This window comes from Pleurodeles waltl, chromosome 4_2 (assembly GCF_031143425.1).
Source record: "Pleurodeles waltl isolate 20211129_DDA chromosome 4_2, aPleWal1.hap1.20221129, whole genome shotgun sequence".
Taxonomy (NCBI): domain Eukaryota; kingdom Metazoa; phylum Chordata; class Amphibia; order Caudata; family Salamandridae; genus Pleurodeles; species Pleurodeles waltl.
The window spans coordinates 1,035,046,707-1,035,190,885 of NC_090443.1; the positions used below are offsets into that span (position 1 = coordinate 1,035,046,707).

A 144,179-nucleotide genomic window follows, 5' to 3' on the forward strand; every position below is an offset into this window, starting at 1 on the left:
AGTACAGATATGAATGTGGTGGAACTCGACACCACACCTTACCTCCATCTCCAGATGAAAGAGCTAAGGTCACTCTGTACAATAAGAAAAATAACAATGGGCTCCAGACCTACCAAACTACAGCTCCAGGAGCTGTTGGCAGAGTATGATAGAGCCAACCCCTCTGTGGATGGCAACCCAGAGGATGATGATAGTGACTTGGAGAGTGATTCCCCCCTACCAGTCCTATCTAGGGAGGACAGGGTCTCTCAAGCCCTGACTCCACAAATCATAGTCAGAGATGCTGGCTCCCTCACAGGAGGGACCAACAACTCTGAAATCACTGAGGATAACTCCAGTGAAGAGGACATCCAGTTAGCCAGGATGGCCAAAAGATTGGCTTTGGAAAGACAGATCCTAGCCATAGAAAGGGAAAGACAAGAGATGGGCCTAGGACCCATCAATGGTGGCAGCAACTTAAATAGGGTCAGAGATTCTCCTGACATGCTAAAAATCCCTAAAGGGATTGTAACTAAATATGAAGATGGTGATGACATCACCAAATGGTTCACAGCTTTTGAGAGGGCTTGTGTAACCAGAAAAGTAAACAAATCTCACTGGGGTGCTCTCCTTTGGGAAATGTTCACTGGAAAGTGTAGGGATAGACTCCTCACACTCTCTGGAAAAGATGCAGAATCTTATGACCTCATGAAGGGAACCCTGATTGAGGGCTTTGGATTCTCCACTGAGGAGTATAGAATTAGATTCAGGGGGGCTCAAAAATCCTCGAGCCAGACCTGGGTTGATTTTGTAGACTACTCAGTGAAAACACTGGATGGTTGGGTAACTGGAAATGAAGTGCATGACTATGTTGGGCTTTATAATTTGTTTATGAAAGAACACATTTTAAGTAACTGCTTCAATGAAAAGTCGCATCAGTATCTGGTAGACCTAGGTCCAATTTCTCCCCAAGAATTGGGAAAGAAGGCATACCACTGGGTCAAGACTAGGGTAACCAAAACTTCCACTGGGGGTGACCAAAAGAAAGGGGTTACAAAACCTCCTCAGGAGAAAGTGGGTGACACTAGAAACAAAGAAAAAGAGTCCTCTGTAGGCCCCCAAAAACCAGACCAGGTGGGTGGGCCCCGAGACACAACCCAAAACAAAGGTGGGTACCAGGGTAAGAACTGGGATGCCACTAAGGCATGGTGCCATAACTGTAGACAGACAGGTCACCACACCAAGGACACTTCTTGTCCCAAAAACAAACCCTCTAGCAAAATCCCAGGGGTGACCAGTGTAGCCATTGGGGATGACTCCTCAGATGAGGAGGTCTTCATAGCCTTCAACTGGAAAAAGGGCCCAACAGGTGAGTTGGAGATTCCAGAGGGAAGTAGACACTTCCACCACCTACTGGTGAATGGAATCCCAGCCACTGCCTTGAGAGACACTTGTGCCAGTCACACTATTGTGCATGACAGGCTGGTGTTCTCAAGCCAGTACATCCCAGGTGAGACTGCCAGAGTAAGAGTTAGCCCAGACAGGGTCACTGATAGGCCTGTGGCTTTTGTGCCCATAGAAGTGGGTGGGACTTTTAGCTGGAGAAGGGTGGTAGTCAGTACAGACCTCCCCCTTGATTGTCTCCTTGGAAATGACTACCCAGAGGTTAGTCAGAGCCCAAGAGAGGAACTGGTCCAGTGCCAGTCCTCTCCCAAGGATTCTGGAGTGCCTGCCTCTGCAGTAAATACAAGTAGGCCCCAGAAGAAAAAGAAAAGGAAACAGAGTAGGAAAGGTGGACAACCTTTAGCCAGGGTTCCAGCCAGCCAAGGAGATTCTGCTCCAGTAGGGGAGAACCCCAAAAGTGGCTCTGATAAAGTCCAACCTGACCCACAAGAAGTCCTGGCTAGTCAGGCAACTGTTAAGTCTGAGTGGGTGGCCCCTCAGCTAACAGAAGAAAGAGTGGAAGAAGGGTGTTTACTACAAGATGTGGTAACCCCCCACTCCAATACAGCAGACAGGCACCCTGAACCCAAAGAAGCCTGTAACTTAGCCCCTTCCCTTGTAGGTGAAGAGCTAAAGGTGTGGTTCTGGGCACTGACAGCTGTCAGTGGCCTCTGCTGGGTGTTAGCCTTTATGGCTGCACTATCCTTGGCATGCTGGTCAGACCCCATGCCAAATAGCAAGTTAGGCCCCCTGACCCTGTTGGTCATGGTGGGGTTACTCCAGCTCTAGGTAACCTCCTTGGGTAAGCTAGGGGTGACCCTGGCTAAAATAAGATTAGCAGAGGTGGATACCTCTAACCCCAAAATAGAGAGAATGGGTGAAGACATTAAAAGCACAGACAAGAGGCAGTTCAGATTAGGTCCTGTCACTGTGGTAGTGGGTCAGTTCCCCAGAGGGAATGACCTGGACAGGAGGATGTAAGGCAGAGTAGGCCCTGCAACAAACCAGCCTATTTCCTCTACTCTTCCTCGCCTGACAGACTAGGAAGAATCTCCCAGCTTTGGCTGAGTCTCCTGGCCTGTGGGCTGGGGGGGGGGCTTGTGTAAAGAAATGGCTCCCTGTTGCAGTTACCCCCCACTTTTTGCCTGATACTGATGCTGACTTGACTGAGAAGTGTGCTGGGACCCTGCTAACCAGGCCCCAGCACCAGTGTTCTTTCACCTAAAATGTGCTTTTGATTCCACAATTGGCACACCCTGGCATCCAGGTAAGTCCCTTGTAACTGGTACCCCTGGTACCAAGGGCCCTGATGCCAGGGAAGGTCTCTAAGGGCTGCAGCATATCTTATGCCACCCTGGGGACCCCTCACTCAGCACAGACACACTGCTTGCCAGCTTGTGTGTGCTGGTGAGAACAAAACGAGTAAGTCGACATGGCACTCCCCTCAGGGTGCCATGCCAACCTCCCACTGCCTGTGGCATAGGTAAGTCACCCCTCTAGTAGGCCTTACAGCCCTAAGGCAGGGTGCACTATACCACAGGTGAGGGCATATGTGCATGAGCACTATGCCCCTACAGTGTCTAAGCAAAACCTTAGACATTGTAAGTGCAGGGTAGCCATAAGAGTATATGGGCTGGGAGTCTGTCAAAAACGAACTCCACAGCTCCATAATGGCTACACTGAATACTGGGAAGTTTGGTATCAAACTTCTCAGAATAATAAACCCACACTGATGCCAGTGTTGGATTTATTAAAAAATGCACACAGAGAGCATCTTAGAGATGCCCCCTGTATTTTACCCAATTGTTCAGTGTAGGCTGACTGGTTCCAGCAGCCTGCCACAACCGAGACATGTTGCTGGCCCCATGGGGAGAGTGCCTTTGTCACTCTGAGGCCAGTAACAAAGCCTGCACTGGGTGGAGATGCTAACACCTCCCCCAGGCAGGAGCTGTAACACCTGGCGGTGAGCCTCAAAGGCTCACCCCTTTGTCACAGCACCGCAGGACACTTCAGCTTAGTGGAGTTGCCCGCCCCCTCCGGCCACGGCCCCCACTTTTGGCGGCAAGGCTGGAGGAAACAAAGAAAACAACAAGGAGGAGTCACTGGCCAGTCAGGACAGCCCCTAAGGTGTCCTGAGCTGAAGTGACTCTAACTTTTAGAAATCCTCCATCTTGCAGATGGAGGATTCCCCCAATAGGATTAGGGATGTGACCCCCTCCCCTTGGGAGGAGGCACAAAGAGGGTGTACTCACCCTCAGGGCTAGTAGCCATTGGCTACTAACCCCCCAGACCTAAACACGCCCTTAAATTTAGTATTTAAGGGCCTTCCCTGAACCTAGAATTTAGATTCCTGCAACTACAAGAAGAAGGACTGCTGAGCTGAAAGACCCCTGCAAAGGAAGACCAGAAGACACCAACTGCCTTGGCCCCAGACTTACCGGCCTGTCTCCTGCCTTCCAAAGAACCCTGCTCCAGCGACGCTTTCCAAGGGACCAGCGACCTCTGAATCCTCTGAGGACTGCCCTGCTTCGAAAAAGACAAGAAACTCCAGAGGACAGCGGCACTGCTCCAAAAGAACTGCAACTTTGTTACAAGGAGCAGATTTAAAGACCCCTGCAACTCCCCGCAAGAAGCGTGAGACTTGCAACACTGCACCCGGCGACCCCGACTCGACTGGTGGAGAACAACCAACTCAGGGAGGACCCTCCGGCGACTCTACGACTGTGAGTAACCAAAGTTGTCCCCCCTGAGCCCCCACAGTGATGCCTGCAGAGGGAATCCCCAGGCTCCCCCTGACCGCGACTGTCTGAACTCCATTTCCCGATGGCTGGAAAAGACCCTGCACCCGCAGCCCCCAGCCCCTAAAGAAACGGAACTTCTGTGCAGGAGTGACCCCCAGGAGGCCCTCTCCCTTGCCCAGGTGGTGGCTACCCCGAGGAGCCCCCCCCTTGCCTGCCTGCATCGCTGAAGAGACCCCTTGGTCTCCCATTGAAAACTGAAGGAAACCCGACGCGTGTTTGCACACTGCACCCGGCCGCCCCCGCGCTGCTGAGGGTGTACTTTCTGTGCTACTTTGTGTCCCCCCCGGTGCCCTACAAAACCCCCCTGGTCTGCCCTCCGAAGACACGGGTACTTACCTGCTGGCAGACTGGAACCGGGGCACCCCCTTCTCTCCATTATAGCCTATGTGTTTTGGGCACCTCTTTGACCTTTGCACCTGACCGGCCCTGAGCTGCTGGTGTGATAACTTTGGGGTTGCTCTGAACCCCCAACGGTGGGCTACCTTGGACCAAAAACTGAAACCTGTAAGTGCCTTACTTACCTGTGAAAACTAACAATAACTTACCTCCCCCAGGAACTGTGAAAATTGCACTGTGTCCACTTTTAAAACAGCTTATTGTGTTTTATGTAAAAAGTATACATGCTAAAGTAATGATTCAAAGTTCCTAGAGTACTTACCTGCAATACCTTTCAAAAGAGCTATTACATGTAAAATTTGAACCTGTGGTTCTTAAAATAAACTAAGAAAAGATATTTTTCTATAACAAAACCTATTGGCTGGATTTGTCTCTGAGTGTGTGTACCTCATTTATTGTCTATGTGTATGTACAACAAATGCTTAACACTACTCCTTGGATAAGTCTACTGCTCGACCACACTACCACAAAATAGAGCATTAGTATTATCTCTTTTTACCACTATTTTACCTCTAAGGGGAACCCTTGGACTCTGTGCATGCTATTCCTTACTTTGAAATAGCACATACAGAGCCAACTTCCTACACCTATCATCAAGCTAGATCACTTCAACTCTCAGTTGGCCTTGCTCTGGACTATCCCTCCCATCAAAATGTTTTGAACAAGTTTAAACTCCTACACAGTTAGATGACTAAGCTAGAGAAATCAAGTTCATGAAAAATAAAAGAATTGACACCCACTTCAAATTCCAGAGCATTGAAAACTTTTCTCTCCCCACCACCATGACTGTTATCAATTCACCTCTATATGCCTGAAGTACGTCCCAAACCTGACACGCCTCACCCAAAACCTCTCCTAAAGGCAGCAACCTATGAACCAGAGTTTCAGGGTATGAATTGCTATATGAACTGTACAATACAATTCTATAGGGCAAAAACAGACTTGATGAATATTTTTCCATAAATGTATTTCTTTATACGGGCATTCATCATCTCATAGACCTCAGAAAGCAACCAGTTTCTTCCCATGCCCAAGTCAACCCCTAAAGAGGTGTCCATGTAAGGTTGCAAACTCTTGCATGATAGTCCTGCATCTTCTAGACTGGACCTTCAATTCACACCAAACAGAAGACAGGAGGCCCTTAGCATTCCCAAAGCACCTTTATTAAGAAATGTATAGAATTAAATAGCAATGATTTAAAAACAAACAACTGGTAAATTTGGCAAAGAGTGACTGATCGGGGGCACACTGGTCAGGGCAGGGTCAAGGCACCCGAGCTCAGTAGCCGAAGTTCAATTTCAGGGACAATTGACCATGAAGGACATTCAATTTTATGCATGTCACCATCACAATTCTTATGCAAGTTACTTTAGATCAACAGTGCTAGCTGATGTCATTATCAGAGGGGCAGATGCGTAGACAACTGATCAGGGGTATTCCATTGTTCCCCACTCTCAGATATCTGCACTTGTGGACACACTTCTTTAACAAAGGGTGCTGAACCAGATGCTGTATTTGGTATTCACCTCTTCAGGTGACAGCCAGACGTCTGTTGGATCTAACCTTACAAGCTTGTGTTATATGGCACAACTAAATAAACCGTCATGAGTAGCCTCTTGGACCCTGCGTCTGTCAGAATTAAAACTTTTTCTAAGACAAGGTGATTGGCGACCATGAGTGATAAAATTTGGGCACTTGAGGAATGGGGAAATAACTAGCAGCAAATTTGATATCATGCATGGAAGTGCCCAAAAATGATGAGCAGGAACCATCTGGTTCAAAACGCCCCTTAGCATCACACCAAGGAACAACGCATCAACCGTCCATCAAGTCTTTGCAAAATCCAAAGTAACAGGTGGGAGGCAGTAAAAGAAGGCACTAGAGGTTCTGTAGAATTAAAGCTGCACAGGCAGGTGAGAGCTCTGCCCATGTCACACTGGAGAAGTGGAGAGCTCTGCCCATCCGGCCCACAGACGATGTGGCATGGAGAAGAAAGATCTTCTGAACCCACTACTGGGAAGAAGGCACCGCCACCCAGCCGACCTGGGACAGGAGGAAGCTCTGCTCATTCTCAGGCCTCTCTTAGGAGGGCAGAATCACTGAAGGAGAATGGGACAAACTTGTACCCGGATCCGACGTAGAACTTGTTCTGGAATTCAACCCTATAAAAAATAAAAAAGCAGACAATGAGAAAGAGCGAAAGATGTGTTGGGGCATGCACTATCAAAACAGGAAAGGAAGGCAGAGGGGAAGACCAGGATAAGTAGGGATGGACGGTGGAGGGGTAAACTGTAAACTTTGCACTTGTATAGCGCACTACTCACCCGTTAGGGTCTCAAGGCACTGTACTCATACCGCTATGGAACCCCTCCTGGCTTTTCCCTGTGAGGTGCCCACTCCTGGGCACCCCCAGGGTGAAGCCAGGCATCCAAGCGCTGTTGGGGCCGTTGTGGAGATTAAGCAAGCTATTGCCCAGAGTTGCAGAGTGGGACCCATTAATTAGATTAGGCACCGAGGCGAGAATTATCTGGTCCAAGGGAATTGAGCCCAAGACCTGCCGAAGCGGGACTTGAACCCTGGTCTTGAGCCAGATCTCTGCTTCAGGGTCTGCCGCTCTAACCATTGTGCCACACTTCTCCACAGAGAAAGGATGACTGAGGCCTTCTCTTGGGTCACAAGGGGGATCAGAGTTTACTGGGTGTTCTGAGGCCACAATGCTATTCCGCTCACACTGAATGATCAAGCACTCCCTTTTAGCACTTGACTCTCTCAAGGTAGCATGGCCGACCCAACAGAGAACAGGTAATAAATGGAATGTCCAGGCAAGTCTATACTTTAAGGAGTAAAAGGACTTTACTAATGTAGTGGTAACACACTTAAACATTATACAGACACTGAAAACCTGAAGTACCTGGCGCCTTCTGGGCAAAATAACCAAATGTAAATGTCATTACAGTTCCCTCGCTCTATGCACTATGGCTCTTCGGTAAAGTTAGGTCCAATGTTTTTTCCTGCATGAGGGAGGTTGATGGCTCAATGCAGAGTAATTGTCTCAAAATAAATGGGGACACAACAGTAATTGTTTTTTGGGGATACAATTCACTTGCTTGGTCCCCTGTCTGGTGATCAGCTGAGCAGACCTGGTCACCTCTACCACACATCCTGGCATTGTCATGAATAATAAACTCACCTTTGCCAAACACATTAATCAGCCCTCCATGCCTTGCTTTGAAATATCATTCCTCTTCTTGCATTAGAGGCATGGCATTCTGCCATTCATGAACTAATCACCCTGCAGCTTGATTTCAGTAATTCCACCTGTTGGAAAGGCCTTCCGCTCCACCTCCAGACATCACCCTTGCTGGCAGATTTCAGGAAGAGACTCAAGACCTGGCTGTTCGAGTCAGCCTTGCAACCTAGCGGCTGCTCAAGTGAGCTCTGCAACCTAGCGCCTGGATACCCTCACAGATGATAAGTAGTGCTATGCAAATACTGATTAATTGATTTAGGGCTTTCTGATTATCTTACTCACCCACTTCAAGTCATCCAGGACACTACAGCCAGATTAGGTTTAGGCCTACCAGACTCCGTTTCAGTGTCCGCTCACCTAAGCACGTTATGTTCAAGGCCCTTTGTATAGTTCAGAAAGCAGTTAACAACACCAATCCTGTCTACTCGAGACATGAGTACATTCCTTACAAACCTGCCCGACCTCTCCGTTCCTACGTTTGCATTGTGACAGGATGCACCCTGCAACAACAAAGTCCAGCTCGGGGTACGCTCTTTTTCTTGAATTGCTGTTAAGTTTGGAATAAGCTCTCTCTCTAAAAAAGCATCAGCTGCCCGTCCACTTTCAGAAAGAAAGTGCAAAACTCTTCTGTTTAAAGCAATCCTCTGCTTCCAATTCTCCAGGTCTAGTTTCTCCTGACCTCAGTCAAGATCTTTCGGCAGATGGGGCATAAGACCCCCAACAACTAGTACCGGAAGATTCAGGGCCTGATTTAGAGTGTGGCGGATGGAGTTTCTCTGTCACAAACATGATGGATATCCCGTATTACAATCCCATGATATCCTATGGGAATCGTAATACGGCGGACGTTTGTCACAGAGTAACCCGTCTGCCAAACTCAAAATCAGGCCCTTACTCTTGACTTGAGCTTCAACTGGTGAAATTTCCAGAACCATAGTGTAGGAAGTTGGTTCTATATGCACTATTTCAAAGTAAGGAATAGCATGCACAGAGTCCAAGGGTTCCCCTTAGAGGTAAGATAGTGGCAAAAAGGGATAATACTAATGCTCTATTTTGTGGTAGTGTGGTCGAGCAGTAGGCTTATCAGAGGGTAGCGTAAAGCATTTGTTGTACACACACAGGCAATAAATGGGGAACACACACTCAAAGACAATTCCAGGCCAATAGATTTTTATATAGAAAAATATATTTTCTTAGTTTATTTTAAGAACCACAGGTTCAAGATTTACAAGTAATACTTCAAATTAAAGGTATTTCACTTAGGAACTTTAGGAACTTTGAATTAGCAAAATAGCATATACAGTTTTCACACAAATGGCAATAAGCTATTTTAAAACTAGATAGTGCAATTTTCAACAGTTCCTGGGGGAGGTAAGGGTTTGTTAGATTTGCAGGTAAGTAAACCACCTACAGGGTTCAAAGTTGGGTCCAAGGTAGCCCACTGTTGGGGGTTCAGGGCAACCCCAAAGTTACACACCAGCAGCTCAGGGCCGGTCAGGTGCAGAGGTCAAAGTGGTGCCCAAAACACATAGGCTTCAATGGAGAAGGGGGTGCCCCAGTTCCAGTCTGCCAGCAGGTAAGTACCCGCGTCTTCGGAGGGCAGAGCAGAGGGGTTTTGTAGGGCACCAGGGGGGGTGTGGGGGGGGGGGGGGACACAAGTCAGCACAAAAAGTACACCCTCAGCGGCACGGGGGCGGCCGGGTGCAGTGTGCAAACAGGCGTCGGGTTCGCAATAGGTTTCAATGGGAGAACAAGGGGTCTCTTCAGCGATGCAGGCAGGCAAGGGGGGGGGCACCTCGGGGTAGCCACCACCTGGGCAAGGGAGAGGGCCACCTGGGGGTCGCTCCTGCACTGGAGGTCGGATCCTTCAGGTCCTGGGGGCTGCGGGTGAAGTGTCTTTACCAGGCGTCGGGTCTTTGAAGCAGGCAATCGCGGTCAGGGGGAGCCTCGGGATTCCCTCTGCAGGTGTCGCTGTGGGGGCTCAGGGGGGTCAACTCTGGCTACTCACGGTCTTGCAGTCACCGGGGAGTCCTCCCTGTAGTGTTTGTTCTCCACAAGTCGAGCCGGGGGCGTCGGGTGCAGAGTGCAAGGTCTCACGCTTCCGGCAGGAAACGTGTGTTCTTTCCAAGTTGCTTCAGGGTAGTCCTCTGAGGCTTCAGAGGTTGCTGGACCCTGTGGAACGCGTCGCTGGAGCAGTTCTTTTGAAGTGGGGAGACAGGCCGGTAGAGCTGGGGCCAAAGCAGTTGGTGTCTCCGTCTTCTCTGCAGGTTTTTCAGCTCAGCAGTCCTTCTTCGTCTTAGGTTGCAGGAATCTATCTTGCTGTGTTCTGGGAGCCCCTAAATACTCGATTTAGGGGTGTATTTAGGTCTGGGGGCTTAGTAGCCAATGGCTACTAGCCCTGAGGGTGGCTACACCCTCTTTGTGCCTCCTCCCTGAGGGGAGGGGGGCACATCCCTATCCCTATTGGGGGAATCCTCCATCTGCAAGATGGAGGATTTCTAAAAGTCAGAGTCACCTCAGCTCAGGACACCGGCCAGTGACTCCTCCTTGTTTTTCTCAATATCGCCAAAAGTGGGGCCGTGGCCGGAGGGGGCGGGCAACTCCACTAGCTGGAGTGCCCTGGGGTGCTGTAACAAAGGGGGTGAGCCTTTGAGGCTCACCGCCAGGTGTTACAGTTCCTGCAGGGGGAGGTGAGAAGCACCTCCAGCCAGTACAGGCTTTGTTACTAGCCACAGAGTGACAAAGACACTCTCCCCATGTGGCCAGCAACATGTCTGGTGTGTGGCAGGCTGCTAAAACTAGTCAGCCCACACTGGTAGTCTGTTAAGGTCTCAGGGGGCATCTCTAAGATTTCACAATAAAATGTACACTGGCATCAGTGTGCATTTATTGTGCTGAGAAGTTTGATACCAAACTTTCCAGTTTTCAGTGTAGCCATTATGGTACTGTGGAGTTCGTGCATGACAGACTCCCAGACCATATACTCTTATGGCTACCCTGCACTTACAATGTCTAAGGTTTTGCTTAGACACTGTAGGGGCATAGTGCTCATGGTATAGTGCACCCTGCCTTAGGGCTGTAAGGCCTGCTAGAGGGGTGACTTACCTATACCTATAGGCAGTGTGAGGTTGGCATGGCACCCTGAGGGGAGTGCCATGTCGACTTAGTCATTTTATCCCCACTAGCACACACAAGCTGGAAAGCAGTGTGTCTGTGCTGAGTGAGGGGTCCCCAGGGTGGCATAAGATATGCTGCAGCCCTTAGAGACCTTCCCTGGCATCAGGGCCCTTGGTACCAGAGGTACCAGTTACAAGGGACTTACCTGGATGCCAGGGTGTGCCAATTGTGGAAACAAAAGTACAGGTTAGGGAAAGAACACTGGTGCTGGGGCCTGGTTAGCAGGCCTCAGCACACTTTCAAATCATAACTTGGCATCAGCAAAGGCAAAACGTCAGGAGGTACCTATGCCAAGGAGGCATTTCCTTACACATAGTAGCTAGTATGACTCCAAGTCCAACAGTTCCGGAATCAGGGTGATCTCCTGCAGACAAAGTGATGAGACCCAAAGCCAGGGGATGAAGGTCCGTTTTCTCCCATTCTCATAAGTATAGGAAACCCACAGGACTAGGAAGGAAAAAGGATGATGCGGGTTTAATCTTTCTGCTTGATGAAGGCGAAGGAGCAGTTCTCCAACCCAGATGTCCTCATCCTTTTCCTGAAGCAAACAAAAAAAGTGAACAGTGGAATGCTTGAATCATTCTCAGCCAATGGTAATTACTCAAAACCGCATCCAAGTCCATCATTTTTTTTTGCCCTCCTTGTTGCCTCAGTTTAGACCCAGACATATGTAAATCAGCCTTGGTCCTGCTCCTAAAGGAACAGTTCAGCCCAAACTTCCGGGTCAGGTCCTTTCTGAACAGGAATAAAAACAACCTAGTTGGGGCTCTTCACTCGGTGCAGCTTGGTCCTAGTGGCGCTGTGAGCACAAGCCTGATGTCTAAGCATACTCATTGTACTTCAAGCATTCAAACATCCCTTTTTTGTTCTCTTGTGTTTTTCCTGAGCACTTGTGCTGATGTGTCGTAATACCGCAAGGGTTGTCTCTTCATCAAGCTGCCATCCCAGCAGGTCCATCCAGTATGTGGAGCTTTGGCTCACCTGTGAAGATCAGATCACTTTCTCCATTGCAGGTGCAGACCAGCTCCTTGCACAGGCAGGTCTCCCCTCTCCCCACTGGTTCAACAGCAAGGTGATGCGCAGGCTTCCTAGGTTCACGCCTAGTCCAGATGGAGAGTGGCAACTCCTGCCCCATCCATACTTCTCTTCTCCACTGAAGCTGGTGCACAGGACCTCCTCAGTGTTGAGTCACATGCTGAACATTGGATAAGGAGGCCTGCACTTATCTTCCGCTGGTGGACAAGCTTAGCCACTCAGGGCAGGCTGCATCTTTTAACAGTCCCTGTGCTCCTCCAGTCCGGGGCAGAAATCATACCTGCAGCCCAAACTCGCAGGCTCCCTGCACTGCGGTCACTCCTGAGAAGGGCTTAGGTTGGCCCAGGGGGATGTGGAATGGCTCTGTCTGGAGAAGCATTTTCCAGAGAGAGGGTGTTCAACTCAATCCAGCACTCACCAGACCCTTCTCAACACGTTACACCCTCACACTGAACATTCCCTCGCAGGCACCGCCTTCATCCAAGTTCCAGGCATGAAGGCAACAAACCCCATTTATAAGTGAATGAACACACCTTCATGCGGGGGGAACCAGTAGCCAGTCCCTTCACTGGATTCCAGGTACAAGGCCTGTGCCAAGACTGAAAAAACATGCTACCCACTGCCTCTCACATGTGAGAGGGAAGGAGCCACAAAGGATGCACTGTGAGCCTCCATGTGACATCAGAGCCCATCTCAGATGTCTCAAATTCAGTAAAATGAGAGAACATCTAGAGAGCTTGCAGGGTTGTCAAGCTCACATGGGCTAACATTGAGGACTGTCTAGAAACAGAGGGGCATGACAGCACAGGTTTGCAAAGAGGACTTTAATTCCAAACGATGAAAGAAGGCTTGAGTGTAAACAAAAAAAAAAGAAGACAAATACAACTTAAAATCAGAGAGGAGAAAGAGAAGGAAGGACTGAGGTTGGCCAGGATGGGGGGGGGGGCTAAAGAAGAGGATTATTGAGGTCATCCTTTTCATAACCTAACACTGGGCTGCAGGGACCTGCGTTACACCACTAAGTTGTGAGTGGTGCCCATTGCCCCCCAGCACAGACACAAATGTTCCCAGCTTGTCTATAGAAAGGCCAGGGCTGGGCTCAGAAGCGCGAAGGGCGACGAGGCATGAGGGATACATGCACTACTGCCCATTAGCTTACCCTACTCTGCAGTCAAATTCACAAAACAGCCAGTTTCATCTTACAGAAGACAGCCAAGCACAAAATAATACACAAAAATAACCACACCATAAAATTGTATGCATTGAAGAAAAAAAAAAAAATCTCCACGGTCTGACTACCGATTAGTTCCCGCTTAATAAAGGCAGATACTCTAAGCGTTGGGTCATCTATGTTATTTCTCCTCAAAATGATATATATTAAAAGAAATACCTGACCGGCCTTGTTCTGCCTGCTTACCAAAATTAACCAGTCAGTTCCACATCACCGAACCACCTGACCTTCCCATTGTGGTATCCTCATATGTCCCCCAAGACAGCGTCCCACCCCATGGTTGCACATCCCAGTACTCGTTCATATCTAGTTTTTTGGACATTATTAAGAACTTATACTGTAAACTTTAAAAAAATCTACAAGTTATTGGACCTCCAACTATTCTCAAACTCATTCCTGACCGGTGCCTGTGTTCTTCCCTCCACTCTTGAGGTTCAGGCGAGGGCGTAGCTTCCATTGGGGCAGCAGCTGCAGAGGCTCTGGGGCCCGTAGAGGCTCAATGAACCCAGATTATTGCTGTATTTTATGGTTTAAACAGCTGCCAAGGGGCCCCTTTCCTTCCCTGCACTAGGGCCCATGACACACTGGCTACGCTACTGGGTCAAAGACTCCTGCAAACTTGTCTGAATGCAGAGCTGTCCGTTCTGTTCTTCGATATAAGAAAAACAAACTGATTCCGCCTGGCAACTCATCCAACAAATGACCAGATTTTTTTTTTTTTTTTTTAAATGATGGCTTTTGCTTTTGAAACTATAAGTTTGGAAGTAGTGACAAAGAATAAGTTAGTTACCTTTGGTAACAATCCTTCTGGTGGATACTCTACCCGCAAATTCCTCAGCTTGTGAATACTCCCACAGGCGTCGGACTGGATTCAGAATGTTTCCAGTCCTCGTAGGCGGCGCCATGTGGCTCCGCACAGACATCAATCAGTTCTGGAGGTGACATGCGTAGCCGCATATAAGAACCACTGATGCACAACATCAGCTGCTTTCTAGGCTGTCCGCATCTCAGATTCAAAGGTTGTTGACAAATTGATATGACCAGTGTGCAAATCTCTAGATTGGGACCTTTTTGGATGGAAATGATTCCAGGTCACGACATGGGAGGGTCTGTGAGGAATCTGCAGTTAGTGACCCTGCTGGTGGAAGCTTGGAACACCAGGCTTTCTGGAGTGGGATGCGGTTTTAGAAAGGAAGGGCAACCTGTCGGTCACGAACAGGGCTTGGTCCAAGCGCCCAAAAGGGTGTCAGTCAGTGCCTCATTAAAGGGAAACAGTAGCTCTCACAGGAGCATGACCAGGTTGCAATACTTCACTTTGGACATTCATTTTGACTTCCATGGTTGGTAGTCTATTACTTCAGCGCCCTGTGCATCATGAACACAAAATAAGTTCTTTGCTCCACAACAAGACCTGGAGGAGACAAGACCAGTCTTTGGCAAAGTGTCAAGCCTACTGGCATTCCGTAGCGCCTCATAGCAGTTGTCGTCATCATAATGGGTGATATAGGCATCCCCCTTCTCATATGAGGTAAGGACAAAGTGTCAGAGGGATCTGCAGAAGTTTGCACGCTGGATGGCACCACGCACGATTTCGGTTGAGGTCAAGGCCGATTCATTTCAGAGTAGGATAGCACTATAGGCTGTACATTCTCTCCCGGCACAGTTATTGGTTCCGGAGCCGAACCGGGCACTGAAGTCAGTGCTGGACCAAATGTGGATGTAAGGGGCACTGATAACGTGAAGGGTGGACCCACTGGTTGAAGTGCGACTGGAGGCTTCTGCAGTTCCTTGAGGCCCAAAATCAAATCAGAGGGAGCTGGTTTATTGCTGAAGATCCGTAGTATAGCCTCTCTGAAGGCTTCTACTTGCTGTGACATCGTGGATAGACCTGGGAAGTCAGGGTGAGTCGGGATTGGGGGCAGAACTGGCTCGTACAGCGATCAGGAACGAGACAGAGGCACGTTGACATCCTCACTCCCTCTCTGGAGCTCGACTGGCAGGAAGGGCCAGCTTCCAGCTCTGATTTTTTTATGTTTCTCCTTTGACAAACAGCAAGATGATAAAGACCCCCCATGGAAATGGGATCTTCCATTCTAATTCGACCAGTGACGGCACAGAGTCTTTTGGTGCTTCACGACGTAGTTTGTCTTCACATTCATCTACAGATTTCGGGTTCATCAGACGCAGACGCAGGCCTTGGAGTTGCGGTGTAACCCCACGCACCACAGACTTTTTGTGGGTCCATCACAGACATTTATTCAAGGGAGTGCCTGCACAGTTTGCATCTTGTCATTTTAGGGATGATATTCCTGCACACTGGATAAATTGTTGAGTAAAGCTCTGGTCAAAGACCAAAGAGAAGCTTCAAAGCCACATCTGAAGGCGTGGAAAGAAAGGAACGGACGTCAGCACGCACTCAGTGGTGCGCTTCTCCAGCTTTGCATGTCACTTCCAAAGCAAAACAACAGCACTGATGCACAGAGGTACTGCTGAAAAGTTTCCGTATCCAGTCTGACATCTGTGGTAGTATTCACAAGGTGAGGAATCTGCAGTTAGAAGTAACTATCAGAAATAACAAATCAAATGACACAGACATTTTCAAGCATGGCATGTTATGCATTGCCCTTTGGTAACTAACTGAAACTTTGCCCATCTGCGTTCATGGCATGGCTTGAGGACACTCATCCTTAACTGTCCAGCTGTGCCTGGTCCCAAGTCCTCTCCACCCCCTCCCTCACCAAAAGGAATATCCAGTCTGCTCCACACCTCCTATGACACCGTGCTCTGGATCAAGGCACACAAAGGACCCCTCTCCAAGAAGGGAGCATAGGGAAGGCTTAGTTACTTACCACGCGTACCACTGTGTCCTGTGACAGTGGGCTCTGGATCAAGGCACACAAAGGACCCCTCTCTAAGAAGGGAGCAAAGGGAAGGCTTGGTTACTTACCACGTGTACCACAATGCCCTGTGACAGTGCGCTCTGGATCAAGAGACACGAATGACCCCTCTCCAAGAAGGGAGCAAAGGGAAGGCATTGGACTGCTGTTAGCAGGGGCTCAGAGCACCCAGGTGTCCTGGGGCAGTAGCTTACAGTAGTAGTGACCAAAGAAGCTCTGTCACTGCTCCACAGTCGCTGCACCAGGGAGGCTCTCTCCCAGGGCTCAGAGTGTCAGCAGGTGATGGCCACAGAGTATCTGCTTAAAAAGCGATCTGACAATGTGTTACCCTCCCCCCGGCTCATCCCATCCAGGAGCCTGTACTCACCAGTGCAGACGCAGGGCATGCAGGAAGGCAGAGAGTCCCTCCATCACCAGCAGGATGGCTATGGTGAGCACGGCGAAGAAGCAGAAGATGGGCACCAGCACCACCCCCCAGTAATAATGAAGGTTTCGGAACCCAATGCGCATCACCATGTTCCACAGCACCTCGGAGAGCTCTGAGGAGGCAATGCAAGGAGACATCAGAGGAGGGAACACAGGAGATGAGGGACATCACAAGAAGTGGTAATCATCAGAGCAGGGAACACAAGAGAGGCGGGACATCACAAGACGGTGATTATCATCAGAGGAGGGAACACAAGAGAAGCGGGACATCACAAGAAGTGGTAATCATCAGAGGAGGGAACACAAGAAAGCAGGGACATCACAAGAAGGTGATTATCATCAGAGGAGGGGCATCATAAGAAGGGGTAATCATCAGAGGAGGGAACACAGGAGATGAGGGACATCACAAGAAGGGGTAATCGTCAGGAGGACGGAACACAAGAGAGGAGGGACATCACAAGAAGGTGATTATCATCAGAGGAGGAAACACAAAAGAGGTGAGAAATCACAGAGGAGGTTTGTCAGCAAAGCCCAGAACACCAGAGGGGTTTATCATCAGATCAGGGAACACTTGCGAGGAGAGGCGTCGCCAGAGGGTGTCATCAGAGCACATAACAAGAGAGGTGAGACGTCACAAAAGAAGATGATCATCAGAGCAGGATAAGAGAGAGGTGGGACATCAGAAGAAGGGTTTGTCATCAGAGCATGATAAGAGTGGTGAGACATCTCAAGAAGGGTTTGTCATCAGAGCAGGATAGGAGTGTGGTGAGACATCACAAGAAGGGTTTGTCATCAGAGCAGGATAGGAGTGTGGTGAGGCATCACAAGAAGGGTTTGTCATCAGAGCAGGATAGGAGTGTGGTGAGACATCACAAGAAGGGTTTGTCATCAGAGCAGGATAGGAGTGTGGTGAGACATCACAAGAAGGGTTTGTCATCAGAGCAGGATAGGAGTGTGGTGAGACATCACAAGAAGGGTTTGTCATCTGAGCAGGATAAGAGAGAGGTGAGACATCACAAGAAGGGTTTGTCATCAGAGCAGGATAAGAGAGGGGTGAGACATCACAAGAAGGGTTTGTCATCAGAGCAGGATAAGAGAGAGGTGAAACATCACAAGAAGGGTTTGTCATCAGAGCAGGGACAAGAGAGAGGCGAGACATCAGAAGAAGAGTTTGTCATCAGAGCAAGATAAGAGAGAGGTGAGACATCACAAGAAGGGTTTGTCATCAGAGCAGGATAAGAGAGAGGTGAGACATCACAAGAAGGGTTTGTCATCTGAGCAGGATAAGAGAGGGGTGAGACATCACAAGAAGGGTTTGTCATCAGAGCAAGATAAGAGAGAGGTGAGACATCACAAGAAGGGTTTGTCATCTGAGCAGGATAAGAGAGGGGTGAGACATCACAAGAAGGGTTTGTCATTGGAGCAGGGATAAGAGAGTGGTGAGACATCAGAAGAAGGGTTTGTCATCAGAGCAGGGACAAGAGAGAGGCGAGACATCAGAAGAAGAGTTTGTCATCAGAGCAAGATAAGAGAGAGGTGAGACATCTCAAGAAGGGTTTGTCATCAGAGCAGGATAAGAGAGAGGTGAGACATCACAAGAAGGGTTTGTCATCGGAGCAGGGATAAGAGAGAGGTGAGACATCTCAAGAAGGGTTTGTCATCAGAGCAGGGACAAGAGAGAGGTGAGACATCACAAGAAGGGTTTGTCATCAGAGCAGGATAAGAGAGAGGTAAGACATCAGAAGAAGGGTTTGTCATCGGAGCAGGATAAGAGAGTGGTGAAACATCACAAGAAGGGTTTGTCATCGGAGCAGGATAAGAGAGAGGTGAGACATCAGAAGAAGGGTTTGTCATCAGAGCAGGATAAGAGAGAGGTGAGACATCACAAGAAGGGTTTGTCATCAGAGCAGGATAAGAGAGAGGTGAGACATCTCAAGAAGGGTTTGTCATCGGAGCAGGGATAAGAGAGTGGTAAGACATCAGAAGAAGGGTTTGTCATCGGAGCAGGATAAGAGAGTGGTGAGACATCAGAAGAAGAGTTTGTCATCGGAGCAGGATAAGAGAGGTGGGACATCCCAAGAAGGGTTTGTCATCTGAGCAGGATAAGAGAGAGGTGAGACATCACAAGAAGGGTTTCTCATCAGAGCACATAACAAGAGTGGTGAGACGTCACAAGAGAAGAAGGTCATCAGAGCAGGATAAGAGAGAGGTGAGACATCACAAGAAGGGTTTGTCATCGGAGCAGGGATAAGAGAGAGGTGAAACATCACAAGAAGGGTTTGACATCAGAGCAGGATAAGAGAGAGGTGAGAAATCTCAAGAAGGGTTTGACATCAGAGCAGGATAAGAGAGAGGTGAGAAATCTCAAGAAGGGTTTGACATCAGAGCAGGATAAGAGAGAGGTGAGACATCACAAGAAGGGTTTGTCATCGGAGCAGGATAAGAGAGAGGTGAAACATCACAAGAAGGGTTTGTCATCAGAGCAGGATAAGAGAGGTGGGACATCCCAAGAAGGGTTTGTCATCTGAGCAGGATAAGAGAGAGGTGAGACATCACAAGAAGGGTTTCTCATCAGAGCACATAACAAGAGTGGTGAGACGTCACAAGAGAAGAAGGTCATCAGAGCAGGATAAGAGAGAGGTGAGACATCACAAGAAGGGTTTGTCATCGGAGCAGGGATAAGAGAGTGGTGAGACATCAGAAGAAGGGTTTGTCATCAGAGCAGGATAAGAGAGAGGTGAGACATCACAAGAAGGGTTTGTCATCAGAGCAGGATAAGAGAGAGGTGAGACATCACAAGAAGGGTTTGTCATCAGAGCAGGATAAGAGAGAGGTGAGACATCACAAGAAGGGTTTGTCATCGGAGCAGGGATAAGAGAGGGGTGAGACATCACAAGAAGGGTTTGTCATCGGAGCAGGATAAGAGAGGGGTGAGACTTCACAAGAAGGGTTTGTCATCAGAGCAGGATAAGAGAGAGGTGAAACATCACAAGAAGGGTTTGTCATCGGAGCAGGGATAAGACGGAGGTGAGACATCACAAGAAGGGTTTGTCATCTGAGCAGGATAGGAGAGAGGTGAGACATCACAAGAAGGGTTTGACATCAGAGCAGGAGCAGAGGTCATCGCACCAGGGACAGAAGTAAGCAGAAGTATGGTGGAGGGTACAACCTGGTTACAAGGGTAGTGTCAGTAAATGTACAGAAGCAGACAGACAAAACAACATGGACTTTCCTCACCAGCCAGAAGGTGGCAGACGTACACAAATCACACAAACCACCACACTATTAGGACTAGGACCAAGCGCCATTTTCCTACTAATGTCAAATCTTGCATCTTGTGGCCAGTGCAGAAGTGGGCCCTCATCTCCCACAAAGTGGTACCCACTAGAAACAAGCCACAGTAAGGTGTGTCCAGTAGAGCATCTCACTGACAGGTCTGCATCAGTGACCACCTATGGCATGGTGTGTTTAGCAGGGACGTCCAACCTTGACCACCAAGAGTATGTTGTGCGCAGCAGGAACCTTCCCACAGTGACGGTGACCCCCCTCAGTCCCTCCACAGAGCCCCCAGAGTATTAGATCACCAGCAGTGACTAGATATGGTGAGGTGTGCGGGAAAAATTATGCTCGGTGGCCATTTGGTGAACAATTAGTAACCACCCAAAGTAGTGTGTGTGCAGCGGTGACCCCATACTGAACAGCCAGACGTTTGCATGTGCATCACTGATACCTCTGCCTCGCTATCCCTCGCCCCCCCTCCTGCATCCTAGCATCTGAGTAGCCTTACAGGCGATTAGCACACTACAAATCCTGATTGACTGACTGATTCCTAGCGAGCAGTCCCACTATAACATACGCTATGATATAGCCTATTTATTTGATCTACTTGCTTAATTGTCATTTTTTACCTATTAATTATATGTATTTGTTTGCCATTTTTTTATTTTACTATGTACTGTCGTAGTGCATTATGTCCAGCCATAGTGAATTTTTCATTATTTGTAATGTATCCTAGCAGGTATTGCTTTATGTTTTAAATTGAAAACAGTAACAATTTTGTTTAAACTATTAAAAAAATTAATAAGGAGCAGCGCCCCCTATGGCCAAGTCATGGACAAGTCAATGTTGCATGAGGAATAGTGACTCCTAGTGGCCAGGCCGTGCATGATATGTGCAGCAGCGCCTGCTAGTGGCCGACCAGAGTATTGAATGCTCAACAGCGACACCAGCATTGATATCAGACGACCCATGTAAGGATGTTTCTTTGCTAAGGCACTGAGGATAGACAAAATGAGAGAGTGGGGGAGGAGGCGGGGGTATGATAGATTGGGACAAATGGCAGAGATTCAAGTTTATTCCTAGAATCCATCGAAGAATATTCCCAGCTAGGGAAGATGAATCCTGGGGCACACTACTGTACACCGTTCTATAAAGATTAATAAAACACAGGGGAAAAAAGAAGGTAAAAGAGGAAAGGATAAGGAGACAAGGAAAGAGTCAGCTGGCAAAGAAGAAAAAAGATTAATGATGGGTGTAAGGAAATGCCTCCTTGGCATGGTTCCCCCTGACTTTTTGCCTTTGCTGATGCTATGTTTTGAATTGAAAGTGTGCGGAGGCCTGCTAACCAGGCCCCAGCACCAGTGTTCTTTCCCTAACCTGTACTTTTGTTTCCACAATTGGCACACTCTGGCATCCAGGTAAGTCCCTTGTAACTGGTACACCTGGTACCAAGGGCCCTGATGCCAGGGAAGGTCTCTAAGGGCTGCAGCATATCTTATGCCACCCTGGGGACCCCTCACTCAGCACAGACACACTGCTTGCCAGCTTGTGTGTGCTGGTGAGGACAAAACGAGTAAGTCGACATGGCACTCCCCTCAGGGTGCCATGCCAACCTCACACTGCCTATGCAGTATAGATAAGTCACCCCTCTAGCAGGCCTTACAGCCCTAAGGCAGGGTGCACTATACCATGGGTGAGGGCACCAGTGCATGAGCACTGTGCCCCTATAGTGTCTAAGCCAAACCTTACACATTGTAAGTGCAGGGTAGCCATAAGAGTATATGGTCTGGGAGTCTGTCAAACACGAACTCCACAGCACCATAATGGCTACACTGAAAACTGGGACGTTTGGTATCAAACTTCTCAGCACAATAAATGCACATTGATGCCAGTGTACATTTTATTGTAAAATACACCCCAGAGGGCACCTTAGAGGTGCCCCCTGAAACCTTAACCAACTACCTGTGTAGGCTGACTGGTTCCAGCAGCCTGCCACACCCGAGACATGTTGCTGGCCACATGGGGAGAGTGGCTTAGTCACTCTGTGGCTAGTAACAAAGCCTGCACTGGGTGGAGATGCTATCACCTCCCCCTTGCAGGAGCTGTAACACCTGGTGGTGAGCCTCAAAGGCTCACCCCCTTTGTTCCAGCGCCACAGGCCATTCCAGCTAGTGGAGTTGCCCGCCCCCTCCGGCCATGGCCCCACTTTTGGCGGCAAGGCCGGAGGAGATAATGAGAAAAACAAGGAGGAGTCACTGGCCAGTCAGGACAGCCCCTAAGGCAACCTGAGCTGAAGTGACTCTGACTTTTAGGAATCCTCCATCTTGCAGATGGAGGATCCCCCCAATAGGGATAGGAATGTGACCCCCTCCCCTTGGGAGGAGACACAAAGAGGGTGTAGCCACCCTCAGGGGTAGTAGCCATTGGCTACTGCCCTCCCTGACCTAAACACACCCCTAAATTCTGTATTTAGGGGCTCCCCTGAACCTAGGAAATCAGATTCCTGCAACTTAAGAAGAAGAGGACTGCTGAGCTGAAAAACCCTGCAGAGAAGACGAAGACACCAAATGCTTTGGCCCCAGCCCTACCGGCCTGTCTCCCCCCTTCGGAAGAAAACTGCTCCAGCGACGCTTTCCCCAGGACCAGCGACCTCTGAATCCTCAGAGGACTGCCCTGCTCTAAAAAGACCAAGAAACTCCCGAGAACAGCGGCCCTGTTCAACAAAGACTGCAACTTTGTTTCCAGAGGAGCAACTTCAAAGACCCCTGCAATCCCCGCCAGAAGCGTGAGACTTGCAACACTGCACCCGGCGACCCGACTCGACTGGTGGAGAAACAATGCTACACGGAGGACCCCCCGGCGACTCCGAGATTGTGAGTAACCAAAGTTGTCCCCCCCTGAGCCCTCACAGCGACGCCTGCAGAGGGAATCCCGAGGCTCCCCCTGACCGCGACTGCCTGACTCTAAAATCCCGACGCCTGGAAAAGACCACACTACCACAAAATAGAGCATTAGTATTATCTCTTTTTGCCACTATCTTACCTCTAAGGGGAACCCTTGGACTCTGTGCATACTATTCCTTACTTTGGAATAGTGCATACAGAGCCAACTTCCTACAATGGGAAAGAAAAGAATAGGAACAGTTGAAGACAGGTGAGGGCAGGCAGGGCATAGGAGAGAGGAAGCAAGAGATGGAGAACTAGGAGAGGAAGCAAAAGATGGAGAACTAGGAGAGGAAGGGAACGATGGAGAGCTAGGAGAGGAAGGGAACGATGGAGAGCTAGGCGAGGAAGGGAACGATGGAGAGCTAGGCGAGGAAGGGAACGATGGAGAACTAGGAGAGGAAGGGAAAGATGGAGAACTAGGAGAGGAAGGGAAATATGGAGAACTAGGAGAGGAAGCAAGAGATGGAGAACTAGGAGAGGAAGGGAGAGATGGAGAGATGGAGAACTAGGAGAGGAAGGGAGAGATGGAGAACTAGGAGAGGAAGGGAGAGATGGAGAACTAGGAGAGGAAGGGAAAGATGGAGAACTAGAAGAGGAAACGAAAGATGGAGAACTAGGAGAGGCAGGGAAACATTGAGAACAAGGAGAGGAAGGGAAAGATGGAGAACTAGGAGAAGAAGGGAAAGAAGGAGAACTAGGAGAAGAAGCGAAAGATGGAGAACTAGGAGAGGAAGCAAGAGATGGAGAACTAGGAGAGGAAGCAAGAGATGGAGAACTAGGAGAGGAAGCAAGAGATGGAGAACTAGGAGAGGAAGCAAGAGATGGAGAACTAGGAGAGGAAGCAAGAGATGGAGAACTAGGAGAGGAAGGGAAAGACAGGCAGAGTGAAAGTGAGTAAAGGAGAAGAGCTGAGGAAAAGGTAGTGAGAGCTGCGGCTGGGCGGAGAATACAGAAAGCAAGAGATGAGGAAAAGGAAAGATAATGACAAAAGTCAAAGAGCAAAGAAAGTGAGATGGAGAATGAGGAGCGAGAGTTGTAGAAGACGAGGAGAGGTGAGGAATGGGAATAAACAAATGGGAAAGCAAGAGACGGACAGTCGAGAGAGGGTGTAAAAGAGGAGACAGAGAGATGAGGAAAGGAGAGCAGAGTTGGAAAAAGAAGAAAAGAGGAAGTAATATGTAGAAAGAGGAAGCAAGAGATGTGAAAGATGAAAGATCTTGAGAGATGGGAAAAGGCGAGAAAGCGCAGATGTGAGCAACAGACAAAAGAGAAGATGTGAAAAAGGGGAAGAGAGAAGGCAGCGAGAGATGGTGAAATATAGACAGAGCTGGGGAAGAAGAAGAAAGAGAAAAGAGGGTGAAACCTGGGGTGAGGGGCAGAAGAGCAGAGTGAGACTGAAAGTGAGGAGAGCAGAACTAAGATGTGGAAAAGGAGAAAGGGAGCACGGGGTGAGGAAAGAGGCAAAAAAAGGGGAGGGATGTGAAGAAAAGAATCAATAGCTGGTGAAAAGGAAATAGGCAAAATGAAGTCTGAGATAAAAGAGGAAAGTGGAGGAGATGGAGAGAAGGAATGGGGAAATAGAAGGAATGGAGAGAGAAAAGGAATGGAGAGAGAAAAGGAATGGAGAGAGAATGAAAGGGGAAGGGAATGAATGGGGAAGAGAGAAGGAATGGAAAGAGAAGAAATGGAGAAGATAGAAGGAATAGGGAATATAGAGGGAATGGGGAGAGAGAAGGAACGGGGAAGAGAGAAGGAATGGGGTAGAGAGAAGGAATGGGGTAGAGAGAGAAGGAATGGGGTAGAGAGAGAAGGAATGGGGGAGAGAAGGATTGGGGAAGAGAGAAGGATTGGGGAAGAGAGAAGGATTACGGAAGAGAGAAGGAATGGGTAAGAGAGAGAAGGAATGGGGAAGAGAGAGAAGGAATGGGGAAGAGAGAGAAGGAATGGGGAAGAGAGAGAAGGAATGGGGAGAGAGAAGGACTGACAGCGAGAGGTAAGAGTGCTGTACCATCAGCAGTGTGGTAGGGGTTATGTTCACAACAGGTGTGTGGTGGTAGCTGAGAGGTGACAAGTGTGGCTGGAGGTGCAGTCTGGGTGCCATGGCTCGCCCACCACCTGGCAGACTGCGTTAACGGGGCTCAGCCATGATGCCCAAGCCCTGGTCCATCTGAGCTCTGATGGAAGCTGCTCACTGCTCTGCCTCAGGACCAGAGCAGGATGCTGGCCTGGTCTCAGAACTGATGCTGAAAGGAAGAGGGATGGAGGAAGAGGAGAGAGGGGGCAGGAGTTGGTAAGGCAGAAGGGCACCGGGAGCAGCCAACGAGGGAAGGCCGCGAGGTACTTACGGGCATGTGCCAGGCTGAGTGCCCAAAGCCGCAGGTAGGACGCCGTGTTGGAGATGCAGCCCAGACAATACTCGATGGTGTGGATGGCTTGATGCATGAAGATGTCAGATATATCAAACTAGGGGGAGACAGACCAAAACACCAGGAATTAAACAAAGCTGTGGACCAAATGCTACATGCTGCCTCAATAGCACACATTCGACAAAAACTGCCCAACAACCCATGAACAACTGAAAAAAGTTTTTTTTTTTTTTTTTTTTTTTTTTAAGATGCATTTAGAATTGTAATGTTCTTACAACAGCTCCTCGAGTAGAATGCTCCTGTAACAGGAGCTATGAGAGGGGAATGCTGTTTAATATAAGAAGCAGGAAGGGCTTGATATGAAATACTGAGAACTCTTACAAAGGGATATACTGCTTGCAAGTGAAACCTCCAAGTATCCCACGTATTCGCTGTCTCATGAAGAGGGGATGTGGCCAAGAGGTCTGGTAGAAACTAAACTGATTCTTTGGGCTGTGGGTTTGAATGATTCGCCAAAGTTTGGTTGATTTCTGCGATGGCATGAACGGGCTAACTCACGTCTCGCGATCACAGTGGTTTCGATACTCAAGCATTTCTAGCACATCTCCTAATTTTATTTTCTTCATAGCTACAATAGCAATGAAATGTTCCCAAATGGATCTGAAATTACTCCCAAATCAGCCACATCGCAGCCTACATCAGCCGATGCATAGCTTCCACGCCTTTGTGGAAACCATCCCCACACCTGCCAACAAATCACATCAGCTACCACAATGCCTTCCAACTACCATTAAGATGCAGCCCCTCTCCCAGGGAAATGAAGCAGAAGTCTCAAAATGGCCCCCTTCTAACCAGCTCCCACAGGGCGATGACACTTTATTGGACGGGTACACACTAACAAAGGTTTCTTGGCGCTCTCGTAAAGTAGAACCATCAACGGAGAAAAAATAAATGCGGCGACAACAACCGCTTCACCTTGACTACAAGTCCTCAAGGGGTTCTCAAGCAGAGGGTGCTTATTCAAAATAGCGCAGGCAGCACCATGCATGGACCATGACACGGTCTCCAGCGGCCTGCGAATGCCTGGGTCCTTCTAGAACACCTATGAGAGACCTAAACCAGGGTACCCAAATGTCCCAGTTAAGTGCACTGTGTTTTTCTCAATGTCTTACAGACAAGGCTGCCACTTGGTCAAGTTCCTTTACATGTGTAGGGAGCAGCCTCTGCCCATGCAATGGATACCCCATTATTGCACGCCTCAGGGACTCCCCAGATGATGTCATTCATTTATGTGATCACAACAGGAGCTTGCGATCTTCGGGGGAGTCCACGCAAGAGCGAAGTTAACACAAGACCATCAAGGTTTGTGAACAGAGAGCTTTTTGCATTTAAATTTGTTTCGAGATTTTTTTCAACACGGACAAGATTTGCAAAACATGCAACCCAATCACTAGAGAAAGGGGTGAAGTGGAAATGATGGGGAGCAGTGACTGTGTGAAACAAACAAAAGAAAGGGAGTGAAGCTGTACGAATGCAGAAGCTGAGCAGCGGAAATGGTTGAAGGCCACCCCGACCTTGGGGCAGATTGTGTGAAAAAGACCCTGTCTGCTCCTGGTGGGTTTAGCAATAGGTGTCCCAGCATCATGGGTTTAGCATTGGGTTGTCCCAGCATCATGCATTGTTCTCTGGAACCGGACAGTGCAGATTGTGTGCACTTCATGAATGAGTGGGTTAGTATTTATAAAGCACAAATGTATCTGAGACTCACCTCTTGCGGATCAAGCCTCAGCGCTTACCTCTTCATGCTCACTTGCCCCAAGCTCGAGGTCTTCTTCGACACTGTTCACAGACCCTGTAGTCTCTCTTGATGTCTGGGACCGCAGCAGTGGTCTCGAACCCGCAGAATTTGGGGAGTCGAGCAGCGGAGAGGTCTCGTCCAGCGTCTCGGCGTCTCTAGCCAGGGAGTGTTGCTGTTCATAAAAGAGAGAGAAACCTGCATCACTGGATGAGATAAAGACAGATTGCTTTGTTCCTGTGAGTGCCACAAACAGGAATAAACACTGGTATTCTGGGCTTTACACTTTGTGTGGACTTTGGCATCCTCTGCTGGCCAGGAAGGATACCTGCTGGTGGAGCTCCTCTTCAAAAGGCAAGGAACAAGCCCCACCCTCTGGAAAACTCTTTCCTGCTGCTAGAACCTCCTGAATTTCTTTGCTCCTTTTCAACCACATGCAAACAAAGTCTGGCCTTGGCAGTCGTGTAGCACTGGGCACTCAGTTTCTTGCATTAACTGTGTAAAGAGCTGTCTGAGTCTTTAAACTCCACCTGACTTGCTCTGCTGTGGCTCCTCCGCCTCCTCACTTTTTCTGCTGTGGCTCCTCCTCCTCCTCACTTGCTCTGCTGTGGCTCCTCCTCCTCACTTGCTTTGCTGTGGCTCCTCTTCCTCCTCACTTACTCTGCTGTGGCATCTTTTCCTTTTCACTTACTGCTCAGCGGCCCTTCCCCCTCTTGCTTACTTTGCTGTACTGTAGCACTTCCTTCACCACAGTGACTTTGCTGTGGCAGTTCCTTCACTTTGCCTCCTGTACTCTGACACTTTCACCATTTCCCTTGCTGTGCTACTTACTCACCTCACACGCTGTGCTGTGGCCTTGCCTGGTGTAGTGTGGCGCTTCCCCCACCTTGCTTACTTTGTTGTACTGTGGCACTTTCTTTACCTCACTGACTTTGCTGTGGCATCTTTCCATTCTTCCTTGCTGTTCTGTGGCGCTCGCTCCACCTTGTTTACTTTGCTGTGGCATCTTTCCATTCTTGCTTGCTGTTCTGTGGCACTCCCTCCACCTTGTTTACTTTGCTGTGGCATCTTTCCATTCTTCCTTGCTGTTCTGTGGCACTCCCTCCACCTTGTTTACTTTGCTGTGGCATCTTTCCTTCCTTGCTTCCTGTTCTGTGGTGCTCGGTCCACCTTGTTTACTTTGCTGTGGCATCTTTCCTTCCTTGCTTGCTTAGTGGCACTTCCTCCACCACGCTTTGCTTTGCTGTGGCATCTTCACCTCTTGATTTGCTGTTCTGTGGCACCTCCTGGCTTACTGTGACACTTGCTTACTTTGCTGTAGTAACTTTTCCTCTTCAGTTGCTGGACTTCGGCCCTTCCTCTCTGTAGGAAGTTGGCTCTGTATGCACTATTTCAAAGTAAGGAATAGTATGCACAGAGTCCAAGGGTTCCCCTTAGAGGTAAGATAGTGGCAAAAAGAGATAATACTAATGCTCTATTTTGTGGTAGTGTGGTCGAGCAGTAGGCTTATCAGAGGAGTAGTGTTAAGCATTTGTTGTACACACACAGGCAATAAATGAGGAACACACACTCAGAGACAATTCCAAGCCAATAGGTTTTTGTTATAGAAAAATATCTTTTCTTAGTTTATTTTAAGAACCACAGGTTCAAATTCTACATGTAATATCTCATTTGAAAGGTATTGCAGGTAAGTACTTTAGGAACTTTGAATAATCACAATAGCATATATACTTTTCACATAAAACACATATAGCTATTTCAAAAGTGGACACAGTGCAATTTTCAACAGTTCCTGGGGGAGGTAAGTTATTGTTAGTTCTTGCAGGTAAGTAAACCACCTACGGGGTTCAGATTGGGGTCCAAGGTAGCCCACCGTTGGGGGTTCAGAGCAACCCCAAAGTTACCACACCAGCACCTCAGGGCCGGTCAGGTGCAGAGGTCAAAGAGGTGCCCAAAACACATAGGCTTCAATGGAGGTAAGGGGGTGCCCCGGTTCCAGTCTGCCAGCAGGTAAGTACCCGCGTCTTCGGAGGGCAGACCAGGGGGGTTTTGTAGGGCACCGGGGGGGACACAAGTCAGCACAAAAAGTACACCCTCAGCAGCGCGGGGGAGGCCGTGTGCAGTGTGCAAACACGCGTCAGGTTTCCAATAGGTTTCAATGAGAGACCAAGGGGTCTCTTCAGCGTTGCAGGCAGGCAAGGGGGGGGCTCCTCGGGGTAGCCACCACCTGGGCAAGGGAGAGGGCCTCCTGGGGGTCACTCCTGCACTGGAGTTCCGATCCTTCAGGTCCTGGGGGCTGCGGGTGCAGAGTCTTTTCCAGGCGTCGGGATTTCAGAGTCAGGCAGTCGCGGTCAGGGGGAGCCTCGGGATTCCCTCTGCAGGCGTCGCTGTGGGAGCTCAGGGGGGACAACTTTGGTTACTCACAGTCTTGGAGTCGCCTGGGGGTCCTCCCTGTAGCATTGTTTCTTCACCAGTCGAGTCGGGGTCGCCGGGTGCAGTGTTGCAAGTCTCACGCTTCTTGCAGCGATTGCAGGGGTCTTTAAATCTGCTCCTTGAAACAAAGTTGCAGTCTTTGTTGAACAGGGCCGCTGTTCCCTGGAGTTTCTTGGTCTCTTGGAAGCAGGGCAGTCCTCTGAGGATTCAGGGGTCGCTGGTCCTGGGGAAAGCGTCGCTGGAGCAGTTTTCTTCTGAAGGAGGGAGACAGGCCGGTAGGGCTGGGGCCAAAGCAGTTGGTGTCTTCATCTTCTCTGCAGGGTTTTTCAGCTCAGCAGTCCTCTTCAAGTTGCAGGAATCTGAGTTCCTAGGTTCAGGGGAGCCCCTAAATACAGAATTTAGGGGTGTGTTTAGGTCAGGGAGGGCAGTAGCCAATGGCTACTAGCCCTGAGGGTGGCTACACCCTCTTTGTGCCTCCTCCCAAGGGGAGGGGGTCACATTCCTATCCCTATTGGGGGGATCCTCCATCTGCAAGATGGAGGATTCCTAAAAGTCAGAGTCACTTCAGCTCAGGTTGCCTTAGGGGCTGTCCTGACTGGCCAGTGACTCCTCCTTGTTTTTCTCATTATCTCTCCTGGACTTGCCGCCAAAAGTGGGGGCTGGGTCCAGGGGGCGGGCATCTCCACTAGCTGGAGTGCCCTGGGGCATTGTAACACGAAGCTTGAGCCTTTGAAGCTCACTGCTAGGTGTTACAGTTCCTGCAGGGGGGAGGTGTGAAGCACCTCCACCCAGAGCAGGCTTTGTTTCTGTCCTCAGAGAGCACAAAGGCTCTCATCGCATGGGGTCAGAAACTCGTCTCTCAGCAGCAGGCTGGCAGAGACCAGTCAGTCCTGCACTGAACAATTGGGTAAAATACAGGGGGCATCTCTAAGATGCCCTCTGTGTGCATTTTTTAATAAATCCAACACTGGCATCAGTGTGGGTTTATTATTCTGAGAAGTTTGATACTAAACTTCCCAGTATTCAGTGTAGCCATTATGGAGCTGTGGAGTTCGTTTTTGACAGACTCCCAGACCATATTCTCTTATGGCTACCCTGCACTTACAATGTCTAAGGTTTTGCTTAGACACTGTAGGGGCATAGTGCTCATGCACATATGCCCTCACCTATGGTATAGTGCACCCTGCCTTAGGGCTGTAAGGCCTGCTAGAGGGGTGACTTATCTATGCCACAGGCAGTGGGAGGTTGGCATGGCACCCTGAGGGGAGTGCCATGTCGACTTAGTCATTTTCTCCCCACCAGCACACACAAGCTGTCAAGCAGTGTGTCTGTGCTGAGTGAGGGGTCCCTATGGTGGCATAAGACATGCTGCAGCCCTTAGAGACCTTCCTTGGCATCAGGGCCCTTGGTACCAGGGGTACCAGTTACAAGGGACTTACCTAGGTGCCAGGGTTGTGCCAATTGTGGAAACAATGGTACATTTTAGGTGAAAGAACACTGGTGCTGGGGCCTGGTTAGCAGGGTCCCAGCACACTTCTCAGTCAAGTCAGCATCAGTATCAGGCAAAAAGTGGGAGGTAACTGCAACAGGGAGCCATTTCTTTACACTCTCTTTATCTTTCTATCGATAAAGTTCTATGTATTCTTCAGAGAAATGGGGATTTTAAAGCTTTTTTTTTGTTGTTTTAATATTCCTAGCTCCCTGGACCCGGGGTCACCTACACTCACTTTGATGGGACAGCAAACGAGCACTCACCCTGCTGGGGCCAAGCAGTCTCCTGCGCTGCCGGCTCTGGTGCTTGATGTAGTGGTAGATGGGATCACCCAGGAGGAGAACCGGAACCGAGAGCAGGGCGAGGACCACCAGCCCCACCTGCACATGCACCTGCGAAAAAGAAACCAGAGGGGGTATAATGTCCATCAAAACTGAGCCGCAGCCTGAGAACCACGCAAGAGCCACGCAAGAGCCACGCAAGAGCGAAAAAGCAAAGACTGGCTGCAATGTTTCATCAACAGGGATCTGCAACAAGAGGGGTTGAATAGAGCAAAAGGCAAAGAGGGGCTGCAAAGGGGCACCTGCGACCTGACAGTAAAAGAAGAAGAGGGCAGTGAGGTTGCAACCTGGCATCAAGCTGGATCCGCGACCTGAGAGTGCGTGAGGGGGAACAAAGCATAGAGTGAGTACAGCATTGCACCATAACAGGATCCTATGCTGAAAGAGCACACATGGGAGAGAGCAAGAGAAATACCATACTGGGTGCAGCTTTGAGAGTGAATAACCAACAGTGGGCACAAGAACTCTTTATAGTGGAAAAAGTAAAAGAAACAGAGACAGAGATAAAGAAAGAACCAGACAGAGAGAGACTGGGCTGACCTGGGTTGCTGACATATAGTTTGTGCACAACACAAAGCGAAGTGACTGTTTCCAATGGCAGAGCCTTCGTAACGTGGGGGGGATAGTAGTGTGGCATGCTGGGTTAGAGGTCAGCTCTGTGTCCCTTCTCTATGTCTGGCCTCCTTACAGTAGTAAGTTGCTGTACCTCCTCCCCCTGTGGCCTCTGCCTTGTAATGAAGGCAGCTATAACTGCGGTTTATTGGAATACTATACCCATTGATCCATTCATCGCTTCACCATCCCCAAACCTTCTCAACACCTGCTCCTCCTAAACGGAGGTGTTTTTGGGGTGCTACACCCACTCAGACTATTCTGTATATTACATACTCCTACACAGCAGGATAAATGGGGTGCCCATTTGCCCTCTGTGTTCCTCTTACTCATACTGCGGGGTGCTGGGATGATAACATCCGCTCTTTGCCTATTCCCTGGAACTGTCTTACACACAGCGGATGTAGTCCTCTCAACCCCCCTGTACCTTTTCCATACATGGCCTCATGCAGACAGGGTTTTTGGGGTACCATGTCTCTCCTATGCATAGTAGTCATCTCTGACATTCAAGCAATCCGAGGTCATTTGGGCCCCCCCATTCTTCCAGACTGGTGTACGGCGATGGCCTTGAGATACTATGCGCCCCACCATCATGCACTCTCGTACAATAGGTTGCTGTTGGTTCGCCACACCCCTTCCTTGCCCATACCCATCCTAGAGGTTGTTGTTGGGGTACCCTCTTGGTCTCCATACCTGAAAATCATACAGATAGATATTGTTGGGGTCCTCCTTGGTGACGAATAGGAACATGTTGATGAAGTGGATGAGGATGCTGGGGGCAATGTGCGCATCTTTCACGGTGAAGACGAACCACTTGTAGAAGATCATGAAGACCAGGTATCCGAAGAGCGCCATCATGAAGATGATCTCGGGCACGAATATCAGCAAGATCTTGTAGCGGGTTTTAAAGTGCCTGCAGGGGTGGAGAAAACACGATACATGTGCAACGGGTTAGTATTTGTATAGGAGTGAGATCCTAGTCATGTTCTATGTCACTACAAAGAAAAGTTTTACAGTGAAACACATTTGCAGAGAAACCAGTGCAGAGAAATAGGATGGAAGAATTGCGTAAGTGATACTGGGGCCTTTTTCTCTCCAGGCTCAGAGATTCACTAGCCACGCGGATCTCTTCAGATGTGGTGGGGTTTCAGAGATACCAGTGCAGTGGGACCAGAAAGTGCTCCTTTTGGCCTTTCATGACTTCTTTCCTAGTTCATTTTGTCCCTTCTGCAGCTATTCTTTGCACTTACCTCCTATCATGTTGTTCTGATTCCTAAGGCTCCATCATTGCTCTGCACCACCCAAACATCAGTCGCTGGTCTGTGTGGCTCACACCTCATCGCTGCTCCCATGACACTTTGCGCCATCCAAACATTGTGCATTCCAGGGTCCATGTGTCTCATGCTCGTCATGCTCCCTGATATTGTCGGTCTGGATCCCTCATTGATTAGGCCCTTTCAATCAACATACACGCCAGGTCCAGAGACCTTTGCTATCCTAGGGATCCGTTGCCTGTATCGCTTTCAGGTTACTGCGTGCCATCCAATCAACACCTGCTCCTCATCATGAGGAACCAACCAGATAACAATTTATGGAGGTTCTTCCCAACCCTCCCATGTTTGTGACCTTAAAATGCTTTAAATTGCTTTGAGTTCAGAAAAACTTCCAACAAGTCATCTCTGCCTTTGAAGTCGCCTATCTGCATGTCACCCTTCAAGCAAACAAGCATTTTATCTGCAGCGCCCAAGAGCTCGAGGCCATGTGTTCAGTTTCATCCGGATGCAAACTTGGAAAACTCTTCTTCCATGAAGTACATCAATGCTTACCCCAACGATGGTCTCCTCAGAAATCCCAATTACCTTGAAATCAAGCTGAACGAGCTTCCACTGAACTACTCTGGAGGCTGTGCCATCCAGAGCCCCTGAGAGCTGTCCAGTCTGTAAAAAACCTAGGACAGCAAGCTGTTGCTCTGGGACTATCTCCAGCAAGTAAAGTGTTGAGGTTCAGTTGGGCGGGGGGCACTTCAGCCTTCACTCGGTGGTCTAAAAGAATGAGCCTTTACTGGTGCGATTTCAGGGCACTGTGTACCGTGGTAAAAGGTTTAACGTGATCACATTTTTTTAGCGCAAACCAGCATCTCTGTGATTGCAGCATCCTTCAGGAAGTGGCTGATACAAGATTCAACCCAAGAGCAAACCACGCCATGCACAGAATCTGAGCTAGGTTCAGAGTGATAAGCTCCTTCATGAGCTGCCACAAATCCAAGGTCCAAAGAAGGCGGCTGCAGCCTCACTGTTCATCTGAGCCTTCGCATCTGGAACCTTGTGTGCGAGTCCATCAAAACTCTGAAGACAGAGCCTCGCTTGATGTCCCAGGTTGGTGCGGTGGGAGAGGGATCAGGACGCACCATCAGTAAACCACACTAAATGCGTCACGACATCCATGTGGTCAATGCTTTGTGCACATGTCCACATATCCATGGTCACGTATACCAAATCTGGCTCCAGCGCTGAATGTAATGTGCTCACCAACAGCTGATAAAGTTCTGGCACCAAAGTTCTGGGAAAGCAGTGCCATGGAAAAGTAGTGCCGGCCTGGCATGTTTCAGCGCGGTGCCAAAAAAGCACCTGAACATCTGAAGCCCTTGCTCACTACATATGAAAACGGTAAAGGGTTTCACCCACCGCTCTGATAGTGAGGGTCTTGAGCTGCTGAACGGGATGGTGCTTCTGGTCATGAGGCACCTGATGCTTGAAGACTTCATGCATGTTGCTTGGCGCTGGTGCTGTTGTTGAGGGCGACCCTGTAGATGTAGACGGGGAAGCTGCAGCCATTGCACCCTAGGAGTTGCACCTGTTTGCACCCTCCCAGACAGTCTTATCACCATAAGTCTTCATCAAGTGGACTATTTGTCCTGCTGTTCCTTAATGTGGACGTAACTTCTGCGTATGACAGGCCTGTAGGAGGTGAGCAGCATATTATGTGTTTTTTGTAGTGGTCAACGGTTAAGTGATCCCACCTAAGTGATTTGGCAGAAGAGTCCCATGAAGGCCCCACAGTAGTGAGTGCACCCTGCCTAAGAGTCAGCGTGGCACTGGCACAGATGTTTGTGTCAGATATGCTGCAAACAGTCTGCTGTTGCGGTGTGGCTGGCACAGATGGTTGCAGAGTTCCACTGCTCTTCCTGGGTCATCCTCTTGAGCATTGCCAGTATACAAGTGTCCTTCCTTCCTGAATTGTGGTGGCCACTGGTGGTTGTGAATGTCACCGCGTGCAGGGACATGCTGTGGGCTGGCTTTCGCAGGAGTCCGATTTCCACCCCTAACTTGAAGAACTACTTTACAGATACTTCCCTTGGTTGCGAACCCAGTGGCTGCCTGGTATTGCATGAGTAGAGCAACCAAAGGGATGAAGAGAAGACCAAGTCACCACTGCCCAGCAAATGCCAGCCTCCTGAAGAGTTCTTGACAGAGCAGTCAAACGCTCCCACTCCTTCTGTGGAATGGGCATGAGTATCTTCAGGTCGGTCTTTCCTCACCCAACGTGAACCAGTGCTCTCTCCACACAGTGAAGGCTGAACACAGAGCTCCAAAGTTTACTTCAATGTAGCAAACTCAAGTATTTCTCCCTGTAACGTGTGTACTCCGCAAAACAACATAATGGCCACATAGACTGGCCCTCCCTTGTAATGCAGGGGCATCCATCCCATTCAAGTAGGGGGCTGGTGCACAGACATTAGCACCGTAAAAAGAGGGCACCTCGCCTGCACAGTCACACACGGGGTCAGGTCCTGCCATCCTTGTACACCGGCACAGCTTTACCAGGCTAGGCCATTGTCTCTGTTCCCTGGGAGAATGTACTGCACAAACACACAGCAGAGGACTTGGCGCTTAAAGATGCAGCTTAAGGACTTACTGGACTGGACTTAAGTAACTACACTGAGTAGCCAACATTCTCTCTGAAAATCCTGCACCCACTTTGTCACAGGATTCAACAAGCATCTGCTAAAATGTTCTAGTCCCTCATTTCATTTATTTAAAATTATTTAACCCCAGACACTCAAATAAAAAGTATTAACCCTAAATTAAATGCTCTGAAAATGGATGAAATGTTCGCATGGAAAGAAAATTTGCAACATAAAAAGAACTCCATATTTAATAAAAATGCCATAACGTAAGGCAACAGCCATCATTTTTGTTTTACAATAAAACATTCTTGTAGTCCCTAAAAGGCGGTGCAAACCTTCCAACCAGCAGATTCCTATCCCCATAAAACAAACATCTGCTCTTTATCCACTCTACAACAGCAAAATAGCACAAACAGCAACATTTACAAAACAAGTGTACTTGAAATGTACACAGTACATGCATGAACAAGGGATTTACCCAGAGATACCACTCATCCACTCAGCAACACAGACTTCCACACGATGAGTCTGCCGGGGGGGTGAAATTCCAAAATTATGCTGAAAGAGCTGAAAAATGTTGTCAACATTTACACTTTGCGAAGTCTGTTGCTTTGCACAACTTCACCAGCTGCCTAACTTTGCTAAAAGCATAAAATAACAAGGGTTACGGAGAAGAATTCTACAACTAAAAGTGGGTTTTTGCAGATGTTTGTTCTTTCACCCACATGTCCTACTTTTCGCGTGTGTTTCTGTCTCACTTTCTTTTTAAAAAACATTATCAACTCACTGAGTTAAACTTACATAACTTTGCACACTCTTAGCATCAAATAAATGCTTCGCTTTTATTGAAGAAAAATGAAGGTCATCTCCAGGACTCCAAGGCAAGGTGACTAATGTGGGGTATAGAATGTTTGGTGGCCAGAAGTGTTGATTGTAAAGATGTCCTTCACGTAGCCCAATACACACTGCATGTGTACTCTTGGCGCATGTCTACTGACAATGTACAGTTGACATTGCCGGGGACAGACAGTGAACAGAGGCTTTTAAATCTGATTTCCCAGCCTTAGGGCCAGCTGGGCCTAAAACAGGACTTTGTTAAAAAAAAAAAAGAAGTACAAAAAGACCAGATTGCATGAAACCTGTCCCACCTCATTTCCATTGGCCATGAAATTGTGAATACCGATGCTAACCTGACTTTGCAATCTGAGGTCTCTGCGTTAGTACAACAGAGATTTTTGCCCATCTGACGTTTGGTGTCCCATTGTCCTTCCTTCTTTAATAAGAATAAGGCTCAGATATTGCAAACATTAATAATCACTTGGATATGTCATGCAAACACTCTGTATTTCAATCTTCAATAATGTTGCTGCATTCTCACTTCTTGACACTAGATGGCGGCGCAATGCGTAGCTGCAGTTCACATTTTCCACCACTGTGGGGCAGCACATGAAATATATGTAATTCCCATTTCTAAGCACAAGGGCAGACCAACTGCTGGAGTTTTTTTACCACAACTTTAAAGTCCACTCACGTGAAGTTGAAGATGCTGAGGATGACCCCAAAGGTCATGTGCGTGATCCCGAATATCACAGACATCTTCATCTTGAAGGAGTTCAGGAAGTTGAGTTTATTGGATCCAAGGCTCCAGAGCTGGAAAGAAAAAAAGAGAAGGCGGGTTAACATGATACGACTGGGGGGAGCTTGCAGGACCCATCACTACAAGGGTTTATTGAAACATACTGAGGTGGGCACAGTTTAGATCCAACACCGAGACCTCATCCTAGCTGATTCCCCCAACACTGTCTCCTGTTGTGTTCTTATTCTCAAAATCCTGTTACTCAACCCCCTCTGTCTCTGGCCTCTTTCATCCACATAAGTCGACAGCCCTTTCAATGCCCTTTCTTCAAACACCTTCATTAAATTATCCCTGAGCTTCCTGAGACAAGCCTCATCTCTTGAACTGCACCTCTGGTTGACCTGGCTCAGCCAGGCCAAAGTAGTTATACTCCTCAGGAAATTACTCTCTTATAAACAGTCTTTTTCTCCTCATCTATAAGTACCACCTGGAGGTACTGGAGTAACACGAGGTATATTTAAATGTCTCTCTCCTAGCTCCACTATATGTCTAGTTGTTTATTTATTTTAGAGTTTCATATAGCCTAAAAATGACCCTCCGGTATCAGAGCGCTTTATATATTAAATCATTTATCCACCCTTTGATTCATGGTTACACTATCTATGTAGTTATTAAAGACTTAATTTTGTGTATAGTTTCTAATATGCATGTTATAATATACACTGTGGTATGTCTTGTTAGTAGTATGCCTGATGTAAACAATCTGTTCACCCCTAGTGTAGTGGCATCATCGTCTGTGATGTTATCATTTATTCCTGAGTTAAGTGTTTGATTATACATTTTCTCTTCTTTCTCTTTTCTCTTCTGTGTTTTCACACCGGAGGTATTTAAATGTCTCTCTTAGCTCTGTTCTTCACTGTGTTTACATCCAAGAGACACGCAAACATTCTTACAACTCATCTTTTACTTATCTCCTGTACTTACATCCACAAGGTACTGGGCTCACACAGACATTTATAGGCCTCGTAGCTCCATTGTATGTTCCCTCCTAGATATTGGACTGACTTCCCCTCTTGCTCTTCTGTATGTACACCACAACATATTCTAATATTTTGATTACTGTCTTAGCCCTCCGAGACCACCAACAACCCTCCAGCTCGGATCCTAAGAACCTTCACAGATCCTGTACTGCTGGACCACCCTCACCACGGACGAGACCTGCTCCATCATGAGCAGCATCCACTCCAGAGCCCCTATGGACTCCTGTCCACACCACATTTTCAACAAAGCCAACACCTCCATCGCACCCGAACTACCACACTCTCAACTGCTCCACGGAGATGGCTATCTTCCCAGAGGACTGGAAGCACACCGACATCTGCCCGCTCCTGAAGAAACCTACGGCTGACCCCCTGGATCTCAAGAACTACCGTCCCATCTCTCTGCTGCCTTTCCAAGCCAAGGTCATCAAAAAGGCCATCAACGCACAGCTCCGCAAACACATCGATGATAACATCCTGGACATCTCCCAATCAGGTTTCAGGAGCAACCACAGCACAGAGACCACCCTCCTAACGCCACAGATGACACCTGCTTGCTCCTCAACCATGGCCAAACAGCAGCCCTCATCCTACTGGACCTATCAGCCGCCTTCGACACGGTCTCTCATCACACCCCCTCCTCCAGACACCATGCAGCTGGCATCCGCGACAAGGCCCTACAGTGGATAAGCTCCTTTCTGACAGGCAGAACACAAAGAGTCAGACTCCCGCCACACCTGTCGGAACCTACGGAGATCAGCTGCGCAGTACCCCAGTGCTGAGCCCCACATCTACACGGCCCGCTTGTGTCTATCGTCAGAAGCCACAGACTGAACTTCGTCTCCTATACAGACGACACCTAGCTGATCATCTCACTGACTGAAAACCCTACAACTGCCAAGAAGAACTTCCACGACGGGATGGAAGCCATTGCCGTCTGGATGAAGGACGGCTGCCACAAGCTCAACTCAGACAAGACCGGGATCCTCATCCTAGGACCCTCCACATCAGTCTGGGATGAATACTGGTGGCTTGCTGCACTCGGCCCTCCCCCCCAACAAACCACGCATGCAACCTCGGCTTCATCCTAGATTCATCTCTCGCAATGACCCGCCAGGTCAACTCTGTTGCATCCTCCAGTTTCCACACCGACTTCTCCGGAAGATCTTCAAATGGATCCCAAATGACTACCGCAAGACCCTAACCCATTCCCTGGTCACCAGCAGACTTGACTATGGCAATGCCCTCTACGCCGGCACCACCCAGAAGAATTTGAAGAAGCTACAGCACATCCAGAACGCCTCCCCCAAACTCATCCTGGACGTCCCCCGTTGCGAACACATCATCAGACACCTGAGAGACCTCCACTGGTTCCCAGTCAAGAAAGGATCAACTTCAAACTCCTCGCCCACGCATACAAGGCCCTCCACCTACCTCAACCAACACATCACTTTATACTCCCCGCCAGACCTCTCTGTTCCACTCAACGGGCACTAGCCACTATACTCCGCATAAGGAAGACCTCGGTTGGGGGGGAAGATCCTTTGCCTACCCTGCGGAAAAGATCTGGAACACCTTGCCTCTTCATCTCAGGCAGTAACTGTCATTTCCTCAATTCAGGAAGGACCTTAAGGCCTGGCTTATTGACTGAAGCACAGAGGACCGATTCCTGCCCTCCCCCCGCCCCCTCATAATGCCTTGAGATCCTTACGGGTGAGTAGTGCACTCTACAGATTACGGATTGGTTGATTACTGACTGCCCTTCTCACTGTATTTTTATCCCTGTGGTATTTAAAAGTCTCTTTAATACTTCATCTGTTCTTCCTCTACTATATTTACACAAGAATTATATAATTCTAACAGGGGGATTCTTTAATGATAAATAGTAAAATCTCACCTGCACTTTTTATTATTAGGTAGAAATAGACTTTAAAGTTTTAAGCCCGCTTTTTATTTTAAATATAGGACTCCCACCGTCTTGGAAGGAGAGACCTCGGTAGTCTAGTTCTTCATGTGCTGCCCCCCACTCCAGTATTTAGAAGCTTCAGTGGCACAGTTGCTCCAATGGCATGCGTAATGCATCTCAAAGGCAAGCCCAGCTGTGACTGTCAGTGTCCCGGGAGCGTCGGACATGCCACCCGTGCGAATACTCATAAGGTACACCCGTGAGAAACTATATCTTCCAAGGAAGGGCTCCAAAGTAGATTCAAAGAGAATTAGAACATTTAGACTCCTTATGTCTCACAGAGAACTGGTTAAATCATTGGGCAGGGCCAGATCTTGTCATGATCCCAAGGGGGTGTGGCTATAATTTTGTGGCGTTTCTACAAACTGAAAAAAGTGAACTTCTCAACTTTAAGCAAGCAGAAAGCCTGTTTTTTTCAAGCATTAAAGGCCCTGACAAATCCTCCTTCACACGCCTGCTGTTATATCAGCCTCCGACCTTCTGCGCTAATTTAGAACAATCTTGGCAGAGGCCACTATACCATATTTACTGCAGTCTAGTAACTTTTGCTTATCGGGGGATTTTAACATCTGGTGGGACAGTAAGGGAAAGAGCGAAACTAAGGACTTATATTATGCGATGACCGCCTAAATCTAGAACAACAAGTAGGTTCACCCACACATGATAAGGGTCATATGATTGAACTTATTTTTTCCACGTGTAATGGACTAGCAGCTGCAAAACCTATTATGATAATACAGTAAGAACATCATGTGGTACCTTTGCAGTAAAGTAACTGCCTCCAGTCTAGGACAGGACAGCCCAAGGGTCACCATTTCTTGGGGCGGTCATGGTCTAAGGTCACACCAACAGCGCTTACAAAAGGCTCTGGGACAGCTTCCAGGTCCAGGCCAGAAACCCAATAAAAAGGTAAATTAATTAGTGATTGAACTTGACAACTGGATATCAAAAGCCTTAGATTCTTTTGCCCCTGGCAAACCAAAGATAATCAGGAGAAAACATCCTTCCTTACCTTGGAATTCTGTGGAATGAGAAACGCAAAAAAAGCGTTGTAAAAAGCTGGATCACATATAGCGTATTAATTATGAAGGAGATGTAAAAAGATATAAAGCAGAACTTACAAAAAAAAAATGTGCAGAGCAGCTAAAAAGGTGCATTATGCTAAAATAATCTCATAAGCTAACAATTCAGACTGAGAAGTATACAAAATATTAAAACATCTTTGCTTCCTGCCCTGTGTAATACTTAGTCAGTGGCCTCTACGGCAGTGATTCCTGAACTTTTTAGAACCACAACCCACTTTTTAGTACAACAAACTTTCACAACCCACCTAGCTTTAGTGGACATGAGCTGGACATTTTTTTAATTTAGTAAAGCATTTTGTGGTAGTGCAATGTCAAGTATATTTACAAACAGCACATTTTCCATTGAAATGGCCACTAACTTTGCACACACATACACTTTTACTGATAAAACTATATTGCATACACATGACAATGTGTGGAAATCAGGTTTCAGTGAATATTATTTGTGCATCACCAAGCAAAGTGCTTGATTTGCTCTGATCCTATTAAAATCTTTGTTTCCATCACACTTCAGAAGTGCACAAGAAATGTGCTTAACTTTGATTTCCTAACCGCTGAATGTATACAGTTCATTTATAGGTATTTACATTTTGTTGTGTGGTAGGACAAAATGCCATCCTCCAGCTTTCCTTTTACACTTCATGTACCCCAGCAGGACTGTCACATAATTTACTTTATTTTTCTTTCTCCGACTGCAGTGAGAGGAGTTCGTAAACACCAGTCCCAGTGTTAAAAAATAAGCAGCAGAAGCCTGACGTTTGACCTCCGTCTTTGAAGCGCTGCAAAATGCGACACGTTAATTAAAGAATTTAAAAGCATCTTTATTTATCGCCTGGACTTTGGCAACCCACCAAAAATCAGCGCGCGGCCTATCAGTGGGTCATAACCGCCAGTTTGGGAAACACTGCTCTACGGAACTCTGGGACTCCTCAGAGTCTTTTTTCCATGACAAAATTAGTAACATCCGGAAACAGTTCTGGGAGGAAGGAACGGTGGAGTATGTAACATAGTATCACCAGAAACCCCCATTTGCACTACTAGTAGATTTTCAGCCCTGAAAGTAGAGGAAGTGAGGGCCTCTATCAAAACCATCAAGTCAGCCCGCCCGGCTAGCAACACATATTCTGGCTCCGGTCATCACCAAAAAAGTTAATTTATCCACTAACTCAGCAGCATACCCTAAACAATGGAAAAACACACAAATCCAGCCAATCTTGAAGAGATCAACTCTCAGCCCCAATTTAATATCTAACTACAGACCAATTTCCAAGACACCTTTCCATTGCTAAACTTTTAGAAAAAGAAATTGACAGACAACTGAAGGAGCATTTTGAGACCAAAAATTACTTGACTCAACACAGGTAGGTTTTAGATCCATGCACTCCACAGACACAGCACTCTTATCAGTCGTAGGTAACATAAGGATGCTATCGGATGCAGGAGGCAACACAGCACTGATCCCGTTGGATCTTGGCGCACAACCTGACACGGTATCCCAGACTATCTTATCTCAGAGATTAAAGACCACATGAGTGCAAGGAAACGCTCTGGATCAGGTCTGATCATTTCCATCCCAGAGAGTTAGAACGGCATCTTGTGATTCTAAAGAAAAAAATGCTGCCCGGGGACATCCCGCAAGAATCCGTCCTAAGTCCCACCCTGTTAACATAAATATCTCCCCTCTAACAGCGCTTATTAAAAGCTTTAGGTTCTCCTTTGTGGCCTGCGCAGATGACACCCAAACTGTAGTTTTATTGGTGACTGAAGTACAGATTTATTCAACTGTCTGTCACCTGTGATGATGAGCACAGAAGCCCTAATATCTTAGACGGACGGCCGGATGACTTGGGTGACACCCCAAGAATCTGGGAGTCATAACAGACAATAACTTGAAACTGGAGAGACAGATTAAGAAAGAACCGGGATTATGTGTCTAAAAAGGCTGGTTAAAATTCTACCCAGGCTGCCTAGACAAAGCCACAAAAAGATAATTCAAGCAACTATTCTATCTAGGCTTGATTGTTGCAATGCTCTGGGCTGAGGGTTGCCGACAACTGCTACAACTCGTCTTAAGAGAACTGAGACTTGGGCTGCGAGACTGTTGACGTAGGGATAAAACAGAATAAGCTGGTCTCTCCCATTCTGAAAGCCTTGCACTGGTTACCAGTCAGCAAAAGAATACAGTTTAAAGATACCTGTATGGCCTATAAAGCATACTCTAAGCTGGGTCCAGAGGTGATAACGGAAAAATTCAGGGCCTATTTTCCCAACCGTTCACTTAAATATGCAAATGCCTCTTTTCCATGGTTCCCCAAATTAAGTGGATGTGAAAAGGGGCAGACCCTTCTCGTTTTTAGCTCCTAGATTATGGAATGCCCTCCTGCTTCACCTTAGAGGGGAAAACAACCTTCTGGAATTTCGCAAATAATTAAACGCATAGGTATTTCTACAATTCGGAGTCATAGGTCCGCTGTCCTCTCAGTTTTCTACCACCAGGATACCCTTTTCAGAGAAATAGTTTGTGTTTTACAAATTCTATCATCATCACCTGGAAGTATTGGAATTACACTCCTGAAATGTTGACATTCCTCTTGCTTGGATCCTCTTTTTCAACTCCTAAAGTGTTTATCTTGAGGTATTTAGCGGTCATTCCATCCCGTCTTCTTGCACTGTTTATATGGATGTGGAGAAGTGTGGCACAATGGTTAGAGCGGCAGACCCTGATGCAGAGATCCGGCCCGGGACCAGGGTTCAATTCCCACCTCGGCGGGTCTTGGGCTCAATTCCCTTGAACCAGATAATTCTCGCCTCGGTGCCTAATCTAATTAATGGGTCCCACTCTGTAACTCTTGGCAATAGCTTGCTTAATCTCCACAAAGGCCCTGACAGCGCTTGGATGCCTGGCTTCACCCTGGGGGTTGCCCAGGAGTGGGTGCCTCACAGGGAAAAAGCGAGGAGGGGTTCCACAGCGGTATGCGTACAGCGCCTTGAGACCCTAACGGGTGAGTAGTGCGCTATACAAGTGCGAAGTTTACAGTTTTTTTAAAGCCCTCTCCCCACATCTCACTTGTTCAGGTGACACCCATCTATGTCATTAAAGGGCTCTGATACATTACTGGTTCCCCTTCTCCATCAATGCCCCAAAAGTATTCAAGTGTTTCTCTCCCACTGTATCTTTTCTCTTTTCCAAGTATTTAAATTACTCTCTCACGCGTCAACCTTCTTCTCTGAGAACTATTGAAATGGCTTCAAGGCACCCTCTTGTGCGGGCTATAACCTGACGGGTGTCAATCCATCCGTCTTGCCAAGATGTCTGGTGCAGACCTCCAACCAGCTCTGCTGTAGATGGCATTTGACAGCCTTGTCCTTATGAAGATGTGAAGGCCAAACCAGAACCTTAGGTCATGGAGTCCGATGGTGTCCGCAGACCTGCGGCACTGGTTGAAGGACAGGGTGACCTAGATCAGTGGTTCTTAACCTTTTAACTTCTGTGGACCCCAACTTAATCATCACTTGGATACCGGGGACCCCCCATGGAATCATTACTGTAATTCGGGGACCCCTACTGAGTCATTACTGGAAGCCGGTGACAGAAACAGAGCAATAAACATTCAGCAAACAAATACATAAATGATGACATATTTCATTTCAGTCCCAAACAAGTATTGAAAAAATAGTAAAAATATATAAATTTGTATTGGAAGGCTTGTGCTTTTCTAAATTCAATTGAGTCCACTCATCGTCAATACTATATTATATTATATTTGATGCATCAGCCCTGCTCCCATCACTTAATCTGAGGATACTACATTCATTTTTTGCCTCCGATTTGAAATTCCAACACATTTAAAGAATGCTTTAAAATGTTAATTTGTACATTTATCTTCTTGATTTATATACACTTTATTAATCAGTTAATATTATTTAATTTTCTGAGCAGTTGCCAACCCCCTGAGTAGGCGCTGTGGACCCCCAGCGGTCCCAGACCACAGGTTAGGTACCACTGATGTAGATGAAAGAGATGGTTACCCTTCCTGTGCTTACTGCCTCCAGTTTATGAAGGTGGCGGTAAAAATATTCTTCAGCCTCTTGGTGGCATCTCTAACTATTCACCCAATCAACGCCCTGCTTCCTGCACTATCCGTTGCTCTGCGGGAAGGAGTTCCAGGGTTCCCTACCACAGACTGGCTCAGAGCTGTGGGGGGCTCTTGGCACACCAGGCAATAGTGTGAGAGCTCTCTCTGGGGTACTTCAGAACAGTGTCTACAACCCACCACAGGAGGCCCTGTCAGGAATGTTGTAGACCCTTGGCATTGGGTGTATTACTGGTATCTGTAAGGTGCCCATTTGCAGCAGGAGGTCTTTAACGTGACTTTGCACTTGGCACTGTGAATACTGTGCCAACTAGATGGTTTTCACTTATCTGGACGATACACAATAGTACAATAGGCCCAAGTGGACTCCCTAATATCACCACTACCCATAAAATCTGAATGCCCCCTAGTTATCCATTCTTGCCCCACTCATTTTCAAACTCAACATGGAATATCCTGGATCTTCTTGGTGGAGCGTGACATCACCAGTGCATCGACAAAACGCAGCTCCATCTTGAGCGGGCGTCAGCTACACTCCTGGGTGTCAGCACAATTTAAAGTAATTCAATGTCTCTCATCAGCTGTGGCTTGCTTTGGCAATGAATAAAAGATTGATTGAATAAGATGCAAGTGAAAGGATTGCAAGTAACCCTCATCCCCCTGGCTCTGGTCTTTTGCACATCATTCAAAGGCATGCGTAAAGAATACATCACAGGCCGGCGGGCACCAGGTATGTCTCCTATGCCAGAAAAAAGCCTTCTGCTCAACCACCAGCTACCACTCTACAGTGCAATCACTCATCCATTGGCCTCAAAGGGGACTACACCTTGGTTACTGGCCTCCAAGAGTGAGTCAGGTCTACCCCAGCCCCTGAAGGGCAACTTCCACAGTATGAAACACAAGCCGATCACCCACATCTGCTAGGACCTTCACTCATCAAGTTCAAATCACTTGTGCCAGTTACAAAGCAATCCACACCGGTAAACTGGACTACCCGGACAAATAAATTTTTCTCTCTGGCCATGCCATCCATCACAAACATAGATGCTTACATACCCGAGTGGAATGGGAAAACAGTAAAATTGAGTTTTTCCTTCCACAGATCCCAGCGCTGGAACAAGCTCTCACTTGAACACCGATTGTTCTACACACACCTTCATGAAAAAATAACCACCCTTCCTCTCCTCTCCACCAGTTACCTCCTCCAAGCTATTAAACTTGTTTTGTAACTATGTGTGCATTTACGCCCATACTCACCGGATCAATTCCGAAGGGATATGGTCCCCTGAAGACACCGGTGATGTTGGGGTCCAGAGGGGGTGGAGGTTTTGCTGCCAGGTCTGCTAAACTGCAAGAAAAGCAGTGGTGATTAGAGACTGCACACGTCAGCTGCTTATCAGCTAAAATAATGATATACGTCAGACACCATCATCATCTGCACCATTACATTAGACAACGGAAAGCACTGTCCATCAGACATCACTCACTGCCCTTCAGACATCACCTGCTGCCCCTCAGTCACTGCCACTCAGACATCACCCACTGCCTAGAAGACCACGTCACCCATCAGACGTCGCCCGCTACCCATCAGACGTCACCCATCAGACGTCGCCCGCTGCCCATCAGGCGTCACCCACTGACCCTCAGACATCACCTACTGCCCCTCAGATGTCACCCGGTGTCCCTCGGATGTCGCCCGGTGTCCCTCAGATGTCACCGACTGCCCATCAGAAATCACCCACTGCCCAGGAGACCACGTCACCCATTGCCCATCGGACCACGTCATCAATCAAACGTCATCTGCCTCCATCAGAGAGCATCACCCAGTGAAACGTAGACACCGTTACTGTCATCTGCTGTGTGTCAGACATCAATAACCTCACTGGCAGCAAATCTGACACCATTAAAGTCTTTCACTTCAAACCAGCAATAATTAAGATAATTCCTTGAAAAGAGAAAAATCATGCCAACAGTGGCTATTCAGCTGATCATCTGTCTCAAACTTCGTGATGGAGCTGCCCATTCAGCAGCCATATGTCAACTGTTTAATATCCTCCATTACAAATTATTGCTCCGAATGGTGTCACGAGGAGTACATGTACTTGCCCCAGTAATCGGAGACTGCAGGATAATGCATCGTGGACACTGTCAGTAATCTGAGAGACTGCAGGATACTGCATCTGGGACACTGTCAGTAATCTGAGAGACTGCATCGGGGACACCGTCAGTAATCTGAGAGACTGCAGGATACTGCATCTGGGACACTGTCAGTAATCTGAGAGACTGCAGGATACTATCGGAGACACTGTCAGTAATCTGAGAGACTGCAGGATACTATCGGAGACACTGTCAGTAATCTGAGAGACTGCAGGATACTGCATCTGGGACACTGTCAGTAATCTGAGAGACTGCAGGATACTGCATCGGGGACACCGTCAGTAATCTGAGAGACTGCAGGATACTGCATCGGGGACACGGTCAGTAATCTGAGACACTGCAGGATACTGCATCGGGGACACGGTCAGTAATCTGAGAGACTGCATCGGGGACACGGTCAGTAATCTGAGAGACTGCATCGGGGACACGGTCAGTAATCTGAGAGACTGCATCGGGGACACGGTCAGTAATCTGAGAGACTGCATCGGGGACACGGTCAGTAATCTGAGAGACTGCAGGATACTATCGGGGACACTGTCAGTAATCTGAGAGACTGCAGAATACTGCATCTGGGACACTGTCAGTAATCTGAGAGACTGCAGGATACTGCATCGGGGACACGGTCAGTAATCTGAGAGACTGCAGGATACTGAATCGGGGACACGGTCAGTAATCTGAGAGACTGCAGGATACTGCATCGGGGACACGGTCAGTAATCTGAGAGACTGCAGGATACTGCATCGGGGACACGGTCAGTAATCTGAGAGACTGCAGGATACTGCATCGGGGACACGGTCAGTAATCTGAGAGACTGCAGGATAATGCATCGTGGACACCGTCAGTAATCTAAAATACTGCATCGGGGACACGGTCAGTAATCTGAGAGACTGCAGGATACTGCATCGGGGACACGGTCAGTAATCTGGGAGACTGCAGGATACTGCATCGGGGACACTGTCAGTAATCTGAGAGACTGCAGGATACTGCATCGGGGACACCGTCAGTAATCTGAGAGACTGCAGGATACTGCATCTGGGACACCGTCAGTAATCTGAGAGACTGCAGGATACTGCATCGGGGACACGGTCAGTAATCTGAGAGACAGCAGGATACTGCATCGGGGACACGGTCAGTAATCTGAGAGACTGCAGGATACTGCATCGGGGACACGGTCAGTAATCTGAGAGACTGCAGGATACTGCATCGGGGACACCGTCAGTAATCTGAGAGACTGCAGGATACTGCATCGGGGACACGGTCAGTAATCTGAGAGACTGCAGGATACTGCATCGGGGATACGGTCAGTAATCTGAGAGACTGCAGGATACTATCGGGGACACCATCAGTAATCTGAGAGACTGCAGGATACTGCATCGGGGACACCGTCAGTAATCTGAGAGACTGCAGGATACTGCATCGGGGACACCGTCAGTAATCTGAGAGACTGCAGGATACTGCATCGGGGACACCGTCAGTAATCTGAGAGACTACAGGATACTGCATCGGGGACACGGTCAGTAATCTGAGAGACTGCAGGATACTATCGGGGACACCGTCAGTAATCTGAGAGACTGCAGGATACTATCGGGGACACCGTCAGTAATCTGAGAGACTGCAGGATACTGCATCGGGGACACTGTCAGTAATCTGAGAGCCTGCAGGATACTGCATCGGGGACACCGTCAGTAATCTGAGAGACTGCAGGATACTGCATCGGGGACACCGTCAGTAATCTGAGAGACTGCAGGATACTGCATCGGGGACACCGTCAGTAATCTGAGAGACTGCAGGATACTGCATCGGGGACACCGTCAGTAATCTGAGAGACTGCAGGATACTATCGGGGACACCGTCAGTAATCTGAGAGACTGCAGGATACTATCGGGGACACCGTCAGTAATATGAGAGACTGCAGGATACTGCATCGGGGACACTGTCAGTAATCTGAGAGACTGCAGGATACTGCATCGGGGACACCGTCAGTAATCTGAGAGACTGCAGGATACTATCGGGGACACCGTCAGTAATATGAGAGACTGCAGGATACTGCATCGGGGACACCGTCAGTAATCTGAGAGACTGCAGGATACTATCGGGGACACGGTCAGTAATCTGAGAGACTGCAGGATACTATCGGGGACACCGTCAGTAATCTGAGAGACTGCAGGATACTATCGGGGACACCGTCAGTAATCTGAGAGACTGCAGGATACTATCGGGGACACTGTCAGTAATCTGAGAGACTGCAGGATACTGCATCGGGGACACCGTCAGTAATCTGAGAGACTGCAGGATACTATCGGGGACACTGTCCCAGCTTTGAGGCCATCTTTTCAAAGCTAGAGAGATGACCGGGCTCTGCACCTGCCGGAGAGACCCACTGGAGAGTAGAAGAGAATTCTGCGAGATTTCAAGTTTCTTTGCATGCGTGACAGCAGGCATTGCTTTAAACACTGAACACCGTGCTCGGGCACAGCCGTAGCCATGTGCATCAATAAAGGTCAGGAGGCAATTTAAGATTGCAAACAACAAGTACAATTCTGCACATTTTTATTACAGAATTACATATTTAACAATGGGGGAATAAGTAATTGGTGCAGAACCACGTGATATTTGGCAAGTGCTGAAACAGGGGTCAGAACTCAAGTCTCCGTACTGCAAGGACAGCAGGTTAGACATCAGTCCCCGCCCCTCCCGCGAGGCATTATATGTTACACAGTTAGGATGGCGCCTCTACAGTTATGGTAGAGATGCTCTGTCCAGAGAGTGCGGTCTTCGAACAACCTGTACCTGGCACCCATTTCACAATTCCATATGAACTTTCCCAGAAGACTGTACCCACACAGGTGGGTTTGAGCCTTTAAAGTTTTGTGCACCTTGGTCAGGGGAGGGTAATTATGCCAGGGCCCGATGGGGTTTTTCCCTTATACATTCCCTTAGGAGTGTTTCAAACACAAAACAAAACCCACTGGATGAAATCACACCAAGCCTGGCCTGAGGGTATAGCTTGGTCTAACTTAGATTTAGTGACTGTTTTTGGTGTAATCAGTTCAGTGTTTTGTTTTTTTTTAACAATGAAAACAGATCTATCAGCAGTTGGTTTGTGAACTGGTTAAATTTTTACTACAATTTCCATGAGGGCCGGATGCAAAAGGGGAATGCAAGAACTGCTTCTCCTAGTTTCTAGTTTATGTTTACTGGGTACTACAGGGGAGGGCACTGGGCACAGCGTGGACCTGTGCCACACCTATTACCAGGACTCACAGGGGGCACTCGCGGGGCACCTCCAGCACTGGAAGTTGGGGTCCCTCACACATGGTGTGATCCAAGGACATACGTGGTGCTCAGTGACTTCAAGACTCCACCAAAGTTTGTCCAAAGAAGTTCAGGGGCCCTGTGGCCAGGGAGTACTCAGGGGAGTGGATTACAGGCAACCTCTGGGCACCTGCTTAGAGTACCAGGGAGTTAATGCTTGTCTGCTGTTTGAATTGGAATGTCTCCTGTATGGCGGTAAGTGCCTGACTGCATGTAAGTCTGGTATTCTGGCTTTGTTCGACCCTGGCATCATGCCAATCTAGCATGTTTATAGAAGCCTAGGCCTGCCCCAGGAAATGCAAGAGCCAAAACCTGGTTCTGTGACGTGGAGGGGCGCACCAAAAGGTTCTTCATAATGCACATAGGTCTGCCGTAGATGACCAGAGGCAATGACAAAGTGGTCATTGCAGTGTCCTGTGAGTTGTAATATGCCCAGACCTTTTGGACTGTGCCAAGGAGAGGCAAGCATACTGGCTCCCTCAGGTCAAGTCTTGCTGTTATGTGAAACCTAGACCCTTGCACTGACACGTCACGTGCTTGCATGTGCAATAACTTTAGCACACGTATGGCAGTCGGACTTTGTGCGCTGTGACTGTCTGAACAGCAGGACAAGTGGGACGCGTTCTAGATGTCCCTGGTTTAGAAGGCGGCGGGAGGTAGAGCTTCTGCAGGCAGTGTGGGTGCACCGCCTGTACTCCCGCGGCAGGAGGGTGGAGATCCGGGCAGCGAGTGAGGCGAGGGAGGAGGAGACAGAGGTACCCTATAGAAATTCAATGAGGGCCTTGTTAGCAGGGAGCTGCTGGTTACTTCTTCCGGTGCACTGCCGCTCGGTTGGGGTTTGGGATGAAGGGAGGGACTGCGGTTTCCGTTGTTCAAGGCTGGGAAGTTTTTAAGCTGCATCTTCACTGTCGTCTGTCCTGGATTGGTGCTTCAGCAAGGCTACTGAAAGCCAGGTGCCGAGATCTCGTACTTAATTGTGCGCTTGTTCTGCAGATTCCTGCTTTGAACCAGCCCGATTGCTACCCGATGTGAGAGCCATCACCTCACACAAAAAATACATTGTCAAGAAGCAAAGATGTGGAGCGAGCAATCCTTTCATCTCCAGACCTCCCCATCTCTTCCAGAGTTCGAAAGTCCATGAAGACCCGGCTATTCGGCTAAAAGACTTCACCCTGACAGTGCCTGGAAGCACTCACGGGTCACAAGAAGTGCTCTACACATCTATTGTCTGGGTGAGAGTGGCACCACAATCTCCTATCTGGAAAACACACATCGGAGTGCGATCCAAACCCCAGCACTTCGATCCATTACTAGGTTCTTCATGAAGGCAAAGCCGCCCGGGGCACTCGAAGGACGACTGTGTGACCAGGGCCGACGTCTGCCTGAACAGCTGGACCCAAGTGACATCATCCGAAGTCTCTTTTTTGCAGACACAAAACGTGTGAGGGGGATATAGAGAATAGGTCTCTTGTAGCCAATTCATGGTTCGCCGGTTCATGGACATAGAGGGTGAGAGTGGCAGTGGTGTGTGTGAGGGAGTTCCCTTTATGGACTAGGTGGTCTCACACACATTATAGTGTCATGCTTCTTCGTACGACCACCTAGCCCCACCCAGGTAAGATGATACCACCTGGGCGGACTCAACCTCGTTGCTAAAAGAACTCTGAGGGAGTGCTGACATTTTATCTTGCTGGATACGTCAAAGGATCCAGTTGAAAGGTGTGATCGATAATAAAATTACCTTACAAATCACCTGTTCGATATAAGAATGTAATACAGGTGTTTGTAGGTGAGGTTAAAAGAACAGTGGGGACACCTTTCAGTTTAATGATTCAAAGTGTCTAAAAAAGTGGGGACCAACATCTTTCTGCCCGCGCTAAGAGCCTAAACGGTCTGGGGCATTCTTCAGGGCCAAGGATTCCTAATACGTGAGGGGCTATATTGATATGCTAACAATGAGAAGGTAAATATTCAAAAGCACAAGGGGCCTACCTGGTTATGCTCTAGAGGTATGGCCTAAAGGAGAAACAAGATCAGAGTTCAAAAAAAGTGAAATATGTGCCACATCACTCCACATCACTGCACACAAAGGTGTAAACATCATGCCGTGGGTAATACACACTTACATGCAAATATTACTATGGCTATAGCATGGGCTGCTAGCTCATGTATGTCTGACCCTATGCATACAAGGCAGATAGCCTCTGGTCTGGGGACATGCGGAGGGGAGTTGCCCCTTATAGTCACACTCTATGACGGAAAATCGATTTCAAGTCAGCATGGAGAAATATAGGTGGAGGGGAGGGATTGTAAAGGCACAAACAATACGTTTATGTTGTTCAGTGCGTGAATTAAAGGTCCTTCTCGATTTTATGACATCCTTTCTGGTGTGGAAAATGCTGCGAAAGGAGCTGGTGACAATACAACAGCAACTTCATGCATCGGACAAATGAACAGAGAGGGTTACTTATATTTGGGGTGGGTCTAGAGTGCTCCCACTAAGGGGAGTAGCCAACTTACTACTCCAAAGGCGGCATCTTGGTACTTCACCTACGTGGTCCACGTCCTAGCCGCTTGATCAACTGTGCCGGGGCGCAGGGATCTTAAGTAGGAGACCCGTCTGGGATCGTTCGTGCCGCATAGTGGTCACATGTGCCCCTCAGCTGTGAGGTGCGGCCGCGGCACATCTTCCGGGTTCTCCGGCCTCTGGGAAATGGAGTCCCAGCGGCCGGCGTGCTCATGGGAAGCATGGTTGCCTCGGAATGACCACGCGCTGTTGCCTAGGCTCATCGGAACTGTTGTCCCTGAGCGCTAGGCAACCGGCCGAGTCCTCCGCTGTGCAGGGTGACTGGAGGGTGAAATGAAGGGGGGGTGCGAGGGTGGGTGTAGGGAGGGAAAAGGGTGGGATGAGGAGAAGGGGGGGTCATACAAGAGCAGAGGGGGAGGAGGGGAGAGAGAAAGGGGGAGAAATTTGGGGGTGGAAGAAGTGGGGGTTGACACAAGGGCAGAGAGGGAGGGGAGAGGAGAGAAGGAATAGGGGAGGATGTAGGGAGTGGAAGAGATAGGGGGGTAAGAGGGGAAAATGGGGGTTGTGATGAGGGAAGGGGAGGGAGGGAGATGAAAAGTGCCCCAGAGTGCGGGAAACGAAGAAAGGGGGTTTGAGGGGGAAGGAGACGGGAGGTGGGCGTTTTGATTAAGGGGAAGAGAAGGGGGGGCAAAAAGAAGGGGGAAGGAAGGAGGAACCTACAGGGAGGACCATTGAATCTCATCATGAGTCCTGTGGTGTCAGTATGTAATCTCCAGACCCATCTCTGTTCGTAATATAACTGTTTTTTTTCATGTTTGTAGTCTGGTTGCTTAGTTTGTCTATGACAACCCATTCCATATTATCAGGGGAATGATTGCTCCGAATGTAAAGATCTGTTAGACAGGTTGCATCCAGTCGGCATCTGATGGTGCTTCTATGTTCACATATGTGTGTGCCCATGCTCCTTGTAATCATGACGATATACATGAGCTGGCAGCGGCATTAAATCATATAGATGACGTTTCTGTTATTGCAGTTTGAGAGTGTCCTCAATTCCCATGGGGTCTGTAGACAGAGTTCTAGTTTGGAGGCTTTTTTTGTGAAACGGCAGACACTGAAATGGCTAGTAGGGGGGCGGTATCTGCTATAGTGCAGTTTGTTTGTTCACAGGAGCCCCAGCGCGTGGTCACGTAGGAACTACCAAGTCACGGATGCTTTTGGCTTTTTTGACAGCATTGAGCGGGGGATCCAAGGGTAATCCTCCGGATGTTAGAATCTTCCAGTCCTCCTTAATTATCTTTTGGACTATATTAGATAATGGGTTAAAGGTGGTTGCACAGATTAGGTTGTCCTTCTTTTCGGTTCGTTGGGATGGTTGCAGCAACAGGTCAGGGACTGACCCGGCTGTAGCGAGCCCTTTTCTCTGCTCTTCTAGTAAGGTGGGCTGGATAACCTTTTGCCCGAAGTTTGTTAGTAAGCTTCTTGGCATGTTTGGTATAAGTCTGCCACCCCAGAGCAATTGCGTCATAAGCGGAGAAATTTACCCCCTGGCAGATTCTCCTTCAGGGAACGCAGGTGACAGCTCTGGAATTGAAGAAGGTTATTCCTGTCTGTACGTTTATAGAAAACTTCGGTCTTCAAGAGGCCATACTTTTCAGATATAAGGAGCTCTAGGAAGGAGAGTTCTGTGTCACCTATAGTTGAAGTGAATCTCAGGTAGGGGTTTAAGGCATTTAGCCAATCCACGAATGTTGTAGCTTCATCTCTTGTTCCTGTCCAGATCGAGAGGACATCATCAATCTAAAGTTTCCATAACTTAATATGGTCATAGTAAGGGTTTTCGTCATTCAAGACATGTTGTCTCTCGAAGTGATCTACATAGAGACAAGCCAGGCTTGGGGCGAATGTAGTGCCCATAGATGTTCCGTGCACTTGTAAATAGTAATTATTATTGATTTCAAAAAGATTCCTCGTAAGTGCTGTATGTGCAAGGTCGAGGATAAACTCAGGAGGTGTTATTGAGTTCCATGTGCTCTTTTTGAACGGTTCACAAACCACCTCAGGGGTGGCTTCCTGGGTTATGTTGGTGTACAGGGACTCAACATCCAGAGTTATCAGGGACTCATTTTCCCTATCAAAATCCAACCCACTGAGCAACTTCAGTACATCTTTTGTGTCTTTTAGGTAAGTTGGTATCTTTTTTACAGGTTTTAGTAAAGAGTCGCAAAATTGTGAGAGGGTCTCTAAGATAGACCCAATCCCAGATACTATTGGTCTCCCGGGAGGTGGATGTTTATTTTTATGTATTTTTGGCAACACGTAAAAATGAGGTGTTTTGGGATTCTCTTGTTTTAAGAAAGCTGCCTCGTGTTTAGTGAGACATTCATTGTCTTGTCCTTTAGATATTAAAAAGGCTATTTCTTCCTGGATCTCAGAGGTGGGGTCTCTGGAAAGTTTTTTATAATGGTGGGTGTTCCCAAGTAGGCGTAAAAATTCCTCATTATACATTGTTCTTGGCATTACCACCGTGGTGCCGCCTTTGTCTGCTGGCTTAACAGTTATTGTGGTGTCTGCGGTGAGTTCCCGTAGTGCTGTTAGTTCCTGGGTGCTAATGTTCTGGAAGTTATCTGAGGGAGTCACTCGTAGGTTGTCAATTTTACGACTAACTAATTTTTCAAAGGCTAAAACCTCAGGTGGCATTTGGTTGCTGGGGGGAGTGAACTTGGATTTGGGCCGTAGCCCAGTGTTCTTGTCTAGTCCAGTTTGGAGATTGGATGTACAAGGAAGACGGTCTTGAGTTTTATTTTCCTGAAGAACTCTGCCAACTCGATTCTCAGTTTGAAGATGTCTAATTTAGGAGTCAGAACGAAACCAAGGCCCTTCTCTAGGGCTCTTATTTCATTGTCATTTAGCGTTCTCTTACTTAGGTTAATGACTGTGCTTAACCAGTTTGTCAAATCTTGCTGGGGGTGTTTTCTTTGTGGGTTTCGGTCTCTACTAGTTCCTCTCTTGGTCTCCAGCAGACTCCCTTCTTTTTCCCTCTCCCTCTTCCCTGGCCTCTTTCTAAAAAAGGAGCATTTGGATAGGCCCAGGGTGCAGGAGGCGGAGGGTTCATAGGTGGCTGAAACTGGGTGGGGGGGCCCATAGTTGGGGGGGTCCATCCCCATGGTTGATTACTCATTGTAGGGAACTGAGGCATAATTTGTGGGTGATTCAATCTACTCCTTTGAGAGCCCCGCCGACCACGTCTAGGGCGTGATATTTGGGGAGAGTCGGTATCTGAGTCGGAGCTCGTATAACCTCCTGAGGATGTGTCGAAGGGGTTAGAAGATTTAGAGACATAGGGGGTTATTCTAACTTTGGAGGAGGTGTTAATCCGTCCCAAAAGTGACGGAAAAGTGACGGATTTACCACCAGCCGTATTACGAGTCCATTATATCCTTTGGAACTCGTAATACGGCTGGTGGTATATCCGTCACTTTTGGGACGGATTAACACTCCTCCAAAGTTAGAATAACCCCCATAGTCTTTCCTGGATTATGGGTATATTCTCTCAAGCGAGAATTTTTGCAGGTCCTTCTGAAATTTCGAAATTTTGCGTTGTGTTAAATATTCTTTGAATTCATTAATTGTCTTATTTGTTTCTTCTAACTTTTTTTTTTTTTTAAAGATAATGTTGTTAGTCCTGTTTTTAGATTATTTTCTGCTGTCTTTATCTGGATTAATAGGGCTCAGATAATCTGGTCGCTGTCTTAATAATTAAGATTAACCGATCTCGTGTACATTTCCAGTCTATCATAGACCAATCTTTTCTGAACTCCCGATCTTCCAAGAAGATCCGGGGTTCAGTAGTGACAATAAGTCCATTGGGTGCTGAATTATTACACAAATATTCTGTCAGGACTGCAGCCGAAGTCTCCACTTTCTGCTGGAGGAGCAGAGTGACTTTCTAGTGTCTAGAAGTCTGTCGGCTGCCTGCTGAGAGAGAAGGAGGGGCTCTTGTCCACGAGGAGAGATCAGCCTGCATCTTCCAGACATGAGGAACAGGCTGAGGAAGCAGACTGCCCTGAGAGTCAAGCCAGGACCAACTTGTGTTTTAAAGAGGTCCAAGAGTATTTCTGGGTGGCTTCTCTGTGAACTGCACCAAAACACTGCATGCACAAGCACCATCAAGTCAACTCGAAGACCACACTGCATCAGAGAACTGGTGATGCCACTCGAACACCAAGAGAAGAGGAGCTGCCTTGCTGCTGAAGCAGGCCAGGGGGCTGCAACTGCTGAAGACACATCACCAAAGATGAATGGGCCCCTAGGCCAAATACGAATAAATAAATAGAATAAGAGACTAAAGGTATGGAGAGGAACCGTATACGAGATAAGACTTTTTAGCCAAATTCTCTGGGGTGAGAATTCAAACTGAGTTGCGCATCTAACCAGTGGAGTTAAAAAGTGATATGCACCTGTGCCTACTTGATGCCCATGTCCGCAAGTTTCTGTAGGATGGCAGACATTACATATCTCCTACAAAGGGAAGAAGGTACCGAGAGGGAGCGTAGCACCTTGCTGAAGATCATAACTGAGATTACAATCTTGTACTGCAATTGGTGTCCCCCACACTACCTCCCTGAGAGGCCCGTGACATCTCACCCTCACTTCCCCAAGAGTTTAGTGAGAAAAGGGATGTGCCTGACCCAGTACACAGAGCCACAGTACGTGGATTTAAGGACACCATTGGCAAAAAGCCTCAATACTATGTTGGGGTCCAAAGGTTTCTGTTTGTCCTGAGGTCCCCCGAACGGGGGACGTCTACTAAGAAGAACTACTAATGTTATTGGAAAACCTTAACAAATCCTTACCTATCATTTTCAAGGGAGTTTATGGCTAGGTGCCAACACCTAAAAGCCACTTAAAATCGCTAGTTGCGGTGAGTGACAACCACAGCTCCCACGCACTGCAGTGCTCGCAGCCTCACATGACATCTCCGATGACAACAGAGCCATAAGCAGTGCTTTTAATCAATCAATCAATCAGGCGGTACTTGTATAGAGCAGCTTATCACCTGTGAGGGTATCCAGGCACTGAGATGTGGGTTGGTTGAAAAGCCAGAGCTTCTTCCTGAAGTCCCTTAGCGAGGGAGATGGAGATGCTTTAGGGTAGTTATGGTTGTGCTGCATTCCACATTTCAGGAATTCTAGTTAGACTACGGGCTTTGGTTTGTAACCTTTGTGCCTTTCAGCTTAAGGGGTTCTGTTTACTCTGGTGTTGATTCTGATGTCGCCACCGGGGGTCTGGAGTCAGATGCTGCCCTTGGGAGCCTGAGGCTGCATAATGACACTCTCTGGGATGTAATATCTGCTACTTAGTGCTCACCATGGAGTTTTAAGCCCTGGCTATCACTGGAGCACTTTAAGTTGGAGCTACATTATGCCTTAATTTAATTTTCCTCTTTCACCAGGATGTGCTGATGCAATATTTTTATTAATGATTTTAGAACTCAGTGCCGCGTCTGAACTCCATTCTCAGAGACAATGTTTGCAAGGAACGTTTTGCGGAGTAAAGACAGAAGGCCACTGACAAGGATACAGGGAGAGTCAGACACTGAGATGCAAATGTGCTATATGTGAGACAAAAAATATGAGACACAGGCAAGAGGATCACAAGAGAGGCATTAAAGAGCGAGGAGGTGGCAGAGTAAGAATGAAACATGAGATGGACATGAGATATGAGATGGACACAGATAAAGAAGGATTGGGGAGGACATCCAGGCACACAATGGAGCAGAACAGAGACACAAAGGGAGCGGTATGGGTAGAAACAGGCTACTGAGGCACAGAAAGATTTGGAAACATAGACTTAGGCAGACTCACGTCCAATGCTTGGCTTCGACCATTGCAGACACATTCCAGGCCGAAGGAAAGATGGTGGTGGCTTTACTGAAACATTCATTGTATATGAACCCGGTGTAGATGGAGAACAGACCCATCAGCAGGATCAGGTAACGACCACCGAACATGGTATTCCAGATCTGGAAAAAGCAAGAAGTGGGCAATAGAATCAGGAGACGGGTCTGTCAAAGCCATTCAGCAACCATAAACAGGGCCTGTCTAGAGCATGAAGCCACTCTAATCATTCAGCCAGCTCAAAAATCCAACCTGAACTCAGACGTGTGCAGGGCTTGCAGACAAACCCTCAAACCACACCAGAGAAATGGTTCTTGCTATCCTACAAGCTTATCTTTCAAGCCTACATTTGTTTAGATCATTCCGCCATCCCAGCAGGAAAACTGAGACAACTGCTAAGACATCAAGCACATCACTGATATAACCAAAGGCCAACCCTGGGAAGAAAAAGAAAAAAAACTACTATACAACCAAGCGTCCACCCAAAGCATCCAAATAGACTTTGGGATCTAGCCAATTGTCTCTCAAAGGTATCAAACTACCCTAGTCAAGCAGTCCTATCCCAACATCCAACCAGAAGAGGGATTAAGATAAGGCAGGTCAGACAACCACCTAAACGTCTATCCAATGACCCTCAAATCCAGCCCAAGAAACGTTAATGAACAGTCTCCCTAAGAGATCAAGAGCACCACAAGATTTAACCTGCAGAAGGTTCTGCGCAGGAATCCGCTGACTTAACATCTAATTCAAAAAGTCAAAGCAGAGACGTGGCCCCAACATAAAAACTGAGAAGGTGTTGGCCAATGTCCAGCATCCAACCTGAGGATAGATCTGGCCTTTCATGTGAAGAACCACCATTTGCAATGAAAGTGGCCTCTAAAAACATCTCTGAATGTCTCTACTGATTATTCCTAGTTGGATTCACTACACAAGTTAACTCTGGTTTTCTTTGGCCCGGGCACGGGGCTCCAATGAGCTTCCACCTTTCTCCTCTCTGGAGCACCAGTCTCTCCAAAGATGTGGGGGGTTTTGCAGGACTTCCAATACCTCACCTCATTTTCAGATTTTTTCATCTTTTTACTGTTTTCCTCAATAATCATCCAGATGGCGAAGAAAGACATGAGCAGGCCATGCCCGATGTCGCCAAACATCACAGCGAAGAGGAACGGGAAGGTGATGATGGTGTACGGAGCTGAGAGAGAGAAGTGAAGGAGATATTGATGGATATTCATATGAGAAAGAGGCTGACAGACTTTGAGAAGAGAGTACAGTAAAGCATGTAAGGCTCAGAAAGGGATGGTAGGCAATAAACATACTTGGGTTCACTTCCTGGTAGGTGCCCACCCCGTAGGCATCGACAATAGCTTGGAAGCCACTGGTGAAGCGGTTGGTCCGGGTAAGGGTGGGCGGCTTCTCTTTGCATGGGATGCTGTTCACAAACGACTCAACACCGGCTCCGCTCTTCGAAAAAACAATAGAAAATGTGTTAATGGTAAGTCCCAGGCCTCCAGATGTCAAACAAGGTACAGCACCACTTTAAAAAGAATTTCCAAGATCAAGATCTGGTCCTACAATCTAGCAACACATGTCTCACTTTGGAATCTTTTTCTGGTGCTGTCCTTGCTAACATTCCGACCCTGGTTACCATAATGGTCTACAGTTCAAGGCGTGCCTTGCGTTTGTGTGTTCAACTGTCCGTACTCCATTTCACATACCAGAAGCAGAACATGTTATATACATAGGTGTGCATAGCGTTTTTCTCAGAATTAAAACATTATTTCAAAATTGAACCGTGTTAACGTTTAGTACATTTAGATTTCAATTCTTCAAACTGGATCCCACAAGTACAGTCAACTACATTAATCAATATATGCAAAAACTACACATTGTTTCAAACAATATGTTGAATAAATCCAGTGAAGGGTCTTCATGGATCACTAGACACACTTATCAAGTTTTTATCAGATGTCACTGTCTGATGAAGCGCGTTCAGAGGGGAAGACCAACTTGATTTATCTGCCCAATACAAACACTGAATTTTTAAACCCAACATTAACATCAACTGACCCAATGCCAACTCGATCATGAACCAACTCCCCATCATTAGAACAAAACGCTGCTTGCATGTGACCCCGCCTGAGGACCCTGGACTCCCCCATCCTCCTCACCGAGCCTTGGATGAGTGCCTGCCGCACCCGGGGCAGGTCAGCCGTGGGACACCAGACCTCTGCGATCAGGCACTTGTTGGTCACATCCACGCTGCACTGGTTCAGCACCAGGTAGATCGCCTTCATCTTGCGTACTTGCACCCGCCAGGTGTGCAGCCGCTCCACCACCTTCTGCAGCACCTGCTGCAGGAACTGATCCGACTGAGCTAGGACCTGCGGGCAAGAAGGGGAGCAGGGATCAGCTTCCTGGGTGTGGCAATCTGGCCTTTTGTGCATTCTCAGATTCCACTCCATCCTGGCCTCCCGCTACTTCGTGAACCTAGCCTGGCCTACCGTCGCTTCATCGCTCTCTCCTGGTCACCTGTCACTTTGTGAACCTAGACTGGCCTCCTGTGGCTTCGTCACTCTCTCCAGGTCACCCATCACTTTGTGACCCTAGCCTAGCCTCCAGTCACTTCGTTAATCTGTCCTGGTCACCCATCACTTCATCAATCTGTCCTGGCCACCCATCACTTCATCAATCTGTCCTGGTCACCCATCACTTCTTCAATATGTTCTGGTCACCCATCACTTCTTCAATATGTTCTGCTCACCCATCACTTCTTCAATATGTTCTGCTCACCCATCACTTCTTCAATATGTTCTGCTCACCCATCACTTCGTCAATCTGTCCTGGTCACCTGTCACTTTGTGACCGTATCTCAGCCGCCCGTCACTGTGTGACTATCGAGGTCACCCGTCACTTTGTGACCTTATCCTCACCTCCTGTCACTCTCTCCAGGTCACCCAACCCTTTGCGACCCTAGCCTAGCCTCCAATCACTTCATCACTCTCTCCAGGTCACTCATCACTTCGCGACCCTAGCCTAGCCTCCAATCACTTCATCACTCTCTCCAGGTCACCCATCACTTCGCGACCCTAGCCTAGCTTGGCCTCCTGTCACTTCCTCAGTCTCTCCGGGTCACTCATCCCTTCATCCAGCTGTCCTGGTCACCTGTCACTTTGTGACTGTATCTCAGCCGCCCGTCACTGCGTGACTGTATCGTGGTCACCTGTCACTGTGTGACCCCAACCTGGCCTCCTGTCACTTTGCCACTCTGTTCTTGTCACCTGTCACTTCATAATAACTCCTTCCTGGTCTCAGATCCCATTTCTCACCACTATTGTCCTTTCTTCATTCTCTGGCACCACTTCTTTCTGGTTTCCAGTTCTTTAACCTACTTTCAGACTCCCCCCCTCATGTTATTCTTTGTCTCCTCTCTCCTCACATTTGGTATCATCACCTCCTCTCCCCTCAGCTCTCTCCTCTCTACTGTACCCCTCCCTCACTTTATCACACTTCCTCCCCATCTCAAGATGTCCCATCTTTCTTTTCAGTGTCCACCTCAAAGGTGTCATCTGTGAGATCCCAGCGCACCCGGTCCCTTGGGCCCACCAGGCCCTTACCGAGCGCATGTCCTCTATCTGGGTCAGCAGGCCCTGAAGGGTCTCCAGGCGGTCCACCTCCCGGTCTGCATACGGATAGGTATGGCAGTGAAAGCTGTCAACAGGGGCAGAAAACAGACCATCAGATCACAAAGGCAGGAAGCCGGGGAGAATAAAATCATTTTTGCTGATTACTATGACCTGTCTGATGAGGTGGACCTGAATGTCACACAGGAGGTCTCTCAATTAGAGACTGAGAACTGTGTCCACAGATCTTTTGAGTAGTAATGTTGGGCCTGCAGATTGAGCAAAGTTATTGTTGCAACATGTCCACCGCTGGTGGCCATTTGAAATGTTAATAAAGAAATGTACACGTGACTCACTGGTTTTTAACTTGACATCTGTTTTATAGGAGAATGATGTGGCTGGATCCGGGATCCAGGATAGTTTACCACATTGGAGAACACCTCAGGTGTGAAACGGGAACAACGGTAACCAGGTGTTTGCGACACAGGAGGAATCCTGGAATCTTTCTGCATTCAACTCCATATACAGACTCAGTGGAACTGATGCAGCTTTTAAATTTCTCTTCAAATCTCCCTCAAAAACAGACCCCATGATTCATGCGAATCCAAAACAGATTTTAAAGTTGAAAAAAAAACGTGTTACAGGTAAGTAATTTATTTTTCAGCATAACTCTGTTACAGATTCAGGGCCTAATTTAGATTTCAGCGGATGGGTTACTCCATCACAACGGTGATGGATAGCGGGTCCGCCGAAACATAAATCCCATTGTATCCTATGGTATATATATTTCGGAGGATGGGATATCCGTCACAGATGTCTCTGCAAAGAGGTGGTGGGTTGAAAGCACAGTTGCTCAAGCTAACAGGCCCCATCAACACCTGCACATCCTGGTGAGCCTTTGAAACCAAGCACAAGGCTCTTGTGCACGAGGAGTGACGTTCAATCGATCAATCAATCAGGAATTTGTAAAGCGCACTACTCACCTGTGTGGGTCTCAAGGCGCTGAGGAGGGTGGGGGGGGAGGTGCTACTACTGCTCGAACAGCCAGGGCTTGAGAAGTTTCCTGAAGGTAAGGAGGTCTTTGGTCTGGCGCAGGTGGGTGGGAAGAGTGTTCCACGTTTTGGCGACGAGGTGCGATAATGATCTACCGCCAGTTGTAGTTCTGCGGATGCGTGCGACGGTTACAAGGGCGAGGTCAGCGCAGTGGAGATCTCTCTTCTCCCATTACCCTGACAAGAGTGCGAGGTCGCAGGAGGTACCTTCATGTCCTTTTGGCTGGGCTCAGAAGTGGGGAAACACCCAGAGTGCGCAGATTTTTGAGCTGAATAAAACAGCAGCATCAGGCTCGGTGGAGGATGAGTGCCAATCCCAGATGGATTCTATTCCTCCCATACTCATTCGATACAGTCTTCAGCCTGCTCATATGTACCTTATGCATCCATGCCAACCCTCCGGATAAAGGCAGGAGACTACCAATTTCAAGGCTTGTTTCCTGCCTCCTGGTTGCTTCATTCAGAAACCCGATTCAGAGTTTTGTAAAACTACTAAAAATAAAATGTTGATGCCTGTCACACACTCCTCCCCTATTCCATGGTCTGGGAGTTTGTCATTACAAACTCCATAGTTCCACAATGGCTTCACTGAATACTGGGAAGTTTGGTAGTGTGGGATTTATTGAAAAAATGCACACAGAGGGCATCTTAGAGATGCCCCCTGTATTTTACCCATTCCTCTAGTGTAGGACTGACTGGTCTGTGCCAGCCTGCCACTAGCAGACAAGTTTCTGACCTCATGGGGTGAGTGCCTTTGTACTCACTGAGGCAAGAAACAAAGCCTGCTCCACCTCCCCCTGCAGGAACTGTAACACCTGGTGGTGAGCCTCAAAGGCTCAGGCCTCGTGTTACAGTGTCCCAGGGCACTCCAGCTAGAGGAGATACCCCACCCCTCCAGACAAAGCCCCACTTTTGGCGGCCAGTTCGGCGGGAAACTTAGGAAAAACAGGGAGGAGTGACCACTTCGGCTGGGCCCCCCCCTATGGTGTTCACAGCTGAAGTGACCCCCTCCCTGCAGAATCCTCCATCTTGGTTTGAAGGACAGGGACCAATAGAGTTAGAAATGTGCCCCCCTTCCCAAAGGGAGAGGACACGAGGAGGGTGTAGCCACTCTCAGGGACAGTGGCCATTGGCTACTGCCCTCTGACCCCTTAACATCCCTAAATCGTGTATTTAAAGGCTTTCCTGAACCCAACTCACCAGATTCCTGGCGACCAACAAGAAGAAGGACTGCTTAGCTGAAACCCCAGCAGAGAAGAAGGAAGACGACAACTGCTTTGGTCCCAGGCCTAACGGCCTGTCTCCTGCTTCAAAGAACCTTGAAAAGAACAGTGACGGGTCCAGTGGGACCAGCGACCTCTGCCTAGCTCCAGAGGACTACCCTGCACCCAAAAGGACCAAACACTCCCAAGGACAGCGCCCTGTCTAAGAAAAACCAACAACTAAGGACTCCCACCTCACTCTGGATGCGTGAGTCCTGACCACTCTGCACCTGACGCCCATGGCCCGTGTCCAGATCGTCCACCCAGCTAGAGAGAGTCCCCAGGCGATTGCGAGCAAGTGCCTACTCTGGGTTGACTTCTCCAGCCCTCCACGACGATGTCTGCAGAGAGAATTCCAAGGCCCCCCGGACTGCGAAGCTCCGGACGAAGATATCTGGCATCTAAAGACACGCTCACCCGCAACCCCCAGGCCTTGGAGAAACCGACACCCAGTGCTGCCATGCTCAGCAGGCAGATCTCCTACCAGTCCAACTGGTGATGTGCCCGAGACACCCCCCGGACCTCGCCTGCAGCCTCTGAGTGATCCCTGGGGTCCCTTCATAGACCTGCTTCGGAAGCCAGACCTCCTGTTTGCACCCTGCATCCGGCCGCTCCTGTGCCGCTGAGGGTGTGCCTACTTGTGGCCCCTCCAGTGCTCCTTCAACCCCGTCCCCCGGTCTGCCCTCTGCGCCGCAGATTCTTACCTGCAGGCAGGCCTCATTCCGAGGACCCCTGTCTCTACAGGAACCCACATTAAATGTTCTCATCTTTGACCTCTGCACCCGGCCGGCCCGTGCTGCTGGGGATGGGTGTTTAGGGCTAACTTGAACCCCAACCGGTGGACTTCCTAAAACCGGAGACTGAAACTGTAAGTGTTGTACTTACCTGCAAATCGAACTAATATTTCTTCCCCCCCAGGAACTGTTTCTGAAAATTGCAGTGTCCATTTTTAAAACAGATTAATGCCAATATTTCAAGAACTGTATAACTTGTCGATTTCAAACACAGTACTGTTGATACATGTGTGAAATATGAAGCTACTGAAGTACTTACCTGCAACTTGAATCTTGTGGTTCTAAAAATAAATTAAGAAAATATGCTGTTGCTATATGAAAACCATTGGTCAGGGGTTAAGTCATTGAGTGTGTGCTTCTGCTATAGTCTGTGTGTGTACAACTGCTTTGCACTCCCCTCTGATAAGCCTAACTGCTCGACCACACTACCACAAAAGGGAACATTAGTATTATCTACTTCAGCCTCGGTTAAGCCTCTAGGGAATCCCTAGACTCTGTGCACACTATACATTTTGATATAGTATATACAGAGCCAACTTCCTACACAGACAATATAGAAAAATAATACAATATCCATCTTAAAAATTCCAGAATCACAATTGCTGTCTCTGTATATCTGGCACACAAATAATACGATGTACAAACAGCCAACACGTGTTTTGTCTTATAAAAAAAGACTTCTTCAGGGTTTAAACACAATACCATGCTAAGTGAATTAGTAGTCATAGCCAAACAATGGGTTTGGAACATATACCATCTGTAAGTCGAAAAGAGAAATCTCCTCAATCAAATAATTGGAATTCAATTTAAAGCCATGCAAGGAGGATAAATGATTTTTGGAATGTATGGAATGGATAACTTCTTACGTTATATCCATTCAACTTATATTATATTATGGGCCGGAGATTTTAATATTTAGCCTTGTTTTGCCCCAGAGACCGGATTTGTGGGTTAAATAACCAGACGAGGTGGGCTATGACCATATTTGCCACAATGATTATGGAGATGCTTTAAATTCAATTGTACCTAAACATGATTTATTGTTGTAGAGATGCAAACATGGTGGCAATGGGGAGGTGATTCTATCTTTTAGGTCGAGAAGCTCTTCATCGGTTATCGACTACGTTTTAGTGTCTTCTGCTGCTAATAGCTTGTGTGGCATCCCTTGTATTGTTCAATCTGTATCAGTGACCTTGATCCTATTATCCTCCTGTTTTTATTTTGGGGGCCATGGCGGGAGACTTGTACTACAATGAACCGGGATGTCACACATGAGGCTAACGGGTGAGATTAAAATGGAGAGGCATTGACCCTGGGGGTGTTTTACAGAATATTGTGCAGGGGTGTCTGTATGAGTTGAACTATTGTTTACAGGGTGAAGTAGTTACAAATAGGTCAAGCTGCTTTGAAGTGGTTATCTCCTGTATCAATGCCCTTTTGACACGTCAAACAAAAGCTATGCAGTCCAGGAAGAAAAGAGGATGGTTTGATCATGCATGCACTAAAGCCCTAGGGGAACTTAAACATGCTCTTGCAGCTTCCCCGGAGATTCTGTGGTGTTAGGACCCTGCACATCAAGTACAGGGAGGCCTGGGAGACAAGGAAGATGTTGCAGGAGGAAGCATGGTCAAAATCAGCTTTGACCGCAGAAACAAATGATAGTAAACTGTTTTGGGAAACAGTGAACACACCTTTCCTGTCTAATGAGGCATCCCCTGAGACAGGTAGCAGTGTTCCTTGCTCTGCATGGGTGGTCCATTTCTCTGATGTCTTTAAACATGATAATGGGGCTGGTGATCTAGCTGGGTATGAAAAGTTGAGAAATGGGAATCCCATTCATTTAGATATTACCATTAATGAGGTAGGTTTAGCCCTCCACGGTAGTGCTGGGGCAGGGCCCCCGGTCCTGATGGGGTGCCTGTGGATGTCTTCAAATCAACTATTAATCTCTGGGGTCCAATCCTTACTAGGGTGTTCAATTCTGTAGTGTCTGGAGAGATCCCATCATCAATATGTAAAAAGGGCGATAAATCAGATTCTAAAAATTACCATCCAATATTGTTACTGGGCTTGTCGATGAAGGTATTAAGTAGGATCTTCTTGTCAAGGTTGGAAGAGTGGGTACAGGGTCATGATATTCTATCCCCTGCTCAATTTGGCTTTAGAAAGGGGCTGGGAACTACCGAGCAATGGGTAAACCTAGATTTGATCACTGGGAAGTACACAAGGCCAAAAACTGGGACCCTATAACTCTGTTTTTCAGATCTCAGTAGTGCCTTTGATCTTGTAGGGTACGCAATTTTGCGGCCTACATTGCTGGACTTAGGTACCTCGAGGGAAATCATCGGCTTTCTAGCCTGTTTGTATGAAACTTTATCATGCGTTAATGGGAGAATGTACCCCCCTATTCAAGGTTGTGAGAGGCATACAACAAGATTATGTACTAGCCCTGCTGCTATTTTCTTTATCTTTTAATAGGGTGGATAATTTGTTGCAGACCCTTCAATCTGATCCACCACGCGTGGCAGGGCGTCCTATACCTACGCAGATGATGCCATCCTGATTTCTAGGACCCGAAAGGGACTTCAGAAATTAATTAATGCTTTTGAGGAATTTATTGACTCTAAAGGGAATGGTGATCAATAAACCAAAAACTTTTACGATGGTTTGTGGCCAAAAGGCCCAGAAATGTAGATGTTTTTTCATACAGAATACGCCAATTATCACTGTAAATTCTGTTAGCTATCTGGGGGTCCTATTTTCAAGTAAAGGTCCTGGGAACATCATATTTCCACAGGTAAAATCAAAATGTGCATAAACTTGTTATAGTATTTTTAGATTTGCAACTAAATTAGGTAGCCACCCTGTAAGGGAAATGGTGGATATTTATATGGCTAGAGTTGTGCCTATGGTCACTTATGGGGCTGGTCTTTGGGGTACACCCAGAGTACACCCCTGCAAATAGAGGGAAAACGTTTTTTAAAACGGCTGCTATGTTTACCCACCTCAGCGTCTAACTGCATCACACATCAGGAGGTGGGATTACAGTATGTGGAGGATATGCTGCTGCTGAGACCTTGTTACTATGGTACAATAACCGGGCCAAAGAAGAAACTAATTTTACCAAGCAGATTATTTTAGATTGTCTAATATTGGACAACGCCTCTCGGATTCCATGGTTATCTTATATTGACTTTTCTTTTAATACCTTGTCTGATATATCTATACGGCTGAAACTAGAGAAACCTTCCTGCAGCACAGACTGGACTGCAGGAGGGATGTTGAAAAGATGGAATCGACAGCTGGTGTATATATACACACACATACATATATATATATATACACCCCTATATCCCTTACCCTTTCCCCTTTGTCCCTTTCCCCTGAGGAAGTTTTGTAAAAGTTATTTGTCAAGCGTCACTAATATGGGAACGGTGCATCCCTTAGTGGCATTTCCAAAATAGAGCACTTGTCCAACTGAAACGGCTTGCTGTCCCTGCGACGGGTCTAGTTAAAAGACAACAATGCATCTTGTGCTGTTTTGTAAATTTTACGTGCAATATAGGATTATTTATCTTAAACCCTCCCTCATTGCCCAGAATATAAGAAGCCATCAGGCTGCAAATACATTTTTGTTTGATCTAACCAATTCTCATCTGTGTTATAATGTGACACTTTGAGCCTCATTACGACTTCGTCGGTCTTTTTGTCAGACCGCCGAAGCCACTGCAGGCAACAGACCGCCAGTGCTGTCAGTCTGTTGCACGCCATATTAGGAGTCATTGTAAGCCTTCCGCCCATTTATGTGTGTGTGGGTACGTGTGCCGTGTATGGGGTGGGGGAGTGTAGTGTGAATGCGTATATGCGGAGGAGGGTGGTGTATGCATGCATGCGATTGAATGGGATTGTTCATGTGCGTATATGGGGGTGTCTGAGTGTGTGTGTGTGCCTGCATGTCTGTGGGTGGAAGGTGTGTGTGGGGTTGTGTGTCTGCAAGTTTGCAGGTGACTGGGGGGGTGTCTGCATGTTGCGAGTGAGTGGGGGTGTCTGTGTGGAAGTATGCGTATGCCGAGGGGTGTGTATGTGAATGCGTGCATGCATGAATTGGTGCAGGGGTGTTTGTAAGTGTGTGGACGGGTGGGAGGGGTGCATGTGTGTGGACGAGTGGGGGGGTGTATGCTGGTGACAGGAATTGGGATGGGTGCATTACCGCCAGGGTTTTCATGGCACGGAAAGCCTTGCATTCTTCAGCCTTGTAATCCAGTCGGCAGGCTGAGGCCTGACACTGGGTTGGAGGTGCACACCGCCGGCCACGTCTGTGAAGGTTTGGGGTCCTGCCAAACCCCACAACTTGTGATGCGGCGGTCTTAACCGCTGGGTCCATCACACAGCCAGCCTCGTAATGAGGGCCATTATATCTTAAACACTATATGCGTGAGGAAAAATCTTAAATCTTAGCTAGGTTTAGATTTGATATGTATATTTGTATGTGATATGTTTTATGTTCATTTTTTTTATTATTATATGAATGTCTATATTTATTTAGGACTGTTTTTAACGATCTAACTATGTGCTTTTATGGATATCTTGTATATGCTAAATAAAGTTTGCAAACCGAAAACGGAATAGATAACATTGGCCACAAAATATAGAAAGATTAAAAAACACCCTAATATGGATTGAGTATCCATGATGTCTGAATCCGCAACACCAATGACAATGAACTATGGTTTTGTTTGCCAGAGTTTAGAACTCGTTTTTGTTTACTATGTTATTAAACTGCCAAAAATTAAATGCTGATTTTCTTTCACCATGCACATCAACAGAGCGATTCAGGCAGATCGCCTCTGCTCCAATATATGTCAGTGGGGAAAATACAATATCCCGATATTTTTTTTTTAGAACTCCCATTTGTCTGCTGTAAAATGTTGGCATGTATGCTTTTGTGGCACTGCAGAACCATAAGCCTTACATCTGTCTTGGTTGGACAAATAAATATTTTTTGACATAAAGTGATGGTATGCCAAACACTATAATTTGCGGACCCTATGCCAGACAGACACAACAAACTTAGAATGACATCAGGGGCAAAACTGAAATGACTCGTTTTATAAGGCCCACTCCACATCACAGACAATCAGATGACTGAAAGCCTCAGAAGGTGAGCAAATATTTTCCAGCACAGGCAGCCAAACTCAGTCTTTTCTCTTCACGGAACACCTACAAACATCTCCAAACTAGAGGGTGCAAAAAACAATCCAAGGTGGATGGAGGCTGTCACGAGGGCTTGTCTATTTCGGAATGCGTGATTATGGGTCATTCAAAGCATCGCAAAAGAAAACATTTCAAGAAAAACAAGTTGCATTAATCTGAAACGAACACTAGATGGCAGGAGAGCGCAGAGCAGGTCACCTACTGCAACACATGCATTGCATAAGGTATGTCTATTATATTCGGTTGTCTTTAAGTGTTTCGACTTTACAGAGTGATGTGTTTATAGGGCCCCAGACGGATGCACACCTGGTAGGTTTCCCAGGTCCATGCATGATGTGCCACTCCAGTCCAGGTTTTTTTCTTTGAATTCTGGGACTTGTAGTCCTGTTTCATTAACACATAAGCACAACTAGAAGTCCCAGAATTCAAAGAAACAATCTATCTGGAGCAACACATCACACATGGACCTAGAAAGCTTGTCAGGGCTGCGGATGTTGTCTTTCACGTCAGCTACAGGTGTTTGTACTATCACGAGGAGATTACAGCCAATGTGCACTGTGTGAGGGGATTCAAGGAAGAATTTAATCCCCACAGTGAAATTAGTCACCAGGTAGTAAAGGTTTCAGCTAAATGTTCTGTGATACGTTCAGTATACAGAATAAAAATCAGCACAGACAATTAAAAGGGCTGATAAGGTAACGCCATACTATTTAGGATAAAACCCTTGGCCCATTCAAGTGCCGAATGCTCGTTTTAATATAGCCTTAGAACCCGCCGTAGCGGGCTCTACCGGCTATTAAAGGCCCGCTCCCCGCGTTAAATGCCCGAGCCGAAGGCGAGGGCATTTAACAAGGGAGAGGGACTTTAATAGCCGGTAGAGCCCGCTACGGCGGGTTCTAAGGCTATTAGAACATTCTGCCACACAGGGCAGAATGTTCTATTAAAAAAAAAAAATGTTCACGGAGCCCGAGGGCATTAAGATCCCCTCGGGCTCCGTGAGGCTTTGTTCACAGCTGTTGCTGTGAACAAAGCGAACATTGGAATGTTGGCGCTGCGGGCTTTTACCGGCCAGTAAAAGCCCGCAGCACTCCATTGTTTTCAATGGAGCCCCCAACATTCCAATGTTCTAATAGGTTCTTATAGCCCGCTGCCCTGGGCTATACCTGTTGTTAAAAGCCATGAACCCAAGTTGCGGCTCGTGCCCAAAACCAGGTAGAGCACCTTTAACAACCGGGATAGGCCGAGACGGAAGGGCTATAATGCTATTCGAATATTCCACCCTCTAAGGGTAGAATGTTCTAACTTAAGACAAACATTGGAATGTTGGAGCTCACAGTTTATGCCAACCAGTATAAGCCCGGAGCTAATCTATTGTACTCAATGGAGCTCTCAATATTACAATGTTCTAAAATATCCTTATAGATCACCATAGCGGGCTATACTGGCCATTAAAGGCCAGCTCCATTCATCTCAGGCCTTTAACAAGGGAGCGGGACTTTAGCAAGGGAGCGGGCCTTTAGCAAGGGAGCGGGCTTTTAACAGGGGAGGGAGCGGGCCTTTAACAAGGGAGGGAGCGGGCCTTTAACAAGGGAGGGAGCGGGCCTTTAACAAGGGAGGGAGCGGGCCTTTAACAAGGGAGGGAGCGGGCCTTTAACAAGGGAGGGAGCGGGCCTTTAACAAGGGAGGGAGCGGGCCTTTAGCAAGGGAGTGGTCCTTTAATGGCCGATCTAGCCCAGCCATGTCGGGCTCTAAAGTTATTTGAACACTGTGTGCCGAGAGGGCAGAATGTTCTTATTAGTAAAACATAGGCCAAGCGGAGCCCGAGGGGGTTAAAATCCCCGCAGGCACTGTGAGACCTTTGTTCACAACACCAGCTGTGAAAGACAAACATTGGAATGTCAGAGCTCCGGCTTTTACCGGCCATTATAGGTCCGGAGCACTCCATTTCTTTCATGGAGCTCTGAACATTCCAATGTTCTAATAGGAATTAATCTAGGAGTATCACTCCTGATGCGAAAGGGACGATGAAACTCTCAGATCAGTGGAATGGAATAAGTTACCTAACTTTAAAAATAGTTTTACAACATCAGACCGTTCTAGACTCACATTGTGTGCATTATCCAATCATCTAATGGATGAACTGAGAAAAAAAAAGTTACATTAAGTTTTATTGCGGGTGTCAGCAAACATCAGGCGTCTGTTAGCACCACACGGCTATTTTTTGCCACTAGGTTTCAGATGCAGGTTCCTGGTTGGGGCAGAAAATGTAATGGACTTGAGAACCTGAAACAATGTGTCGACCAGTAGAATGTGTGAACTATACTTGTGTGGTCCCCACATGATCTTGTGGATCGACTTCCAAACCTTATGTAGTAGTGCGCAGCGCTTCGCCTCATTCGAGATAGGGTGGCACTACATAAATACCAACACGTACATACTAAAGTTGGATATGTTTGTTAAAGGAAAACATCCCAGACCCCAATAGCAGAATGAAAGAGTTTATTAACAAAAGAAAAACGAATAGACTGTGAATCATAGAGTCTACTGGGCAGAATTCACCCTAGAGCAGACGAAAGAAGAAAGTTCCTAACTAGGGGGCAAGGCGTAAATTTACGCATCATTGACCGTAATCTTGAAGGAGAAGGTTCAGTGGAGACCATTATAGGAATTCAATCAACACCTGGCACAGGGAACTGATGGAGGCTGGTGGTGTGGAAGATTCTCTCCACATAGAAGGAGCCCCCGGGGTTCTGACTCATCAGTCAGCACACTGCAGTTCCATTGGGCACTGATAATGTGCAATTGGCTCAAAGCAATAATTGCGACAATTTCATAAGTAAGAATTCATCTTTTGAGGTTCACAGCTGTTTGAGGTGTGGTTTTGTTAATAAAAACAGCGCTCTACCACTCATTCCCCCAAAAATGTCTCGTAAACAAAATACTAGGAATCCTATTTACTCAGGGTAGAAACAGGAACTCCATCAGGCTTGAAAGATAGCATTGCCATCCTTCTAAAACACCAGCCAACTGAATCAGCCCTCACAACTTAGGGTTAGTGGTAAAAAGTAAGTTAACAAAAACATCCTCAAACAACCTTCAAGGCATGCTCTTTAGTTGTAGGAGCATTGCACTAATCAAGGTACCCTGCACTGGTGCACACAGTATTTGGTGTTAGTTGTGGGGAGGCCTAAAAACATCACTAGAGTGGAAGAAAAAGAGTTAAAGCAGTCTTGGGGAGATTACAGGGTACAAAACATGGAAACATTTCACGCTTTGTACTATATTTGCAAAAAGGACAGCACAATACACTGGGTTGACACTTTTGAGGCTAGATGTGGTGTGTGACACTTGGGGAGAGACAATAACAGAGAAGCAGATTGAAACACAACAGCCAATGAGAGGAAGAGATGCAGAAATGGAGAAAGATGAAAGGAGGGAAAGAACAAGAGCAAACACAAACTAGAGCCAGAACAAGAGTGGGAAAGAGAAAATATGGATGGAGGAGAAGAGTAAACTGTAAAGAATGCAGGGAAGGGCATTCCTGAATTCAAGTTTTTGCAACAACCCAAGACAGTATAGGGAAAGGAATGTAATGTGGAGAGGGAGGGCGGAAAGCGCCTTACCAGTCTGCGATCTTCTTGATCTTCTGACCAATCTGTTCTCCCCAGTAGGGGATGAGGAAGATCACCCAGTTCACATCCTCGCCCTGCGGAGAGAAAGAGGCAGAAGCTGAAGGGAGTGGAGGTAGGACCCGGCGGCCTCGGACCGTCTGCATCCACCGTGGGCATCTTCACGCCAAGGGAGCACGCCACGTGGACCAGACTCCTCACACAACAATCCTTCACAGGGATATTTAGTAGGGATTTAAAGTTTGTTTTATTACCATTGCTTATTTTTACTAGTGCTTTTAAGTTTGGAAGGTCCTGTGAGCGTTCCGTTCGTAGGCAGTACTGGCTGCTTTTCCCAATTTGCTATCTCTCCCTGACCACGTCTTGCTCATAGATTGGCCAATTTTCCATTATCTCCTCATAGGACACTTTGCGCATGCAGAGACATCAGAAGATGCTTATTTGGGGAGAGATGGTAAGCATATTTTCAGGTTTTATTCCACAATGTCTTCTTCTAATCAAGTGCCAAAAATACACCTCTGGACAGACACTGAGGCCCTAATTATGAGTTTGGTGGGCCGAAAAGGGCCGCCTGCCAAACTCCCGCGGTCAGGAGACCGCCAGTGCGGTCTCCTTCCCGCTGGTCCTATTATGAGTTTCCTGCTGGGTCAGTGGGCGGAAATACAGTTGCTGCCTGCTGGCCCACCGGCAAACGCACAACAACATTGACGCCAGCTCATAATAGAGCAGGCAGCAATGCTATTGTGCGTCGGGTGCACCAGCACCCGTCACGCAAATCACTGTCTTTGTGCAACAGGGATGGCCGTGGGGGCCCCCGCACTAACCATGCCAAGTGCATGGGCTCCCCTGGGTGCCCCGGCACCCGTCTCAGCCAGTCTTTACATGGCGGTGAAACTGCCATGTAAACGCCGGGAGGGAGAGGGGTCGTAATCCTCAGGGCAGCGCTGCTTGTAGCGAAGCCCTGGCGGATTGGGACCGCCGGCACCACCAGGCTGTCGGACGGCCAAAAAGTGGTAGTGCCGGTGGTCCGACCGTGGCAGTAACACAACGGTTGTAATGTCACAGTTGGACCGTCGCTTAGGCGGCGGTCTAGAGACCAAAAGGGTCATAATGAGGGCCTGAGTTTGAGTGTGAATTCCAGAGCACAAACTATCTGAACTGCAGCCCCTCTACCATTCCTGGAGTTAGCCCCGTCTACTCGCTATCACTACCCATAGCACGTCCAGTGTAGAAAGGGAGAGCTTGGAGCCCTGGAGCACTAACGGAAAATATGAGCATCTAAACAGACACCTCCTGCCCCCAAACTCAGAGAAAAGGACTCAATATCCTTCTGCCTTTAATGCTGTATCTGCATAATCTTCTTCTGCCTTTATTCTCTTGTCTGCACTGGTAGCGCTTAGAAACTGGCTCAGTTCAGGAGGGGAGTGCTATAAGATGCACTGACATGAACCAGAAGGCACAATTCACTGGATGGGTGGGAACTACCAGCACAGCTACTAGGCGTGATCCACTGGGTAGCAGGTGTCACCTATGGAACTGTGAGAGTTGGCATCTAATCTCAGCTTTACCACTTCACCAAAGTATGCTGGTTACAAAACCTGCACTGAAAATCTGGGTTGGTCCCACTTCTCTTGGGCATTTACCGGGGAAGGCAATCTCTGGGCCTCGCTATCAAAGCCACCCCCACCCAGGTGACCACATTTTGCACTCTTGGTTAATCACTTTTAAATATATTGCTCAGCCCAAGTGTTCTGCAAATACTGGTACCAGGAATCAGGATAAAACTGAGACAGTGTACAATAAGAAAACTGGACCGAAGCACCCAATAGGTTTTGAATATTACTCCAGGGAACAAGAGCCCCTGGTCTTGAGATCTATTCACTAGCAAGTGAAAAATTTACAGCTATTAAGCGAACTTGTAATCTTGGTTCGCCTACTTGACCAAATTGTTTGATCTTGGACAAATCATGGTCTCCCTATCCCTTTATCCCCTTATATCTGTCTTTATGCAAGACCTTCAGAATAGACTCTGTGCAGGAAATAAGAACAGAAAATGGAATGGAATGACTGGTGCATTCCTGCCTTAACTTTCATTCACACTGAAGTCACGTGAATGTGCAAGTTTTATGCCTTCTTTTCCAAACGAACAATTAATTAAGCTTTTGTGCCATTCGTTAAGAGTGTCAGTGGGATCTGTACCCCCATTCTGAGTGGATGTCAAGTTTGCAACCAAGGCTAAGCATAGAGGGACAGTGGTGGTGGTGTCATCATTCTAGGGGGTTGGGGGAGGAGGGGATAAGGGGGGGGGGGGGGGGTACCTTTGAGTCAAGCTGTTAATGTCCACCTGACATTCCACCCTGGGCATACATTTCCTCTACCCCCCCCCCCCCTCCATGAGACGAGTGGTCTGTGTGCATTAAAAAAAGTATGGGAACTATGATGCTGTATGCAGGGGGGCCGGGGTGAGTGAGCGTGGGGGCGGGGTCAAAGGCGTGGCTAAAGAAACAAAATATTATATACCTTTCTTCGATCTTTCACCTTCAGGTAACTACATATAAAGTAACACACAGCTTAAATGAAAAATAAATGCAAGTTATATTAATCAGTGGGAAATGCACTCTTGAACATTATGAAACCTCATTTAGTTAATGCACTGCAGAGCTGTGTCTGAACAGAGAGCCACAAAACTGAATTCTGGTCGGTGCAGTGGAGGATCGTGATTTGTTTATGTTTAGTGCTACGAGGTCAGTCTGTGACAGAAAGCACGGTGAATATGTTGTTATTTTAAACTTGCAATGCACACCTTATAAGATGCTGCAAAACTTGCAAAAAGGTTTACGATTAAAAAAAGAATGCTTACAAAATAGAGATCTATGAATAACCAGACTGTACATAGTGCATTTTTTTATAACTGTCCTTTAAAAGCACACACTTCACAGCTCAGCTGGTAACTCCCTTGTAGTACCACTCAAAAGAATAAATCTGTTTCATCAGGAATTTCAAGTGAGAGCATCAATTAACATCAATACCAGCTTCCACGTCCCCTTTATATTTGCAGATTAACCAGCTGTGCACATTTATATTTCTTTCAAGCTGCAGGCACCCTGGCAAGAAGACTTGTTTAGCTGTCTGTCCATCTGTTTCACAGCGAAGGAAACTCCCTGCCTCACACTTCAGCTGAAGCATTTCAACTCAGAATTAACTGTCCTGGGTCAGCTGTCTTTTCACAAAATGTAGGGGAACATTTTTTCTTAAATTAAAAAAGTATGGGTACACCATGCCCCCTCAGATCTCGACCACTGCCTGAGACCTATATACCCGGCTCCTGGTTGAGGTCTCCAATCCTCCTTTGTAGGTTTCCACTGCCAAGGTGCATTTCACCTGTTCCACACCTGCTGTTTGCTCAGCTCCCATAACAACGGGGGCAGACATACCCAGGACACCGGGACCAGTCTAACCGGTTTGACAGTTGACTTTGGACAGGGAAGCAAGGGGAATCTGGCCAGCAACGCAACAACATGCTTCAAGGGGATTGGAGGAGCACTCTACATTTTGGATGCTGCAGGCTCCATCTGGTTGGCTCGCAGTCTGCATTGGCAATAACATTTTACCCATATAGGGCTTTTATCCAAAGAATGCTTCATAGAACATTTTTATATACAATTATTAGTACCCAACTAAAGTGGTTACTCATTTCACCATCTTCAAATAGATGAAATGCAGAGCCTTAAATGGAAACATAAAAGTGGAGGTACTCACAATTTAGAGTATGTTTGCTCCTAAGAAGTGCAAGTACTCTTACAGTAATATTACAAGAGTGCTGAGAAGGGCAGGTACTCTCCCTTTTAAGCTTACAGAAGTGCAGGTAATGAATCCCGGACAGTACCTGCCCAATTTAAGCACTGATGAAAGACTGATTCAATGTGTTTGAGTTTGAACTTAGGCAACACGAAAGGATGATGGACGGAGTGCTGAACAACGCAAACACTCACCCCCAGTCACATATCTGGGTTTTATCCATCGTTCTTTTGCTCACCATGCCACCCCAGTTTGGGCCCAGCCATATGCAAATCAGTCTTGACCCTGTTCCTCATGGGAACAGTCCAGCCCGAACTGCCACATTTTATTTTGTTTTGTGGTGTTGCTTTGAACTTAGGAACTGCAGGTCACACACAGATCTCAACAGCAAGAGCTGAACTCGTTGAGCCTTCATTCCACCCTACCAGCAGAGGGGTTCAAGTACAGGACCCCTCTGCCAGTACTTGTTCAAATTCGTCATCTAGACACTAAGGAGGCTTGTACACCAGTACAGGAGAAAAGACAACGGGACCAGACGTGGAATGTGCTGGATTGCCACCGTCTCTCCAGACCAGGCCAATATCTGGGAAGGCTGAGGAGGCACCTGTTGGCTTGACCTGGAAAGAGAAGACAGATTTTGTTCTCTGTCGAGAACTGTAAAGCAACTGCCAAGAGGGCTGACCTGATCCTTGGGAAGACCTGCTCAAGGCCAAGCAGACACAAGGGACCCCCATGCTCAGCGGACTGAGTTTGCCCAAAAGTCTTTGCCCATGAAGAAATAAGCAAACCATCTCGGTTCAGGAGCTGTTCCGTTTCCTTCATCATTGAGAACGATAAGGTTGTGTCATCTCGACCCACCGCTTGCATGTGGGGTGTCTCTCTATGTACTGTTTGTCAATCCCAGAGAGGCGACTTGACACTCGGGCCTGATTATGACTTTGGCGGAGGGGATTACTCCATCCCAAATGTGACTGATATCCTGCCCGCCGTATTACAAGTTCCATTATATCCTATGAAACTCTGAACACGGCGGACGGGATATCGGTCACATTTGGGATGGAGTAACCCCCTCCGCCAAGGTCGTAATCAGTCCCTCAGCCTTCCCACCCTGGCATGGGGGTACCTGTTGTGCCTCAGAACAGTCTGAACTATCTTCCTAGCACTTACGATTCCAGAGATACTGCTGGTTGGTTCAGCAGTCCCCCCCCCTAGACCGACCAGTAACCAGTTGCTACTGGTGTCACTAGCGTCCCCTCGTGGACGCTTGGCCATCAGAAAATGTTGACTGTGTCCGGTAGATCCTGAGAAATGCTCACCTGAAGGTCTGGTGCCTTAGAAGTGGCTCACTCTTCTCAACTGTCCCAAAAAACAAAAAGGTATATGGACCAGCTGAACCCTTAACTGGTTCCTAAACGTTAGTAAACTGGGCTGTCACCCCAAGCGAACATGATGGACCCAATTAGGGATCCCAAGGACATCAGTCTGTGGCTGAGCAGCTTGTGATCCTGCATGCACCGGTGGGAGCTTTCTGTGGCCCATGTGGTTCTTAGAACAGCTAGTACATAATATATATGTAGAGGCAAAGAGTGTAATATGCGATTCATTACCATTTTTGAGTGTGGGAGAAGCGTGAATCGTGCGTAGCACAGCCCCGCGTGGTGCATGTTGCCTCTTCCCTCTCTCAATGGTTAGACACCACAGGGATATACACACAGTATGGGATTCCTTTAAATACAGGCATGTGTTAAGGTTTATTTGAATATAATGCTAATATTTACCTGTCGGTTTAGTGTTTTGTCATATTTGGCTGCTTAATTTGCTAAAACGTCACAGGCATCAAGGTATGAGTACCTATTTATCAGTTAAATAAATGTGGATCTAGGCCCTTTTACAGCTCCATTTACTCTCAAAACATAAAAAAGTATGGATACATTCCAATAAAATGGGCAAAAAATAATTATGGATAAATATGAACGGAAATTATTAAGTACCATAAAACCAGGAGTTCTAGTAATAAACAGCATATTACTGGCAGTAGATCTTCCTACGTAGTTTATGCCAGGCTGTTTTGTCAGTTTTTGTTAAGAAGTTACAAATATTCAACCAAAGCTAGGACACGATGGGTTAAACCCATGCGCTGAAATAAAGATCAGACTGTACATGTCTGCTTGTCTATTAGTGGACTGCTCTTCCTTCGTCATGTTATTGCACCTCGTTTACTGTGAGACACCGAGTGCTTAATTTGTGCTTGTTGTTTCCGGTGTGGAGCACCTTATTTTTGAGGGTCAACACTTATTTTTCCACCTCAAGCATTTACTGCGAGCAAAAGACACATATGGGAAAGACGGAGGAAGAGAAAAAGCATAAAAGCCTCTCAAAGGGAGACAGCAGAAAGCTGCAGGAGTGAGCTGAATGGGCAGAGAGTGGCTGTAAATGGATTAAAGAGGCCCGAGATGGCTTCATAATTACACTGCCTCAGTATTCAGTGTTCACACATTTAAATATAGCAGACGCATGTTTAATAGGAGGGCTTTTCATTTACAAATTAAGCACTGGAGACACCAGAGGTGTTTTCGGATGCCAGGTACACTGTACTCTGGTAATAATATAACTGAAGTAATAAATGTGTGACCTTGTGTGTGATTAATACACTAAGTAACCTGGTTGGCCCACAGTTGTTTTTCATTGCTATGGCATTAAGCTAGATTTGTTTACATAAAGCAGACATAAATCATTTGGGCTGAGCATCCTTTGGGTACCAGGGCAGTGACATCAAATTAAAGGTGGATCCCAGCATCCTTCCCTCCATCCCGGACACTCCAGGTAATCCAGACTGAAGCAGGATCAAAGCTCCTAGAGCAACACTGGCCCTCAGAGCAAGGTGGAAACTAGGACCTGTGCTAGGGGGCGAGGCAGGGGCGTGGCTTGGTCAATGGGATGGGAGGAGCTTCAGGTTTCCCGACAAGGATTCTGGCAAGTAATGTTAAAATACACTATAGGACAGGCTGGGGCATGAGAGGGACTTGGGGGCAGTGGAGAAGGAGAGGAGTGCGGGTTGGTAGGAGTACTGACAGAAAAACACCACATTTTGTAAAATTACCAACATTTTGAGGACTTTCAAAACAGAGATGAGTGTGTGTGTATATGTATGTGTGTATGTGTGTATGTATGTGTGTGTGTATGTGTAGGTGTGTGTATGTGTGGGTGTGTGTATGTGTGGGTGTGTGTATGTGTGGGTGTGTGTATGTGTGGGTGTGTGTATGTGTGGGTGTGTGTATGTGTGGGTGTGTGTATGTATGTATGTGTGTGTGTGTGTATGTATGTATGTGTGTGTGTGTGTATGTATGTATGTATGTATGTATGTGTGTGTGTGTATGTGTGTTTTCGTCAGTGTGTGTGTGCACAAATCCCAGGAGAAATCTGACAGACACCTCACCATACCCGGCTGAAAGCAGCTGTGCCCAACTATTCATCAGAATATACAATTATTAGGGGGGTGCAACCCCCTGGAGCTACACCCCTGGGGCGAGGGTGTTATCTTATCCCCAGAGGAGCCGCACTCCAAGGTTTGTTTGCTGATCTTCTGAACGCAGTTGTTCACACGTTAAATGTCTTCCTTTCCTTTTAGCAAAGCACAGTGCGGCCGGACAGGGAGGTTACCCCTGTTATTTAAGTGCCAGACTCCCTCCTCCCCCCAACACTGACCATCTGCGGGTTACCCCTGTTATTTGTCAGACTCCCCCCCCTACCCCCCCCACACACACACACACACTGATCACCTGCGGGAGTGAAGTGAGCATAGGAAGTTGGTTATTCAGAAGGAAGGGCCGGGGTGTTGTAGCCCTGGAACCCCATGGGGGTACCAATGTACCCAGACACCCGCCCCGGCACCGAGAGTGGCCCCGACAACAATATATTACACTCCAGTTATCCAAAGCATGTGTGATAACTGTACATCCGTGTCTATGCGGAGTCGGAAACTGAATTCTCTTCGGCTGGGAGTGCGAGTGAGTGAGTGTGTTCATTCCCTCGACCCCTCCCCCCCCCCCCCCCCCCCGGACCTCTGGCCATGCAGAAGCGAGACTGAGCTGGGGGCCGAGGGAGTATTGCCAAACAGCTGACGAGGAGGCGTTGCTTCACCGTGGACTGTAAAAGCTTCTTTCTGGGAAGAGCCGGTGTGGAAACAAAAGCAAGCTTCCTCTTTCACTATATGCAAGCTTCCTCTTTCACTATATGCAAGCTTCCTCTTGTGTGTAATCATCAGACACCCAAAAAGGACAGGGGAGGGGGCGAATAAAGCAGGGCTTCGAAGAGAGAAGCGAAACACCACCTCTGGTAACACACACGGTGGCAAAGCCCGTCATGGGAGGTGCCCGCGACGGGGGTAGAGGGGCACTGATACTGCCATACATCACACGTCAGTGGCACTCCGCCCATTACGTTTCACCGTTTGAAGCCGAGCTGACCCAGTCCAACTTGAGACAGCTGTACACACATTCTCAACCACTGCTTAATTTGTGCTTCGTGTTTCCGGTGCTGAGCACCGGCACTTATTTGTGAGGGCCGGGGCTTACTCTTCTGCCTCAAGCATTTGTTGCGGGCAAAAGGGACATTTGGTAAAGACTGAGGAAGAGAAAAACGAAAAAGCGGCACAAAGGGAGAAAGCAGAAAGCTTCAGAATGAGCTGAAGGTGCATGGAGTGGCTTTATATGTATTGAAGAGGCCCGGGATGGCTTCAGGATTACGCTGCCTCAGTATTCCGTGCTCGTACATTTAAATGCAGCAGCCGCGTGTTTCAGAGGAGGATTTTGGGCACCGGCACCTTTTTATTTACAAATTAAGCACTGTTCTCAACTGTAGAGACCATTGGTGGAGTGGAGCACTCCCATCTGAGCCAAGATCACAAGCTGTGCTAATGGATGAGCTGAGAGTACTGTGGATAACTCGCTCCACCCCCTCCCATTCACCAACTACCAACATCCACAGTCCCTGACAAGGTGCCCAGAGTTCAATCCCCTGGGGAAGGTGCTTAACTCTACATTCCCTTCCATGAGTTTTGCACCCATGTTCAGGGCAGAAGTCCTAAAAAAAAAATAGAAGCGAGGGGGACTAACCAAGTTAGACACCATCCAAGTGACATCATGGCACGTGAAATCACACCATGTGACATCATGGCACGTGACTTCGGAAGTGGCGCCACAGGAAGTGAGATCACAGGAAGTGGCATTAAAACCCATAACCTCACAGGGAGTCACATGTTAAGTAGTGACATCTGATCTTAAGATCTCAAGCATGTGCTTAGCAGGTCTATAAGAAGTACATTTGAGTGAATTGCCAAATTTAACAAATGAGATTTTGCGTTGGAGTCATGCCAAAAATACAAAATCTAGGACTCAATTTCAAAATGTATTTTTTGAAATGTCTGCCACAAAAATTGACACAATGAGAAACTGCAATATTTCTGTTCTGCTTAATTGGTTGCAAAAACTGCATTAAAAAAAATCTTATGGGGTTAAGGCACCTGATGCAGAGAGCATCGTATGCCCCTTTAATCTCAGGAAATAATAATAATTTGTTTAAGAGATATGTCTCATGTCTAGTCTCAGTTTTGAATCCAAGTGGCAAACAAGGTTAACATGCCTCCTGCAAAGTATATCATGTAATATGCAGATGACAGTTTTTAGGTAGAGCGCACAAGCGCTCTGGCCTGTTGTAATCTATCTGTCAGCTTTTAACCACGCCCACCGCATGCCCATCACTTTCACTCGTTCGTGGACTTGCCTTTCAAACATCCTTTGTTATCATTGGTAAATGCTTTACGTTTGTCGATCCTGGGGGCAGTTTTGTTACCGCCTTGGCCATCAACCCTGTTACATGGATAATTGAATGTTTGATGATATGTTTAATTGTGATCAAACTTCTTTTTCAATTTGTGTCTCTCTTTCGCGCTCATGGTGGCCGTGACACTTTGAATCGGCTCGCTTATGTCAACTGTTTTACTTTTCATTTTCAATTTATGTGGCAAGAAAAGTCCAGTTAGGAATTTACAACGCTAATAACTCTGACTCGAGCAAACATGAGACCAATTGCATTGCATATGCTTGTTTATTTTGGGTAGTTAGGGAAGTGGACTACTGTTTTTAATAAAAAAATCCTTTTGTTACTACAAGCAGGTTGAACTATGTGACTCCTACACTGTGTAACCCCCACCCCACTAGCCTTTGTAACACGTTCTGTACATAGATTAACACCTATATTATTTATTGTCAATTAATAATGTGTACATGTGAAGTAAAGCGCACTGACTGCCTGCTTTGGGATAAGTAGCACCATAAAAGACATTTTAAAAAGTTATATTTACACTGCTATTTGTGTAAATACTGGGGCAGAACAACACATCTGACATTCTTTCAGAGTATGCATATTTCTTATATAGAGGGACTCAAGGCCAGAACCATGCCTCTCTTAAGCACCTGTGAAGTGAAAACAAGCCATGTGCCTTTGTTTCTCCTCCATTGCATTTACAGGTAGGTGTGAGGCTCCAGACAGCTCTAGCAAGAACTAGAGGAGGCCTGATGGCCACTTAACTCCCGCCTTTGTTTTAGCTCAGATTTAGAGAAAAAAGTTCCCTCACTGCCGCCTGCACCTTGCTACTCAGAAGGAAAGCGGACACGTGCAGGCGCTGCTGAATGCGTTGCAGTGTTTAAACGTTACACCGGGACGAGTTCACAGTGCGGCACAACTACTTGGCAGGGTGGCGGCCATTTTGTGAGTCTGCCTGACTCAAAGATGGATGCCAGCTCCCTTACCCAGCAGCAACCAGTACCATCAATGGCCTTACCATCTTTTCTTTCCCCTTAAGGTCCTAGTTGTCTTAAGAACTCTTCCCAGACTTATTGCATCGCAGGGTGACTTTTCCCAGCAGCAAAATACTGTACTTTTTTTTTTTTTAACCTTTTCCTGTTTGCAAATAACTAATGATATTTCCTCTTCTTAATTCACTGCTGAGAAAGAGAACTCCTTCTCTGCTTACATCACCCATACAGAGATTTCCTACATCTCCTCATCCTGAGGCCTGGCAACGCAGACAAATCACATCTCTGAAAATTTGCTAGCGCCTTAAAAAAATGTGCTTGCACCCATGAAACTCACTGACCGCTCAGAAAGCGCACTCACCGTCACTGGATCCGTCATGGCTTCGGACATTTCCACAAAGTTTGCAATCAAGTACCCACGGCAGGCGCGCCACAGGAGTCGCTCAAAGGAGTTTACCTTCCACGGGTGGATCACACCAGCCACGAAACTGCAGAATCGAACAGAGAGCGCCGTAACAGTCAATAAGGAGAGAAAACCAATTCATAAACTATAACATTAATTACAGAACAAAAATCCCAAAAGACAAGGTAGGACGCTCACAGCTTTCACCGCTCCTACCTGGGCAATGGGATGTGGGGTCCAAGCCCACCATCAGGATCCCAGAACCACAAGCTCTAGAGCGAAGGATGAAACTATTTTGGAAAATTAGCTACTGGAGAGTGTCTCCCAACAGTGGCATATAATCCCAGGTGAAAACTGTGTCCTGGTGCTTGGTGGGATTATAAAAAGGCAATATGTGTGCCAGGAGACCCCACGACAGTGCAGGCTCCCCACAGATGTTGGCAGGAAGGTATAGCTTCAACTCCATGACCACAGGTGATTATCTTTGGTTGCCTTTGTGGTCTTGGTCACCTAGCTGGCTGTTGTGCAGGTCCTCCTTCCAGCCACAGGTCTGCTCATCTCCTTACTGGGCACCTTAGCATCCTCTACTTGTGGTTAGTCGCAGGAAAAAGGCCTATCCACAGCGCCCAAGAGAGCCACCGGTTACGGGCTGTCCCTCTGAAGCATACTTCCCAACCCCGGTGTACAGTCCCCTCAACTGCAGGTGAGTAGTGGGTGGTGAGGCTCAGGGGCACCACTTGGTATCCCACTTTGGAGCCACTGGTGGTAACACACAGTCAACTAAACTGCACAGATGGTTTAACGTTCGACAGCTTACTGCGGTCAGGACTACGCGCACCCTTGGTCTTTGGCCTGACCTTGGTGGACTCTTCCAGGCACGTAGAGTCAGTCAGGCCAGTAATATCTAGAAGATGGCTTGTGGATTAGAGCTACAACAGGACAATCACAGTGTTCAGCTAGCCGGGCACTGGCAAGCCCAGTACTTGGAGGGATGTCACAGGAGAGCAGGCACTTCTATGAAGGAAGGGACGATGAGGCACCCCAACCCTTGAGGAGAGCACCACATTCAGTGCTATATCCTTGTTAGCAGCTTTACATAGCATAGATCAGTGGTTCTTAACCTGGGGCGCAAGGTCTCCCGGGGGTCCGCAACGCCTATTATGCAAGGCCACAACTCTTTCAAATAATATTAAAATTAATCAAGTAAAATAAATAAAGAATATACAAATAATGAAGCAACATTGTAGTTTTAGAACTTTTTCTATATTTGATTGTGAATTACACAAAATATTCAAATATTTGAGCATGTTTGGTGTATGCCTGTTTCTGTATTCTTGTGTATTGTTTTGAGGTTCAAATCATAGATATTGCTCAGGCCGGGTGTTCCTGGCTTCAAACAAAGACTCAGTGGGGGGGTCCCCAAATTTCAGTAATGAGCTAGTGGGGGTCCACAGAAGTCAAAAGGTTACGTACCGCTGGTGCAGACCACATCATTGACGATATACTTGGCACGAGCGAACGATAAAGATCACATACGTTGCATTAACAATGAGTTATCGGTCTTCTTCCAAGGGTTTAACATTGTGGAGAAATTCACAACTACAGAACGAGGAAAGGCTTTTTCATCTCAGGTTTACGTACTGTTAAAGCTTTACCTCACCAACCTTTACATCTAGTAACTACATTACCATTACATTTGGACTACATTATCAAAGTCAAAGGTTTAGAGTGTTAGGGTAGCTGGTATGATAGTGTTTAGGGCTAAGGTAAAGACAGTAATGCTTATACTTCCACTAAGGAGTAAGGTTAGGTTTAGAAGGGGGTTAACATAACTATTACTACTGGGTCTGGGCAAGTGGTAGGCCAAGATTAAGGTTTAGTCATAGAGTTTTCTGTAATCAGTGATAAGGTTAGATTAAGGTTAATATTTTAGGGTAGCAACAGGGTAAAGGTTACAGCACGGTTAGGTGGGTAGAGGGACACATAGTGACACTGTAAACAAGCACTGCCAAAGCCAATAGGTCTCAGTTCTGAGACCTACTTACTGACTTTGACAATTGATTGTAGCCACAGTGTGCATCATGTCTCAAGGTTAAAAAAAAAAAAGCCTTTGACACATTTTGCAGGCCTGTGCAGCACGCGTGCGAGCGGCTGCAAAGTGACGAGGGTGCTTTCTTTTAAGTTACCGATCAGAGTTGGATTGGAAACAAAAAGTAAAATGAAACTTGCAAAAGTGTTTTGTTTTTTTCTTTTTTAAATTCAGGTGATGAGCAGAAGCACGGAGAGCAGCAGTAACACCGGCTGTGGAGGCAACATCGCCACGGAAGTAATATGGAGGAGGATGGGTGGGGCTTGAAGCCGTACCAAGGGCGTGTGTGGGGGCAAGCAACACGGAGGGTGCCGGTGGGAGAAGTAATGGATAGAAGCACATGGGCGAGAGCAACATGGAGGGGGTGAGGATGAGGCAGACACGTGACAGAGCAATGCAGAGTGCAGGGGAGAGAAGTACAGGAAGGAGACCGCTCGAAAACACATGCACACTTGTGGCGTGCTAACAGGAAAAACAAACATTTTCAATGCAATGGGTCTCGCGTTGCTCGAGTTAGAGCTATTAGCGTTGTAAATTCCAAACTGGACTTTTCGTGCCAAATAAATTGAAAATGGAAAGTAAAACAGTTGACATTAGCAAGTCGATTCAAAGCACCACGGCCGCCATGAGCATGAGCACGAAGGAGAGACACAAAAGGCAAACGTGCAATTATCCATGTAACAGGGTCGATGGCCAAGGTGTTAACAAAACTGCTCCAAGGAGGGACAAACGTAAAGAATTTACCAATAATGAAGACTTTTTGAAGGGCAAGCCCATGAACGAGTGATAGTGATGGGCGTGGTTAAAGGCTCACAGAGAGATTACAACAGGTCAAAGCGCTTGCACACTCGACCTAAAAAGGGGTCTTGAAAACCAGGGGCCCTATTACACATAGGGCACACACAGAGAAAGTGCGCCCTCTTACACTGAATTGGTTGCCCCCAAGCGGCTGTGAATTCGCACTGCCCTGGGGGCGGCGCATTCAAGTGAAAAAACAGAGCGGCTCTGAAGCAGCCGCTGCACGTTTCGCTGTGACAGCAGCAGCCCGTCCACTTTGAAGTGGGATTAGCGATCCCCTTGCAGGCGGGTGCAGTGAGTGGCTGCACCTGCCTGCAAGGGGATGTCTGGGGGTCCTTAGGACCCCCCCTCTCACCAGAGGGTTGCCATAAGGGGGCACACCTACAGTGTACCACCTTTTAGGTGGCACTGTGAGTGCGTCTCCTGACAGCTTCTCTGCCTTTGCGCCCGCGTCCACGTATATGGCGCAGGTGCACAGTCGAGGGGATTCCCTCATTGGCACTGGGGAGGGACCCCCTCCAAGGATAGTGCTGGCGCTGTGTGTGCAACGGCGCCATCTGTGTTACAGAAATGGCCGCACAAGCATCTGCGGCCCCTTCTGTAATACTAAAGGGCCCCGGGGCCAAGCAAAGTGGGTGCACATGCCTTTTGCGCCCCCCCCCCCCCCGGGGCACTTTGTATAATGCGGCCCCAGGTTGTGCAAGCAGCAAAGGCAACCAATCAAAAGAGATGTAAAGACTGACAGGCTGGGACACAAATGAGAAGCAGGGAAATGGGAGTGACAAGGAAAGCCAACCAGCAATGGGTGGGCTCCAAGCCCCTGATGTTCTTGATGAGCCACGATACGTCTCTCAGGCAGCGCATGGGCGGTCTAGTAGGCTCGACCTAAAAGGTCCTTACTGGTGCAATTCGGTGTAAGGTATATAGGGCTGACGTAGCACGCGGATGCCCTGATCAGGACTACATAAAAGCAGATGTTGTAGTAAAGAGACGGGTTCCTACCCCAGATGGGCTTCCGAAAGGGGATCTGAGACGGGGAAGTGGCAGGGCGATGTGTCACCCGCGACCGAGGAACACCCTCAGGGACTCTACTGCTTTGCATAACTCAAAGAGGCACCAGCCAGTCAGTGCACAAGCCCCTGACCACTCACACAAAGGAAAACTACACACATTATAAACTGGAGGAGAGGCACCATTTGAGGGGTGCGGGCGGGGGAACGGTTTAAGGGGGCGGTGGAGGAAGCCTGAACCCACAGGGGTACAGTTAAAAGAAACCACGGCCAGGGCCCAGACAGACTAGTAGCAACATGTACCTGGTTGATGCACCCTAAGGGGGGGGGGGGTAGGGTGCACCTTCAGTCGGCTCGCACACGGATGGGTCTACAGGGGAAATAAAGCTGGTTGGACAGGGTGGGGGTGCAGTTTTTCCAAACCGTGCAGACGACGCTTGTCACAAGACAGGCACATTGAGTCACCCTATAATCACAAGAAGAATACGCCCCACTGTGATGGGGTGAAACAAGTCCAACCTACTGAACCATAAAGGAACTGTTTATGAACTGGCCAAGCTTAAAGTAGAGAGGGCTGTTCTGCGCTCACACAAGTTAAATTAAAAATTCCAAATGTGTGGCCAAGCGATCCCCTGAATTCGAAATGCTAGTAATTACCTTCCTTCAGGTACGTTGACCCCCCAGCCCCGAATAAACCCTTATGTAGGGCTCACTTCTATGTTCAGGCAGATTGCTCTGTTGGTGGGTCGGCGTCACCTTCTCCAGTACTTCACGTAAGAGACCAAATGTAAAGGGGTGTAACAAAGGCCCCTGCAGTGCGGGGGACCCCTGAACCTTTAGGGGCCCTCAACTGTCCAGGAGACCCCCTTTCAGGCCAATGCCACTGTTCTTCAAGGAAGCATGATTTTGCGTTGCAATGGATGTGTTTAATGTGTATTAAAAGTAGACAATACACACTTATTTTTGTATTATTTACACGTAGGAATGCCAGAAATTAGGCTTCTAAAGAAAACAAAAGCGACTGGTGCGGGCACAAGGACGAGGGAACAAAAAACATCTTAACCGACTTAACCAGTGTTAAGGAAAACAAGAAAGGGTTAAATAAATAAAAAAAGACAATCACATTGCAGAGCAAACCCCAGTACTGTCCTCCGTTGCGTCTGAGAAAATTTAGCCACCAGCCTTTTTTTTTTCTTCAAGAAAACGTTTAATTTACAAAAAAAACTTCTTATCTGCAAAGCCACATAGGACTTTGCTTTTGCTACAAAGTGTCACCTTTTAGTTTTACGATGATTTCCGTGCTCAAAGTTGACATTTGTAGAATACTCCACCCAAGAATTACCCAAACGTGCTCCCCATTTAAATCACAACTTTTAAGAGCTGAGAGTTGACTCCACATGCAAAATGTTTCTCAACTCTGAGATTCGGGATTCCACATTTGTAGGACAGTCTAGTGTCTTATTCTCACAAATAAGTCAGGTTCTTCTTTGGGGAAGTGTTGGGTACAGTTTGTGCTCATGCTTCACCCATTGAAGGATCTCCCATTTCATTGATTGACACCCCAGATCTCAACAGTGATGATATAGTGGTACTCAAAGTGCACCCCTCATTCTCAGAGCGGCTACAGCCCTCTCCACCCAAGTAGGTGACTGACAGAGGAGCCCGCCTGATCGTCTGAGCCAAAGGTACAGGCCCTTATACTGGCCCCCCTAATGAGGAGATTGCCTGCCTACCAGCTCTCCTTGACAACCAGTACCCCATAAATCGGGCATTAGTAACAGAAGCCCCCGGGAAGTTCATCACCTTGTACAGGGCACAGCCTTTCACCAGTAAATGTAAGGTGTGACCTGGGGAAGACTATCTTTAGTCCCCCCAGCCAGGCTGGCTCCACACACAGTGGGAGGGAAGCTACCCCCAGTATCAGTTTTAAGGGACCACAATGAGAGGGCTACTCAATTCCCCGGACACACCTCTGGGCAGGCACACAGGCTCTGCCCAAGGAGGAAATGGTTTCTCCATCTTCGATTTTAGGAGTGAGGGGGACTGTGGGATTGTTTGCAAAGTGGCAAAGGGGCACTGCTGAAACGGTTGGAAGGTTGCCCTTGTATACGTTTACCCCATTGGTTAGGGAGGAGCCGGGACTCACCCTTTAACACTAGCGATTGACAACCATAAATATGGCACCCCAATGCACCCTCCTCCTCACAGCACTGTAGACATGTGGAAGATAAGTATATGACTGGACCTACTTTCTACTTGCACTCGGGAAATTGAAGTGGACTCCAATGGTCAGCTGGTTGACCTCATGGTTGCCTACACCATGCATAATAAGAAAAAGTCACTTGTTGTGACGAAACACGTGTTGGCTTGCTTATGCAACGATGTTCATCCAACTGAGTACGACGGCTGTGGTTAAAGAACGTTGATCACTCGATGGACCGATGGTGGTGCCTTCTAATAAAGGAACATTTAGCAACTATTCTTAACTGAAGCACTGATTTATCTATGGACTTTGAGTGCAGCGGTGTCTGTAATTCATATTGTTAAGTGTTTGTCTGAACACCAAAATACGCTATAGGGCAGTGGAGTGCACTCAACCGCATTGCACCACAGTTTTCTATCTAAAATGCCATATTCACACAGGCACCACATTTGGGAAGTGCGTCTTATGTGCCCCCACTACCCGGCTTGCTTTGTGTACCATACATAATATGTCCTGGCACCTGTATGATGGGTGCATGTAGCGACTGTCAGATGTGCGTGGGTTGACCAGTGAGTGACTGGTGTCCACTGGACGCCTTGCGTAGCAGCTACAAACATGTGGGGTTGTAACTCTGGCAGAGAAGACTCGAGGTACCTCTTTGTAGGTCTGCGTTCAACGTGTAGAATATTTTCCTGACCTGTAATAAAGTTATTTATTTTGTGAAAGGAAGTCCTGACTGTACTTTCGGATTACTAACTGTCACATATTTTGCTACACTGTTTCAGAGTTGCTACCCCCTCCGCACCTGGCGTAAGCACCGACTGCCCAGCTTTGCTACCTAGGGAGAGATATGTGCTAACAGAAGTGCTTGGTCATTCAGTTTGAGTGCAATGGTGGTAGGTAACAGAAACAATCAGGTAGTTACTGCCTGGTAGCCTCCAACAGTCCGGGGAACCCTAGTAATCCAAGGGAACTTTGCAACTCTTTCCACAAAATATGCCTAGCAGTGGTTCACTTAAAGCATTAAAACAGAAGCAAGGGCAATGTACCACGCCCCTCTGCACTCAGCTGCAGGGGAAACTCACTTAAGCTTCAGGTCCATGCGGCGGGCCACAGAAGGATCCAGGAGTGGGTCAATGTCAGTGCCATCCAGGTGAGGAGACTCCATGTTGACCTGCTGGGGGAATACAGAAGGGTGTTAATTTAGTGGAGTGGCCAAGGGGAAAATAAATACCCATGGGAACAGTAACACCCAATGAGGAGTGCCCTGAGAGGGCAAGGCCTGCGACAGCCAATAAAAGGAATAATCTTGAGAAGGTGAGTCTTGTGGCAACCAATGAAGACTAATTCATGAGGGATTGAGGCCTGTGGCAACCAATGAAAAGAAAGATCCTTGAGAAAGTGTGTCTTGTGGCAGCCAAGGAAAATTAATCGATGGGGCAATGCTTGTGGCAACCAGTAAGAAGAATGATCTTTGAGAAGGTGAGTCTTGTGGCAACCAATGAAGACTAATTCATGGGGGAGTAAGGCCTGTGGCAACCAATGGAAAGAAAGATCCTTGAGGAGGTGAGTCTTGTGGCAGCCAATGAAGACAAATTCATGGGGGAGTGATGCCTGTGGCAACCAATGGAGACTAATTCATGGGGAAGTGAGGCCTGTGGCAACCAATGAAGACTAATTCATGGGGAAGTGAGGCCTGTGGCAACCAATGGGAAGAAAGATCCTTGAGGAGGGGAGTCTTGTGGCAGCCAATGAAGACGAATTCATGGGGGAGTGATGTCTGTGGCAACCAATGGAGACTAATTCATGGGGGAGTGAGGCATGTGGCAACCAATGAAGACTAATGCATGGGGGAGTGAGGCCCGTGGCAACCAATGGAAAGAAAGATCCTTGAGGAGGTGAGACTGGTGGCAGCTAATGAAGACTAATTCGTGGAGGGTGAGACCTGTGGCTTCCAGTATGAAAAAATATCCTTGGGAAAGGGATACTACATGAAGAGTGTGGAGAGTGGCAGATGTGCCCTTCTATGGAGCTATACATTTCACCCTCTTAACCAATCTAATCCTCACCGGATGCTCAGTAAAGCGCTGGCTCTCGCGGAGTATGTTGGCGTATTCGCGTAGCTCTCGCAGCCGGTTGTGCAGGGAGTCCCGGTTGCGGCTGATCTCCCGCAATTCCTGGGCCAGCTGCTCCGACTCCTCCTTGATCTGCATGACATCCTTGGGGGAAGGAGCTGGCGGGTTATCGTCCAGTACGCTAGCCGGGGTCTGGGCCTTTCTGAGCTCCTGGTCCAGAAAATCTGCAAAATACAAGTTAAGTTTGGACTTCTATATCATTCACATAGTAATCCCACAACAGGACCTAGGGTTCATGCAACCTCTCAAGTGCAAAATACACACATTTCCAACACACAAGGGGCCACATACCTGGTTCCAAGGGTCAAGAACCTCCTAGTGCACACAATATTCCACTGCATGACCCCAGCCTGAGAGGGAACTCGAGAACACACATACACACCCCCTCCCCACACTCTTCAAAAGGGATTATATCCTGGTGGGACCGCTTCCCTCCCCCCTCCATACACACTCATCTACCAAAGGGTTACAATACTGCTAGGAACACAGCGGGCCCATAAACAAACTTTCTACCAAAGAGGCCCAGCCGGAAAGGGACCTCCCTGCCAGACCACCTCTGGGGTGTCCAGCCATTCCTGGAGACAGAGATTATATATCTATAGTTTGTCTGTTGTAGACTTACTGAAGGTTTTCTCCATTTCATCGCACCGCCTGACGTCAGCCACATATCTCCTTTGAAATGAATTTATGTTCTGGTTCAACTGTGCAAAGGTAAGATATAAAACCGATTAACAAACACACAGCAAAACTGCAGCTTTCTAAGAGTCACTCAGTCCCATCCCACTCTGTCATCCCAGTTAAGGCAAAGTGAGCTTGAACCAGGGGGAAAGGAGCCACATACCCTTTAATGCTTTGGTGCAATAGTTGCAGTATTTTTTACTAACTTACGAAAATCAAGTGGACACTGCTAATAAGCAAAAAACAGAATGCCGTATAGCACTATCCCCGAAGGCTCTGTATGGATTTAATACAATTTATGGCAGATTAAGACCTTTGCTGTTAGCATACACAGCCAAAGAGCAAATGCCACCAATATCCTATACATCTTGGGCTGAATAACATCAAATGGATGCTGGGGACTGTAGGATATCTGCCTTTTCTGCATGTTCACCTCAGATTTATGCGCCCTTTTTCTGGACGTAGAACTCTGTGCAATGTTACCCCTGCTAAACAGGAGTAAAATGCTTGTCTTCTGCTTTTAAACATGGCTAAAATGGATTATCCCAGATTCACATATTTAACTTGTCTATGAATCCCTACTACGTATTGTAAAAAAATGTCCCCAGAGCATGGATGTTAAAAGCCACTGTGAGACTACAGAGCCTACTGCACGATTCACAGAGCGGGCCTATCAGATATGGCTTCAGGACTACCACATGTAGCCTGACTGTAGAAGCCTAAACCCTGCTGTCAGAAATAACACTTTATGACAGGCAGGAAAGCCCTGCTTTTAAATACTAAAAAGTCATCCCTAAGCACACATTGTTGCCCACAAGGTGGGGTGCTTGATGTTTAAAGGTGGAAAAAAGTGTGAAATTAAAGTTGGCATACTGTTTCAATGACTAGCCCCCAAAAGCTATTTTCACTGTCGAAGTTTAACTGAACCCTAGAAAATGTCAAAGTGCAAATTATAAACTTTAAATCAGTAACTTTTGACATTAACCATCTAAAATAAATCAATCAAAGACTATTTTTAAGATTTATTAAATGTCCAATTCATTGGTGAAGTCGTATATTTAATATATATTTAGGAAAAGTTACTTTAGCAAAATTACCTTTTCCCTGCTTACAAATCCTGGCAACTAGTTTGCATCAGCCTGACAGCAGTTATTTGGCTAATGCTTGGTCTTAATGAGGTATGAAAATTGCTCCCAGAGCAGAGAAAATGGCCTGGATTGGGGAGTTGTTTTTCTACCCCTTGCAGTAAGGCCAATCGGGGAAGCACCCAGGAACGTCATTAACTTGTAAAACGGCCTACTGTTTCACTAGTAATTAAGGTGGGAACTGGGGAAGACCATCTTTTGTTCCCCCAGCCAGGCTGGTTCCACACCCAGTGGGAGGGAAGCTACGCCCAGAGCCAGGTTTGAGGTATCACAAACAAGAGTGGTACTCAATTCCATGGGCACGCCTCCGGGCAGGCACACACAAGCGCCGCACAAGGGGAAACGATTTCTCTATCTTCTGTTTTAGGAGTGAGGGGCGCTGTGGGATTGTTTAAACAATAGAGCAAGCAGGAATTACTGAAAAGGTGGGGAAGTTGCCCAGTGTGCTTTTACCCCATCGTTTAGGGAGTGGCCACGAGTCACCCCTACCCACAAGCTAGGGACAACTATAAATGTGGCACCCCAAGGCACCCTCCGCCTCAGAACACTTTGTGGACCTCAGGAAGAGCAGAATACCACTGGACCTGCGGTCTGCGACCCTAATGGAGTTCTGAAGGACGGGACCTACTTCCTCTTGTACTCTGGACACAGAAGTGAACACCCACGGTCAGTTGGTCGGCCTTATGTGGGGCTACACCATACAACATATGACCTCTCCTTCCTGTCCCAAATATAAAAAGAAAAATCCTGGACTCTAGCCACCCACCTCCACCACTCGCAGTGCCTTTCATTCTCTCCCCTCAAGAATTCCTTTATGATGTATCAACAGTGGACAACAGCTTTTGTTAACAACTGTTGCTATGTCATAGCAGCGTGTTACTGGATCTGAATCTAGTTATTCATACATGTAGCCCTCTACCAGAGCTATAGAGTCATAGATGAGTAACAGTGAATTACCGGGACGTTCTTCACCAAGGGGTTCTGAGTGACATCAAATAGAGAACAAGGGCAAAGCTTAAGGGCCTGGGCTGAAGCGAGGTGGGAAGGGGCCCTCTATAGCAGGGGTCTTCAAACTGGGGGGGCGAGGCCCCCTAGGGGGGCCTCAAGTGGTCCCAGGAGGGGGCACCAGGCTCTGGCCAAAAGAAGCATTTCACAGATAACAGTGTTTTGTTTTAAGCAGAAACATGTTATTGCATTTTTAAAATGGCAACAGTACTTACCTGCAATGTTTAAATATATCTAGACATATTTAAACATTGCCATCTTTATAAAGTATTTGTGAAACATTCTGAAGGGGGGCCCAGTGATTTTTATTTTTCAACTGGGGGGGTGGGGGGGGCATTAAAAAGTTTGGAGACCTCTGCTCTATAGGCATCTCTTGAGCAGAAGGGCTAGGGCTGAAGTCAGGGCTCCTGGCCAGTTCACATTGCCCTCACAGATTCTCATCTGGGAAATCTGGTCATTTCTCCTAGTAGATTAAGCCTGGGTCCTCAAGATGCAAGTGAGTTATTCTTACTTTTACCAGGTCACAACAGCAAGGGGATCCCACGTGTTTTAGCAGACTCGGGCCCAGTCTGGCAAGAGTAGAGCAATCCAGGAGTGTTTCTACCCTTGGTCCAGATGTCCTCTCCTCTGCAGCATGCGTTAATCTCTCCTCAGTACCACATGTGAGCCTCATAAGGATGAGAATGCTTCAATAGGTGAGGTCTCTCCAGTGACAAGTTGTGTGATCTGAGTCACATGCGGCGTGGACGAGGTAGGGTGTGGGAGGTGGGGGTGTGGGTCTCGGTGCACTGAATGCGGACAGGATGTGTGAAGCCTGATGCCACGCCGCCTCTGACCAGGAGCACACGGTTTGGAATGGGTGTTCTGTGCTCACAGCCATATCCACGTAGGTTGCAGTGTTTATGGCTCGTGTCCGTTCCTTTCTGCAAACCCATAAAGATCCGTTTTTAAGGGCAGTTTCTGACGTCTTGTTGGGGTGCATTTTAAAGGCGCTATTTCAGTTGTATACTTTCACGAGAGGCGCCTTTCAGGCGGGGGCGACTGGAATAGGTGGGAGCGCAGTTAATATACATTAACGTTTTATATAGCGTCGACTGAGCGAAGAAGGTGACAAAGCGCTTTGCACGCCAGAGAGGCTACTGGGAGAGGCTACACATAGCATAAAAACAAATGCAGCAAATAAAATAGAAAGCAGGTAGAACTGAGTATTACACAATAAAAGCAAGGTACACATCCGGCATAATACAGATAGAAACACCAGGCGTGCGGTGTGCAGTTATGTGGGGGCGTTTCAGCCAGGAGCCCGAACAGGGGAAAGCACTGATGCGGGTCCTTTAAGATGCGATATGGCCCTGAACGGAAATATTCATTCTTGTTTTAATCTGCGGTAAGGAGATAAAATGCTGCAGTTGGGAGGGAGGGGTGGGGGGCAGACCTTGGGTCCCTGCCAGGGGGACTGCACAGTGCCTTTTTTTTGCATGAGGACATTTCAAGGAGGGGGCGCAAGCTTCACAGGGGGTCACTTCCCTCCCCAGCCCCCCCTCCCCCCCGAGGATCGCAGGTTGGGGCCTCACTGGTTAGTGAAGTGCCTTGTGGGTAATGTAGGCTAGCTTGGGGCCACTTCAGTGATAGGCAGATCGGGGGATTGTGATAACACTTTCTTGGGGCAGTGGCCCCCCCGGCGGCTGTGCGACCACCGAGAGAAGCCCGCTGTGGGGTAGGAATAAGTGCCAACCCAGGGTCTCCGCGCATCAGCCTGCATCACTGGATCCAAATCATTTTTATAGCTCACAGAAGCCTGAGATGCCGCCACAGAGTCGGTGTGCTGGCAGGCCCTGACCTTTGTCTAATGTGAAGTTTAGTTACTTGGTGCACTGCACAATGATGGGCTTACATGCGGGGTCCAGGCTTGGACCGGGGCAGTGTGGGGCGAGGACAGGTCACAAGGCGCTCTGTCCCAAAGGGGCTCGCTCTCTTTTTTATTTAATTATGCGGCATTACCACTGCCACTTACAAGGGTGCTCTTTTTGTCTCTTCTCTCTAGCATTACATAGTACACCCCCTCCACGGTGACACACTGGACACAAGACAGATGCTCCGGTAGAAATACTCACGTCTCTGAACTCCACCAGGCCCAGCTCGCCCAGGGCGCTGACACAGTCGTAGGCCGACCCCGACTGCATGAAGAGCTGCGCCAGGCAGACCTCCTCGCTGCGGAACAGGGAGCCCATGGCGACCTGCAAGAGACAGACACGAGGGTGAGGGACACCTGGAGCAGGGGGCCCATGGCGACCTGGAAGAGACAGACGTGTGAGAGTGAGGGACACCTGAGGACCGGAGCAGGGGGCCCATGGCGACCTGCAAGAGACAGACACGAGAGTGAGGGACACCTGAGGACTGGAGCAGGGGGCCCATGGCGACCTGGAAGAGACAGACGTGTGAGAGTGAGGGACACCTGAGGACCGGAGCAGGGGGCCCATGGCGACCTGCAAGAGACAGACACGAGAGTGAGGGACACCTGGAGCAGGGGGCCCATGGAGACCTGGAAGAGACAGACATGTGAGAGTGAGGGACACCTGAGGACCGGAGCAGGGGACCCATGGGGACATAGAAGAGACACAAATGTGAGGGACACCTGAGGACCGGAGCAGGGGGCCCATTGCGACCTGCAAGAGACAGACATGAGAGTGAGGGACACCTGAGGACCGGAGCAGGGAGAGTGAGGGACACCTGAGGACCGGAGCAGGGGGCCCTTGGCAACCTGGAAGAGACAGACATGAGAGTGAGGGACACCCGAGGACCGGAGCAGGGAGAGTGAGGGACACCTGAGGACCGGAGCAGGGGGCCCATGGCGACCCAGAAGAGACAGACGTGTGAGGGACACCTGAGGACCGGAGCAGGAGGCCCATGGGGACATAGAAGAGACAGACGTGTGAGAGTGAGGGACACCTGAGGACCGGAGCAGGGGGCCCATGGCGACCTGCAAGTGACAGACACGAGGGTGAGGGACACCTGGAGCAGGGGGCCCATGGCGACCTGGAAGAGACAGACGTGTGAGAGTGAGGGACACCTGAGGACCGGAGCAGGGGGCCCATGGCGACCTGCAAGAGACAGACACGAGAGTGAGGGACACCTGAGGACTGGAGCAGGGGGCCCATGGCGACCTGGAAGAGACAGACGTGTGAAAGTGAGGGACACCTGAGGACCGGAGCAGGGGGCCCATGGCGACCTGCAAGAGACAGACACGAGAGTGAGGGACACCTGGAGCAGGGGGCCCATGGAGACCTGGAAGAGACAGACATGTGAGAGTGAGGGACACCTGAGGACCGGAGCAGGGGACCCATGGGGACATAGAAGAGACACAAATGTGAGGGACACCTGAGGACCGGAGCAGGGGGCCCATTGCGACCTGCAAGAGACAGACATGAGAGTGAGGGACACCTGAGGACCGGAGCAGGGAGAGTGAGGGACACCTGAGGACCGGAGCAGGGGGCCCTTGGCAACCTGGAAGAGACAGACATGAGAGTGAGGGACACCCGAGGACCGGAGCAGGGAGAGTGAGGGACACCTGAGGACCGGAGCAGGGGGCCCATGGCGACCCAGAAGAGACAGACGTGTGAGGGACACCTGAGGACCGGAGCAGGAGGCCCATGGGGACATAGAAGAGACAGACTTGTGAGAGTGAGGGACACCTGAGGACCGGAGCAGGGGGCCCATGGCGACCTGCAAGAGACAGACACGAGAGTGAGGGACACCTGGAGCAGGGGGCCCATGGCGACCTGGAAGAGACAGACGTGTGAGAGTGAGGGACACCTGAGGACCGGAGCAGGGGGCCCATGGCGACCTGCAAGAGACAGACACGAGAGTGAGGGACACCTGGAGCAGGGGGCCCATGGCGACCTGCAAGAGACAGACATGAGGGTGAGGGACACCTGAGGACTGGAGCAGGGGGCCCTTGGGGACCTGGAAGAGACAGACATGAGAGTGAGGGACACCTGAGGACCGGAGCAGGGGGCCCATGGCGACCTGGAAGAAGAGACAGACGTGTGAGAGTGAGGGACACCTGAGGACCGGAGCAGGGGGCCCATGGCGACCTGCAAGAGACAGACACGAGAGTGAGGGACACATGGAGCAGGGGGCCCATGGCGACCTGGAAGAGACAGACGTGTGAGAGTGAGGGACACCTGAGGACCGGAGCAGGGGGCCCATGGCGACCTGCAAGAGACACACATGTGAGGGACACCTGAGGACCGGAGCAGGGGACCCATGGGGACATAGAAGAGACACAAATGTGAGGGACACCTGAGGACCGGAGCAGGGGGCCCATTGCGACCTGCAAGAGACAGACATGAGAGTGAGGGACACCTGAGGACCGGAGCAGGGAGAGTGAGGGACACCTGAGGACCGGAGCAGGGGGCCCATGGCGACCTGCAAGAGACAGACACGAGAGAGAGGGACACCTGGAGCAGGGGGCCCATGGGGACCTGGAAGAGACAGACATGTGAGAGTGAGGGACACCTGAGGACCGGAGCAGGGGGCCCATGGGACCTGGAAGAGACACACATGTGAGGGACACCGGAGGACCGGAGCAGGGAGAGTGAGGGACACCTGAGGACCGGAGCAGGGGGCCCATGGCGACCTGCAAGAGACAGACACGAGAGTGAGGGACACCTGGAGCAGGGGACCCATGGCGACCTGGAAGAGACAGACATGTGAGAGTGAGGGACACCTGAGGACCGGAGCAGGGGGCCCATGGGACCTGGAAGAGACACACATGTGAGGGACACCTGAGGACCGGAGCAGGGAGAGTGAGGGACACCTGAGGACCGGAGCAGGGGGCCCTTGGCGACCTGGAAGAGACAGACATGAGAGTGAGGGACACCTGAGGACTGGAGCAGGGAGCCCATGGCGACCTGAAAGAGACAGACATGAGAGAGTGAGGGACACCTGAGGACCGGAGCAGGGAGAGTGAGGGACACCTGAGGACCGGAGCAGGGGGCCCATGGCGACCTGCAAGAGACAGACATGAGAGTGAGGGACACCTGAGGACCGGAGCAGGGAGAGTGAGGGACACCTGAGGACCGGAGCAGGGGGCCCATGGGGACCTGCAAGAGAGAGACATGAGAGTGAGGGACACCTGAGGACTGGAGCAGGGGGCCCATGGCGACCTGGAAGAGACAGACGTGTGAGAGTGAGGGACACCTGAGGACCGGAGCAGGGGGCCCATGGCGACCTGCAAGAGACAGACACGAGAGTGAGGGACACCTGGAGCAGGGGGCCCATGGCGACCTGGAACAGACAGACGTGTGAGAGTGAGGGACACCTGAGGACCGGAGCAGGGGGCCCATGGCGACCTGCAAGAGACAGACACGAGAGTGAGGGACACCTGGAGCAGGGGGCCCATGGCGACCTGGAAGAGACAGACATGTGAGAGTGAGGGACACCTGAGGACCGGAGCAGGGGACCCATGGGGACATAGAAGAGACACAAATGTGAGGGACACCTGAGGACCGGAGCAGGGGGCCCATTGCGACCTGCAAGAGACAGACATGAGAGTGAGGGACACCTGAGGACCGGAGCAGGGAGAGTGAGGGACACCTGAGGACCGGAGCAGGGGGCCCTTGGCGACCTGGAAGAGACAGACATGAGAGTGAGGGACACCCGAGGACCGGAGCAGAGAGAGTGAGGGACACCTGAGGACCGGAGCAGGGGGCCCATGGCGACCCAGAAGAGACAGACGTGTGAGGGACACCGGAGGACCGGAGCAGGAGGCCCATGGGCACATAGAAGAGACAGACGTGTGAGAGTGAGGGACACCTGAGTACTGTAGCATGGAGCCCATGGGGACCTGGAAGAGAGAGACATGTGAGAGTGAGGGACACCCGAGGACTGGAGCAGGGGGCCCATGGGGACCTGGAAGAGACAGACATGTGAGAGTGAGGGACACCTGAGGACCCGAGCAGGGGGCCCATGGGGACCTGGAAGAGACAGACATGAGAGTGAGGGACACCTGAGGACCGGAGCAGGGGGCCCATGGGACCTGGAAGAGACAGACATGTGAGAGTGAGGGACACCTGAGGACCGGAGCAGGGGGCCCATGGGGACCTGGAAGAGACAGACGCGTGAGAGTGAGGGACCCCTGAGGACTGGAGCAGGGGGCCCTTGGGGACCTGGAAGAGACAGACGAGTGAGGGACATCCAAGGACCGGAGCAGGGGTCCCATGGCGACCTGGAAGAGACAGACGTGTGAGAGTGAGGGACACCTGAGGACTGGAGCAGGGGGCCCATGGCGACCTGGAAGAGACAGACGTGTGAGAGTGAGGGACACCTGACGACTGGAGCAGGGGGCCCATGGGGACCTGGAAGAGACAGACATGTGAGAGTGAGGGACACCGGAGGACCGGAGCAGGGGGCCCTTGGGGACCTGGAAGAGACAGACGTGTGAGAGTGAGAGACACCGGACGACTGGAGCAGGGGGCCCTTGGGGACCTGGAAGAGACAGACATGAGGGTGAGGGACACCGGAGGACTGGAGCAGGGGGCCCATGGCGACCCAGAAGAGACAGACGTGTGAGAGTGAGGGACACCTGAGGACCGGAGCAGGGGGCCCATGGCGACCTGCAAGAGACAGACACGAGAGTGAGGGACACCTGGAGCAGGGGGCCCATGGCGACCTGGAAGAGACAGACGTGTGAGAGTGAGGGACACCTGAGGACCGGAGCAGGGGGCCCTTGGCGACCTGGAAGAGACAGACATGAGAGTGAGGGACACCCGAGGACCGGAGCAGGGAGAGTGAGGGACACCTGAGGACTGGAGCAGGGGGCCCATGGCGACCCAGAAGAGACAGACGTGTGAGGGACACCTGAGGACCGGAGCAGGAGGCCCATGGGGACATAGAAGAGACAGACGTGTGAGAGTGAGGGACACCTGAGTACTGTAGCATGGAGCCCATGGGGACCTGGAAGAGAGAGACATGTGAGAGTGAGGGACACCCGAGGACTGGAGCAGGGGGCCCATGGGGACCTGGAAGAGACAGACATGAGAGTGAGGGACACCTGAGGACCGGAGCAGGGGGCCCTTGGGGACCTGGAAGAGACAGACATGTGAGAGTGAGGGACACCTGAGGACCGGAGCAGGGGGCCCATGGGGACCTGGAAGAGACAGACATGAGAGTGAGGGACACCTGAGGACCGGAGCAGGGGGCCCATGGGACCTGGAAGAGACAGACATGTGAGAGTGAGGGACACCTGAGGACCGGAGCAGGGGGCCCATGGGGACCTGGAAGAGACAGAAGTGTGAGGGACACCCGAGGACCGGAGCAGGGGGCCCATGGGGACCTGGAAGATGCAGACGTGTGAGGGACACATGAGGACTGGAGCAGGGGGCCCATGGGACCTGGAAGAGACAGACGTGTGAGAGTGAGGGACACCTGACGACTGGAGCAGGGGGCCCTTGGGGACCTGGAAGAGACAGAAGTGTGAGGGACACCTGAGGACCGGAGCAGGGGGCCCATGGGGACCTGGAAGATGCAGACGTGTGAGGGACACCTGAGGACCGGAGCAGGGGGCCCATGGGACCTGGAAGAGACAGACGTGTGAGAGTGAGGGACACCCAAGGACCGGAGCAGGGGGCCCATGGGGACCTGGAAGAGACAGACGTGTGAGAGTGAGGGACACCCAAGGACTGGAGCAGGGGGCCCATGGGGACCTGGAAAAGACAGACGGGTGAGGGACACCTAAGGACCGGAGCAGGAAGCCCAAGGCAACATGGGAGAGACAGACACGTGAGAGTGAGGGACACCTGAGGAGCTGTGAGGAACACTCGAGGAGCTGTGCTGAGGAAAGAGTACCGAACAGGGAGCACAAGGGGACCTGGAAGAGACAGACATATGTGAGGTACACCTGAGGAGCTGTGCTGGGGCATGTGTGAGGGAGAGGTACACCTGAGGAGCTGTGCTGAGGCATGTGTGAGGGAGAGGTTCACCTGAGGAGCTGTGCTGAGGCATGTGTGAGGGAGAGGTTCACCTGAGGAGCTGTGCTGAGGCATGTGTGAGGGACACCGGAGGAGCTGTGCGGAGGCAGGAGTACTGAAGCAGGGATACTGCAAAGGTAATGGGGGCTGAAGGGGGTACTAGGTGCACTGGTAGAGCTATGTGTGGGACCAGTACTAGAACAGTAGTGGGCTGCATGATATGAGTAAGGGGACATGAGAGCTAAAATCAGTACTGGGTGCTGCCGGACAGGAGTAAGATACACTGACAGCTGGAATCAGTACTCGTGCCGCAGGATATGAGTAAGATGCACAGAGCTGGAATCAGTACTGGGTGCCGCAGGATAGGAGTAAGGTACAGAGAGCTGGAATCAGTGCTGGGTGCTGCAGGGCAGGAGTAAGATGCACAGAGCCAGAAGCAGTGCTGGGTGCTGCAGGGCAGGAGTAAGATGCACAGAGCTGGAATCAGTGCTGGGTGCTGCAGGGCAGGAGTAAGATGCACAGAGCTGGAATCAGTACTGGGTACTGCAGGACAGGAGTAAGGTGCACAGAGCAGGAATCAGTACTGGGTGCTGCGGGATAGGAGTAAGATGCACCGAGCTGGTATCAGTACTGGGTACTGCGGGACAGGAGTAAGATGCTCAGGTATGGAATCAGTACTGGGTGCTGCAGGGCAGGAGTAAGATGCTCAGAGATGGAATCAGTACTGGGTGCTGCAGGGCAGGAGTACGATGCACAGAGGTGGAATCAGTACTGGGTGCTGCAGGGCAGGAGTACGATGCACAGAGGTGGAATCAGTACTGGGTGCTGCGGGACAGGAGTAAGATGCAGAGCTGGAATCAGTACTGGGTGCTGTGGGACAGGAGTAAGATGCACAGAGCTGGAATCAGTACTGGTGCTGCAGGACAGGAGTAAGATGCACCGAGCTGGGATCAGTACTGGTGCTGCAGAACAGGAGTAAGGAGCACAGAGGTGGAATCAGTACTGGGTGCCGCGGGACAGGAGTAAGATGCACCGAGCTGGAATCAGTACTGGGTGCTGCAGGGCAGGAGTAAGATGCACCGAGCTGGGATCAGTACTGGTGCTGCAGGGCAGGAGTAAGGAGCACAGAGCTGGAATTAGTACTGGGTGCTGCAGGACAGGAGTAAGATGCACAGAGCTGGAATCAATACTGGGTGCTGCAGGGCAGGAGTAAGATGCACTGAGGTAGAATCAGTACTTGGTGTTGCAGGACAGGAATACTATGCACAGAGCTGGAATCAGTACAGAGTGCTGCAGGACAGGAGTAAGATGCACAGAGCTGGGATCAGTGCTGGGTGCTGCAGGGCAGGAGTAAGGTGCACAGAGCCGGAATCAGTACTGGGTGCTGCAGGACAGGAGTAAGATGCACAAAGCCGGAACCAGTACTGGGTGCTGCAGGACAGGAGTAAGGAGCACAGAGCTGGAATCAGTACTGGGGCTGCAGGGCAGGAGTAAGATGCACAGAGGTAGAATCAGTACTTGGTGTTGCAGGACAGGAATACTATGCACAGAGCTGGAATCAGTACAGAGTGCTGCAGGACAGGAGTAAGATGCACAGAGCTGGGATCAGTGCTGGGTGCTGCAGGATAGGAGTAATAAACAACGTGCTGGAATCAGTACTCGGTGCTGCAGGATAGGAGTAAGATGCACAGAGCTGGGATCAGTACTGGTGCTGCAGGACAGGAGTAAGATGCACCGAGCTGGAATCAGTACTGGGTGCTGCAGGACAGGAGTAAGGTGCACAGAGCTGGAATCAGGAGTAAGATGCACAGAGGTAGAACCAGTACTGGGTGCTGCAGGGCAGGAGTAAGATGCACAGAGCTGGAATCAGTACTGGGTGCTGCAGGACAGGAGTAAGATGCACCGAGCTGGAATCAGTACTGCATGGTGCAGGATAGGAGTAAGGTGCACAGAGCTGGAATCAGGAGTAAGATGCACAGAGGTAGAATCAGTGCTGGGTGCTGCAGGGCAGGAGTAAGATGCACAGAGCTGGAATAAGTGCTGGGTGCTGCAGGGCAGGAGTAAGATGCACAGAGCTGGAATCAGTAATGGGTGCTGCAGGACAGGAGTAAGATGCACAGAGCTGGAATCAGTACTGAGTGCTGCAGAACAGGAGTAAGGTGCAGAGAGCCGGAATCAGTACTGGGTGCTGCAGGACAGGAGTAAGACGCACAAAGCTGAAACCAGTACTGGGTGCTGCAGGACAGGAGTAAGGAGCACAGAGCTGGAATCAGTACTGGGGCTGCAGGGCAGGAGTAAGATGCACAGAGCCGGAATCAGTACTCGGTGCCGCAGGATAGGAATAAGATGCACAGAGGTAGAATCAGTGCTGGGTGCTGCAGGGCAGGAGTAAGATGCACAGAGCTGGAATCAGTGCTGGGTGCTGCAGGGCAGGAGTAAGGTGCACAGAGCCGGAATCAGTACTGGGTGCTGCAGGACAGGAGTAAGATGCACAAAGCCGGAACCAGTACTGGGTGCTGCAGGACAGGAGTAAGGAGCACAGAGCTGGAATCAGTACTGGGGCTGCAGGGCAGGAGTAAGATGCACAGAGGTAGAATCAGTACTCGGTGCTGCAGGACAGGAGTAAGATGCACCGAGCTGGAATCAGTAATGCATGGTGCAGGACAGGAGCAAGGAGTACGGACAGATGCGTGGTACAGGATAGGAGAGGGATGCACAGAGCTGGAATCAGTACTCTCAAGTACCTATAACTGATGCTCTAAGGTAATAAACTCACGCGCTCGCCACGCACTGATAATTATCCTAGACATTACATCACTCATGACATGCTCTTGGACATCATTGACAACATTTGCAATGAGATTACTGATGAGAAAACTGTGCATGGGGGCGCGAGTTAGAGTTACTTGAAAGAAGTAACTAGAACAGGTGAATGTGTGTGGTTTGGTGCGTTTCAAGTGTGAGCCTAACTATAACATCCCTGTAATGTTTGTTTTTTTAAGTAAATATTTATATATAAATAGATGTATATATTTCTATATATGTCATTTCCTCCTCCTCTGAATGCTTGAAGCTCTGGGTGGGCAGAGGTCAGCGCCAGCTTCCCGCCCACTCCTTGTGCGATGGAAACTCTCCCAACATTGCAGCCCTAGGGGTTCCATTGTTAGGCCCTCTCTTCATACTGTTCAGCTCTCCTTCCCTGCATTACTTGTGGTTTGAGCCACAGTTGTAATTAGATTCCTCCCAAGTATTTTCTAGTTGTTAGTTCTCGAGCTCCCACCATGCCCAGGTTTTTACTCCTCTCCGTGCTGCTGAAAGGTGGATGACCTGTCGCTTTCTCAAATGAAACCGTAAAGAAGCATTGTTAAAGCCAATAGGTACGGTTTAATGTGCCAATGCAAGTAAGTTCAGTATTCACAAGTGCCTTTAATAAGTGTTGTACGCGCAGATGAATTTCATCACATTAAAGCCTTTGCCTACGGCTGGAAAAAGCCGCAAAAAGGGAAGATTGTTCTCTGCATACAATGTATAAAGGAGCTGCATAATGTGAGACTAATGGCCGAGTGTACTCTTCGGATGTAAAACAGCCCCTCGTGCACTGCACCGGAAGCTCTTCAAGAAGGCGGAATGTGGCACTAAACAGCTTGTTTTGCTGTAAAGTACACGAATATGACAACACAGCGGTGCTAGATAAAACTCTCAAATTAATACAACGAATCGATATCACGAGGGGAGAAACACTCTCCTAAATGAAGCCGAAGCCGCTTAAAGTGCATTTTAAGAAACAATAGGTCTTTATACAACTATGACTTCAAGCCAGACCTAAAGCGGAGATCCTTTCCTGCCTTTCCTAACATCTCTGCTCATCTTTTCAGTACTTTTTCGCCGTCTCGTTCGGCCTTTGTGGCCTCCTCGCTGATTTCTACACTTACTTTTCCCAGTACAGTCTCTTCTGTTTTTAAAGGATGTTGTTTTAATTTTAATATTTGCAAGAGTGCATCGGTTTTTTTCATTTTGTTTGAAACTGCCTCTTCGTACTGCACCCTTCCTTGCCTCCACTCTGCTGATCTCGGTCCAGTCTCTTCCCACAGCCATCATTCTAGGTTTGATTGGTTTTCACTCATTTCAATCATTCACAGATGTCTCTCAAGCCCCCTTCGTGGCTGTCAGAGCTCTGCTTCTCCGAGGGTTGGACTGGGGTTGAAGTGGGTTCATTCTCCGACTCCGCCATCTTGGCTCCTCGGGTTCCCTGGAGGTCTCCTGCATAGTTTATTTTGTTGCTTCTCTCCTCCCTTCTGCTTTTACACCCTGTTTCTCATCAGTGGGGGTAAAATAAACAAGCATTTGCAATACAATGGGTCTCGCGTTTGCTCGACCTAGAGCTATTAGCGTTGTAAATTCCCAACTGGACTTTTCTTGCCACATAAATTGAAAATTAAAACAGTTGACATAAGTGAGTAGATTCAAAGCACCACTGCTGCCATGAGCACGAGTGCGAAGGAGAAAAGAAAAAGAAGTTCGCTCGCAGTCAACGAATTGTGCGGCACTCGTGCAATTATCCATGTAACAGGGTTGATGGCCAAGGTGGTAACAAAACCGCCCCAAGGAGGGACAAACGTAAAGCATTTACCAATGATAAAGGATTTTTGAAGGGCAAGCCCACGAGCGAGTGATCATGATGGGCCTGCGGTGGGTGTGGTTAAAAGCGGACAGATAGATTACAACACGTCAGAGCACTTGCGCTCGATCTAAAAAACTGCGTGAGAAGCATTTCCTAGAATGTGATCAATTAACATTGATTGTGTTGCTTTACTGCCATGATTATAAACAAGGCCACTGGAGTTATTGGACTGTGCGGCTTCGACGATTTTCAAACTGTAGATTTGCCGCATAATTCATCATCTGCTGCATAATCTGCAGATTTTAACAAAAATTGTTTCTAGCTCAAATGGTACAAAAGTTACTAAAAATGCAACAACAGGTGTTGCCGCACTTTGGAGGACCCTTTGGAAAGATAGACTTGTCAACTTTCTGTTACTTATTGCTATATCTGGGTGAGAAATCAATACTAATGGAGGTGTAACCAATGCCCAGAGAGTGTTACCAAGTTTAAAAACAACAAAATAATGGAGGAATACCATTACAAAATATGCTGTATTATGCCGCATAATTTGCCTTTTCTTCACAAACAATTTACTCAACCCAACCGCATACTTTGACCCTCTTCTGCCGCTTACTGCCAGTGGCACCGATTATAAATATCATTCTGCTGATTTTCCTTACGGCGTCCCTAAATAAAGCGCTTCGGATTAAAACGCTATAATAAATAAATGTGCCTGGAGTTTCCCAGGCGGGCTCTAAGTGCAGTCAACTTCCCCATTTCCAACAAACTCCGAGATAAAGATGAGGAAGTGGCTGGGCTTATCTCGGATTTGAGTCTTTTAGGGTACATCGTCTGTAAATAAATCTGAACTGTTCTTGGTTGGGGCTTTATTCAATCTTATCCCGCCTTTTGGGGGGGCGGAAGGCACCAATACAATTTCTTGATATTCATAAAGAGATGAGTCCCAGTCACCAGTTATGGCACTGGTAATGGGCAGGGCCACAGGAACTGTGCGGCAATTTTCACCTAATTGAAGATTTGTCGCATTTGACACATAATCCATCATCTGCTGCATAAGCTGCAGATTTTAACAAAAAAATTGTTTGCAGCTCAAGCGGCTCAAAAGTTACTAAAAATGATGACAAGTGCTGCAGCGGAGTGGAAGGCCCTTGGCAAAGCTGGACTGGTCACCTGTATGTAGATTATTGCTATATTTGGGTGTTAAACTGCTACTAATGAGGTGCAACCAATGTCCAGACAGTGTTACCAAGTTTAAAAATGATGGAATATTGGCAAAATAATGAAGTGATACCATTACAAAATGTGCTACATTACACCGCATAATTTGCTTTTTTTTGCTGCTTAATTTACTCAACCCTGCCGCATAATTTGGCCCTCTCCTGCCACATAATTCCAGTGGCTCTGGTTCTAGAGTTACTCAAGTATGGTCTCCTTGTGTCTACTTCCATCAAGCTGGCTGCGCATCTTTTATTTGTATGGAGGAGCTGTGACTCCATTCACCGGAGGACCCCCTAAAGGTTGCCCCTTTGTTACTCTGGCTACCAGTGAGGATGAAAGACAGTGCATCTTTCAGTCGCGACATTACCAAGGATTGTTTAAAATGCAATCTTTGGTGTAATATTCCATGGCTGACATACGTAAGACGTGTGCATTTCTATTGGTCGAACTGAGCTTTTTGGAAGTCCTCCTGGTATCTGTAAGATTGATATTTCATGGGCCAGGGGTATCTTCACATGCAGGAGACAAGCTACACATGATTAGGGGTGGACTGAGCCCTGCGGAGCTACATGAAAACTCCACGAGATTCTATGGAGTTCCGCGAATGGGTGGAAATTGGTGCAAACAGCATCACAGAGGGTACCAGAGGGCGCGGTTTCTCGAGTTGATTTGGCTGCCGCTCGTGTAGATCTGCTCGAGCTGCAGCTTTTCACCACGAATAGTGCCGACCGCACGTGTTGGGAAATTCTCACTGGGTGCCCTTCTAGCGCCTGAAAATTGTGCTGGGGATGCAACTTCTCGCTCGGGCACTTATAGTTGCCAAGCCATGGACAAGAAAAAACTCCCCCACGTGGTGGTTGGCAGAATTTGGCCGGAACTCCCTGTTTCAGGGGTAACGCTGAGGGGGCAAAATTCCACCAACTCTGCCACAAGAGCGGAATTTATTGTCCACTTTTACATGAGATTCTACTGAATTTTGAAAATCTAGCATTAGGCGGTACTCGGTGCTGATGAAGTGTCCTTGTACTGAGCCTTTCCTTCTGCCAAGGACTAGCCACAAACTCTGCTGTTCAGATTTAAATCTGACACTATTCAGGCGCCAAATTTTATGGGTGAGACCAAAGCGCTCCGTTGCTCTCAATCTCTCTTTAGGGGGAGTTTAACCACGCCCAAGTGACGTCAGTCACTTTCATTGGTTCCTGGGCTTGCCTTTTAAAATCCACCTGTTTTCATTTGTGAAAGGCATGCATACGTGATGCCTTTTCCAATGTTTAGCCCTCCTCGAGAGCACCAGTAAACTACTGGAAACATACAAGGCTCCATGTTTTCCGTATGGTTTCTGGACTACTTTTTCTCTATATTTCACAACGCAATCATTTTTTTTTTCATTTAATGTGGCAAGAAAAGTCCGGTTAGGAGTTTACAACGCTAATAGCTCTAACTTGACGTAATGCGATACCTGCTGCATTGCAAATGCATGTTATGTTTCCCTCTCGGTCAGTGCCAACCAGCACCATTTCTATTTCTCCTGTGATGAGTTCTCTAATCATCCATTGGCTCCTTTTTTTTTTAAATTGTGCCATGTGATGTAGGAACTCTATACTTAATTGACGGGTACGTTTGAGGCATTTTAAATGAGTTTATGTATTTATGATTTTTGTCTGTACCTTCATGATTATCTGAGTTATATTTGAATAAAGATTTATAATGGTGAAATCTGACCTGATATGTTTTTCAGATCAGACTTGGTCCATTACAGAGGAGTATTCAGCCCACATTGATTTTTTTTGTTTATTTGTGAATTAAATAGATGATCAAATATTTTGTGCATTTGTTTGATAAATGCTTGTTTCTGTACTTTGTGTATATTTCGCGGTTCAAATTATCGAGAATGCTTAGGCTGGGATCTCCTGTTTCAAGTAATGACTCATTGGGGATCCCTGGATTCCAATGGTGATTCATTGGTGGTCCCTGAGTTCCAGTAATGATTATGGGGGGTCCACAGTACTCAAAAGGTTGAGAACCACTGGATCAGACCATAAAAGGAAACATAAAATATTCAGGTTTGTATGAAGTGCCCTCTTGATAGAAGGGCCCTGTGAGGATTGTGATGTATTATATGGTACGGTTGTGCGACCTTACTGTGGAATACACTCAAAAAACCGTCTTGGGTCCAGTCAGGCTCATTTATGAAACCATAAGTTCAACCCTGGGTAGCCGTGGCTTCGAGCACCAAGGCTTAAACAAGGGAACTAGTGTATAGCATTTAGAACCACCAAACAACGAAATAAGAAAATCACACAAAAGAAATCCAACACCACTTTATAAAAAATATGATATTTTATGAGTTTTTAGACACCAAGATGAGCAAAATCCACTGCAGGTTCTGGAGGTATTGATGTTCAAGTAAAAAATATAAACCTTTGGTTTTTTTTTGTCAAAAGTGAAAACATGCATTGATACCAAAGTTAGGAAACTTTTCAAATGTTTGAAAGAGTTGTGTTCGGCTACTCCGGGCAGAGTTCAGTGAACAACTATAACAAGGAGAAGGTCAGGGGGCCAATAGGTGGTACCTGGACAGTTACTTAATCATCAAAAGCAGTCTCAAGCCCAGTTCCACACTTTACACCAAGACCGCCATAGACTTCAATGGAGTGGTCCTGATGCTGAAAGATGCTCTGGGTTCTTTACGATCGGCGGGGGTCTTCCTGCAGGTATTTTATGGTCCACGGGTAAGGTGGGGCCACTTTGGCTATAGGGATCGGAGTACCTCAAAGTCCTCTTTGAGCCAGTAGAAGTCCAAGTGCGGCTTGGCTACTGATCTCCAGACATAGCAGGTCCAACGGTATCCTTTGGTGAGGGCTAGTGTTCATCTTTGGCGACCAATCCTCCCTCTGAGGACTCTCCCGAGTCTGGCAGACATGGCTGCAACTTTTGAGTCCGGGGTGGAGGTCTTCTTGGCTGCACTTTGGCGGTCAGAGGTGATTCCTTCTGAGTGGCTACTGACTGGCCAGGATGGGCGACTTCAGCTTTGATGGACCCACTGCTGGAACAGGGGGTCAAGAGACTGAACCTTGAAGTCACAACTTGGTCTGAGGCCCAGGAGTACCTTTTCATTGAGCCAGGTACCACAAACATGGTCCTCTCCTCACTAGCCCAAGGAGCATCAGGTGCAGGCCAGTGGTTGTTGCAGCTTCACTTGCCAGGTCCAGGGGTCAGCAGGGCTGTCCTTCTTCGGTCCTTTCTCTAGTCCAGATGTGATCCGAGGTTCAGAGTGCCAGGGGTGCCATATTTATGCCCAGAAAGTGCCCTGGGGGATGATGCAGCCACTAGCCAATGGGCTACCAGGATCCCTCCCACCCTATGACAACTCCTGGCTATGTGTGGCGTGTAACAATCCCAGAGTGCACTATTCTGTCCATTCTCAAGATGTCTGAATGCTTTCTTGGATGTTAGGAAGTTGGTAACCCTAAAGGTGTGGCTACCTTTGGGCTTCAACCCCAGGTGAAAACCAGTTTGGCCACTGGGTTCCCCCTCTCTGTTCCTGCTGCCAGCCTGTCTACCTGCACAAAGGGGCAGCCCTACATGACTGATCACCCTCACAACGACAGCATAACCTATGAAACTTGCCTTTTGGGCCAACGCCCGTTGGTTTCCTGCAAGGGGGAGGTAACCCCTCCCTCTGTGGCAGGCCTCTATTGTTCCTAAGCCTACCACTTGTTCACACTACTGCCCAAGATGGCAGAAGGCTGTCTGGTGGCTGGCACCTGTAAATGCCACCCGATAAACTGGGCAACAGAGTGGCAACTCTCTGAAAGTGGCATTCAATTTGGCTTGTGCATCAAGTCGGGTTTTATGCCACAATTAATTTGATAACTTGAACTACCCGTTTTAGTAGCCTCGTTCAGACGTGAGCCAGTCTCAGAGGTCAGTCAGCAACTCTGTATTAGCCAATGGGGCTACTAACTTTTCCACAGCAAAAACTGCAATTTGGGAAGTTTTGCTGTTAGAACATTTAAAGTATATGTCCTATTTAATGACATACAGTTCCCTGCCTTAGTGCTCAGTAGGCCTTAATTAGGGGAGACCTTTGTAAAGGGAAGTGGGACTTTGCCATTGGGTTACATAACGACGTCAAACTAGCTGCTTTTAAAACGGCTCTTCCAGGCTGCTGCAGCAGGTTGGAAGACATTTTGTACTTTGTCATATGGAATGTGGCACAATCAGTGCTGCAGCCCTAGGTGGACACCCTAAGTTACATGCCCTGGGCACCCGCAACACCATATAATAGGGACTTCAAAGAAAGCAGCTTATGCCGATTGGGGGAAGCCAATTTCACATACATTTTGTGATATGTTAGGACACAGGCACTGAGGTCTGGTTAGCAGGCCTCAGGGCACTCTCAAAGTCAAAGAATTCTGCAGCATCAGTCCAGAACTCTGGGGTGATCATGGAAAAAGAGTCATTTCATTACATCACCCCCTCTAGACGAAAGTCGATAAGCAACTTAACCCTTATACTGATAGTTCTCATAATCTAAGTACAAGAACCTGGAAAGGCTTGGCATGGTCAGTCCCAGGTCTGTGTTCCAGGGTAAAGTCCATACCCTCTAGTTAAATGGACCACCTCAACAGTTTGGGGTTCTCTCGTCTGCATCGGCCATCTGAGGTCCGTGGTCAGTTTGAACTCTGAAGAGAGTCTCAAGCAGGTAGGGTCTCAGCTTCTTCAGGAACCAAACCACTGCAAAGGCCTCCCTCTCAATGGCACTCCAACGGTGCTCTCTGGGTAGGAGACGGCTGCTGATCAAGACAACTTGTCGATCCCGACCCTTGTCATTCAGCTGTGACAACAGTGCCTGATTCCATGTTTCTGAAGCATCTGTTTGAACAAAACACTGCTTGCTAAAATCAGGTGCCTTTAGAACAAGTGCTGTGCACAAAGCTTCCTCTGGGGTGCCTAACGGCCTTTTGACATTGGTCAGCAGACATGACGACTTTCCTGGGCTGTTTCTTGGAAGTTAGCTCTGTCAAAAGGTGCCACTGTGGTACCATAATTTTGACTGACTGAGACTGGGACACACACACATGCACAGCACTAGATCCTTCAGTACCACTAAAAGGGACATATACAACTGGAGCTTGTATTTCCCATGCACGCACTGCTCGGTTCAGCACTATCCCTGTACTGCACCCTTCCCAGGCACAAATGCACGCAGCACAGATACACATTCACGCACTGCACACTAACCCAACGTAGGTCAAGGCTGCGTTAGGCACACAGCAGCGGAACATTAGAAAGGTGCGAGCTTGTAGGCCTCACTCCAGTGACAGGTTAAAAGGACGCGCTCGCTCTCAATGGCCACTACACGGTATGCTGCCAACTCTGCACTCGTGCTGCCTAACGCCACAATGCGGGAAGTGACCGCAATCTGTGGGAAAGCACTATGTCAAGTCGCACACATCCGACAACAAAATTCAGCATCAGGTATCCATACATCAGTACAGTTGGGCACTTAGGGCGGGGTGCACGTCTGTTCTCCATGCAGAGAACTTATCCATCCCAGCAGGCTGCTTTGAATAACATCTATGGTTTAAGATGTACATGCACTAATATTGTAAAACATTTTCTTGACATGAATCATGCTTCCCTCATCATTTAATTATGTAAGGACTGTTTTCATTCTGTAGATGAGAGCTTCTCCAACAATCCATCAACTGTGGACAATAACACGAGTTTGGCAAAACTGTGACCTGGTCCTATCCGAAAACTGTAATTACCAGTTTAATTTCAGTTACTTTAACAAAGTGTGTGTGTCTGCTCGTCATTTCATGCGCAGCATTTTGTCAGTAACTGTTGATCTATCTAAGTGGTTCTCAACCTTTTGACTTCTGTGGACCCCCACTTTATCATTACTGGAACCTGGGGACCCCCCACTGAGTCATTACTGGAACCCGGGGACCCCCCACTGAGCCATTACTGGAAGCCGGGGACCCCCACACTGAGCCATTACTGGAAGCTGGGGACCCCCCACTGAGTCATACTGGAACTCGGGGACCCCCACACTGAGCCATTACTGGAAGCCGGGGCCCCCGGCCCAAGCAATGTTGATGATTTGAGCAGCAAAACAATGCAGAAACTAGCATCCATCACACACATACACAAATGATAACACATTTTATTTTAATTTGCAAACAAATATACATTTTAAAAAATACAAATTTGAATAGGAAGGTTGGAGCTTTTTTAAATTCAATTGAAACCCCACATTGCCCATGCTATATTCTGTTTGATGCCCTGCAAGGCTCCCACGAATCAAACCGAGGATACTAGTTTCATTTTTAGCCCACAATTTCAAATTCCTTGACATTTACAGTAAGTTTTTCAATGTTCAGTTGTACATTTCACCACTTTATATACACTTTATTAATGTGTTAATTTTATTTCAGTTTCTAAACAGCTGCGGCCCCCTGAGGAGGCTTCGCAGACCCCCAGACCACAGGTTGGGAACCACATTTTCATCTGCAAACGATGAAGAAGAGTGTAGATTATGGATTTATTGGTGATTCCATAATTCCAGGAGAAGAACCAGGTAATTCCAGGGGCTCTGTTTTAGGGGGGGGGGCATTCTGCGCGAGGGACGCTCTTGGCTCACCCACCCAGGGTGCAGTTCCTCACGCCCTTGCTGCATGGAAGAAATGCCTTTTGGACCGGGAGGGGGCATGAAATCCAACGGGTCCAGACTTGCAGAGGGTGGCGTGGGAGGTAAGGGGCTGGAATGCAAGCACGAGGGCTGGGGAGGGCCAGGGCGCCCCATGCTACGGGTACAGAGACCACCCGGAGCTCTCTCGCCCGGTGGACTGGGTGCGGTCTCTGCTGCTGTGACACCTTGTGGGAGGACTCTGTGCTGTCTCTCAGTATAGGACCCCCCTCTGGGTGGGCTGTCTCTCAGTATACGACCCCCCTCCGGGTGGGCTGTGTTCTGTGACACCCCTCCGGGTGTGCTGTCTCTCAGTATAGGACACCCCTCCGGGTGGGCTGTGTTCTGTGACACCCCTCCGGGTGTGCTGTGTTCTGTGACACCCCTCCGGGTGGGCTGTGTTCTGTGACACCCCTCCGGGTGTGCTGTCTCTCAGTATACGACCCCCCTCCGGGTGGGCTGTGTTCTGTGACACCCCTCCGGGTGGGCTGTCTCTCAGTATAGGACACCCCTCCGGGTGGGCTGTGTTCTGTGACACCCCACCGGGTGTGCTGTCTCTCAGTATAGGACACCCCTCCGGGTGGGCTGTGTTCTGTGACACCCCTCCGGGTGTGCTGTCTCTCAGTATAGGACACCCCTCCGGGTGGGCTGTGTTCTGTGACACCCCTCCGGGTGGGCTGTGTTCTGTGACACCCCTCCGGGTGGGCTGTGTTCTGTGACACCCCTCCGGGTGGGCTGTCTCTCAGTATACGACCCCCCTCCGGGTGGGCTGTGTTCTGTGACACCCCTCCGGGTGGGCTGTCTCTCAGTATAGGACACCCCTCCGGGTGGGCTGTGTTCTGTGACACCCCTCCGGGTGTGCTGTCTCTCAGTATAGGACACCCCTCCGGGTGGGCTGTGTTCTGTGACACCCCTCCGGGTGTGCTGTCTCTCAGTATAGGACACCCCTCCGGGTGGGCTGTGTTCTGTGACACCCCTCCGGGTGGGCTGTGTTCTGTGACACCCCTCCGGGTGGGCTGTGTTCTGTGACACCCCTCTGGGTGGGCTGTCTCTCAGTATACGACCCCCCTCCGGGTGGGCTGTGTTCTGTGACACCCCTCCGGGTGTGCTGTCTCTCAGTATAGGACACCCCTCCGGGTGGGCTGTGTTCTGTGACACCCCTCCGGGTGTGCTGTCTCTCAGTATAGGACACCCCTCCGGGTGGGCTGTGTTCTGTGACACCCCTCCGGGTGTGCTGTCTCTCAGTATAGGACACCCCTCCGGGTGGGCTGTGTTCTGTGACACCCCTCCGGGTGGGCTGTGTTCTGTGACACCCCTCCGGGTGGGCTGTGTTCTGTGACACCCCTCCGGGTGGGCTGTCTCTCAGTATACGACCCCCCTCCGGGTGGGCTGTGTTCTGTGACACCCATCCGGGTGTGCTGTCTCTCAGTATAGGACACCCCTCCGGGTGGGCTGTGTTCTGTGACACCCCTCCGGGTGGGCTGTCTCTCAGTATAGGACACCCCTCTGGTGGGCTGTCTCTCAGTATAGGACACCCCTCTTGGTGGGCTGTCTCTCAGTATAGGACACCCCTCTGGTGGGCTGTCTCTCAGTATAGGACACCCCTCTTGGTGGGCTGTCTCTCAGTATAGGACACCCCTCTTGGTGGGCTGTCTCTCAGTATAGGACACCCCTCTTGGTGGGCTGTCTCTCAGTATAGGACACCCCTCTGGGCCAGTTTCTCTGTTCTGAGGCGTCACTCCCAGATCGATTCCTCATTAATCTGTTCACTCGTCACCGCTTCCCTCATTGTCTCGTGCTCTCTTGTACACAGGAGAGACATCCCTGCTGTCTATTCACTATATACACTAGTGCTGCTTGTCTCTTTCACTGATGCAGATGATACTGAGCGACAGCTCTGCTATCTACGAACCTTCCCCTCCGGTGCTATACAAGGGGCCAGGCGTCTCTTACAGCTCACTAGTTTCACCCTTCAGTGCTGTCTCTCATGGCGCTGTGCAGAGGGAGCGATAGCTCTGCTGTCTGCTCACCAGCCCAGGTTCTGCCTCTCTCTGCGCACACTGAGCGATAGCTCTGCTAGCTCCCCGGTGCTTGCTTTCTGCAGCGGGTGTCTGAAGAGTGAGCGATAGCTCTGCTGTCCGATCAGCTCGGTACAGCTTCTCTCTGGCACATCTCGACACATCCCCACGAGGCTCTGCCGCTTGTGTTCACAGAACGCTATAGCGCTGCACTGTCTGGCCATCCCCTCGGCGCTACCTCGGTCCTTACCTGGTGTTCCTGCGGCTCTGGTGACGGGGGTCGTGCAGAGCCGGGTGGTGCCCCTGCCTGTCTGGGGGTGCAGTCCCTACACTCTGAGGGTGCTGTCCCTGCGCTCTGAGGGTGCAGCACTCCCTGCCCCGAGGCTGCAGTCTCCTGGGCTTTGTGTTTGAGGATGCTGGTGAGTTCTTTATTTTGTCTCTCACTTCCTCTTCCCTGAGCTCAGCATTTCCTCACTCGCTCCAGAGCATCACGTGTGAGTGAGTCAGTGGAGAGGGTGGAGACTGGAGGGGGTGGAGGAAACACAAGGAGAAGGGGTGGAGAGAAGCTCAGACATTCCTCGCAAAGAGCAGATCCCTAGATCTCAGGATAGCCCGTCGGGTGAAGTTTCACTGCGCGTGCGCGGGTTTTTACACCTTTGCATTCTGGTACTTGCAGTTTCACTTTTACAATTATTTACAGACAGGACCGGCTCCAGGGCGGTGCGACCGGTGCTACCCACCGGGCGCGGACTCCCTGTTTCCTGGTATATTGTGGTTTGCCCCTTGCCTCCAGCAATTTTCTGGCAACAATTAAAATGTCAAGATAACTTCAGTGAATAATAGACCTGCTTGAGAGAGAGTTTTGTCCAGTGGACATTTTAACTCATCGTCAGGTAGCGCAGAGGGTTATTGTGCCTGCTGCACAGAACGTCACCAGGCAGATCACAAACTATATATAATATAAATAGGTCAGTGGATCACTGCTTTTGTCGGAGAGATCATTTAGTTATTGGGGTTTATAAGTTAAAATCCTAAAATAGAACAGTGAGCTAGAAACCGCCATCATAGCGCTGCATGGAAACTGCAAGGTATAGATTAGAGCGTTATAATTTTATCCCCAGTTTTTCTTTGTCCTAATGTTGCAAAATGGGCTAATTTGGGTAGAAATCACTTTTATTACTAAAGACAAACCCATCCATGCCTGTAGTTTTTAACTTCCGAGTTCCTGCTTCTCCAGACCAGGCACTTTTACACTACTGCCTACCAGCAGGAGGACGTGACTCCTGCAGCTTGCAGTCCTCTGTCTTACGTAACATTTCCTATGCACTGGTTTACTCTCCTATGATTGGTTGTCTCTGTGTAATGTGTTTGTGATGTAAAGCGCTATGATGTGCTACACTGATATGAGTGGCGCTATAAAACTAATTAAATGCATCTGACAGAGAGTAGTTAGGGAGACTGTTCATACAGGCCTAAATGGATGAATGTGTTAGAGAAAAGAAACAGGGCAGTATCTCCTGCCCGCACCAAGCATGGGACCAGGGGTGGCTCCTCCATTAGGGAGAAGGACCATCGCCTTCCCCCCGCCAGCAGCAACAGCAGCAATACCTTTAAAAGAAAACAATAATAAACTTTTAAAGGGGCGGGGCCACGGGGGTGACGAGCAGTAAGGGGGAGTGCTGAGCACTCCTCCTTGGAGCGTATGTGTGTTTGGCCGTCCGTCTCGCGCCAGCCAAACACAGATGCGCAGTATGCTCTCGCCAGCTCAGCAACACAGTTGCCGGGCTGGAGAGAGCCTGCACAGGCTCCCGGTCTGTGCTGACGCTGCTCTGTGTAGCGCCAGGATTGGCCGCAGGGCAGGCTGGGAGCCTGTGCCTGCAGAGACGGAGGCAGAGGAGCGGAGCGGTTAAGGTAAGTGTTTTTATTTTCTTAAATATTTTTCATTTTATTTTAATTCCCCTCCCCCCCATCGCCTGCGCGCCGCCCCACTATGGGACAGCTTGAAACGTCTCAGTTGGGTACTTGTCTGACACTACTTCTGCACAGTAGGGGGCCCCCGCTCATGTGTGACACACGCAGTGAGTGCTTGCTTAACCACACTCGGCACTCGTATTTTTATATTTTAAAGGGTGACAAGGGACCAAAAAATACACAGGCATTCAGATTTTGATGCAGTAAACTCCAAAATCCTCATGTTGTTCCCCATTTCATGGGCAAAACTTGTAATAGGAGATCATTATTGCACCCAATACATTCAAAACCTCTGTGTTGTATTTTATCAACTTGTCCACTCCTTCTGAGGGCTTGAGTCTCCTTTATCTAGCAGTGTGAGTAGGTTAGGTTACCAAGTCTCCAAAGAGTCAATACGCCGCCAGTCCTGGGTTTATGTTTAGCAACCAAGTGCATTCTGGGAGTTGTAGCCCTGCTTTGACTTCAGTTGATGCATTTAACTAGCACACCAGAAAAAAACAAAGTTCTCATGTTTCTCAGTTCTAGGCAGGAGTAGCTCAACATTTCTAGATATTTTCTTTGAATTATGGGACTTGGTGTCCCGATTCAACAAACTTGTTGGAAATGGCCCTTTCTGCAAGGTTATCCCAAAACATTTTGCCTTCCTCCTATTCTTCTGAACCTCTTTTTGTTGGCTTTAGGACTCTGAGCACTTTACCACTGCTAATCAGTGCTAAAGTCAGGAGCGGCTCGTGGGGGGTTGAAGGGGCAGGGCGGCGCGCGGGGGAAGGATGAAATAAACGTTAAAATAAGTTAAATAAAAAAAAAAAACACTTACCTCGCTCCTCGCCCCCCTGCTCCTCTCCTCCGTCTTGCTGCAGGCACAGGTTCGCTGCCTGCCCTGCAGCCAATCCTGATGCTGCTCAAAGCAGCGTCAGGATTCTCAAAGCAGCGTCAGGATTGGCTGGGCGCCTGTGCAGGCTCTCTCCAGCCCGGCAACTGTGTTGCACACTGCGCATGTATGTTTGGCCAGCCCGAGAGGGTCGGCCAAACATACATGCGCTCTGAGGGGGAGTGCACTCCCCCTCACTGCTCGTCACCCTATGGCCCTGCCCCTTTAAAAGAAAAGGATTTATTATCCTTTTCTTTTAAAGGTTTTGCAGCTGCCGCTGCTGGCCAGAGGACAATGCTCCTCCGCCCTAACGGAGGAGCCGCCCCTGGCTAAAGTACATGTGCTCTCTCCCCTAAAACTTGGTATAATAGGCTTACACCTGTTTGGCTTATTTAATTTGCCTGTAAGTCCCTTGTAAAGTGGTATATTCTGTACCCAGGGCCAGTAAAGTAAATGCTACTAGTGGGCCTTCCATGCTGAGTGTGCCACCCACAGAAGTAGCCTTTCAAACTTGTCACAGGCCTGCCACTGCAGGGCCTGCGTGTGCAGTTTACTGCCACATTGACTTGGCAAGTCAACCTACTTGCCAAGTCCAAAACTCCCTTTTTACTGCACCTAAGTCACCCCTAATGTTGGCCCTAGATGGGCCCATGGGCAGAGGGCTGTGTATGTAAAAGGTAGAACGTATATTTATATGCGTTACATGTCCTAGTAGTGACAAACAGCCTATTTCATTTTTAGGTTTCACTTGTGCTGTGCTAGCGAAATCTATTGTGTTTAAAAAAAAAAATCTTCAAGAGGGCTTAGAGCTCACTCATTACTTACCTTGACTTACCATTAGCTGGCTCCCACGTGGCTTTTACTCCACATTACTTACCACTGGCTGGCTCCCACGTGGGCTCTTTGCTAGTCAAATCCTCCTCGCCTTTCCTCAGTCATCGTGCTGGGGAGACTTGCCTCAGGCCCAAGTACTACTTCCGGTACCCATCTCCTTCCACTTGTTAGCGTTGAGCGCACAAGTGCTCTAGCCTGCTGTAATCTCTCTGGGCTTTTAACCATGAACACCTCACGCCCATCAGTTTTGTTGGTTCGTGGGCTTGCATTTTAAAAATCGTTTGATTTTATTTGTGAAAGCCATGCATACATCATGCCTTTTCCTGTGTTTAGCCTCCTCGTGTGCACCGGCCATCTATTGAAAACATCCGACACTCCATGTTACCGGCATGGTTTCTAAACTACTTTCTTTTTATTTCCTACGCAGCGCGATCTTGCTGCACATTTGCCGATACGTTTGACTGCGAGCAAATTTCTGTTTCGTTTTGTGTGCTCCTTCACGCTCATGGGATGGCACTTTAAATCTACTTGCTCATGTAAAACTGTATTACTTTTCATTTTCATTTTATGTGGCAATAAAAGTCTGGTCAGGACTTTACAACAGGAATAGCTCTAAGTCGAGCAAGTGCGAGACCCATTGCATTGCAAATGCTTGTTTTTAGTTTGTAATCTAGCACTCCATCAGAAAGGCTCGTTTTGAAGACATTTCTCAAAGTCCGACCTAAATAAACTATTCCAGCCTCAGCCGCCACACTTAGGGGCCAAGCAGTACATGCTGAGCAGGCAAGAGTTAAAACTCAGACTTATCAACCCCTCGGGCTGCATTCCAATATTCTTCACGGAAAGGCCTGAAAGGCACCCCGAGGGAGCTGTGTTTCCACTTCTTATGCAGCCCCTTCCTCTCCGGTTCCTGCCAAACTGGTGTTCTCTATCGACCAGGGTCCTCCACAGCAGCTCTCAAAAGATCCAGTACATTGGGGATGCCTTCAATACCAAACCTGCCATGATATTTCTTCCTGTGAAGCGAACACAGGACCAGTTGCGGCTGGCGACTGGGCAAAGTGGCTGGGCGGGGTCAGGGGGGATAAAACACATAAAAAAAAAAAAACGTATTTGAACCTCGCTGCCGCACCGCCATTCTTCGCCGCACTCCAGGCACAGGCTCCCAGCCTGCCCTGCGGCCAATCATGACGCTGCTGAAGGCAATGTTATGATTGGCTGGGGTGCCCTGGATGAGCGCTCCAAGGCAGATTAGGAGCCTGGACCTGCCTTCTCTAACTCGGCAACACAGTGCGGGGTTGGAGAGAGCCCTGTGCGCATGTGTGTTTGGTCAGCCCGAGACGGCCGGCCAAGCATATGTGCTCACCGAGGGGAGTGCTCTGTGCCCCCCCCTCAGTGCTCGTCACCCCCATGGCCCTGTCCCTTTAAAAATACAATGATTATAAACATCATTTATTATTTTTTTATTTTTAAAGGATTTGCAGCGGTTGCTGCTGGCTGGGGGGGGCGACGCTCCTCCTCCATAGCAGAGGAGCCGCCCTTGCACGAGACATCCCGGATGTTGTATTTTATGCTTGCATCATAGTGGCCCCAGAGAACTGTGTGCCTGCGAGCTGTGAGTGTAAACGTAGTGCTGTTAGCCATATTTCCTATGAGGGCAATATTGATTAGGCCTTCCACAGTTACTTCAGACTAAAGCGCCTCAGTTTAAGGAGCGGTGATCTTTTAAGAACTGTTTGGGAGGGACACTGAAGTCCAAAGGTGCGTCGCCAGGACTCCCATGTGCCTGACCCTCTTAAGAAAAGGATAGCTGTGAGATGTGCTTCCGGTAGGAATTCACCGCTTCAGGAAGTTCACATTCTGCCACTGGAGCTTTTGAGGCCTCTCCGGCTACCTGACTGTCCCCTTCTCTCTTATCTTGCGCAGAGATGAACAGTTCATTTTACAAGCGCTTTTACTGAACATTACCATCTTCTAGCTTCAGTCCCTTGCCTTGTCTCCATTGGAAACCCCCTAGCTTCCCCGCTGGATTGCTGGTGCACTTGTCGTGTTTGAGCTCTGCTTACCACATTCAGAGCCAAAACTACATCTAGGCGCTAGGAACGAGGGCACTTAAAGCAGCGAGTTGTTCTCGCACCTTTCACCGTCGGATGCAGGGCTTTAGGTTCTGCCGCAAAATGGGTTTCGGTTCCAACAAATTGGTAACACGCGGGGCCACTGGAATTATGCGACAGGGAGTACCTAATTACGCAGCAGGTTGACTAAATTATGCGGCAAGAAAAGGCAGATTATGTAGCATAATGCAGCCAATTTTAAGAGTATTACTTTTTTTGTCACTTTTACACGTGGTAATATTGTCTAGGCAAAGATCTGACCTTATTAATACCAGTTTAACAACCAAATGCAGAAATAAGTAACTGAAAGATAACCGGTTAACCTTTGCAAAGGGCTTCTACTACTCACAAACACCGTTTGCCATGCTTTTAGTTTGAGTTAGAAGCAATTGTTTTGTTCAAGTCTGCAGATTATGCGGCAGATGATGGATTGTGTGGCAAATGTGGCAAATCGATAATTACGCAAAAAAGCAGCAGCTGCAGAATTGCAGAATTCCAGGAGCCCTCATAATAGCATAACATGAACTGAGAGGGTGTGGGTCGCAGCAGTATCTCTCGCAAGCACGGTAGGGCGTAAAGCGACGCTTGGCCAGGTGTTCAAGCGCCGAGAAGCTGGTTGAGATTAGTGGGTGTGTGCACGCAGGAGCTGGCACTGCAACCCAAGCAGTACAGCACCTACAACCAGCTGACCAGGCAGCTACCATCCTCCTGCTGGGGTTTTGAGGTAGGGGGCGCTCTTCTCTGCAGAAATGGGGCTACACTGCCTCAGTAATGGGGCAGGATGTTGGAGATGCCCGCTGGTTTCTAGCTCAACTTCCCCGGCATTGGCTACTTCTTATGCCACTCTCACACTTTACTTCACAAAATGCCTACTTTTTTAGGGGTGAGCACAAAGCGCTCCGTCCCGTGTTGTAATGTCTCTTTGGGCTTCAAACCACGCCCATGTCACGTCAGTCTTTTTCATTGGTTCATGAGCTTGCCTTTTAAAATCTGCTTGCTTTCATTGGTGGAAGGCATGCATGCGTCATGCCTTTTCCGGTGGTTAGCCCTCCTCGAGCGCAGCGACCACGTACTGAAAACATACGAGGCTCGCTGTTTTCCGTCCGGTTTCTGGACTACTTTTTCTCTTTTTACGCAGCACAATCTTGCTGGGCAGAAGTCGAGCGCTTTGCATGACAATGACCCTGTTACATAGTGAATTGCACTTTTGCCGGTTACGTAGATAATTGCACTTTTGCCGGTTACATGGAGAATTGTATTTTTCCCAATAGGTTTCACTACGAGTGAACTTTTATTTCCCTTTGTGTGTCTGCTATACACTGATAGTGGCCGTCAGCACGCTTATGTGAAATTTTTACTTTTCAGTTAATATGGCAAGAAAAGTCCAGTTAGTAATGTGAAACTGTTTTATTTTCATTTTCAATTTATGTGGCAAGAAAAGTCCGGTTAGGAGTTTACAATGCTAATTGCTCGAGCTCAAGCAAACGCGAGACCCGTTGCATTGCAAATGCTTGTTCTTGGGTGACTCTGGCTCATGTCAATCAACACAGGAGTTGGGCAGAAGGTAGGCTGTGTGTGGGGCAGGTGACATTATAAAGGGTATAGACCGCTGTTGTGCGTACAAAGGGCTGCTTGACTTGCAGAGTGTGGCACTGTGTGTACAGGATAGGCCTGGACGGAGTTCCTGGTGTTCCACTCCGCAGAATTCCGCGGAGATGATTAAAAACTCAGTGGAATTCTGCAGAGGTGGAGTTCCGTGACCCGCAGTCGCCCGATCTCGGAAACGCTAAGCAGGGTTGGGCCTGGTTAGCCTGAGCAGAGTTCCCCGCCAACCCCTAGTAGAGGATTGCTTAATGCATAGCAAGAGTGACACTGTGTGTGCAGAGGACTGCTCACCTTACTGAGAAGAACACTGTACAGGGGACTGCTTAACTTGCAAAGTGTGGTACATTGTCTACAGGGGACCTCACAAACATATTAAACCAGGCAAGAGAGGCCCAAAATATATCCTGCAAGCAAGGTGTGAATATGGCTGTGTGCTGGTACATTGGATAGCATTGGCCAAGAGACAGAGTTCACCTTATATTTGAAGGCTATCTGTCCATCGATGGAGGCCTTATTTACTTGTGATGTCCATGCACCTTTCTGGCTGCTTCTAATAGTCTCTGCCTCCGTAGATTGTCGTCTGAACATTCTCACCTGAATTTAGTCGGCTTATTCCGGTAGATCATTGTCTAAGAACTCAGAACACCACTTTCAGCAGAAATAGTACCAAAACAAAACTGTACCAAGTTAGGAAGAACATTTCCTGTAGTAGTAAAGCATGAAAAGTTTGTATAGGAGAAGTGTGTCAGGTTGCGTATGGATATGTGTGTGTGTGTGTGTATGTATCAAACACTCACATGTTTAAAGTGCAGCACACATTGTAAAACAAAGATAGGAACTCTAGGTGTGGTTCCCAAGTTTAGGTTGGGAGCTGCTCCTTTTTATGGTGTAGAACACAATGACACTTTAAATCTGTCCACCCAAAATGTTTGTGTTTTTATCAGAGATTTTAGGTTTAGGATTAGCACAGTTCTACCAGTGCTATCCACTCCGAGCTAGAAAAGCAACAGCATCTTTTTAGGTTTCGCCTGCACAGTGCTTGCGTTGTGCTTGCAAAGTCTTATGTCACTAAAAAGAAAATTCTTAAAAGGGACTTGGAACCCGCTCTTACTTCGTCCCTTACTTACCTGAACTTCCCATTTGTTCATTCAAACTTCGTCCCAACGTCACTTGAATTTATGTGCTTTTTATTGGCTAGCAGGTCACTTCCTGCTCTTCTGCTCTGCTTTTGCCGTCCCGTGGAGCGAGGCCAAAGTACATCTTTCGGTTTATGGCGATTGGTTACTTGTTGGTGTTTGTGCATGAAAAGATGAACTGAACGCAAGTGAATTCGCGTTGAAATGTGTGTAAGCATGTCGGCCATCTTGCAATGGAGTATCGAATGCAGATGTAAAGCAAGCAGTGAGTGGGCTCGTTATGTTGTGTTTTTCATTACTTAATAATTCTGAAGAATAACGGTTGTAAATATTAAAATTATTTGTGTGTTTGTTTCTTAAATTACCACTCACTGATTTTTAAAGAAAAGTTGTTTGTATAATTGGGCGACGTTTTATTTTGAATTGTCATTCTCTCAGTGACTTATTGACAGGCAGTCGCAAGTACAGTTATCTTCCAGGCACTCGGGTCATGATTTGAGTGGTGCAGCAGGTGCAGTGACACTGAGGCCAAAAGTTCTAGGAACTCCTCTAAACACCAAATATTGCTGTATTTTACTACTAAACAGGCAGTCACAAGTGCAGTTACCTTGCAGGCAATAGATTCATGATTTGAATGGTGCAGTGGACCTGAGCCAAAAGTTGTCTTAACTCCTCTAAGCACCAAATATCGCAATATTGCAATATTTTACTACTAAACAGCCAGTCATAAGTGCAGTTATTGTGCAGGCACTAGGGTCATAATTTGAGTGGTGCAGCAGGTGCAGTGGCTCCAAGCCCAAAAGTTGTCAGAACTCTCCTAACCAAATATTGCTATATTTATCTACTAAACAGGCAGTCACAAGTGCAGTTATCTTGCAGGCACTAGGATCATGGTTTTAATGGTGCAGCAGGTGCAGTGGCACCAGTGCCAAAACTTGTCATAGCTCGTCTAAATACCAAATATTGCTATATTTTACTACTAAACAGGCAGTCACAATTGTCGTTACCTTGCAATTAAAAGGGGCGGGATTTGAATGGTGCAGCAGTTGCAGTGGCACTTTACTAACTACACATTACTATACTCTAATACAATGGCACATTAAATAAGGTACAAATTATGAGTCTGGAGCCTTGGGATATTAATTCAACATATATCACAACATAAACAACTATTAACGGTTTATCAAATTTAAAACAAACATATTAAAACTTTTTCCTAATTGCATTGGGAATTCCTTATTATATGTCTAAGTGGTAAATTCTGATCTGTGAGGAGTAGTGTGGGCATGTTTGGTATGTTTGGAATGGTAGTGATAAATCCTGCTTATTGGTGTGGGTGGATTTTAAATTACTATTTTAGAAATGCAACTTTGAGAAAGTGGGCATTTCTCTGTGCTTGTAACTCTGGTGCTTTGCTGCCTGACTCCAATCCACGTCTAGAGCAGAGTGACAGCAACACTTGGTGCATACATTCCAGACATCCATCACACAGGAGCGTCTGGATGTGACAGCTGGGGAGAGGGAGGGAGGGTTGTTCACACCTTACATGTTAATAGGCTGTGTCCTGCCCTCACACAATTGCTGATTACCACCTACTGATGTCCGGAAACAGGGCTGGGTTGAAAGGCTGTTGTGCTTCACTTGAAAGGGTTCCTTTGAGGTTATCCCCTGAACAAAGGCATTTTGGAGTATAAGTACAAGGGCTCTGACCTCATGATTTTAGAGCACTTTTGGAACAGGGACCAAACCTCTGTCAGAACCGCCACTAAGTGCTTTACTGTGCTGGCCTCTTTGCCCAGTGCTGTCTGCCTTGTGTTCCCTTCAATGTTCTCCCAGGGATCAGTGTGAAATTACTGTTGTTTATTTGCTGACCATGGCCCCGCCAATATAGCGTCTGGGGAGAGCTATATTTTGTGCTTATGCCTGAAGGTAGCGCATGGAGAACGCTGTTCGCCACCTCTTGGGTTTCCCTACAGTACATGGTGAGCGCTACCTGAGGCTCCGTATGTCTTCACACAACACGTAGTGAGCACTTTATATTTCTTTATATTCTATGCCCAGGCATGTGTTGATCACTGGAGACCAAACAGAGAGAACCCTGATTGCCCGGGCTGAGAACACACAACCCAAATGGGGGGAGCTGCCACTGCGCCCTTCATCGCCTGCTGCTAGCTGCCAGAATTCCCCCAGCATACTCCCCCACTGCTGCAAAGGTGCAGGGCTTGCACACGGCAAGGAAGGGTTGCACAGACTCCTGGCCTTCGAGTTGGCCGCCAGTAGCCCCAACGCACTCCAGACAATGAGAGGATGCCACCGTGCCTTTGCAGGGACTACGCTCGCTCTAGAGGCACTGGTGTGGGTGCTGCTCCACTTCTCCACCACCAGTTGTCAGGCAACAGAGATTCGCTGGGTGCACAGGAGTTGGGGCTCTGGGATTCCCTGATGACAATGTTGTGGTAAGCTCACCATAATACCTGTTGTGGGGCACAAAGATGCCCCAAACCTGACACCTGCCCACAGCTCATCTCTCATCGATGCGAGGGCAGCAGTCCGCGTGACCTGGAAGGGCTCCGGATGCGCCTTCGCCATCGGGGACATTCTCCGGACACAGAGTACAAGGCAAGCCTCTTAGTAGGGCCCCGGGAGGAGCGCGAGGTCGTCTCCCGAGTGGGGACCTACTGCTGGTGACCGCCCGTGGTGAGAGTGGAATGCTGGCACGAAGGTTTCAAATCCATCCAGACATGGGAGAATTACTGCATCGTTACTAATATAGGGACAGGTGATCCTGCAATTGTACTTGTCCTCAAGAATACACGTCTTAACTTTAAGCAACGGAATTGATACCTGTCAGTTGCTTCTCCTACTACCCAGGATAACCAGTAATACTTCAGAGTTGGCATAATCTGCATTTCATGCCCTGATGTTAAAGCGTATGTCGTTTTGCCTTGCATAGTCAGGATAACCAGTAATACTTCAGAGATGGCATCATCTGCGTTCCATTCCCTGATGTTATCACCTAAATTGTTTTGCCTTACATCATCAGGATAACCAGTCTATCATGATAATCGCATAATGTGCACAGTATGTGTGGTACATGGTAATTCATGGGTAAAACACAAGTTTCTTACCTGTACATTATGGTTCTCCAGTATTGATATCTTTTATAGATTCACATGCTTGAATCTTCCTAATCGTCATGGTTGTAGTCCCACGGTAACAGTAATAAAAGCAGTGCTAAATCATTAGTATTAAACTCCATAGAAAAAAAAACAATAGACATTAGTAGCCCATTCACATTGATATAATACACCCAAACTTCAGCCAATCAGAGCACAGACCCTATAAAAGATACAGTACAGGAGAACCTGCTGTGTTTCGAGCCTCGATGTTGTGATACGTGACAAGTTAATTCCTGCTTAGCCAGGATAATGAGTACTAACTCCTGTGTCTAAGGCACACAGTATTCATGAATAATGTCATTTGTGGGTGATGATTTTGCACAAGATACAATATATCTACATATTTTTATAACCCTGTATGGAGTCTCCTTTGTGGTGTATTTACACATGACCTTTGGGATAAGCCTGACTGCTCTGCGCCAAGCTACCGGGGGTGAGCAAAGGTTATCTTTGGTGTGTAACTTACTCATCCTGACTAGAGTGGTGGGTTCTGCCTGGCTTAAGTGCAAACCCTAGCCATTCAGAAACCCCATTTCTAACACGACTAAGGCCCAGATTTACACTTTTTGCCGCAAAAATGCACAAACGCAGTTTTGCGACAAAATGGATAGTGCCAGCTTGCGCCATTCCACAGAGCCAGCTGGGCGCCGTATTTATGGAATGGGGCAAGCCAGCGCTAAGTTTGGGCTAACGTTTTACAAGAAGACACTAGCCGGGTTGGGGTGGCAGTAGGGAAAGAAGGGGGTTGTGCGGCAGGAAATGGGGCTAACCTGGTTTGAGGCAAAAAAATGCCTCTAACCAGACTAGCGCCATTTCCGGGTGTACAACCACCAAAAACATGACTCCTGTCCAGGAGCGGCTCCCCGGCTGTGAAAGGGGCAGGGGGAATATGCGCGGGAGGGGGGAGGAGGGAAAGAATAAACGTTAAATTTAATTAAAAAAAAAACACTTACCTCCTCCGCCGCTCCTTGTCCCTCGACACTCCTGTGCCTCTGCAGGCACAGGCTCTCAGCCTGCCCTGCGCCAATCCTGACACTGCTCAGAGCAGCGTCAGGATTGTTTGGTCGGCCCCTGACGGCCGGCCAAACACACATGCACTGTGAAGGGGGAGTGCTGAGCACTCCCCCTCAGTGCACGTCACCCCCGTGGCCCCGCCCCTTTCAAAGAAAACGATACTAAACATAGTTTAGTATTGTTTTCTTTAAAAGGTTTTGCAGCTGCCGCTGCAGGCGGGGTGGCGGCGCTCCTCCGCCCACATGGAGGAGCCGCCACTGCCCCTGTCTTAGGAAAGATGGGAGTCATGGCCAGCACCCCAATGGCCAGCACAGGGGACAAGTGTCCCCTGGGCATGGCCATTGCACCCTGTGCCATGCAAGGGAGCCCAAGTTGGGGCCCCTGATGGCACTTTAATACAAAAAAAAATACTTACCCTACTTACCTGAGATGGGGTTCCCCCATCCTCGGGTGTCCCTCTGGTGTGGGTTGGGGTGTTTCTGGGGCTTAGGGAGGGCACCTGTGGACCCATTCCATGGTGTTTAACTATGGCAATGGGTCCACAGGTCCCCTAGCGCCTGGTCTGACCCAGGCATTAAAAAATGGTGCGAAGCAGGCTTTGCACCATTATTTAGCCCCTCCCCCCACCCATGCATGAATTCAATCACATACTCATGCATGGAACTGCAAAACTTGAGGGCCTTGAAAAAATTATTTGTAAACGAAAATCCTAGTGTTGCAGACTTGGAGTCTTGGAGTACATAGCCGCGAAGTTTCCAAGATCCATGTATAATGTGCTTCTGGGACGTGTCCTGTTTTATAATGAAATAAACAAGTCTACAATTCCCAGAATCCACAGAAAAAAAACCTGGAGTGGAGCAGCACATCACGCATGGACCTGGAAAGCTTGGCAGGACTGTAGTGGGGGAGAAGGTGTAGTTTCAGGAAGTGGTGGTTGCCTATGGGTGCTCAAGGAGGAAGGAATGGAACACAAAGAGTATTTCTAAAGTGAATGCTCACTAAAAAAAGAGCATCTTGGAGCCAGTGTAGGAAGCTGGCTCTGTATATACTATATCAAAATGAGATATTGGGCCTGATTACAACTTTGGAGGAGGTGTTAATCCGTCCCAAATGTGACGGATATACCACCAGCCGTATTACGAGTTCCATAGGATATAATGGACTCGTAATACGGCTGGTGGTATATCCGTCACTTTACAGTCACTTTTGGGACGGATTAACACCTCCTCCAAAGTTGTAATCAGGCCCATAGTGTGCACAGAGTCCAGGTGTTCCACAGAGGCTTAACAAAGACTTAAGTAGATAATACTAATGCTCTCTTCTGTGGTAGTGTTGTCGAGCAGTTAGGTTTATCAGAGGGTAGTGCAAAGCATTTGTTGTACACACACAGTCAAGAAATAAGGCACACACTCAATGACTAACTACAGGCCAATTGTTTTATGTAGCAAAAATATATTTTGTTACTTTATTACTAGAGCCAGAAGAACTTGTCTTCAAGTTGTCAATAGGTATCAAGCATATGTATCAATTGTACTTTGTTTGGTTTTTGCAGATAAAGCAGTTTACAAGTAAGTAACACTTTTCTGTTTCAAAAGTTGACACAGCACAATTTTTCTTAGGAGTCAATAGAGTCCAGGGGGTGAAAAGTGTTAGCACAGTTAACAGGTAAGTACATGACTGAGTTTAGGCTGACCCCAAGAGTGCACCACCAGCATCATGGGCAGGCTGGGTGCAGAGGTCAAAGTTGGCGTCTGGTTTACAATGCAATCTTATGAGGACTGGGGATGCTCGGTAGAAAGCAGATTGCAGGTAAATATCCTCAGTTCCCAGACAAAGGCCTGGGGGTTTTAGGTCAGTAACGGGGGGCACAGGTTCACACCAAACACACATCCTCAGCGGCTCTGGGGTGGCCGGTTGCAGTGTGCAAACACAGAGCTGGGTGCCCAATGCTTTTCAATAGGGGGACCCAAGGGGTCACAAAATATGCTGCAGGCTGGGTCCAGTTGGTCGGTTCCAGGAAACCAAAGGCTGGACAGGTACGGGATACGTTTGCCGGACATTGTTGGACCGTCAGTCAGACTCCCCAAGGCCAGGGGGCTGCGGGTCCAGGGTCTCCTTGGGCGGCGAGTATCTTTGTCAGATCTGGTCGCGATCTGGGGGCCCTCTGGATTCAGGCTGCAGGTGTAATTATGTTGGCCAGGAGGGGTCAACCCAGGGTGGACTCGAGGTTGAAATCACCTGGGAATCTTCTCTGGACTGGTGGGACACCTGGACTCAGGCTGGGGGGGTCTGGGGCAGAGTGGGCAGAGTTTGCGGATCCCTGGCGGTTCTGGAGTCCTTTTGGAGGGTTTCTTCTGGATAGGGCCGCTGTCCTCAGGAGTTCTTAGTCCTCTGCTGGGCATTTGTAGAGGTTGCTGGTCTTGCAGGATATGTCGCCTTTTAGGAGCAGGGGTCTTTGAAGCTGCAGATAGGCCAGTAGGGCAGGGGCCAAGTAAGTTGTCGGCTGGAGTCTTCTCTGCTGAGGTTGGCTTAGCAGTCCTTCTTTTTTCTTCTTTCTTCTGAGGTCGCCAGGAATCTGGTGAGTAAGGTTCAGGGGAGCCCTTAAATACTAGATTTTGGGGCATTACAGGGATCAGAGGGCAGTAGCCAATGGCTACTGTGCCTGAGGGTGGCTACACCCTTCCTGTGCCCACTCCCTTTGGGGAGGGGGACATAGTCCCAACCCGAGTGGTCCATATCCTCGAAAACAAGATGGAGGATTCTGCAGGGAGGGGATATCTTCAGCTCTGGACACCTTAGGAGTGGTCCTAGCTGCAGTGGTCACTCTCCCCTGTTTTTCCTAATTTTCCCACTGGACCTGCAGCCAAAAGTGGGGCTTGGTCCAGGGGTGGTGGGGGGGGGGGCATCTCCACTAGCTGGAGTGCCCTGGGGGAATGTAACAGGAAGCCTGAGCCTTTGAGGCTCACCGCCAGGTGTTACAGTTCCTGCAGGGGGGAGGTGTGAAGCACCTCCACCCAGAGCAGGCTTTGTCGCTGACCCCAGATAGCATAAAGGCTCTCACCCCATGGGGTCATAATCTTGTCTGTTAGTGGTAGGCTGGCACAGACCAGTCAGCCCTACATTAGAGGGTTTGGTAAAATACAGAGGGCATCTATAACATGCCCTCTGTGTGCATTGTACAATACATCCAACACTGGCATCAGTGTGGGTTTATTGTGCTGAGAAGTTTGATACTAAACTTCCCGGTCTTCAGTGAAGCCATCATGGAGCTGTGGAGTTCGTAATGACAAATTCCCACACCCTAAACTCAATATGGCCACACTGCACTTACAATGTCTAAGAATAGACTTAGAAACTGTAGGGGCACAGTGCTCATGCACCCATGCCCTCACTTATGGTATAGTGCACCCTGCCTTAGGGCTGTAAGGCCTGCTAGAGGGGTGACTTACCTATGCCATAGGCAGTGGTTCATGTGCATGGCTCCCTGGAAGAGGTGCCATGTTGACTTTACCTTTTTTCTCTCCACCAGCCCACACAATCTGCAATGGCAGTGTGCATGGGCTTGGTGAGGGTCACCTAGGGTGGCACAATACTTCTCCAGCCCTTAGGGACCCTACTTGGCCACAGAGCCCATGGCACCTTTTACAAGGGACTTAGCTGTGTGCCAGGGCTGTGCCAATTGTGGAAACAATGGTACAGTTTAGGGAAAGAACCCTGGTGCTGGGGCCTGGTTAGCAGGATCCCAGCACACACTCAGTCACGTTAGCATCAATAGAAGGCATAAAGTGTGTGTGTGTGTGGGGGGGGGGGGGGGTTAACCATGCCAAAAGCTGCACTTTCCTAAGCTAGGTTCTAGGACCCGGAGACACACCAATCTAAAATTCCCTGTTAGGGACTACCAGAAGACACAAGTTTTTAAAGCTTTCTAAACTGCAGACAGTGTTGTCTCGTGTCTACGTGACCAAAGGATGACGTGTGTGGGCTGTTTACATTCACACACTTTTAGGAGCATTTCAGCACTTAATTGTAGGGAATATTTACAAATGCCACAAGCTCAGAGCAAGTGGCCCTTTTATGCACAACCTTCTTTCTCTCAGGCTGGATTCAGAGAGGAAGGAAGCAGGCTTTTCCCCAATAGAACATGAAGATCGGGTTTACTGTGGTATCACTGTTGGTTGAACATCTGAAATTAAGGAAAGTGCAGTGGTTACAGGGACATCTCAGTTTTGCATGTAGGCTGTTAAGAGCGGGCTGGACATTTTGCAGATGAATGTGTCATGGAAGTTGTTGTCACATCACAGAATATATGCCCAAGAGCAGTAGTTGAGCCACATTTGAGAGTACTGATGTGCTATCTAAAGAATTTAAAGGATGTGGGGTTGTCTGCAGGCATAAAAACAGATTATGATGTGATTGGGTAGATCTTCCAGAAAGTCCCTTAGGATTCCTAAGCATCACCTTTGCCTTGTACTCATTAGTGAAGTGGAATCCTTGCATAAAATTGGACCACCTCAGCAGCTCAATTGAATCAGTATCTTGAGGGGCTTATGATCTATCTGAACCACACACTTAGGCCCATACTTATACTTTTTTTGTGCCGCATTTGCGTCATTGTTTGACTCAAAAGTGGCGCAAACATACATATTTTGTAAGTTTGTGCTGCTTTTGCGTCAAAACGTGACGCAAATGCGGCACAAAAAAAGTATAAATATGGCCCTTAGTCCCAAATGAGTGCGGTCTGAGCTCACATGACTCAAACCATTCTGTCTCAGTAACAGCTTGGTACTGCTTAACAAGGGACTAGTCTGTGTTCCATAAAGATGGAGGATGCTGCCTCCTGTGTCCTGGAAAGGGCCAAGGACTGTTCCAACTCTGTTGTCAGAGGAATCTGTTTGGACGATGAAGGACTAGTAATAATCAGGAGCCTTCAGCACAGGTGCAGTGTAGAGTGTCTGATTCATATCATCACAGGCCTTGCACTCCTCAGTTTCGATCACCTAACCTGCTGTTACATGAAAGTCAGGAAAGCCAAAGGGACAACTATATTTCCAAAGTTGTTGCTTACACGACTGCTAAGCTGACTGGTGGACAACTTGAGGGCACACCAGAAAACAAGTAGCATTCTAGCTTCTCATTGAAGCCTATGATGCGAATCTACAGCCGGAAGCTCCAGCTGCAACTTCTGGAATCAAAAAAACAAAGTGATGGATGGAATGCTTGAATTAATTTCAACCACTGGCGATCGCTCGGGCCGCATCCCAATCCATCATTTTTCGCCCACCATGCCATCTCACGTTGGACCCTGTCATACGCTAATTAGCCTTGACTCTGCTTCTCATGGGACCAGTCCAGCCCAAACTGACGAATTAAGAATGGATTGGGATGCAGCCACAAGTATTACCAGTGGCTTAGATTAATTCAAGTATTCCATCTATCAGCTTTGTATGTACTCCAGGTGCAACTTAAGACTGCAACTATTTCACCACTACACACCACCTTTTGGACATTAATGCCAGGAACGAGACCAGTTGTGACTGTACTGCTGGCTAGCAGTTCTTATTTTAGCAGGATCCCCACGGTACCTCTCTATAAAGCTCTGTCTTCAGACCTGGCTCCACAGTGGGATGCCTCTGTGGAGGGAGTCTTTCATACATGAGGGAAACGTGTAAGTGATGGGAAACACAAGACGTTACCTTTAGTATGGTTTTTATCTGAGTGATGCTCTATCTTTCCGCAGATTCCACATCACTTCCCTTCCCCCTCTGTCTCTGAGGGTGGCATTTGGTTGGTAATGGACTTTCTGAATATGTTACTCTGTGTAACTCAGTTTCCTTCATCTGTGATAGGTGATGACATTAGACAGAGCTGATGCCATGCATGCAAGGCAATGCCCTGTGGAGCAGATATGTCACATCCAATGATACCTAAGCAGTTTCTTGGCTGTAGCAGTGCAGGGTCTCCAAGCGACAAGACCTGGCATGGACAGTGGCATAACGAAATTTGAGGGGCATCCCTGCAAAGTACATGGAGGGGACCTCCTCCCTTCCCCTGGGCCCAGCCAGAAGCTATCAGGCCAGGGACCTACCGTTCCTGCACAGTGCTGACTGCTTGGGGCTCCACTGCCACTGGGCATAGAAGATATTTATCAATGCAAACTCATGCGTAGGGATGTTCCATTAGATGTGAAACTTCATCAGAGAAGAATAGCCATCAGAACAGTTGTTTCTGAGTGTAAGTGAATTGTTTTTTGGTGCTTACATTACAGTAATCACCCATAATAACATTTCTGGTGCAGTTTAGGTCTGGTTTGATAGCTTGCTGTTGCCAGACCTTATGTGATCAACCTAAAAAAGAGCAATAAGGAGTACTACAAAGAGGGGCTTTGACTCGGCCCACAAGCTGGTGCACAGGAATACATGTTTTGATTAGGCAGCAGTTGTGTGCTTCCACAGAAAAAGTGCTTTCTACCCATGCCGCTGTGATTATTTTGTTTGTATTGCAGCTACCTAAGCTAGGAGCCGTAACACTGCCTAGAGAAAGCTCACTAACACACAAAGTATCAGGTTTACAATGGGACGGCGCTTGGCCTCCTTTAGGGGCACACACACAGACCTATAATGCTGTTACTGTGTCTTAGATAAGTAAGTGATTTACGGTGTTTGTTTTTCTGTGGCAGCAGCACAAATGGGAGGAGGGCAGTCATGAGGAACATAATGCTGTTTGCAGTTCCAGTGGCCTCCCCTTTTCTTTCCACCATTAACTTTAGACTTCAGAGTACAGTTGGGTGTTTGAGAACTGTATGGGATGCCCAGGGCTACACTAATCTACATGCATGTTTAGGTCTGGCTTGACAGTATGGCCGTCACCAGACCTTATGTGATCAACAACAAAAGAGCTTTCCGAGTACTACTGACAGAGGGGTTTAGGCTCTCCCCACATGATAGTTCCCTGGAGTAGAGGATTTGACGGAGACGAAGTTGTGTGCTTCCACTGAAAAGAGAGCATGTGCCAAACTTTCTGGCTTGTAGCAAAACTTAAACTCATTACAGCAGCGCTGAGTTGTTTATGGTGGCAAGCCAATGATCATGGCTAAAGCCTGATCTGTGTATTATGAAATGTCATGATAAAGGCAGTAGGCCTTACTCATTCATTGTGAAAAGCGTATTGTAGGAAAACCGCCTTTTCTGCAGGGTCAACCTAATTTTTTGGCCTTTTGCTGGACCTTATATTTTTGCTGGCTTTACAGCTCTGTGCTAACCAGTAGTAACATGCATATGCTCCCCTTTAATCATGGTTCAATAGGCTTATTTCTAATTAAAACCTTTAACATGCCTAACAGTCTCCAGTACCTGGTGTAGAAACAGGCCCAGGGCCTGGAAGTTAAAATGCCATTTGTGGACTACAGCACTGATTGTGCCAGTCACTACGGTGGCAACGCAAGCATGGCTTCATGCCTACTCTGTGTAGCCTGACTGCTGTGGTATAAACTGCAGTGTGACCTGCTAAAAAAACCCTTTCTGACAAGGAAAAACCTCCCTTTTAAATATTAGTGCGTCACCCCTATGTAAGCCTTGTAGTCCACAAGATAGGGTGCATGATATTTAAAAAAGTGAGACCTATAGAAAATTACAATTAATATTACCATGTCCCTTCATTGATAAGGCCCAGAAGGCTACTTTGCACTGTGTCAGGCCTCAATGGCCTGCGTGGAAAACCAATATACACACTAAAATACTACTGCACATCTAGGGAGTGAGACCAGTAAGAAAAGAATTAAACAACTATTTTAATAGTTATTTAAAAACGAATTTAATGGTGAAGTCAGACTTTTGATAAATATTAAGGAAAAGTAACTTTTAGAAAGTTGTATTTTCCTTGCCTGAAGTTCTCTTGCATTTGCTTTCCAACTTTTTTAGCCAGTGATTAGCCTTGAATAGGTGTGAAATGTCTCCCGGGAGCAGGGTGGAATGTGTGGGCCTCCTTTTTACAGCACAGTGTCACATCCTGCTTGACAGGTCTGTTGAGTCATACACAACACATGGGTGCACTAGAAAGGTAGAGAATAGGATGTCAAGACAATTCTTGTGGATTCCCCGTGTGGCTGCTTAATGACCCTTCTTTTTTCCTACCATACCTCTCTCTCTCTGGGTATGATGGGGTACAGTGTTGGCTTCAAACTGGATTTTAACCTTAGATATAGGAGGACACTTGGATTACCATAGAACACTCAATAGCCACATCCCTAGTGTAGGAAGCTGACCCTTTATCTGATATATCAGTAAACATATATAAGTTGTAAAGAGTCCAGGGATTCTCCAACAGTGGACAGGGCTTTCTATGCAATCACAAAGTGCTCTATATTTGAAGCAGAGTGGTCGAGCAGCCTGAGGCTTAACACAGAGGAGTGCGAGACATCCACAAATACACACAATAGTCAATAAATGAGACACATGACTCAAAAAGGAGAGCCACACCAATTTTTAAAAATAGCAAGTATCTTTATATATGCTTAGGCATTGGAGACAAAATGGTTCAGCTACGTAAGTTTTTAAAAAGGAATTATTTTCACTTTAAAAAGTGGACACAGTGCAATTTCTGAGTTCTGCAATGTTATCTAATGGGAGGAAAAATAAGTTCTGCAAACAGGTAGAGTACAAGACCAATCTCCAGGAGTTAAGGTGAGTGGTGGACAAGGTCCAAGGCAGCACCAGCAGTACACCACCAGTGGCACAGGGGTGGCAGGTGCAGGGTGCAAAACAGCGTTGAGTACTCAATGCGTTTGAATGGAGATCGGTCACTGCGAAAAGAGGGTGCATGCTCTGGCCAAGAGGCCAGTCGGGCTGAACCAACAGTGGGGCTCAGGCCTCACAATGCTCGGGCACAGGTAGGCACCTTTGGTTCTCTTCTCCATGGCTCTGGGGCAACAGGTGCAAAGGTGTCTTCAGGTGTCCGATTTTTCTGACCAGAGCAGTCATGGTTGAGGGGGGGCTGCGTACAAAGGCTGCAGGCGTCGTCGAGGAGTCCAGGAGGGGTTAACCCACAATGGACTTGGAGGGCTGGAGGGCCTTGTTGGCACTGGTGGTCCCCTTCACGACGCGTTGATGATGGTGGGTGCAGTGGTGACTTCAGGTGTCGGGTTTTGGCAATCCTTGAGGCTTCAGAGTCCCTTCCTTGGAGTTTGCTGGAGAACAGGTCCGCTGTTCACAGGAGGCCTAGAGTCTTTTTCAGAGGCCGGCAGCCCTCCCAGGTTTCTGTAGTCCCAGCTGCAGGATGACTCGACTTTCGTGCAGATTTAGACAAGGGATGCTGACAAGCCGGTGGGGTTGGTACCAGGTCAGCTGCTTTTTTTCCCCTCTTTGGCTTTCCTGGATGTTCTGTGTCCTGGGCTTCTTAGGGTGTCTGAATATGTTTCGCTGGTCTAGGGGGCTCCACAAAATACTGAATTTAGAGGTGTTACGGGAAGTATAGGATAGTAGCCAATGGGCTACTTACCCTTGGGGCTACTCCAACCACTATATGACCACTTCCTGTGGGAAGTGTGCATAACCTTGTCCCAGAAGTCCTAAATCTGCCATCACCAAGATGGCAGTTTCTAAAATGTAGTGTCCACATCAGGCAGCTCACCTTAGGGGTGGGACTGATCTGAGGGATGAACACACCTTTCTGAATACTAAATTTCCCACCTGTCGAGGTGCCAAATGGGCCCTGGAGCAGGGGGGTCAGCATCTCCCTTCTGAGGAAAGCCAGATCTGCATACCAAGGGCGGTGGGCTTCTTTGATGCTTCCCACATTGGAATGTGGATTTGCAGGTCATCCTGTTGGGTGGGGCTGTGTAACATCCCTCCCACAGCAGGCTTTGTAGCTGCCCGCCTGACAGCATAGGCTGTCACCCTAGGAGGTCAGAAGCTTGTCTGGTGGTGGCAGGTTGGCTCTAACTAGTCAGCAAGCACACCACAGGCTGGTAGGTTTTCAGGGGGCACCTCTAAGGTGCCCTCTGGGTGCATGTATTGATAAATCCATCACTGAATGAGTGTGGGCTTATCCATATGATAGGTTTGATACCAAACATCCTTATCTTCAGTGAAGCCATCATGTAGCTGGAAAACTCGTATTGACTAGTGTCCAGCACATGAATTTAAAATGGCTTTCTCGCCCACTTACTATGTCTAAGAATCAACGAAGACATAACAGGGGCATATCTGCTCTTGCAGTTATGCCCTCACATGTAATATAATGCTGCCTCCTTTAGGGTTGTAAGGCCTGCTGTACGGATGACTTACATATATTGTATGTAGTGTTAGGGGACATTGCACACAGGCTGTTTGCCATGTTGTGTATTTACCTTTGTCTGCACCAAGACACGCAGCTTGTAATGGCAGCCTGTTATGTGCTTGGTGAGGGGTCGGTCCATTAGGGTAGCACAATAGGTGCTGTAGCCCTTAGGGACCCTCTTTAGACACAGGCCCTGGGTACCAGGGGTACCATTTACTAAGGACTTACAGAGGGTGCTAAAGGATTTGCCAGTTGGGGAGACAACTGTACAGTTTTGTGAAAGAGATCAGGCACTGGAGACCTGGTTAGCAGGGACCCAGTGCACTTTTAGTCGAAATCGCATCATGTACCATGCAAAAAGTGGGGGTTACCATGTATAAAGGAGGCACCTTCCTACACCCAACCTCAAAGTCCAAGTTTAGTTTGGCTGATGACCTTCGCCATCTTGGATTTGCCTTGAAATGTTGCATTTTGGGCACTGCATTTTGCAGTACGGCAAACAGAAACTACTGGAAATGTAGTTAGGTCACGGCATAGGAATGTGTAATGTTTATCCCGTTGGTTAGGGAGGGGACAGACACTCTCTTCAAAAACGTTTTCTGGATAAGAAGAGGACTAGACCTGCTGTCTGTGACCTGAGAGGAGACCTGAAGGTCTGGAACTGCTCCCTCTTTACCCAGGGCAAAGAATTGGACTCCAGCGATCAGTTGGCTGACCTCCTGTGTGGTTACAAGGAGACAACAAACTGCTAGAGGCTGTTCCTGGAAGTACAGAGCTGACCAATGGAACAGAACCTGGAATGGACCCTGCTGTTGGCCTCCGCTTGACATCCTATGAGTCTCCCCTGAGATCCTGGGACCTTAGAAGGCTACTCCTGTGGTTGATTGTGACTTAAAAATTCAGAAGGTAAATCTTTGAGTAGGATGAACCTGGTTGGTTTATCCAAACCAAGCTCCATCACGGTCGTCCTCAAATTGTGCCTAGGTCCCAGTCTACTTAAACTGTTATTTACACTTTGTGCTTCTTGGCTCTATTTTTACTAAAAAAAAAAAAAATCATATCATCTCCAGTTCCCCTTATTGGCTTTATGCAACTTTTAAGTGATTTTGCTTATTAAATTGTACTCTGTTTTTTTTCTAATTTACATTGGGTGTCTTATTGTTTTGCATTTTGACTTTATTACTGATTTGGTATTGCATAGGTACACATTGCCTTAAGTTAAGCCTGTATGCTCTGTGCCATAGCTACTAGGAGTTTGAGCTAGAGGTTCACTCAGGCCCTCATTACGACTTTGGCGGTCTTTTCACAAGACCGCTGAAGTCGCGAGAGCCAGAAGACCGCCAGTGTTGGCAGTCCGAAGACTGCCATATTACGAGTTGAATTGGATTTCCGCCAGTTTATGGGCGGAAATCGGAACCTTCGGCCTGGCTGACAGTGGAAGAGAGGCGTTTCCACCGCCCGCCATGCCAACACGACTACGTGCACCATATCACGATATGTAATATGGCGCAGTGGTTTTCTGAGCTGCGGCACTGGCAGTG

At 48.3% G+C, this 144,179-nt stretch overlaps 1 protein-coding gene across 3 annotated transcripts; it reads right to left on the reverse strand.

The window, feature by feature from the left end:
- Positions 1-5,760: 5,760 nt before the first annotated feature.
- TCIRG1 (T cell immune regulator 1, ATPase H+ transporting V0 subunit a3) lies at positions 5,761-120,142 on the reverse strand. 3 transcript variants are annotated; one of them, XM_069232951.1, is made up of 20 exons: positions 119,893-120,142; positions 99,230-99,352; positions 94,910-94,988; positions 94,222-94,451; positions 93,238-93,329; positions 86,011-86,137; positions 75,031-75,113; positions 63,080-63,173; positions 61,634-61,846; positions 60,782-60,926; positions 60,518-60,657; positions 59,433-59,590; positions 46,824-46,914; positions 37,337-37,455; positions 32,592-32,811; positions 31,209-31,337; positions 27,022-27,195; positions 25,205-25,322; positions 16,577-16,748; positions 5,761-6,781 (listed from the first exon to the last, which is right to left on the reverse strand). In XM_069232951.1, the coding sequence occupies exons 2-20, from the start codon at positions 99,344-99,346 to the stop codon at positions 6,691-6,693; spliced, it is 2,592 nt and encodes an 863-aa protein (XP_069089052.1). In that variant the 5' UTR covers positions 99,347-99,352; positions 119,893-120,142; the 3' UTR covers positions 5,761-6,690. The 3 variants fall into 3 exon arrangements, with proteins under 3 accessions (XP_069089052.1, XP_069089053.1, XP_069089054.1); XM_069232952.1 differs by having other exon boundaries at positions 93,238-93,326; positions 119,893-120,071; XM_069232953.1 differs by lacking the exons at positions 5,761-6,781; positions 16,577-16,748 and having other exon boundaries at positions 25,214-25,322; positions 26,994-27,195.
- Between the last annotated feature and the right edge of the window lie 24,037 nt (positions 120,143-144,179).

Coding starts and splice junctions, on each gene's coding strand:
- TCIRG1 (XM_069232951.1), bottom strand. CDS start 99,346: ATGGGCTCCCTGTTCCGCAGCGAGGAGGTCTGCCTGGCGCAGCTCTTC. Junction 32,812..37,336: donor CTCAGCATCTTCAACTTCAC/GTGAGTGGACTT, acceptor CCACCCCTGCAG/GCACTTTAAAACCCGCTACA. Junction 25,323..27,021: donor GGGCAAGTGAGCATGAAGAG/GTAAGCGCTGAG, acceptor GTCTCCCCCTAG/TTTGATATATCTGACATCTT.